Here is a 121896-nt window from a genome sequence, read left to right on the forward strand (position 1 = left end):
ATGATCCCCCAAATAGCAAACTCATTGGCCATCAATAACTCTCTTACACCCAGCCCCAGACAACTACTAATCTGTTCTCTGTCTCTATAAGACTTTTGACTTTTCTGGACACTTCATATAAACGCAATCATACACCTAACTTCTTTATCAAAATGTTTTGAGGTTTACGCATGTTGTGGCACATATCTGTATTTTGTTCCTTTTTATTGCTGAGGCCTATTTCATCGTTTGGATATACCACATTTTGCTTATCTATGCACTGGTTGAATAGACACTTGGATTGCTTCCACTCCGGCTATTATGAATAATGCTGCTATGAACATTTGCATGCAAGTCTTTGCATGAACATATTTTTATTTCTGTTAGGTAGATACCCAGGAGTGGAATTGCTGGGTCATGTGGTAAGTGTATGTTTAACTTTATAAGAAATAACTAAACCATTTTCCAAAGTGGCTGCATCTTTTTACGTCCCCACCAGCAATATGTGAGGGTTCCGATTTATTCACATCCTCACTGATACTTGTTCTTGTCTGTCTGGAAAGAATAACTGTGAAGGATAGCTACCACACATGCCAGGTCATCAGCAAGTGTCAGTTTATCAGAGTTGCGAGCACAGACCCAGACCTGCCTTCCAGCCTCCTCTGTCCTTCTCTCCTCTGGTGGCTCCATAGCCCCACACTCCTGATGTCCAAAGAGGAAAGAGAGAAGTTTTAGTTACAGTACTAACCCCAGTCCGAGAGGTGAAAATGTGGTAGATTAGAGTCTGTGACAACCAGTGGGTGAATGGGGTCCGTATTCCAGAAAACCCATCAGGAACTACCCACAGGAGATGGTGATAAAGGCAAAGTGTACAGATAACCTCTTGGGACTAGTCCCCCAAGGGCAGCGTCCCACATCACCTGACCCTTAGCCTCTTCCTGTTTTTGAGATAGGAGTATCTGATCAATCCCAGGCTCACCCTCTCCCAGGCACCTCTTCTCTTTAGAAAACTATCACCATGGACTTTTGTCCATTTACCGAGCTGACTAAATAATGACAATCTACCTTGCTTAGCCCAGACACCTCATTACCAGGAAGATAGAAACAAATGGGGCCGAGCGTGGTGGCTCATGCATGTAATCCCAGCACCTTGGGAGGCCGAGGCAGGCAGCTCACTTGAGGTCAGGAGTTCGAGACTTCTACTAAAAATACAAAAATTAGCCGGGCACGGTGGCATGTGGCTGTAGTCCCAGCTACTCGGGAGGCTGAGGCAGGAGAACTGCTTGAACCCGGGAGGTGGCAGTTGCAGAGAGCCAAGATGGCGCCATTGCACTCCAGCCTGGGCGACAGAGTGAGACTCTGTCTCAAAAAAAAAAAAGAAACGAATAGGAGAGAGCTTGGAGTAGAGCAATAAAAATGACAAAGGGGTCGGGGCAGTGGCTCACGCCTATAATCCCAGCACTTTGGGAGGCCGAGGCGGGTGGATCATGAGGTCAAGAGTTCAAGAACAGCCTGGCCAACATGGGGAACCCCGTCTCTATTAAAAATACAAAAATTAGCTGGGTGTGGTGGCACATGCCTGGTATCGCAGCTACTCGGGAGGCTGAGGCACGAGAATTGCTTGAACCCAGGAGGCGGAGGTTGCAGTGACCCAAGATCCTGCCACTGCACTCCAGCCTGGTGACAGAGCAAGACTCTGTCTCAAAAAAAAAAAAAAAAAAAGACAAAGGGGCTGGCTCTGTTTACTTGAGCAATGATTAAAGGAAGCAAATCTTTTAGGAGACTTTGACTGTGAGTGTGGGAGAAGATGGGTGCTTGTTGTTTTAAGCACCAGGGATGTGAAAAAATGTGGATATGGTGGGAAGAAGGAGCCAGAACAGTTGGGGGGAAACTTTGGAGTAAATGTGGACACATCCACACAAGGACTTGTGCTCCAGTGATCACAGCAGCTTTATCTGTAATAGCACCAAAAGAATCAGCCCAGATGTCCCTCCACAGGGGAAAGGATGAACAACTGGGGCATAGCCATATAGCAGAATGCTACTTGGCAATGAAAAGCAGTGAACTATTTGCAGTGTACACACAGCAACATCAGTGAAACCTGAACAGTGATGCTAAGTGAAGGAAGCCAGATCAAATCAAGGACATATGGAATGATTCCATATATAAGATACTCTATCCTCTTTTTCTGGCTGGAACCATGAAGGGTATAGAAGAGAAGAAGAAGAAGTTTCCTGCTGTGCCAGAAACCCTTAAGAAAATGCGAAGGAGTCCGGGCGCAGTGGCTCACGCCTGTAATCCCAACACTTTGGGAGGCTGAGGCGGGCGGATCACCTGAAGTTGGGAGTTTGAGAGCAGCCTGACCAATATGGAGAAACTCTTCTGTACTAAAATTACAAAATTAGCTGGGCGTGGTGGCACATGCCTGTAATCCCAGCTACTCCGGGGGCTGAGGCAGGAGAACCACTTGAACCTGGGAGGTGGAGGTTGCAGTGAGCCAAGACCGTGCCACTACACTCCAGCCTGGGCAACAAGAGTGAAACTCCGTCTCAAAAAAAAAAAAGAAAAGAAAAGAAAAAGAAAAGGAATTTCGAAGAGCTGAAAATCAAGCACCTGAGAAAGAAGTTTGCCCAAAAGATGCTTCAAAAGGCAAAGAGGAGGCCAGGAGTGTTTTGTTTTGTTTTTTTTCAATTTGAGCGTAGGTACTGTTTTATTTATTTACTTATTTATTTATTTTTTTTTTGTCTTTTTCTTGAGATGGAGTCTTGCTCTGTCGCCCAGGCTGGAGTGCAGTGGTACGATCTCGGCTCACTGCAAGCTCCACCTCCCAGGTTCACGCCATTCTCCTGCCTCAGCCTCCCGAGTAGCTGGGACTACAGGCACCCGCCACCACACTCAGCTAATTTTTTTGTATTTTTAGTACAGATGGGGTTTCACCGTGTTAGGCAGGATGGTCTCGAACTCCTGACCTTGTGATCCACCCACCTCAGCCTCCCAAAGTGCTGGGATTACAGGCGTGAACCACCACGCCCGGCCAAGAGTATGTACTGTTTATTAACTGACCACCTTAGAAAAATAATCACGGTAGACACCTTAGTTCATTCTTCTAATAAGCCTGTTGATCTGGTCCTCCCTGTTGCTAGCATCTCCACCTTCTACAAAATGGGTGGTCTTTTTCTTCATTCCACCTCGTGGAGAAGATAATTTGAAGAGCCACAGGTAGTCATTTGCTTCTTTGAAGCATTTTCCAACAGTATAGATCTCATGAATCAGATCCTCCAGGGAGATGATGCCATATTTACCAACAGATCAAGCAATCAAAGTGTTATGTATCAAAGCAATTTGCTTCTTATTGATTTTGCCGTAACCACGCTTGTAAATTAGTTCATTTACTGACTTCAGATTTGGGTATCCAATATATGCAATATATGGGTCTACAATCCTCAGCATGTTAACTGAAGCCTGTTGAGCTTCACAAAGTTTCCATTAAAGTTTGACGCAGGCAAAGAAGGTGCAACACCTTTTGGACCTTTGGGCTCACACACCATTGACGCCTGTGATCCTGATGACAAACGCCAATTTGGGTTCTGCAGGTACATAGAAGTTGCCAGCTTTTCTTGCCATCCTCGCCATTCGAATTTCAGTTCTGTACATCTGCCTATATTCCTTGTGATCGTGCTTTTCTTTTTCACAGATAAGCTTCCTCCTTTCTTTTCTTTCTTTTTTTGAGATGGAGTTTCACTCTTGTTGCCCAAGCTGGAGTGCGGTGGCGTGATCTCGGCTCACTGCAACCTCCGCCTCCCGGGTTCAAGCGATTCTCCTGCTTCAGCCTCCCGAGTAGCTGGGACTACAGGTGGCTGCCATGATGCCTGGCTAATTTTTGTATTTTTAGTAGAGACCAGGTTTCACCATGTTGGCCAGGCTGGTCTTGAACTCCTGACCTCAGATGATCCACCCGCCTCGGCCTCCCAAAGTGCTGGGATTACAGTCATGAGCTACCGCACCTGGACTAAAAAATACAAAAATAGTTAAAAAAATTTTTTTTGAAACCAGGTCTTGCTCTGCTGCCCAAGCTGGAGTGAAGAGGCACGATCTCAGCTCACTGCAGCCTTGATGTCCCAGGCTCAAGCAATCCTCCTACCTCAGCGTCCCGAGTATCTGGAACTACAGGCATGGGCCGCTATGCCCGGTTTATTTTATTTTTTTGTAGAGACGGGGTCTCCCTATGTTGCCCAGGCTGGTCTTGAACTCCTGGGCTCAAGCGATCTCCAGCCTCGGCCTCCCAAAGTGCAGTAATTATAGGTGTGAGCCACCACACACAGCCCTCAATAGAGTTGTAATAATAATTTTTAAAACCCTAAGTGCTAAGGAGAATGGGCTTGATGGAGAGAACTCCCTGGAAAGGGAAATGAGATTTTACTTGCATCTGAGTTGCTGGGCCACCGATCTGACCTAAGAGGTCATCTGAAGTAAGCTTAGCCACAGAGGCTCTCCTAGGTCCTAGTAATGGAGATAAGGAGACTGAGAGAAAAATTACTGAAGTAGAGGGTTAGATTTGCTATTTGGGTGCAAAAATCTTATTAGCACCCAAAGGTTTCTGGGTAAAATGTTGAAAGGTTATTTTCTTGACATCTGATTCTTTTAAACTTGGCCTCATTTCCCTTAGGACTCTGGGATATCGCTCTGCCCAATGGCTTCCCCTCTCCAACTGCATTAAGTGTGTCCTGAAACCGTGAAAACAGTATGGATGCAGGGAGGGGGACTGGCAGGGAATACCTTTGACCCTATAGTACTCTTACCTGGCTCCAGTTCCATACCTGGGGGATAGGGGCGGTTCTGAATAGGGGGAAGGTGGAAGGAAACACACTGAAAACTCCAGCGTGCTGCAAATCCCGGGCCAAGCTCCGCCTTCCTGAGTGGTTGGAATCTTTCAAAACAGGTAAGAACGAGGCTCAACATTCCTGAAATTCAAGCAAAAAGAGTACCTTTCAGGTAGGAGGAGGAAGGGTCAAGGGTCTTCAGGACCTGGTTCTTTCACTTCAGAATCAAAACCTGTCCTTGTCCTTAGCCCAGTCCCCCACCCCCAACTCCCTTCTACCCTACTCCTCTCTGTCCTTCCTCACATTCCTGAAGCCCTAGACAATGTCCCCAGGTAGCAATCAATTGTTCAACACTCTCCGGGACCCTTCTCCAACCTTAACCTTTATAATGATGAGAGCTCTTATCAGCACTGTCTCGTGACCTTGGTTTTCTATTTCCCTAGCAGGAGTAGGAATTTAAATAAACACTTCTTATTCTTATATTTTTATTTTTATATCAGCCAACACATTCATTATACTATAGGACTGTAAAAGGAAGCAGTTTTTTTTTTTTTTTTTTTTTTTTGAGATGGAGTCTCACTCTGTCACCCAGGCTGGAGTGCAGTGGCGCGATCTCGGCTCACTGCAACCTCCGCCCCCCAGGTTCAAGCAATTCTCCTGCCTCAGCCTCCTGAGTAGTTGGGATTACAGGCGCGCTGTAATTTTTGTACTTTCAGTAGAGATGGGGTTTCACCATCTTGCCCAGGCTGGTCTTGAACTCCTGACCTCATGATCCACCCACCTCGGCCTCCCAAAGTGCTGGGATTACAGGCGTGAGCCACCACGTCCGGCCGTAAAGGAAGCAGTTTTTTGCCCCATTCCCTATTTCAGCCATGAAAAGAAACTTCAGTTTGGACTGTCAGAACCTAAAGAAACCCTGGTGATGGACTAATAAAAATTAGCTAGCAGCCAAATGTGTTGGCTCACGCCTGTAATCCCAGCACCTTGAGAGGCCAAGATGGGAGGGACTACTCCAGCTCAGGAGTTTGAGACCATCCTGGGCAACAAAGTATGACCCTCCCATCTCTTAAAAAAAAAAAAAAAAATTAAAGGTTGGGTGTGGTGGCTCACGCCTGTAATCCCAGCACTTTGGGAGGCCAAGGTGGGCAGATCACCTGAGGTCAGGAATTCAAGACCAGACTGGCAAACATGGTGAAACTGTGTCTACTAAAAATACAAAAATTAGCTAAGTGTGGTGGTGGGTGCCTGTAATCCCAGCTACTTGGGAGGCTGAGGCAGGAGAATCACTTGAACCCAGGAGGTGGAGGTTGCAGTGAGCCGAGATCGTGCCATTGTACTCCAGCCTGGGCGACGGAGCCAGACTCTGTCGCAAAAAATAAATTTAAAAAAAATTTTAAAAATTAGCCACCTGTATTGCATCTGTATTCTCAGCTACTTGGGAGGCTGGAGAAGACTTTGAGCCCAGGAGTTCAAGGTTACAATGGGCTATAATCGCACCACTGCACTCCAGCCTGAGTCACAATGAAACCCTGTCTCAAAAATAAAATAAAATAAATATTAGCTAACGACAAGGCATCTGCATCAGAATGACCTTGTTATCAAGGCCAGTTCCAGGACCCTATTCCAAATGTAAGGTATCAGTCACCTGCTCTGTTCATAGGGCCTGGGAATCTCATTCTGATGCACTTGTAACATACAAGACTCTCTGCTTTAAAGAAATAGAGTCTCAATGCTCTTTCTTTCATATTTTATTCTTGCCATGTTTTATTTCTTGGGAGTCTGGAGTGAGAAACTCTTAAGAATGTGTAACAGGCATGGACTTGTGTTCCTGGGCCTAGAGTGAGATGGGGAGGGGTAGGTGGGGCTGGGAAGAGGTGTGCCAATACAAATATTGTGCCATCAGGACCTGGCAATTTTTCCAGGAGGCTCACAGGGATGTGCCCCTTGCTAGAGAAGGTGTCCTGTTCCCCCTGCTCAAGGCTGAGGAGTCCGGTGCCATGGGAAAGGGCAGAGGTCAACAGTGTTCGTCAGGGAAGGCTAGACTGCACAAGAAAGAATTGGGCCAATGTCGGGGGTTTATCGGAATTCCTCTGGCTCCAGAAAGTATGGGTTGAGAACCACCTGGGAGACCCTTAGAGGAAGGAGAAGAGATAGAAGCAGATTAGACTTTCACTTCACTCAGGGCCTGATAACCATACCAGGTCAAGGGGATACCTCATTGTCCCTCTGATTTTAGGAGTCAGAAGTTGGGAGAGGAGCCAAGGCTTGGGAATTCCAGTACATCAAATCTATTGTACCTATCCACCCAGTGAATGGTGGAGTCTGACCAATTCACAAAAGACTTAGATATCAGGGTTGGAGGTAGTGCTTCCACTCAGTAATCCATCTCATCCATACTGCTGAGTAGACTTAGCCAGTGTCCTCCCTGCCTCACCCACAAACCAAGTCAATCAGGTTGACTCCTGCTTGTGCTTCCTAACTCAATTTTTCCACCTTTCCTAAACCCCTGGGTGGGTTGGGTGCCCTTCACTGTGCTCCCAAAGAGCTCCATTCTTGCCCATATTGCATAACACAATACCATGTTGTGATCTGTGTCTCGTATCTGTCTCCCCAGCCAACAATCCACATTCCTCCCATGGTGTCTGTCGTGGCCAGGTCAAGGCCTCTCTCAGAGTAGGCAGATGCTCATGTGCCCACAGGGATTGCCCCAGCAGCAGGAGTGGTCCCTCAGGGGACTGGGGCCAAAAGAACCTAGAACCTCAGGCCTCCTACACAATGGGAAAAGATTTGGCCTGGATGGGAACTTTAGACACCAGGCCAGCCTTCTGCCCACTCTATCCTCTGTCCCACGAGGCTGCCAAGGATGGCAGTTCCAGCTGGCAAGTAATAAGAATTTCTTCCTGGAAGGATTGTTGGCTTGAGAACTGGCCTCTACCTCTTCTAGGCTTCTTTGATGCCCTCAAGTTGCTGGGGACATGGTGAATGGGAGGGAGAGGCTGAGTTGGCCCCAGCATTGTTACTGTTTCTCCAAAGCCCTTGTGCCCACTTCTTACCTCCCCTAACTGCACATGGCAGGGATTCCCAAGATCATGGATTTTCCAACCCTGAGTAGAGGTGGGGGACGGGACTGGCCCAACATTTGATGCCAGGAGAGTAACACTGCCTCTGGCCACACATGTCCCAGCCCTAACTCTGGCCTTTCTTGGCTTTAGCTAACCAAGGTAAAGTTTCAGCCCAACAGACTGAAGAGGAACAGGCCCACTATCAAGAAGAGAACCCCAGCTTGGACAACATGGCAAAACCCTGTCTCTATAAACATTAGCCGAGTGTGGTGGCACGTGCCTATAGTCCCAGCTACTCAGGAGGCTGAGGTGAGAGGATCACTTGAGCCTGGGACGTCAAGGCTGCAGTGAGCTGTGATTACACTACTGCACTCCAGCCTAGGTGGATAGAGCGAGACCCTGTTTGAAGACCCATACTCAGTCCTCATAAATAACGAACTCCAGTTTCACACAGTGGGCCTGACTCTGGCTGGAGGATCCTTGTATCTCTAAAGGCCGAGTGTTCAGAAAACCTCACAGCCCTCAATGGGGCAGAGTCCCTCCCCTAACCCAGGAAACACATACCCAATCGCAGCCACTTTATTTTCCTTTTAATTTTTTGGAAGGATATACACCACATATCCCATGGGCAATAAAGCGCATTCAATGTGTTTATAAGCCAAACAGTCACTTTGTTTAAGCAAACACAAGTACAAAGTAAAATAGAACCACAAAATAATGAACTGCATGTTCATAACATACAAAAATCGCCGCCTACTCAGTAGGTAACTACAACATTCCAACTCCTGAATATATTTATAAATTTACATTTTCAGTTAAAAAAATAGACTTTTGAGAGTTCAGATTTTGTTTTAGATTTTGTTTTCTTACATTCTGGAGAACCGAAGCTCAGCTCAGCCCTCTTCCTTATTTTGCTCCCAAAGCCTCCCCCAAATCATCACTCCCTGCCCCCCTTAAGGCTAGAGGTGAGCATGTCCCTCACAATTGCACGTCAAGCCATCAGCAAGGCGCATCACACAAAAGGCACCAAGACGTGAAACTTTTTAAACCAAAAGGACGAAGAAAAAACACTTTCAAAAAAAAAAAAAAAAGAAAAACCAAACCATGTTTTGCCACATGTGAGAGTACAGTCGAGCAGTATTTACAAAAAGGTTAACGGAACAACACTCTGACACATGCTCTGAGAACACTGGGACTGCTGTTTCAAAAAAAAGGTTCAAACTTATTGTCACAGCATCATCACAAAATAGAGGATCACCATTGGTTTGCTTGGCTTTTCTTTTTTTTTTTTCCCCAAGTGAGGACCTAACTCCAAATAATACAATAGAATATGCAAATTATCTTCACATCAAGAGTACCCCAAGAAAAACGAAATCCATGGCACAGACACTGTACAAGGGTGCAGGGCAGGGCTCTGAGGGGCCCAAACCCCATTTTGCCAACTCGATTTTCTAGCATTGAAGGGAGCAAGGGGTCAGGCATATGATGGAGATGATACTGAAATGATTTATCCAAAATCCATGCAAATCAAGTTCTTTGGATAGAGGTGAAGAACTTGGACATGGCTGTTTCAGGCAGCTGAAGTCAAAGGGAATAGGAATTGGGGAAGGGGAAGTGGGCAGAAAGGATTGTTGGCCAATAGACCTTCCACTCCAGTAGAGAGGGAGGACTTGGCTCTGAGAACCTCCATCTGACCTAAGAGGAACCCTCCTCTCCTATGGCCATCTCCTCCTCCTGTCCTTTAAGTCTCTTGTGTTTCTTTTTCTCCCTTTTCCCTTTCTTTCCCCTTTCCCTTTAGCAAATTTCAATTGTCCTGGGAGAAAAGGTTGCTGTCATGTCCGAAAGCCCTGTGGAGGCGCTGAAGGAGTTGGTGACAGCTGAGGAGGGGAAGCTGCTGACCTGGGCCGGGAAAGCAGGGGGAACGGAGGAGTACGTGGTGGCCACCGACGGGGAGGGGAAGCCACTGTGCACAGGGGATGGGTAGGTCGAGGAGCCGGGAGAGGAGAAGGAGGTGGGCACAGGGGATGGGTATGAGGTGGTGGCTGGGGATGGATAAGAGGTAGTAACCGGGGACGGGTAAGAGGTAGCAACCGGGGATGGGTAGGAAGAGAGAGAGGAGGTGGCTGAAGAGGCCACAACACTTTTGTCTGCTTTCTTGTCCTTCTGCCGCAAGTGGATCTTGGTATGCCTCTTGCGTTCATCACTCCTGGCAAACTTTCTCCCACAGATGTCGCAGGCGAAGGGCTTTTCGCCTGTGTGGGTGCGGATGTGGGTGGTGAGGTGGTCGCTGCGGCTAAAGTTGCGCATGCAGATGCGGCACTGGAAGGGCTTCTGGCCTGTGTGGATGCGGATATGGCGAGTGAGCTCGTCGGAGCGGGAGAAGCGGCGATCACAGGACTCCACTGGGCAAGCGTAAGGGCGTTCGTGGGGGGGCGTCTTGCTGGGCCGGTTGGGGTACTTGCGCATGCGGCTGGGTTTGATGAGCTGGGACTGGTAGCTGGTATTGAGGGCCTTCAGGTCCTGGGAGCCCGACTGAGTGGCAAAGGCCTTGATAGTAGACAGGGGGGTGAGCGAAGGCTGCTGGGTGCGGCTCTCCAGGCCCTGGAAGGGCTTCTGGTCTGGGGTGCCCAGGCCCAGATCCCCCTGCTGCTGTGGAAACAGGTAGTCGGGGATCATGGGAACCTGGAAGCCACCCTTGGCGGCAGGGTAGGCAGGAGGCGGGTACTGGAGCGCTGTCCCTGCCGAGCCCGGGAAGGCCTGGCTTTGTGGCTCAGGGAAAATGTCAGTGTTCGGCGTGGGGAAGGTGGGTGCCGCTGAATAAATGGGACTGCTGTCGTTGGATGGCACTGCGCAGCTCAGGGGTGGGCTCTGGGAGGCGGAGGAGGAGGAGGCCGCTGGAGATGGTGCTGAGGACGAGGAGGCCGGTGGGTTGGTCATGCTCACGAGGCCACTGACCAGGCTGAAGAGGGGCTCGGGCCACAAGGTGTTACCACTGTTGGGTGCAGGCTCCAGGGAAAAGCGGCCAGTATAGGTGATGGGGGGCAGTCGAGTGGTTTGGCTGGGGTAACTTGTCTCCACCAGCACCTTCTCGTTGTTCAGAGAGATGTCAGGAAAAGACTCTGGCAGGAGAGAGAGAAGCGGGAGGTCTGGTTACTGGAAAGCAATCACTGGAGGACGAGGACGACCCGAGCTGCCAGGCAAGAGGTCGGGCCGGCTACCATTGACTCCAGAGGTAGTTAATAATTGATAGCAGCAGATTGCAATGTTCCTGGACCCGTTCCAGTGGTAGAGCCCATTTCAACAACAGCTGACGCAAATACGGAGAATCCCCCTCCACTGCAGCTCGCAGCGCTCCGCAGCGGCGGCTGCGCGGGCGAGGGATTCCCGCCAGCACCCCCACGGCCGCGGCTAGTGCGCGCCCCCAAACCCGGGCTGCCGGGACATCCACGGCCAAGGATCACGGTCCTTCCTTGGGGACAGGCGGCAAGCAAGGCAAGGCAAGCCGTTCTGGAGGTGGGGGGCGCAGCCCCGCTCATCAAAACAAGCCCTCCCCCTTCACCCACCCACGCAGCTCCAGAGCTCTCCATCCAAAACAAAAGCTCGATCCTCTGGGCTCCGCTAGGGATGAGGGCAGGGGGTGGGCTGTGTGGGGTCCCTTGGCATCCCTCTAATACATGACTCTGGGGATGCGAGGAATGAAAGTGAAACCCGGCTCTCATCCTAAGGTCCAGGAGCACTCCTGCGGTGAAGGACAGGACGCCAGGAGGTGGCGAAAGGGTTCCCCCTCGGCGTAGGCCACTGCTTACCTGCGGTCAGGTGCTCGTAGGGCTGCTCGCCCGTGTCCGCCTGAGGGTTGAAGGTGCTGCTGCTGCTGCTGCTGTTGCTGCCGCCCCCGCCGCCTCCACCACCCCCGCTGCTGCTGCTGCTGCTGTTGCTGCCGCTGCCCTCTGGGGCCCCGGCGGCGCCGAGGAACTGGGGAGCCCCGTTGCTCAGCAGCATCATCTCCTCCAGCTTAGGGTAGTTGTCCATGGTGGGCGAGTGAGGAAAGGATCCGAACGGGTCAGAGATCTGCAGCGGGGACATCAGCTGCATCTCGGCCTTGGCCGCGGCCATCCTGGACGAGCAGGCTGGAGAGCTGATGTCGGGGCGGGTGGGCGCAGCCCGGGGCTGGAGCTGCGGGGGACACAGTTGCGGGGGCCTGGCCGGGTTACATGCGGGTCGTGGGGAACACTGAGGAGCGCGCAGGCGGGGACCCCGACTCGCCCTGGGCGCGGGCGGGCGTGGACGCGCCGCGGCTGCGGAGGCTGGGGCAGGGGCCGGTCCTGCGGCGGCGGAAGCTGGCTGCGGCGGCGGATGGCGGCGGCGGCGGCTCCCCAAGTTCTGCGCGCTGGGATCTCTCGCGACTCCCCGGATCCGCCTCTATTTGAAGGGTCTGGAGCCGCACGGGCCCGCCTCCGTCATGACGTACATGGCCATATATGGGAAGCAGGAAGCCCTAATATGGCAGGACCGGCCGGGAGGACCCGGAGTGACGTGAAGCCCCCCATCCGACAGCGCCCGGCACCTCCATCCTGCACCCTGAGGCCCGCGCCCGCGCCCGCATCCCAGGCACCCAGGCTTCGGGGAAGCCTAGAGCTCTAGCCGCCGCCGGGGCCTCCGGGACCCGCGCCGCTCCGGAGTTCCCGCGTTGCCCCCGCCCCTCCCTCCGCCTTCTTCCCTCCTCCCAGAGCCGGAAGCGGCCGGGCCATATCGGGCCACTCCAAATAAGGTGCTGCCCAAATAAGGGTTGTTCCGGCGGGGGATCCTTCCTGCTCCTTATATGGCATTTCCGGGTCGCCACTGGTTGCTCCCTCGCTCCCTCCCTCCTCCCTGGTTCCAAGCCGGGAGCCCGAGCGCTCGCGGGAGCCGGGGACGCCCAGGCGGGGAGGGCTCGGGGCGTGTGGCGCTGGGCGCGCGGCTGCTCAGGCGGCTCCTAGGCGTGAACTAGGCTGGGGAAGCCCAGACCCAGAGCGGGGGCGAGGGCGAGTCGGGCCGGGGTTCTACCGCTGTCATCCAGGGCCCGCCCGCCCACCTCAGGGACCGTGAGAGCGAGCCCGGAGTGCGGGGGAGGAGCGGCTGGGCCAGCCTGGGCAGGGGCCGCCCAGGAGAGGCGGGGCCTTGACCCCGGGCCTCGACCTATGGCACGGTGTCTTTCCGGGTGTCGCTGGGAAACTGAAGATGGGAAGTCACGGCCACCTGGTTCTTGGAACACTGTATAGCAGTGAGCTGCCTTGCCTCTGCCACCTGTCGGTGGGATGGGGCTGTTGGTGCCTGGCGTCCCCTGTGCTCCCCCGGAACCGAAAGGCTGTTCCCTAGTCCCCGCCGGCAGAGTCCACCTTTGGGGGACCGAAGTGGGGAAGCTGATTGCCCCAAAAGAGACCTGATTCCTGTTCTCACCAGGAGATAATGGTCCTTGTGGTGAGGGGTCACTTCCCCCCTTTTATCCAGTCCAGGTGGAGGGCCGGCCGACACTGCGGGAATCCGAAAGGGAGGCTTGCCTATGGGCTATCTGGGGACCCCGGGCTAGGCGCGAAGAGACGACCGGCTTGGCGGCTCGGTGCTGCCCCCTGAAGGTTCCCTCTCCACTCCCAGCCCCGGACTCCGGCCGCGCGGGCTCTTCCGCCGCCTCCTCGCTCACCCTCCCGGATGCGGCGCTGGGCGCCGAGCCAGGCCGGGGGAGCCTTCGACGCAGTGAGCGCGAACTGAGCAGGCGCTGCAGCCCGGGCTCCCCCTGCAGTCCCTGGGGAGCCGCCACTGCCGAGGCGCCCAGGCTCCGGGATAACACTCCTCACCCCGAGCCTGGCCAAGGCGAGGGGGAGAAGGAAGCAGGGGGTGGGTGGTGGCGGGGGAGAACGATTCCCGCAGGTCTCCCTGGGGCCGAACGCGAACAGGGAAGCCCTCCCCGCCCCCACGACGCAGTCAATTGCGCACCCCAAAGGGAACAGGGATTCCGGGAAGGGAAGGCTCCTCCTGCTCTAGCTCTGAATTCAGAGGAGGTGCTGTTTTTCTGGATTTAAAAAGAAAGCAGAAAGTGAATGTGGGGAAGGAGGGTGCTTGACGACACCGAGAGGGAAGGGAGGAGGTGAGGGTCTCTGTGAACCCCAACAGCCTCTGGAGGTCGGGGTCAGGGGCATTAGGTGAGGGAGGGTGTAACTTTCTTGGACTTAATCCCTCTGTGGCTGTCCCCCCTCCAAACATGTTTTCTTATAAAAATAAACTTAAGGAATCCAGCAATGAACCAGGACTCCCTCATCTCGGAGCCTGCCGTCTCAAGTCCGCTGGGAGGTGGGGGGCTCAATCCTACTGTCTGCCGAGTTGTCCATTGGGGCAGGAGTGATGCGCCTCTTAGAGGACTCCTACCGCAAGGGCAGGAAGGCCAGGCTGTTGCAGCGCAGATGGTCTTGTGTCTGAATATCCATCTTGCCACTTCCTGGTAGGGTACCTTAGCCAAATTTTTTTTGTGCGTTTTTATTATTTCTGAGACGGGGTCTCACGCTGGCACCCAGGTTGGAGTGCAGTGGCACGAGCTCACTGCAGCCTCCGCCTCCCAGGCTCAAATGATCCTCCAGCCTCCGCCTCTCGAGTAGCTTGGACTAGAGGTGCCTGCCACCATGCCTGGCTTTTACTTTTTTTTTTTTTTTTTTTTTGTATTTTCGTAGAGAGGGGGTTTCACCGTGTTGTCCAGGCTGGTCTTGAACTCCTGAGCTCAAGCGATTCACCCACTTCGGCCTCCCAAAGTGCTGGGATTCCAGGTGTGAGCCAAAGCACCCAGTCAGCCAAGCTTTTTGTTTGCTTGTTTTTGCTTTTTTTGAGACAGAGTCTCCCTGTGTCACCCAGGCTGGAGTGCAATGGGGCGATTTTGGCTCACTGCAACCTCCGCCTCCTGGGTTCAAGCTATTCTCCTGCCTCAGCCTCCCTAGTAGCTGGGACCACAGGTGCACCCCACCACACCTGGCTAATTTTTGTAATTTTAGTAGAGACGAGGTTTCACCATGTTGGCCAGCCTGGTCTTGAACTCCTGACCTCAGGTGATCCACCTGCCTCGGCCTCCCAAAATGCTGGGATTACAGGCGTGAGCCAGGGTGCCCAGCCAGCCACGCTTTTTGTATCTCACTTTCTTCAACTGTAAAGTGGGGCTAATGTTAATAATACCCACATGGGGCCGGGCACAGTGCTCATGCCTGTAATCCCAGCACTTTGGGAGGCCGAGGCGGGCGGATCACCAGATCAGGATATCGAGACCATCCTGGCTAACACGGTGAAACCCCGTCTCTACTAAAAATACAAAAAAATTAGCCGGACGTGGTGGTGGGCGCCTGTAGTCTTAGCTACTTCGGAGGCTGAGGCAGGAGAATGGCGTGAACCTGGGAGGCAGAGCTTGCAGTGAGCCGAGATCACAACACTGCACTCAAGCCTGGGTGACAGAGCGAGACTCTGTCTCAAATAAATAAATAATAGTAATAATACCCACATGGGAGTATTGTTGTGAGGACTGAAATTTATGCGGGCTGCCATATGTCAAGTCCCAATGCACAGTACCTGCCTTGCAATTGGCATTCGACAAACAGTGGCTGTTGTTCTTTTCAGGGGCTTTTGATCCATAGGGTCATCCACAGTTCACCCACCCATCCTCAGCCTCCAAGAAAACTCCAGTGACCCTTTTCTGGAAAGCTGTGCAGATGGAGAAAAACATACCAATCCTATCACAGGGGACATAATCCCTAAGAGTTTATCTGAATCCATCTTGCTGCAGTAGAACGTTTACTAAAGCAGAATTTTTCAACCTTGACTGTGCAGCAGAATTGCCTGTGGAGGTCTGAAAAAGACAGGTTTTACCCTGGACCAGCTGCATCACAATCTTCCCGAGCTTGCGAGTGGCAGCACTGAGCCAAGGTATCGGCCTGGGATTCTTGTGCTGTCACTGGAGAGCCACCCAGCCTGGGAGAGAACATCCTCCGCCCCAGCCAGGGCAAACCAGTTCCCCGATGATTCTCCTGTGCAGCTCACCTAAGGTATTGTCAGGTTCTTGCTGAAGCTCAGCACGGGAAATTCTCATAGTCTACATCTACATCTTTTGTTTTGCATGACCAACATCAATTCCCCTTTCTTTTTATTACTATTCCCAGCCAGCAGTTTCCTTTGGGGAGCCACCGTAATCCATGTGGTTGGGAGCAGATAGCCCCCACCCTACATCTATAAGTAGGTATGTTCCCTGGGCCTGGCCATCCACCCAGGGGTGGCCTAGCCTAGGAGTGGTTCATTTCCCTAGCTGTAGTGATTGAGTCAGGATGGGCACATGACCCAAACCAGGCCAATGAGAATCACTTTTTCCAGAACTCTTGGTAAAGGGAAATTCCCTTTCCCTGATGGTACTAAGCCAATAGGATGTAAGCCTGGAGGCCGTCTCGCCCACAGGCCTGGAGAGCCTGCCTGAGAATGAAACCAATGCAGGGGAAGTCAGAGAGAAGAGACAGACATACAGAAGAGAGAGACAGACATACAGAAGGTCCCTGCACTCAGCCTGAGCTTTTTAGTTATGCAGGCCAATGAACTCCTTTTTTATTGAATAAAATAAAACATCCTCAGTTAGTTTCTCTTACTCACAACCTAACCAGTTGAACACCTATTATCAACAACAATAAAATCTTCCCTGAGGACTAACTGCAGTCAAGGTTTGGGAATAAGACCCATGGCATAGGCCTTTGCCTCTAAGGAGCTTACAGCTGGGTAGAAGGGAGCGTGGATTCTATGTTACAAGAGAATAAAGAATAGGAAGGAAGCAGCCCTGTTAGCCAGCAAAACTCAGTGACACTAAGGGACATAGGAGATAAGAGAAGGGAGAGATTCCAAGGGGCTGGGAGACAGTCAGGGACAATGAAGAGATTTTGGAGGAGAAGGAACGTGAGAAGGCCCAAACTTTGTATTGGGGAAGTGAGAAACTGTTTCAGGCCAGGCTTGGGGGTGGGTTGGCCAGGAGCGCCCATGTGTGGTCTGTCTGGGGAAAATGAGGCTGGAAGGTGAGGAAATAGGCTGGAGTAGAGAGATTTCCTCTTGGGAAGTAGCAGAAGGTAAAGTTAAATAAAACATTCATTCTTTTGAAAAGGTTTATTGCCCACTGTGTGTATTGGGTGCAGTGCTGAGTCTTAGAGATTCTGCAGTGAGGCTTTGCTCTCATGGAAAATACCATTTAGTGGGATAGACAGAAATAAACAGTTATGCAAATAAAAAGGATAATTTCAGATCATGGTGAGTGTAGCTGATATACTAGGAAGGTGAGGGAAAGGCATATTGGAGGAGGTGGCATTTATGCAGCGATAAAAGATAAAAAAGAGGAGAGGAAACTGACTGCATAGAGGGGTGTGGTGGGGAGAGCATTGCAGGCAGAGGGCCAGCCTTGCAAAGGCCTCAGGAGGGAAGGGAGTCCGGTTGTGATCTTTGTGGGGCCTCAGGTGAAGGTGTGGACAGCAAGCATTGTGCAGAGCCAAACATACCAGTCCACCCCCACTCTCCCTTGTTCTGTCCTCACAGCTCATACAGAGGAGAAGGTGGCCCTTCCCAACCCTGCCCAGCCCCTGTGGTGTGAGCTCCCTGGAAGGCAGCTTCCACCCAGGAACGGTGGGAGGAGCTGAGCTCAGAACCCTACATGCTGCCCAGGCCTTAGCCTGTCATGAAAAGAGCTGAAAGTCACCTCCCTAGATACGGTTATGGCGCTGACCTGGCTTCTCAGCCACAAGGCTGGGGCATCTGAGTCACCTCACTCCCTTCTGGTCTATCTTTTGGCCAATGGCACACTTCTGTTTGCTGTGATTGGGGGGAAGGAAAGGGAGGAGGCGGTGAAAAAATTGGCCCCTCCCGAGGAGCCAAATCTCAGTTGGGGCTAGTGAGCACCCCACTTGTGACCAACAGCCCAGGTGAAACAACCAGCCTGGGGCCTGCAGGAAACCATGTTGGAGGTAAGGAAGGCTCCGAGTCACTCTGCACCCTGGTCTAGGGGCCTACTGGGCCTCAAGGGTGCTTAGGGATGACCTGGGGCTCTCAGACCTTGCTGGCTAAGTGACTGATACCAGAAGCCAGGGAAAAGGTGAGAGGCCCTCAGCTGATATCTGCACTTAGACCTTTCCTTGCAAACCGGAGAGGAGGAAGAGGCAGAGGGGAGAGAGAACTGAGCTTGCCCAAGGCCCCTGAGGCTCCAGGAGAAAGCCAGTGGAACCATCCCATCTCCAACACCCGACCCAGGGCTGAGCCGGCTGCAGCTCTCAGAGGAAAACAAGCCCCTTTTTCCATTGCTGCGTCCTCCTCCCCAGCCCTGGGCTACGTCAGCACCCAAGTGCACTGTTCAGGCCGTGGTTTGCACGTGGCAGGCCTGGGGCTCAGGAAGTGACTCTCTTGGGGTTTGTCTGGGGCACCTGTCACATTTTCCGACCGAGTTTCCGACCGAAGGCTGATGGGCCTTGAATGGGTCTGGGGCAGTTCTGCTCCTACCCCAGGGAAGGCTTTGAGGGGTGAGAAGAAACCTGAGGAGGCCAGGCATGAGATGGGACAGAGGTGCCCTGAGGGGGCAGCATGAGGAAGACAAGGGAGAGAGAGGGAGGATCGTCCTGGAGTGCTGAAGTGTGAGCCGTCTCATCTACTCATTCAAGATGCCAGAGGACAGCCCTGGGTCTTGTGCTAGGTGAAGGGCCGTGCAGTGTGATGCTGAGGTCTGAGGCACAGGGCGTCTGAAAAGGCGTCCTCTGGACAGGATCTAGGGGCAGCAGGGAAGAGATAACAGAGGATTGAGCCCCTGGTGATGAGGGTGGGGGAGGGTCCTGCCTGGGAGAGTTGGGGTCTGGGCTGCTGTCCCCAGAGGCTGCCTGGGGAGTGATGCACCAGGCAGAGTCAGGTTAGGCCTAAAATGGAAGACCTTGGGGCATCAGCACTTGGGAGGGGCACAGTCTGTTCTCGGGGGCAGGGGTCTGTAAAGGGAAGAGGGAGTGGGCGGAAGTGGGTCTTCTCTGCCCCACAGTGCCCTGCAGGTGCAGAACAAGGCTACTGCCCTTGGACATCCGTCCCTCTGCTCTGTGCTGGCCAGTCCCTCTCCCAGGCCTGAGGCTGGCAGGACCCTGGGCTCAGAGGACAATCCAGCCTCTGGTGGTTTCTTTGCTCCCCCTACCCCCAGCTGAGTGTGCAGTAAAGCCAGCCGGCTGCAGAAATCTCTGGAAGCTCGTTGGGCAGGAGAGGGAGGGAAGCATTACATAAGAGCCCACTGATGTGCAGGAAGTTGAGAGCAGCCTTTAGATTAGAAAGGCAGCGTTTCCACCCAGCCCAGAAAGGCAGGAATAGCAACGGCGGTTATTTCTGGCCCCTCACCACCGCCCAGCGCCGGGGCTGCTCAGCTTCTTGGTGGGTGAGCTTGGGTTCTGCAGGCCTTGGTGCGGGGGATGGGGAGGGAGGGGGCAGGCAGCCCCTGGGGTCACCCCACTGTGGCACTGGCTTCACCCCCAACGTCCACTCCAACAAACACCAGGATGCAGGAAAAACAGCAATAATAATATCTGTGCTGCTTGTTTCCTCTGATTTTCCTTAATCTCTGGATACATTCTCCATCCCCGCCCTCACCCCGATACACGTTAACCATGTGACAGGCTCTGTGCTAAACACTTGACGGACATTTGTCCTCACAGTGCCTTAAGAGGCAGGTGCCATCCTCACCCCCATCTCACTGATGAGGAAACGTACTCAAAGAGGGCAGGCAATTTGCTCCAGTGGTGGAGACAGGATTCCAATCCAGACAGCCTGGCTTCAGAGCCCTCCGGCTGAACCCCAGCTCCTACCAAGAACTCTTCTCTGGGACCCCGGAATGAATCAGATGAAGCTTTCACTTTCACCCTGCAGGGTTCTTGAGTCAAGTCAGGTAGGGGAGACAGACATAGGAACAGGTCACTTAAATTCATCCATTTAACAAGTATTTATCAAACATCACTTCTGCTCTAGGCATTAAAGATGCAAAGAGTGGTAAGGAGGGTCCCCCTCTTTGGCAGCTCACAGCCCAGTGAGGGAGACAGACGTTAAGAAGCACTTGGAGCAGTGTGACACACGCTGTCATGGGGGAAGCACAGTGAATGCGGGGGCCCTGATCCAGCTCCCACCCCCTGAAGTGCTTCCCAGGCAGTCAGACAGCCAACTTGTCATTTAAAAAATCATCGCAGGAGGCTGTAGGGGGCATGGAGAGGGCAGATGCTGAGACCGGCAGGCACCCATGCAATGGTCCAGGAGAGAGGGTGGGGTCTGGATGCATCAGCACCGGCTATCACAGGGGCTCCTGCAGGGGCCTCCTAGGTAGAGACAGAAAGACAGCCAGAAAAGCTGACACCCACGCCACTGACAAGCTGCCCAGCCCAAAGGAGCATCCATCTCCCCGTGTACACTGGCAGTAGGGTGGTTGGGAGGCTGATGGAAGGGCCCTGTCATTTTTCCTTCCTCCAACCATCTTCCTATCAACTCCCTCCATATGGGAACCCTGTTTTAAGCCAAAGTCAACATGCGTGAGTGAGAAGGAAGCTGGCGCCCAGCACGGGAGAGAGAGAGCTTCCATCCACGATCATGCTGACAAATAGCTGTAAGGGCAGGAGGGTCTGCTCCTGTCCCTAGGAACATCCTCAGAAAGGTCTCAGCTGTACTTCCGGTAGAGGCAGCACTTCTCTTCCTAAAAGCAGGCACAGGAAGGGGTCTGGAACTTACAGGATCCAGTTTCCTTCTGGTCCAGTTGCAGAGAGGGCCATCGTGGCAGGACACAACAGTATTTTTTTTTTTTTTTTTTTTTTTTTGAGACAGAGTCTCGCTCTGTCACCTAAGCTGGAGTGCAACAGTGCAATCTTGGCTCACTGTAAGCTCCACCTCCCGGGTTCACACCATTCTCCTGCCTCGGCCTCCTGAGTAGCTGGGACTACAGGCATGCGCCACCGTGCCCGGCTAATTTTGTATTTTTAGTAGAGACAGGGTTTCTCCATGTTGGTCAGGCTAGTCTCGAACTCCCGACCTCAGGTGATCCGCCCACCGTGGCCACCCAAAGTGTTGGGATTACAGGCGTGAGTCACAGCGCCTGGCCTAAAATTTTAATTATTAGTGTTTACGTTTTATTGTAAAATACACAAAATTTTACAATTTAAACCATTTTAAGCATACAATTCAGTGGCATTAAGTACATTCACACTGTTGTACAACTATCACCACTGTCCTTTTCAGAACTTTCTCATCATCCCAAACAGAAACTCTGCACCCTTTTAATAACTCCCTGTTCCTTCCTCCCTGCAATCCCTCAATCCCCGCTTTTTGTTTTTTTTTTGAGATGGGAGTCTCACTCTGTCACTCAGGCTGGAGTGCAGTGGCACGATCTCTGCTCACTTCAATCTCTGCCTCCCAGGCTCAAGTGATTCTCCTGCCTCAGCCTCCCAAGTAGCTGAGTCTACAGGTGTGCACCACAACACCCAGCTAATTTTTGTATTTTTAGTAGAGATAGGGTTTTGCCATGTTGGCCAGGCTGGTCTCAAACTCCTGGCCTCAAGTGATCCGCCCACCTTGGCCTCCCAAGGTGCTGGGATTAAAGGTATGAGCTCTCATGCCCAGCTGCCTGCTAATCTCTATTACAGTTCCTGTCTCTATGGATTTCACTATTCTAGGTATTCATGTAAGAGCAATCATACAATATTTGTCCTTTTGTGTCTGGCTTATTTCACCTGCCATAATGTTTTTAGGACTTATCCGTGTTGTAGCATGTGTCAAAATCCCATTCCTTCTTAAGGCTGTATAATGTTCCATTGTATGTATATACCACATTTTGTTTATCCACTTACCGACTGATGAACAGAGGTTGTTTCCACCTCTTGGTGACTGGGAATAATGCTGCTGTGAACATTGATATGGAAGTATCTGTTTGTGGACTCAGGGTTCTAATTCATCATAACCTGTAGCTCTCACAAGGGGAATCAAAGTCAGATTTAAGAAAGACCTCATGGTTTCCAACTACCAGTGACCAAAGTAGCAGCATCTTCCTCTCTGGGTAGCTTTAATATTCAGAGACTCCCCTGCTCCCCCTCGTCACACCCTCTCTAGATGGAGATAATGCCGGGAAGGGTTGCCCTGCTGTAGGAAAGAGGCTTTAAGGGCCACCCTGGGCTCAGAGCTCTGGGTGGTTTACTTTTAGGAGCTGGGTAGTGGGGCTTTCATTGTTTTCTCTTGGGCTCTGGTACATTTGCCACCACCCTCCAACCCCAGACCCTGCTTTCTCTTTCTCCTTTCCCTGGCAACATCCAGGCTGTCTCACTTTTTCTCTCCCAGGCTAAATCGAGAGTGTGAAGCTGCTCTTCTTCCCAATTTAGCACTTGAATTAAAGTGAGAACTGAATGTGGCTGGAAAGCTGACTCCCATCTGTGTGTGAGAGAGAGAAAAGGAGCACAAGTGAGCGTGGGCACACGCTGGGGCAGCCAGGGCAAGGGCAGCCGATCCGGGCAGCTCCTGTTTAGCACAGACACTCATCCTCGGGCGTAGGCAACAGCTCAGCTGAGAGACACTGAAGTTTGAAGGTTGCTGTTTTTCCAGGAAGGGAAGATTGCTGCAGGGGCATCCTTCTAACATTCCACACAAATGTGCCAAGTGTTTATCGTGTGCCAGGCCCCGTGTTGGACATGCTGGGCAAACAGTGGGGAGCCAGCTGGGCCCATTGTCTATGCCCCAGCCTTCAGGCTGGTTGGTAAACAGACTGGGAAGCAGGCAGTGGGCACACAGGGCAATGTGTGCTGTCAGGGGGAAAGGACAGGTATGTCAGGGGCCTGGAGGGGCATCTGACAACTTGGAGGTGGGGTGGGGGAGTCACTCTGAGCTGAGACTCGAAGCACACGCAGGAGCTGACCAGGTGAAGCAGGTGAACAAGGGTGCTTCAGGCAGAAGGAAATGTGCATGCAAAGATTTGAGTGGGGCGGGCGCGGTGGCTCACGCCTGTAATCCCAACATTTTGGGAGGCCGAGGCAGGAGGATCCCTTGAGCTCAGGAGTTTGAGACCAGTCTGGACAACATAGGGCAACCCCTGTCTCTACAAAAAATCATTTTTAAAAATTGGCCAGATGTATGCCATCGACCTCATGCTGAAGTGGGACAACCGTCCAGATGGAAAGCGGGTGATGCAGCTGCAGATCCTAGAGGTGAACTTCAAACCTGACTGCAAGCGAGCCTGCAGGTACCACCTCTCCTTCTTCAACGATGTCTTCAGCACCTTGTTTCTGGACCAGCTCAGTGACTGTCATGTCGCCTGCCTTGTCTAGGCACTTGCCGTCCCCGAATCCTATGCTTGGGGCAGGATTCCAACCTCAGTTCTCTGAGCTGCTTCTGCAAAGTCCCCCACGCCCCTCCCCACACTGGCTCTGGGCACAGCCTCAGCCTCAGGCCTCTGCCCTCCTGAGCCATCCTCCCGGCCTCACACTCTGGGGGCACAGCATCCTCCTCCCACCTGTGGGTCAGAGCAGGACAGTGATGGTGTCCCCAGGGCTGAGCACCGCCCCAGGGCCTGTCCTCACCCCTCACCACCATCCATGCACTGATGAGTCTCTGGCTTAGCCAAGGGCTTCATTCCTGGCATGGAGAGTTTGTTCCCGGCTGCTGTGTTTCCAGGGGGTGCTGGGGAAAGAGTTCCGTGGAGCAAGACAAGGTGTCCTCGGGAAAAGGATTCCACAGGGAAGCGTTTGGGAGCCCTGTGTCGCACGGGGCAAGTGGGTTTCTCTTCCAGGGTCTCTGCTCTTATGTATCAGGATGACCCGGGGACGGGTGTGGGGCCCCACACTGTGCCCACAGGGCCCTATGTGACAGGTGCCCAGGAACAGCCTGAGGCCACCGCCCAGCAAGCCCACCTTATCACCCATCTCCAGATAACCCAGAACCTTCACCAGCAAACCTCCCGCTGAGGTCCCAGCAGGAGGCCACCATCTTCTGTTACCGTTTCCTTTTCCATTTGCTGAAGGTCACAGACCCCAACAGGGAAGTCCGTCCCTCTCTTCCCAGTGGTTGCCCTGTTCGCCAGGCACTCCGCAGGGTCCCGCCCTCCTCTGAGATGGGCCAGGATCTTCCAGTGAGGGGGAGGCCTGGGGCTGGGGCTGACTGTGGACGGCAGAGCACCAGGCAGAAAAGGATTCCAAGGAGAACTTCAGGTTAAAGTCAGATGCCACCTACCAGAGTCTACAGTCAAAATGTTCATTTTTTCTTGTTTTTTAATGTATGGGAGAAAAATGTAACATTCCAGATTTCTTTCTTTCTTTCTTTTTTTTTTTTGAGACAGAGTCTCACTCTGTTGCCCAGGCTGGAGTGCAGTGGCGCGATCTCGGCTCACTGCAACCTCCGCTTTCTGGGTTCAAGCGATTCTCCTGCCTCAGCCTCCTGAGTAGCTGGGATTACAGGCACGCATCACCACATCCAGCTAATTTTTGTATTTTTAGTAGAGACGGGTTCCACCATGTTGGTCAGGCTGGTCTCGAACTCCTGACCTCGTGATCTGCCAGCCTCGGCCTCCCAAAGTGCTGGGATTACAGGCATGAGCCACCACGCCTGGCCTAGTTCTTTTCTAATTGTGTTTCTGAAATTTGGAGTCAGCTGCCAGCATTTCTTGTGTGGCCGCAGTGTGCCTGGGCCAGGCTCACGGGCAGTGGGTGGGCCTAACTCCCCAGGCAGGCAGGAGCTGCTTCCAGAGCCTTCCAGCGCGCGGGAGGGCAGGGCTAGGCATGGCGGTGTCTCCTCTTTGAAATTAAGAACAATCTTTCTTGTAGCAAAGTTGCACCCGATGATGCTGCCTCCCCTCTCTGTGTTGTCTGGGCCCCTGTTTACAAGCACACCTCGCCCTTCCTGGGGGGAGCTGTGCTCTAGCCCCTGGGGGGCCTGTCGCAGGGGCAGGGCGGGCCCATCACCTTTGGTGGCTCCTGAAGAGCTGTTGACATGCAGTCCTTCTCACTTGGTTCGTGCTGCAATAAAGGCCATCTTCTCTCAAAAAAAAAAAAAAAAAAGAAAAAAACTGGCCAGGCGTGGTTGTGTGCGCCTGTGGTCCCAGATACTTGGGGGGCTAAAGTGGGAGGACTGCTTGAACCCAGGAGGTTAAGCCGTGATTGTGCCATTGCACTCTATTGTGGGCAATGAAGCGAGAAAGACCCTGTGTCTCCAGGAAAAAAAAAAAAAAAAAAGATTTGAGGCCAGGCACGGTGGCTCATGTCTGTAATCCCAGCACTTTGGGAGGCCGAGGCAGGCAGATCATTTGAGGTCAGGAGATTGAGACCAGCCTGGCCAACATGGTGAAACCCTGACTCTACTAAAAATACAAAAATTAGCCAGGCATGGTGGCACGCACCTGTAGTTCCAGCTACTTGGAAGGCTGAGGCAGGAGAATCTCTTGAACTCAGGAGGTGGAGGTTGCAGTGAGCTGAGATCATGCCATTGCACTCCAGCCTGGGTGACAGAGCAAGACTCTGTCTCAAAAAAAAAAAAAAAAAAAATAGATTTGAGTGGTCATGGCTTCTGCAGAGCAGGGAGCTGGTACTGGGTAAGTTGGGCTCCAGAGTTTCAATGCTCCTCCTCTCCACCTCCTTGTCCTTCCCACTCCTCCCCTTCTTCCAGGAGAACAAAACCAGGTGAGAGTGACCTGGGCTCGAGGAGTCTAGGAGCACATGAATGTCCTCTGCTCAGACTCCAAATAATCCAGGAGCGGGCAGGGAGGCTGCAGTCTTATTCTGAGTTGGCCACCCAGAAAGCTGGGCCTGGCAGGCCCAGGATGGACATGGAACAGAGGAAATGGGATCTCAATCACATTGTGGGAAATCGAGATATCAGGAAGGCTTCTCCCTGGCTTAGCTTACTCCACCCTTCCTGGGTTGGAGGTGCTGAGTTGATCTCTGGGGGATCCTTCCTTTTCTTAGTTGATGGGACTGAATCATGATTCTGGCTGAGATGGGAATGGGGTGAAGTCTTGGCAAAGAAAGACCCTCTGTTGGCCAAGACAGGAATGAGCTGTCTGGAGGACCATGCATTTCCCTGTCAGGGAAACGACAGGCACAGACAGTTAAGGGATGCTGGTGTAAAACTCACCATTAATATTTCAAGCAGCATTATTTATTGATCACTTTTCTGGCTGGGACAAAAGGAGAGGGTAATTCATAGGGGATGCAGGGCTAGTGGGGTCAACTTGGGAAAAAGGTCAGGGAAAGGTAGGTCATTGAGGAGCCTCACCCCCAGCCCCTGCAAGAATACTATGGGATTCCAGGATGTGGAGACTAGGGACTTTGTCTTTTTCTTTTTTTTTTTTTTTTTTTTTTTTTTTTTTTTTGAGATGGAGTCTCACACCGTTGCCCGGGCTGGAGTGTAATGGCACAATCTCAGCTCACTGCAACCTCCACCTCCCGGGTTCAAGCGATTCTCCTGCCTCAGCCTCTGAGTAGCTGGGATTACAGGCGTCCGCCACCACGCCATGCCTGGCCTGACTTTGTCTTTTTCAACTCCACAGTGCCCCAGATGAAAATACAGGAAGGGGCAGGGGGCACCTGGAGCAGGCCTGGGACTGCCATTGTGGCCATCAGGGAGACCATATCCAGGGAATGCCGCAGCTATATGGGCTTCCCTGCCTCTGGACCCAACTTCTCCTTCCTACCTCCCTGCCCCGGTTCCCCATCCCTTGCTGCCTCAGGGGTCCCTCTCCCCTCCACCCTGAAATCAGCTCCAGCAGCCTCTCTAGATGCCATTTCAGAAGCCCAGGTTGGGGCCAGGTGCGGTGGCTCACACCTTTAATCCCAGCACTCTGGGAGGTGGGCGGATCACTTGAGGCCAGGAGTTCGAGACCAGCCTGGCCAACATGGCAAAACCCCATCTCTATTAAAAAGGCAAAAAAGGCCGGGCGCGGTGGCTCACGCCTGTAATCCCAGCACTTTGGGAGGCCGAGACGGGCGGATCACGAGGTCAGGAGATCGAGACCATCCTGGATAACACGGTGAAACCCCGTCTTCACTAAAAATACAAAAAATTCTCCGGGCGTTGTGGCGGGTGCCTGTAGTCCCAGCTACTCCGGAGAATGGCAGGAGAATGGCGTGAACCTGGGAGGCGGAGCTTGCAGCAAGCCGAGATCGCGCCACTGCACTCCAGCCTGGGCCACAGAGCGAGACTCCATCTCAAAAAAAAAAAAAAAAAAAAAAGGAAAAAATGCAAAAAATTAGCCAGGCATGGTGGCCTGTGCCTGTAATCCCAGCTACTTGGGAGACTGAGGCAGGAGAATCTTTTGAACTGGGAGGCGGAGGTTGTAGTGAGCCGAGATCGCGCCACTGCACTCCAGCCTGGGCGACAGAGCTCCGAGACTCTGTCTCAAAAAAAAAAAAAAAAAAAAAATCATCCCATGGTGAGCTTGGCAATTTCTCTGTTCGGGGGAGGGTGCCGGAATCTCACTGCAAGTGGGGGTCTTCTTCTAGGTCTGAGCATCTCCTGGGGCAATAGGTGTGCACACAGACTGGGCTTAGGGGGAGACTGCTGCAGAATCCACAGCTGTCCTGTTCACCCACAAGGATGCTTTCTTCATGAACCTCCAACTCCAGGGAGCTGAGGACGAGGCATTCTGCTCACCAAACCTGGAGCCTACTGGCGGCGGGAGAGGATTGTCCGCGGGGCCGGGGAATCCCACATAGGGAGGCGGCTGCGCCACCTAGTGGGCTTTTCCATCCTCGCAGGCATCCCTCCCACCCCTCGCCGCCTCCAGCCTGGATATGGCACAGTTTTAGGCAGGACACACGCAAAAGCCGCTGGCCGGTAAGGACAGGAGATGCCCTCCTCCTCCAGACAGACCTGACCCAGCTCAGAGATGGAGAAACTGGGGGGATGTGGGAGGGGGGTGATCGTGTACTGGCGGAAATTGAAGATAGTGGGGGAGCCAGGAGGGGCTTTGGGCCTGCAAACAGCCTCTCCCTTTCTGGATGCCACAGATATGGGGACCATGGCTCAGAGCCCCCAAGGCCCCTCCCTCCTGTGCCCGCCCTGCCTCCCTCCAGGCCAAGCAAAGCTGGGCTCAGCTCTGCCGATCAAGGGAGAGCTGGCAGAGGCTGGATGGAGCTGCTGGCTTTCCTCTGACGTCACAGCCTGGAAATCCCATTTTAAGCAGGTTCTCTGGGTGTAGGGCACCCACAAGAAAGGGAGGGGGAGCCAGCTGAAGAAGCTAGAGACCTGAGGCTGTTATAGTCAGGTACCTCAGGCCTGGGGGGCTGCCCAGCGATCCCAAAGAGGCCTGGGCATGGGACCCAGCACTAGCCTGCCCCAGTCCCTACCCAAAGCTAATACCTCTCAAAGGCTCCTGGAGACCCAGGCAGTGATCGAGCACCCTCCACATAGCGCTGGCTATTTCTGACATCTCTTTCCCACTACCCTGGCTTGGAGAGATCTAAGGAGGCAGAGGGGAGAGGGGAGATTGTCCCAGGGAATGAGGGGACAGCAAGGGGTCACCTAGGCCCAGATGTGTGCCACCAGCCAGCCTCTTTCCCAGGAGCCTTTCCACCCATTCTTCTTGTCACCCTCCATCTCTCCTCTCCTCTGCACCACAGGGGGCAGGCCTTGTGCCCAGAGTTCTAGAAGCCTGAATGTTTCCATAGCAACAAACCAATGAGCTTGGAAATCTGAGCATGTTCCTGTGGACACAGGAAACCCCTGATGTGCATGGAGAGCTTGACAATGCAGAATCTGGAGGTGACCTGCCTAGCCACCAGTCACTGTGGATGTGAGAATGCTCCTGAGTGTGAGCCAGCGTGTGTGTGTGTGTGTGTGTGTGTGTGTGTGTGTGTTATGCAGCAAATAAGATTTAGGTTAAAGAGCGCCTAACCTGGTTTCCTGGGCATATGGTAGCTGTTAGCGTGGGACTGCAGCATCTTACTCTCTGGGGATCTTTCTAGAATGAATCCCTCCCCTAAATTTTACCGTGGTAGCTTCCTCTCCTTTCTGATGGAAAAATGGGCCAAAATTGCTCAGAGGTTGATGGTGAAGGTGATGCCCCTCAGAGGGCTGGTTGACTGGAGGATTCCAAGGAAAAACAAAAGGGACACCTCACATCTCCCACTGTGACCTCATTTCAGGGGGCTCTTGGCTAGCTTGGCTCAAGTGTGGAAGGTGCACATGCCCTGTGATGCCAGGGAAGGAGGAGGAAAGCCTAGTGTAAGGGCACTTTGCCGAACTTGGGGTCCAGAGCCTGGGTCTGGGTCCTACTCATACCCCCTACCCACCCCATGGCCTGCTTCCTTCATTTTCCTTCCACAGGCTGAGCTATTTCTCTGATCCCTTTTTCCTCCCTCACGGCTCTTTTCCTTTGTCAGTCTCTCCTCCGTACCTGCCTCTGCTCCTCTGCCAGCCTTTCCTTCCCCCTGGGTTCCGGCTTCCCGGGGGCTCATTCCCAGTCAGTTGTGCTTCTTGGCCCCTGGAGCTCTGGCTCTGCGTCCCAGGGCTCAGACCCCCTGCCCTGCAGCTCCCTTCTCCTCCTTTCCTCCAACCTAGCCCAGTAGTCAGGGCTGGACCCCTGCCTTTCCTGGTGCCACACAGGCTGTGCCTCTTTGTCTCAGCCCTTGGTTCCCTCTCTGTCCCCAGGGCTGGTTTCTCCACAAGCCCTTGTCCTGGCTTCCCCCTCGCTGCTTCTTCGCTCAACGTCTCTGGCTCAACCCCCTTTGGCATTTTTGGCCTTTCTAGGTACAGTCCCCGAGGCCTGCCCCACAGCTCCATATCCTATCCTCTGTCCCCTGGGGGCCTCACTGGGCTCTTTGTCCCCCAGAGCCTACACCTAGCACTTTCTGTTGGATACCAGAAGGTCCACTGAAGACTTGGGGTAAGATTCTGAGGGAAAAGACAGTCCTTGGGGTTGGGGCCAGTCCCTGGCCCTTCTTAGGCCTCTGGTTTTTATTAATCATTATTATTTTTTAAATAGAGACGTGGCCGGGCGCGGTGTCTCACACCTGTAATCCCAGCACTTTGGGAGGCCAAGGCAGGCAGATCACTTGAGGTCAGGAGTTTGAGACCAGCCTGGCCAACATAGTGAAACCCAGTCTCTACTAAAAATACAAAAATTAGCTGGGCATGGTGGCGCATGCCTGTAATTCCAGCTACTTGGGAGGCTGAGGCATAAGAATCATTTGAACCCGGGAGGCAGAGGTTGCAGTGAGCTGAGATTGCACCACTGCACTCCAGCCTTGGCAATAGAGACTCAGTGTCCCCCCACAAAAAAAAAATACAGATGTGATTTTCCCATGTTGCCCAAGCTGGTCTCAAAATCCTGGGTTCAAGGATCCTCCTGCCTCTGCCTCCCAAAGTGCTGGGATTACAGGTGTGAGCCACCACACCCAGCTAAGCCTCTGTGGTTTTTGTTTGTTTGTTTTTTGTTTCGTTTTGTTTGAGGTGGAGTCTTGTTCTGTCGCCAGGCTGGAGTGCAGTGGCACGATCTTGGCTCACTGCAATCTCTGCCTCCCACGTTCAAGTGATTCCCCTGCCTCAGCCTCCCAAGTAGCTGGGACTACAGGCGCATACCACAATGCCTGGCTAATTTTTTGTTTTTTTGTATTTTAGTAGAGATGGGGTTTCACCATGTTGGCCAGGATGGTCTTGATCTCCTGACCTTGTGATCTGCCCGCCTCGGCCTCCCAAAGTGCTGGGATTACAGGCATGAGCCACTGCGCCCAGCCCAGGCCTCTGGTTTTATCTTGAGTCCCAAAACCATTTTCCCAGACTGAGCCCCCTCAAGCCCATCTCTTAGCTGGGGACCAGAGCTCCTGTGGGTCACAGGCTGGCCTCCCCACTCCCTTAGCTGAACCCTGCTTCTCACTTGAGGTCCTTCCCACCTGTCAGCTGGTGTGGCAAGAACAAAGCACAGAGGCCAAATAAAATGAGGTGCCAGAGTTTGGTTTATTGGCTCATCCAGTGCCAAAGGTCCAATGGGCACCCTCTTCCCAAGGAACCGGGAGCCCCGCGGCTCCTGCATTTCTCTTTCTCCTTTACGTGTTCCTCCTGGCCCTGACTGAAGCCATGGCAGAAGCTGGGGTGGGTGTGAGCGGAGGCTGGGTTCTGCCAGGGGTCTTAGGGCCCAGTCTGCTTGATACAGGATGGGGACCCTGGGCAAGAGAGGATGGACCCCAGGGGCAGAGGAGAGGGGCTCACTCAGCAGGGGCTTGTACCAGAGCAGGGGTGGGCCCTGAGGAGCACGGGAGTCCAGCCCAGGGGCACGGTGGCAATGGGGTGACCTGAAAGGGAGCAAGGTCATAGGAGCAGGTGAGGGGCCTCCCAGATCCCCGTTCTCTCATGGGCTGGGTCCTCTGAGGCTCACAGCCTAGGAGGGAGGGTTGAGCAGGGAAAGGGCCAGATGACTGTGGGGCTCAGGGTGGGAGGAGGTGACTGCTGGAGGGACAGTCCTTGACCCAAACTCCCCTGAGCCCTAGACCCAGAAAGACACACTCACACAGCCCTGGACCCCCCCGCTTTTTAATGTGGGAACATGTGGCACTCAGCCCCACCCAATGACCAGGAAAAGAGCCCCCAGCTGCAGCTCTGACCTGGCCATCCTGGTCGCTGAAGCACACGCCAACCCCTGTCTTCCATCCACAGCTGCACCTGGAGGCCCCACCCAGGGTCCCCGACGTCCTCCCCGTGTGCTCCCTTTCCCCCATGTGCCTTCAGGCCCGTCCTTGGTCCATCTGGGCTAGGACTTCCCCCTTCCAGCTCCCAAACCAAGGCGAGCAGTGGAGACACGAAAGGACCTCTGAGAAGCAGATGGCTATGGGCTTCAGCAAGGCACTGGGTGGGCGGGGCAGGGCGGGGCTGCATCGGAACAGCGGTGAAGGCCGAGCAGTCCCCACCTCCTTGGGTGGCTCAGTCCTCAGCCTCTGGTCCACCCTCTACCCTCAACCCCCACAGCTGGGCCTCCTTCCTCTTTTCCAAGCCCCCTCTAGAAGAGTGGCCACTGGGCAGGCACCGGAAATGGCCATCTGAGGGGCCCAGGGGCCTGAGACACCTAGGCTACTGGCACAGTGTGGAGCGGGAGCTGGGTCTGAGGCCCCTCCTGAGGCTTCATCCTTGCTCTGCAGCCTGCGGGGGTGGAGGGGCTCAAGCTGAGTCGCCCCCGCCAGAGGTCTTCTTCTTGGGCCGGGTCTTCAGTGTCTTGGAAGCCAGTGGCTGTGGAAAGAAGGAGGAAGATGGGGCTCAGCCTGGAGCCACCACCCCCTGCCTGTTTCCCCAAGCTCTGGCCAATGCCCTCACCTCAGCTTTGGGCGCTTTTTTGATGGGTTTGGCCCTCTTGGGAGCTTTGTCTCCCATGTCATCCTCAGAGGCCTCTGTCCGGGAATCTGCCAGGTTTGTGCTGGACCTTAGACTCAGGGCAGGGTCATCTCCTGGGTGCAGGGAGAAAAGGAGGTGGGGGAATCTTTCCCATCTGGGCTCCTTGCCCTTGGGGCCCCACCCCAACCCCGGGCCCTGCCTGTACCTAAGTCCTCGATGGTGTCCAGGAGGCTGCCAGGGCCGGGTCGGAGGCGGCTGTCAGGCCTCTGCAGGGGCAGTGCGTCCTCGTCCCGGATCAGGGTCAGGTCCTGCATGCTGAAGCTGCGGAGCTTCTCTGACAGCACCCCCTGGCCCTAGGGTCACCACCACGCACCGGGAGAGCCGGGGGGAAGGGGCGGGGTGGAGATAGCGGTCACCATGGTGCTGGCAGCAGCCCCAGGCTCGGTGCCCTCCCCACACTCAGTTCCACACAGACAGAGCTGAGGGCTGGGGCAGGGCCACACTTTGCCTCTGGATAGATGGGGAAATGGCTGGACAATGAAAGTGACTCGGCCAGATATCGGTAGAGCCTGGACTGGAGCCTCCAGCTGCATGAGCCCAGAGTCTCTATAGCCCCGAGTACAGGGTGGATGCAGAGGGGCCTGGCCAGGGCCCTTTGTACAAGACAGGGGCCCTGGGAGTCCAAGCCTGCCCCCATCTCACCTTGGCGGCAGCTGTGACTGCAGCGTTGGCGGCAAGGTTCAGGCCCCTCTTGCCCACCCTCATCATGGTCTCATAGCTCTTGTCTCGGGCCTGCGTGATGTACTCGTCGATCTCCTATGGGATTGGAGGGGAAGGGAGAAGAGGAGAGGTCCTGCCCTACCCTTGTTCACCCCTGGACAGAGGCCCCTGCCTGTTCCAGGAGGCCACGGCAGCCCTGACAGGTCACTTTGGGCTCTGGGCCCCACAGGGAGGGCCAGTCTGTATGAGGCTGCAGGCTCTGGACTGCCTTGGCTGGAGGCAGGCTGGGAGGTGAGCTGAGAGTGGGGGCAAACCTTCTCCTTGTTGGACAGCGTTGGGTGCACGAACTTGCGGTAGAGCACGCTGGAGCCCTTGGTGTAAGGGGACAGCAGCCATATCACGAAGGCGATCTTCAGTTCAAAGTAGAAGGGGAACCTGTTGGGACAGGGGCAAGCGCAGAGTACAGGGCAGGGAGTTGGGAGGTACCCTGTGTCCAGCAGCACCAGCCCCGTGTGTGACCCTGCACAGCCCCTCACTCTTAGTGCGCTGGGGTCCCCATGGGGCTCATGGGACTGCTCCTTTGTAATCCAAAAGGGTCTGGAGGGCTCAGCTGAGGCTCCAGACAGGAAGGTAAGCAGTGACACTAGAAGGAATTTCCCCCAGCAGCGACTCTCCTTGCCTCATCCTCTCCCCAAGCCCCAGCCCTCTCACTCCTAGAGAAAACCCCCTTCCTCTGCCCTAGGGTCAACACCAAGGGAAACTCTCGACTGTGCAGGCCCACACCTGGGTCTTCACCCCTTCCCTTCCTGCCCTCCCTATCATCGAGAGGCCTGGGACTTCTCTAGCTTGCTCCGGACCCTCCTGCCCTGCCGTGACCCGCCCCTCACTTTTCAGGATTGCCCTTCAGTCCCCATAGCGCCTTCTCCTCTGGTCACAAACTCCTTCAGGTCACCTATGTCCTCACAAAGCCCTCATCAAAGCTCTCTCTTTTGCTGTGTCAAGACACACGTATAGGCCTGGCACAGTGGCCTGTAATCTCTTAGCACTTTGGGAGCCAAGGTGGGAGGATCACCTGAGCCCAGGAGTTCAAGACCAGCCTGGCAACACAGCAAAACCCCATCTCTACAAAAAATAAAAAATAAGCCAGGGGTGGTGGCGTGTGCCTGTGGTCCCAGCTACTCAGGAGGTTGAAGTGGGAGGATCACTTGAGCCCAGGAGGTCAAGGCTGCAGTGAGCTGAGATCACACCACTGCACTCCAACCTGAATGACAGAGTGAGATTCTATCTCAGAAAAAGAAAAAAAAGGCATCTATATTCACTACCCTCAATTTTGTTTTTCACCTCACTACCCTTGCCCTACTCTCAACATTTTTTTTTCTTTTGAGACAGAGTCTCGTTCTTGTTGCCCAGGCTGGAGTGCAATGGCGCAATCTTGGCTCACTGCAACCTCCGCCTCCTGGGTTCAAGCAATTCTTCTGCCTCAGCCTCCTGAGTAGCTGGGATTACAGGTATGCGCCACCACGCCCGGCTAATTTTGTATTTTTAGTAGCGACGGGGTTTCACCATGTTGGTCAGGCTGGTCTCAAACTCTTGACCTCAGGTGATCTGCATCCCTCGGCTTCCCAAAGTGCTGTGATTATGGGCATGAGCCACCGCACCCGGCCAATTTTTTTTTTTAACAGGCGGGTCTTGCTATGGTGCCCAGGCTGATCTCAAACTCCTAGGCTCAAGTGATCCTCCTGCCTTGGCTTCCCAAAGTGCCAGGATTACAAGCAGGAGCGACCGTGCCCGGCCTTTACCCTCAAAATTTTTTTTTTCTTTTGAGACTGAGTCTTGCTCTGTCACCAGGCTGGAGTGCAGTGGCATGATCTCGGCTCACTGCAACCTCTGCCTCCTGGGTTCAAGCGATTCTCCTGTCTCAGCCTCCCAAGTAGCTGGGATTACAAGCAGGTGCCACAATACCTAGCTAATTTTTTTTTTTTTTTTTTTTTTTTTGAGACGGAGTCTCACCCTGTTGCCCAGACTGGAGTGCAGTGGCTCGATCTCGACTCACTGCAAGCTCCGCCTCCTGGGTTCACGCCATTCTGCCTCGGCCTCCCGAGTAGCTGGGACTACAGGTGCCTGCCACCACGCCTGGCTAATTTTTTGTATTTTGTTTTTTAGTAGAGACGGGGTTTCACCGTGTTGGCCAGGATGGTCTCGATCTCCTGACCTTGTGATCCACCCACCTCGGCCTCCCAAAGTGCTGGGATTACAGGTGTGAGCCACCGCACCCCGCCATGCCTAGCTAATTTTTGTATTTTTAGTAGAGACAGGGTTTCACCATGTTGGCCAGGATGGTCTCAATCTCCTGACCTCGTGATCTGCCTGCCTCAGCCTCCCAAAGTGCTGAGATTACAGGCGTGAGCAACCATGCCCGGCCTTCACCCTCAATTTTTAACCCAATCTCTCCATCTCTTTCCTCTCCTAAAACTATTTTTCTCAAATGCAAGGGTCTTATCTATAAATGTAATGATCTCTTGTCCTCTCCCCCTTGGTAAAATTCTCTTCTTGAGTTCCGATGAACTGTTATTAGTCCCCTCTTCCCAGAGGTATCTGATCATTCAGTAAACATTTTTGAGTTCCTGCTGTGAATATACAGATGATTAAGACATATTCCCTGTCCTCAAAGTGCTCATAAATGCGTAGTCTAGTACAGCCTGGAAAATGCCTTGGAAATGCAAGTATCCAGCATTTATAGGAGTGAATCATATGCCTATTTTACAAATAAGGAAACTGAGGCCTTGAGAGCTGTGACCTGCCTAAGGTCACAGGCAGCATGGCAGAAGCAGGTTTCCTGGATTCCACTGAGGTGCTCTGGCTGCCACCAGAAAGAAACATGGGGATTATGTTTGTTCTTACTCCTTTTTTTTTTTTTTGAGATGGAGTCTCACTCTATTGCCCAGGCTGGAGAGCAATGGCGTGATCTCGGCTCACTGCAACCTCCACCTCCTGGGTTCAAGCAATTATCTTGCCTCAGCCTCCCTAGTAACTGGGATTACAGGGGCGCCACTATGCCCAGCTAATTTTTTTTGTATTTTTAGTGGAGACGGGGTTTCACCATGTTGGCCAGGCTGGTCTCACTCCTGACCTCAAATGATCCACCCACCTAGGCCTCCCAAAGTGCTGGGATTACAGGTGTGAGCCCCCTCGCCTGGCACTACTATGTCTGTTCTTCTGCAGGTCAAGTTAGGCATGAGAGGGGAGATATCAAGGACCCCACGAAATTGTCAGGAATGGGAGGAGCTTCACCCCCAGGCCCAGTCTTTTGTTTGGCTGGCTGGGTAGAGAAATGCAGAGGCCCTGGGCCCTGAGGTGCAGGAGGGGACACTGGACCTCACCAGGAGAGCACTATGTCCGTGAGCGTCTCGGCCGTGGTGAAGAAGGCAAAGACGATCCAGTACATCATCCATTTCACCTGAGGGACAGAGGGAAGCACTGGCTGGGGCACGGGGCTGAGGGGCCAGGGACACTCAGGACCCCAACTCTGCCTGTTGAACATGCCTGGGCTGGGGAGAACACCCAGGACCCCACTTCTGCCTGCCAGCCATGTTGGAGGCGCTGTGCGGGACACCCAGGGCACTCCTTTGCTGGTGGGTCTTGTTAGTGGCTGACAGCGTTGGTGCAAAGTTACCCCCATCTGTAATAGGACCTAGTGCCCTCCCCTCTCTCTGCCATGTGGGTTGGGTAGGGGGTGAAGGGTCATCCACTCACATATTCCTTCACGTTTTTTGTCTTCACGGCCTTGTAGGAAGAATAGGCTGGGTACAGGGTGCCAAAGATGAGCCTAGGGAGGCAGGCATGGTTACTGGGCCCCTCAGCCAAGGGCAGTGGCCTCTCCCTCCCAGCTCTGCATCAGCCCCTGGGTAAGTAATGGGAAGAGGGACAGAACTGCCCGCTGGACTGATGAACTCAGGTCAGGGGTTAAGGTCAAAGCAGCATGGAACATGCCCATCCAGCTAGGGTGATGCCCCCTTCCCCGCTCCACTGTTCAGTTTTTCTCTAGCCCCGGAGGCAGAGAAAGGCCCAGAGGCCAGAGGCCAGAGGGTCCAATGTGGTCCCTTGCGCCATGATCTTTGGTTACACACAAATATGTCATGGGGACTGGGAGTCAGGTCACTGCCACAGGGTGTCTTCCTTCTTGACCTCATGCCCATTCACACCCATCCGCCCTTACCCTCCACCTCTCTGTCTCAGAGCCAGGCTCTGCGAGGGAACTTGACACCACCTAACAGGGCACCCTACCTGGCAGGCAGAGGTACCACTGTGGCCCTGGGGCCCTAGGGAACAGAGGGCACAGGGGCAGGAGGCCCAGAGAGACAAAGAAGCTTATTCCCCCATGTAAACACCACAGGGATGGGGCTCAGGGGAGGGCCCCGCTGGTGATCCAAGTACAGAGTGCAGACAAGACACAGGCCGGGAAAGAAGAGGACCAATGCCCTTTGGGGCTTGCCCAGGCAAGAGAGAAGCAGCCACCATGAAGGCCACATGGAGGCGTGAGGCCCCTCCATTCCCCCTGGGGTGGGTGGGGGAAGAGAAGGAGTCTAGAGGAAACCAGGACAGAAGCACTTGGCCGGCCCGGCTGTACCGAATGGGAAGGGAGCAGGGTGGGGCTGCCGGTGTCAGTCCCCAACGGTGGAGGCCAAGGGGCAGTGTCCTCATTAGGGCAGGGGATAGCTCCGAGGCCCACGAGGAGCCCCTGTCAGGCTCAGCCCCTTGACAATGTGTGGGTGCTGCCTGTTTCCACATGGACAGGCGGGATACTTCCAAACCGGCTGGTGCAAGTGGAGTGCGGAGCAGAATCCTCAAGGACAAAGTCTGGGGTCGTGGGGAATGGTATGTGTTCCCTCCTGGGGCCCGGGGAGGTGCCGGAGACACAGCTCCACAGTGTGGCTGGCAGCCTGGAATGAAGGCCACCGAGCGTCCTCCCCCAGCGGGGTCCACAATCCCAGGCTGAGCACACACATCCCCTCTCCCAGTTACCTCTCACACTTTGTCCTCTGAGCATTTCTGCTTTCCGATACCCAGACATCCTCCCTAGGGGGCCTAAGGGCATGTGCCCTCGTCCCCAGTCTCCTGACAGCGAGTGGAAGGGAGAGGCCAAGGGGCCTGGTGATGGCTCTGAGCTGCGGAATGATGAGGCCCTGCCTTGCTCCACTCTCTTCCATCACCCTGTTACCTCCCCCAGAGGGACAGGGCCCGGGTCTGAGGACCTCCTCCAGCCCAGACCTGCTAGGTGGGGGAGGGGACGCGCCTGCCTCCCCTTTTAAATCACGCCGTGCTGCTCAGCCTCTAGGATGGGCGCAGGAGCAAGGACGGTAGAAATAAAAGAGGTTATTAATAAAGAATGTGGGTGAGGTCCCTGGGAAGCCAGGCCGGCCATGCTCCCCTAATATTCCCCCCTCCAGTCCTGGGTGCCACATCTCCATGTCTCTGGAGACCCCAAATAAGGACGCAGCGCCTTTAGGTGACTCTGCTGCACGAAGCTTCGGAGAAGTCCACCCGGGCTTTAACACCCCCGCCCTCCATCACAGCCCGCATCACCCCCCGCCGCCGCCGCACTCACACCACCAGGCGAGAGATGATCCAGGACACCATGGCGGGGCCGGGCGCAGCGCTGGGCGGGGACCCGGCCCGGCCGAGGATGCAGCTGCCTGAGGCCGAGCGGCGGCGGCGGCGGCAGCAGGAGCCGCAGTAGCAGCAGCAGCCGCTGCAGCAGCCGCCGCGGGGGCAGCGGAGCGCCCAGCGCCGCCGTTAAAGGGGAGGTCCCTGCCGCAGCGGCGGGCCGTGGGCGGTGGCGGCTCTTAAAGGGGAGGCCGGGAGGCCGCGGCGGCGGCGGCGCGCCCCCCGCCCCCCGCACCTGCTGTGGCCGGGCATGCGCCTCCGACCCTCAGTGCCCTGCCTTCCTCGAATCGCTTGTTCATCTTTCTTGGGTTTCAAGCCCTAGGCTGTTGTCGTGGGGGTCTCCATGGTTACATCCTGAAATCGACCCCTGCCCACCTCCTGCCCTGCCCACATCAAGCGCTATGTGCCAGCCCTTGTGCTAAGAGCCTCACTGCGTTGCCAGTGAATCCTCTTGACCACCCTATAAGGCAGGCGCTATAAATGCCCTCATTTTGAAGATAAGGGAATGAGAAGCTTAAGGTTCAATAATCTGTTGAGAGTCACAAAGCCACCAAGTCATGCTGCTAAGATGACCCCAGGAAGCCTACTTTAAACAGGTTACATCCCCAAACTGCTGACTAGCAAACTCTCCTCATCACAGGCCCTGGAGACATCCACCTGAGCTTCCGAGTCACAGGTGCAGCCGCACCTGTCCACCCCACTCCTCATATCCGTTGAAAGAGGATCTCCCCTGACCAGATGATCTGTTTTGTTTTTTTGAGACAGGGTCTCACTCTGTCGCTCAGGCTGGAGTGCAGTGGCACAATCTCAGCACACCTCCTGGGCTTGAATGATCCTCCCGCCTCAGCCTCCCGAGTAGCTGGGACTACAGGTCCAAAACACCACCAGCTAATTTCTTTTTTTTGTTTTTTTTTGCCGAGACGGGGTTTTGCAATATTGCCCAGGCTGGTCTCAAACTCGAGCTCAAGCGATCCACTGGCCTCAGCCTCCCAAAGTGCTGGGATCACAGGTGTGAGCCACTGGGCTGCTGGTCTTTTTTAGGTTGTCAGCTCCTAAGCTTTGCAGGGGAACAGAGCTTTATGCTCTCAGTGTGGTTACTGACAACAAAGGGTCAACCTTATTTCTTTTCAAACAGAGGGGCTGGGAGAGGGTCCTGGGGCTCCAGTTCCACCCCCATCAGCAAGCACTAGTGGCAGTGAATGTCCTGATTCTAAAGACATTTATATCCAGAATGTAGGCTAGCCTGCCTCCTGATCTTCAGGAAAGTAACCAACCTCCAACCATCCACCAACCCCCAAGCCCTATTGCTCTCCTTTCCTGTCCCATTTTAAAGCTTCTGCATTCCTCTACCCTTTATGTTGAGGTGTAATCCTTCGGGTGACTACAGCATCAACCTGTGCCCATCTGGGCTGAAAGGACACATTCAGAACTGTGTATTTCAAAGAGTCATGGTCTTATTCAAGCTCAGTATCCCTGATCCACACAATGGTCTATTTCTAACCTGGTAAATTATATTTCCAGGTTCAAACACTTTGGAAGATGTTTCCCAAAACGTTCCAGAGAAGCAGCCTCTGATAACCCCTCTTGCTATTCTTTACAACTTCCTCTCCAGAAAGCCTCTCCTAATTGGAATGCAGTCTGTTCTCACCCCACAATGAAACACTTTAATTACTGCTTGATAAATCCCACATGAGTGTCTCCCACCATCTCTAAGGTGGATCTATGGCCACACGTTTCATGTGGGCAGCCAGGCCGCCTGCTTAAGAATCCCACCACAGACTGTCCAACTTTGCTGAGGCCACACACCATGACCCTTCCCCCTAGACTCTGCCACAGGAAGGGAGGACCCCACCTTTCCCACTCCATTCACAAAGCATAAAGTATGGGGAAACACGTCTCTCTTCCTACCCTCTAATTCATGTGGCCCCTTCCCCTTACCCCCAATTCCCCAAACCATACCTGACCTCACCCTGGCACTTTCCTTTCTCCTAACATGGCACAGTCTCAACAAGCAAAGAAAAATATCTGCGTGTAGCACAGTCATGAAGACCTGGAAATGAATCCCCCACCTCCACCCCAACTCCCAATCTGATGTTGATTTTAGAAGGGTTGGTACATGAATAATTTAGTCCACTCCAAACAGATTTGTTAGATTTTTAATAAGAACATGGAAATCCCAATCAGCCCTTCAACAAAATTAAAATACAGAAAGTGAAATTAAAAGTATTCTACATTAAATGACTTTTATTAAAAAAAAAAAAAAAAGTAACTGTGAACATATAAACAGCCTGCAGGGCACTACAGTACAGCTGGAGAGAGATACATTTTCCAATGTACCTATGGGCCAATGAATTCCACCATTTTCAAATAAATCCTTAATCAGACTCCACTCATTTGGAAAGTTTTGCTGAAAATATTACTGGATAAAAAACAGAAAACCTCATGTTGGAAATCAACTGTCCTTCCCATTTGGAAACGTTAAGAGGAGTCCCCAGGGAACACTGGTAACAGGTGAAAATGGTTCCTGGAATCACCAGTGTTGTACACACACATGGGGAACATACCACAGCTTAGATGTGACAAAGTTCCTTCTCATATGACTGTTCCCTCAAGGTAAGACTAAGATGGGAGGGGGAGAAAAAGAATCCTAAAAAAGCCAATTTTAAAAAATTCTGCTTTGGCTGATTTTGTGCTATAATGGGTAGCTGATTTCTAAAAATCATATTTCTTCAAAGAGTTTTATATCGAAAGGAAGACTAAATGTAATGTGCCTTTCCTCATAATCCAGGAAAACAACTGTGGTATTTCAAAAATTCTAAAAATATCTACTTTCATGAAATAGTAACTATTTCACTACAAACCTATTTTTCACTAAATACACACATTTCCTAATCCTGGAGCCTCCTGGGAAAAGCAGTGGGTTCTCCCTGGGTCTTGCAAGACTCCAGTGTTCACAGGAGAGTGTGGGGAATGGCTTCACCCCGTCTCCTGGGATGGGCTTAGTCAGAGGTCACGTGCAGAGATGCTATCAGACTTCCACCAGGCATGTTTAAGCAATTACCCCATACTTGTACCAGTTATGTGATTTCCCCTACCTCCAAACACATTCCCACTTAACTAGGCACAAGAGGAAAAGAAAAGAAAGGTGTGCCCGTGAATCTCAAATCAGGAGAATGTGCAGGAAAGCCCCGCCATGTTCAGGCAATTTGGATTTCCAAAAGGCCACAGGATAGGGATGTGGCACTCTTGGCTTGGAGTCTCAAACTGTGTGTGTGAACAGTACGACTTTCCTGTGTCAACCTTCGGTGTTGAGGCAGCGTAGAAGAGAGTGGCTGGAGAGTTTGGAATACTGACCACACTGGCTCCGGGTGAAGGGCCTCTGCTCCAGCAAAGAGCCCTGCCGTTCCCTGTTAAGTGTTGTGAGTGAAAGACCTGCTTCACAGGGGAGCTTGGAGTTTCTCCATGCCTAGGACCTTGCCAGTTTGGATTCATGAGCCTTGAGGGTGCCAACCGCATCTTTCACTGCATGGTAAATGATGTTCTTCACCTAGAGAGGGTGTACAGCAAAGTCAGTTCACAGCAGCCCCATGCAAATGTACGTTCTACCTTGATTGTAAGCCTACTGGTTTAGTGGGGAAACTCCCAACAAGGACTGTGCGTTCCTTTATCAATCCCCACAGTCATTTACAAATCACATAGGGCATAAGGTCTGTACTCAAAAAAGAATAATGAAGTTATGTGAAAGGCTATCTGATCACCATCATTTATGTGCTTACTATGTCCTGGGCAGGCGCTGCTGCTGAGCTCTTTATGTGGACCTTCACTTGATCCTTGCCAGAATCCTATGAGGTAGGTTCTATTATTATCATGCCCAATTTACAGAGGAGAAACTGAGGAAACTAAGGCCACAGTGAACACCTGGAGAACTTTGCTTCCTTATATGGTTAAGAGGATTCCTTAAGGTTCTACAGCTAATAAGGATGCATTAAAACAAGAGGGGAAAGCAGGATTATGGCCTATTTTTTCCCTCCGTGCTTATATGTTTTCTGATTTGGATATATTACCTGTGAAATTGGAACACACAATAAAAGTTATTGAAAAAAGTGAACAGGCATATTAAAGTGAAGAGAATAAAGACAGTTTTCTTTTTTTTTTTTTGAAACGGAGTCTCGCTCTATTGCCCAGGCTGGAGTGCAGTGGCGCAATCTCGGCTCACTGCAAGCTCTACCTCCCGGGTTTACACCATTCTCCTGCCTCAGCCTCCTGAGTAGCTGGGACTACAGGCGCCCGCCACCACGCCCGGCTAATTTTTTGTATTTTTAGTAGAGACGGGGTTTCACCATGTTAGCCAGGATGGTCTCGATCTGCTGACCTCGTGATCTGCCTGCCTCGGCCTCCTAAAGTGCTGGGATTACAGGCGTGAGCCACCGCGCCCGGCCTAAGACAGTTTTCTTTTAAAGGGCTGGCAAGAAAATTGAGGTTATTTCTGGGGAGGAAAAGTGGGGAAATGCAAAGGGGAAGGGTACATGGGTGTTTCAAACATGTAGTTGCTGTATATATATGTGTGCTATAATTTCTTAAGCTGGGTCATGGGCATCCAAGTCCCTCTTTTACTATTCTCCATTAATTTTTTTGCATTGCTTCAACAAAGATTTATGAATACCTACTATGTGTCAGACACTGTGCTAAGGAAAAGCAGTGAGTAAAATAGTAAAATTCCTGCCTTCACAGAGCTTAAATAGCTTACATTCTAGTAGGGTTAAGTAACAGATTAAAAAAATATATATCTGTATCTATATCTCAGATGGTGAAAATACTACAGGAAAAATAAAGTAGTGAAAGTAGGGCTGGTAGTGCTGGAGCAGGAGTTGTTATTCTAAACAGAGCAGTCAGGAGTCAGGAAAGGTCTTCGTTTTTTTTGTTTTTTGTTTTTTTTTTGAGATGGAGTCTAACACTGTTGCCCACGCTGGAGTGCAGTGGCACCAATCTCAGCTCACTGCAACCTCCGCCTCCTGGGTTCAAGCAATTCTTCTGCCTCAGCCTCCCGATTAGCTGGGACTACAGGCACCCACCATCATGCCTGGCTAATTTTTGTATTTTTAGTAGAGACGGGATTTCACCATATTGGCCAGGCTGGTCTCGAACTCCTGACCTTGTGATCTGCCCGCCTCAGCCTCCCAAAGTGTTGGGATTACAGGCATTAGCCACCGCGCCCAGACTGTTTTTTTAAATAAAGAGACAGAGTCTGTTGCCCAGGCTGGAGTGTAGTGGGGCAATCATAGGTCAAAACTCCTGGGCTCAAGTGATCCCCCCACCTCAGTCTCCTGAGTGGCTGGGACTGCAGAAACACAGCCAACATCCCTAGCTCAGGAAAGGTGTTATGGATAAGGTGACATGTTACCCTTATATTCTCATTCTATCTAAACACCAATGTTGGACGGGCACAGTGACTCACGTCTGTAATCTCAGCATTTTGGGAAGCCGAGGCAGGTGGATCACCTGAGGTCGGGAGTTCAAGACCAGCCTGGCCAACATGGTGAAACCCTGTCTCTACTAAAAATACAAAAATTAGCTCGGTGTGATGACACGTGCCTGTAATCCCCAGATACTCGGGAGGCTGAGGCAGGAGAATCGCTTGAACCCAGGAGGCAGAGGTTGCAGCGAGGCAAGATCACGCCACTGCCCTCCAGCCTGGGCAATGGAGTGGGACTCCATCTCAATAAACAAACAAACAAACAAACACCAACGTTGATTATACTTTGTATAAAAACTTTATGGTTGGCTGGGTGCAGTGGCTCACTCCTGTAATTCCAGCGCTTTGGGAGGCAGAGGCGGGCAGATCACCTGAGGTCAGGAGTTCGAGACCAGCCTGGCCAAAATGGTGAAACCACGTCTCTACCAAAAAATACAAAAATTATCTGGGTATGGTGGTGCATGCTTGCAATCCCAGCTACGTGAGAGGCTGAGGCAGGAAAATAACTTAAATCCAGGAGATGAAGGATGCAGTGAGCCAAGATCACACCACTGAACTTTCATTTGGGCAACAGAGTGAGACTCTGTCTCAAAAAAAAAAAAAAAAAAAGAAAAAGCCACGGTGGCTCACATCTGTAATCCCAGCACTTTGGGAGGCTGAGGCGGGTGGATCATGAGGTCAGGAGTTAAGACTAGCCTAGCCAAGATGGTGAAACCCCGTCTCTATTAAAAAACTACAAAAATTAGCCGGGCACAGTGGCAAGTGCCTGTAATCCCAGCTACTCGAGAGGCTGAGGCAGGAGAATTGCTTGAACCCAGACGGCGGAGGTTGCAGTGAGCCAAGATCATGCCACTGCACTCCAGCATGGGTGACAGACTGCGACTCTGTCTCAAAAAAAAGAAAAGAAAAAGGAAAAGCGCATCAGACTCAGAGTTGAAGGTGATTGAATCTACCAGCAATTAAGAAAAACCTCTTCAGGCTGGGCACAGTGGCTCACGCCTGTAATCCCAGCACTTTGGGAGGTCGAGGCGGGTGGATCACGAGGTCAGGCGATCAAGACCATCCTGGCTAACACGGTGAAACCCCGTCTCTACTAAAAATACAAAAAAATAGCCGGGCATGGTGGTGGACGCCTGTAGTCCCAGCTACTCGGGAGGCTGAGGCAAGAGAATGGCGTGAACCCAGGAGGCGGAGCTTGCAGTGAGCTGAGATCACGCCACTGTACTCCAAAACCTCTTCAATCTGATCTATCAACAACCAAGAAAGATACACTTGAGCCACAGGCATGCCAGAGGAAAAGAAGCCACAGTGAAAGCCTAGAGAATTCTGCTTCCTTATTTATTTATTTTTTTTGAGACAGTGTCTCGCTCTGTCACCCAGACTGGAGTGCAGTGGCGTGATCTCAGCTCACTGCAACCTCCGCCTCCCAGGTTCAAGCGATTCTCCTGCCTCAGCCTCTCGAGTAGCTGGGACTATAGGCGCGTGCCACCATGTCCAGCTAATTTTTTGTATTTTTAGTAGAGATGGGGTATCAACATGTTAGCCAGGATGGTCTTGATCTCCTGACCTCGTGATCCAACCACCCAGCCCTCTTTGTTCTTTTTATGCAACTGAAGTACCTAAGTGTATTAATGATGAAATTCTGCCCTTAAAATTCCAATCCATTTCAAGAGCAGAGGAAACCTAATCTGATTGTTCAGCTCTGCTCTACAAGGGGATACAGTTCTTAGGGACATGAACTGTAATCCCTAGCAAAGCTCTAAGAAATTGAGTCTGCATAGAAATCTGCTATGAGAAGTAGCTTCAGCGCAATATTTCTTCTCAGATACATGCTTAGAACACACTGCCATAGTGCTTTTCCCACCTGTTTGGGGAGGTCAGTCTAGTTAGCTACTAACACTTGTAATACTATCACTCTGAAAGGGAGAGAAATAAGGACTGTCACAACAGAAATGATTAGGTTAAGCAGTGGCTCATACCTGTATTCCCAGTACTTTGTGAAGCTGAAGTGAGAGGATCTCTTGAGCCCAGTAGTTTGAGAGCAGCCTGGGCAACATAGACCCCGTTCTATTAAAAAGAAGAAAAACTTTTTTTTTTTTTTTTTTGAGATGGGAGTCTTGCTCCGTCGCCCAGGCTGGAGTGCAGTGGCATGATCTTGGCTCACTGCAACCTCCACCTCCCAGTTTAAGCAATTCTCCTGCCTCAGTTTCCTGAGTAGCTGGGACTACAGGCGTGTGCCATCATGCCCTGCTAATTTTTGTAAAAAAGAAGAAAAACTTAAAATTAAATGCTTCCTAAAAGGACTCCATATCCCCAAACTTCTTCCTGTGTCATTTCTCCTCCACAATTAGACCTTCAGAGAATACCCTCAGAACGGAGAATGTGCTTTCTGTGTAATGTATGTGAGTATGCAATGAGAAGACAGAGTGGGGTAGAGGGAGGAGTTATTTACCTGCAGTTTATCCTCATGATTTGTATGAGTGTTAGAGAGATGCCTGAATTCCTGAGTCAGGCGGAAACAGTGCTTTACATGTTCTGGAGATACAAAGTCTTCTGCTACTTTTATGCAACTGTATAGATTGTGAACCTGAGAGGGGCAAAGTGCAGAGGAGAAATATCAGACATTAGAGATTCAGTAATATATGGAAAATGTCCATGATATAGTTAAAAAAACCCTTGAGAAATAGGTGTAATACTTCCATTTTTATAACAACACAGAAAAGCTGTAAGTGCAAATGCATAAATAAAAGCAATGGCCAGGTGCAGTGGCTCATGCTTGTAATCCCAGCACTTTGGGAGGCCAAGGCAGGTTGATCGCTTGAGCTCAGGAGTTCAAGACCAGCCTGGGCAATATGGCGATATGGCGAAACCCCGTCTCTACCAAAAAAACAAAAAAAAAAGAAAAAGGAAAAAAGAAATACATAAAAATATTAGTATTTGCACAGAAAATGTTCTGAAAAAATATACACCAAACTGTTAACAGTAGGCTACCTCTGAGGAAAGAAACTAGATTGGGAAGGTAGGATAAGGGGATTGATAAGAAGAGTACGCTATAAGTAGCTGAGCTAGGACTTGTCACTTTTTCTTTAATAGCTTGCATTGTTTAAATTTTTTTTTTTTGAGACTGAGTTTCGCTCTTGTTGCCCAGGCTGGAGTGCAATGGTGCGATCTTGGCTCACCACAACCTCCACCTCCCGGGTTCAAGCGATTCTCCTGCCTCAGCTTCCTGAGTAGCTGGGATTATAGGCATGTGCCACCACACCCAGCTAATTTTGTATTTTTAGTAGACATGCGGTTTCACCATGTTGCTCAGGCTGGTCTTGAACTCCCAACCTCAGGTGATCCACCCGCCTCGGCCTCCCAAAGTGCTGGGATTACAGGCGTGAGCCACCAGACCTGGCCCTGTTTAAAATTTTTTAAATGAGCCTTAATGTTACAAGGAAGAAAATAGAAGCATAAAATAAGTTGCAGCATAAGAGAAACCAGTCTAATCCAGCTACTTAAATCTCTTCGTAGATTAGCAAGAAAAGCAGAAATAAAGCCCATGGAACTGTTCAGCCCAACCCCCAAGCAGGAACCCACCTGGTGTGGGGCTCCAGCAGGTATGAAAACAGCATCACCTAGGAACTGCACGATAGCCCAGCCTTGCACGCCATACTCCTCATAGAGTCGCTTACGGAGGGTCTGGTCCAGGTACCAACTTTGGTCATGAATTGGGTCATGATCAGGGGGGTTCTCTTGGCCTTGTTCTTCTCCAACCTGAAGCCATAATCAAATCCAAAGATGGGAAAATTAAAAATTATTAACAGCATAAATCCAACTTGCTGCAGCAATGTCCTAAGATGGGGTGGGGATGGCAAAACTTTATTCTAGTCAACATCCTCTAGGTGTGGATTCAAGCCTTTGGGCTTTTCCACCCGAGGTACCATGGCCAACAGGTCTTTTTTTGTTTTTTTTTTTTTTGAGACGGAGTCTCGCTCTGTCACCCAGGCTGGAGTGCAGTGGCGTGATCTCGGCTCACTGCAAGCTCCGCCTCCCGGGTTCACGCCATTCTCCTGCCTCAGCCTCTCCGAGCAGCTGGGACTACAGGCGCCCGCCACCACGCCCGGCTAATTTTTTGTATTTTTAGTAGAGACAGGGTTTCACCGTGGTCTCGATCTCCTGACCTCGCGATCCGCCCGCCTCGGCCTCCCAAAGTGCTGGGATTACAAGCGTGAGCCACCGCGCCCGGCCGTATGGCCAACAGGTCTTTAATGCCAAGGGACTCTACGTGAGAAACCCTAGATAGGGTGTCTCAGCATCCAGACCCTTGATATGTGAGCTGGGAGCACAGCCCACCCAGGGGCGTACCTTTCGGAGCAGCTCCCGGATTTTCTCTGCATCCTTGGCTGCATAGATGTGCCATAAAGCACCTGGCTTCTCTTTTCCATCATGAATCCTCTGCTTCGTCACCTCATCAGCATCTCCCTCGTCAATTGTCTTGAGTACCTCTGAAAAGGGCAAAATGACACTTTCAATGTAGTCAGCCATTTCAGTACCACTGAGTGAAACGAAATCTCCAATTTAAACAAATTGAGTTTTTACTCTTCTCCATCTCTGGAATAATGTAAGGCAGAATCAGAAAATTCATACTGGTCTAAGCTCCCTACACACAGAACATTAAACCTTCTTTACTTATTAGAGATTCAGCATTTTTGGAGGTATAATTTCCCCTTAAAACATACTTTTTGCTTACACTGTGTTGCCATATCTTATGTTTAACTTGCAGGTTATTTCCCGCTACAAGTATATGGAGTCTATATATTTTCTCAAGACCCCTTCAAACACTAGGATTCTGGATTTAAGCCCACAAAGCATAAAGCATCACTGGCAAGTGAAGAGGGTTGTCTTCTGATGCTTGTCTATTACAATGACCTACACCATAATGAATGCTGCAGGTGTGCAGAATCCAAGGCAAATGTAGGCTGGGCATGGTGGCTCATGTCTATAATCCCAGCACTTTGAGAGGCTGAGGTGGACGGATCACCTGAGATTGGGAGTTCGAGCCCAGCCTGGCCAACATGGTGACACCCCATCTCTATTAAAAATACAAAAATTAGCCGAGTATGGTGGCACATGCCTGTAATCCCAGCTACTTGGGAGGCTGACGCATGAGAATTGCTTGAACTCAGGAGGCAGAGGTTGCAGAAAAAACAAAAAAAAACGAAAAAAGAAAAAAAAAGGACATGTAAAGCAAGGCACAGTGGCCTTGCCTGTAGGCCCAGTTACTTGGGAGGCCGAGGTGGGAGGAATGCCAGAGCCCAGGAGTTTGAAGCCAGTCTGGGCAACATACTGAGACTCTATCTCAAAAAGAAAAAAAAAAAAAAAAAAATTATCCCTGAACCTTGAGATTTTGAGCTACTTATTTTCTTTTAAAAGAGTATCCCTTTTTCTAAAATTTCCATAATGAACATGTATTAACACTGAGATGGCAGGAAGTATAAATACAGCAAAATATCACTTTTATGCTTCATTTTTATGAAGGTCCTGGCTTTATCATCTGTCACTCCACAGTTGATCTGGCTGATAGGTCAGGTCAGAACTCTGCCCTTTCTTCATTTCTCTTTGAGAGGCTACAAAGTGGAAAAGGGTAGCATTTCTAGAAAGAGACTCTAGTCAAAGATACGCAAAGTAGTACTCTTCTCTATTAGAACCTCCCCCTTTATCTAGCAACATCCACTGGGCACCCACTTCCCATCAGACCTGGAAGAAACAAGAAAAAGCCACTAGGGGAATAAGAAAAGAAAAAAGAAGCCGGGTGCAGTGGCTGACGCCTGTAATCCCAGCACTTTGGAAGGCTGAGGCAGACGGATTACCTGAAGTCAGGAGTTTGAGACCAGCCTGGCCAACATGGCGAAACCCGTCTCTACTAAAAATACAAAAATTAGCAGGGCGTGGTGGCAGGTGCCTGTAATCCCAGCTACTTGGGAGGCTGAGGCAGGAGAATCGCTTGAACCCGGGAGGCAGTGGAGGTTGCGGTGAGCCAAGATCGCACCTCTGCACTCTAGCCTGGGGGACAGAGTGAGACTCTGCCTCCCTCCCCCTCCCCAGAAAAAAACAAAAAACAAAAAGAAAAAGAAAAAGAAAAAAAAAAGGAAAAGCCACTGGACCTAAGGATGAAAACACCCAACTGTATTCCCAAGACAAAGCCTCACTATCCTAAAGCAGTGGATTCTAGAAAGCATACCTTCATCATGAGCACCCTCCCCGATGGGAATCCCAACATACACCATCACATTAACAGCATCAGACACGTCTAAGTGAAGATTTGTTGTACCAACTCTTCTATCTTCTGCTGTTATCAACCCTAAAGGAGAAAGGAAAATATGCAAGGTGAAGAACCAATATTCGGAAGAATCCACATCGACACTACATCTGAAAACATGCTCAAGGGTGTTCTTAAATGAGTAAAATTAGGAGAGTGAAGTCTATTTGTTTATGAAGAAATCACTTTCATCTCTTTTATATTGTTTTAAGACTGATTTCTCATTGACACTGGCCACGGAACAAATCTACCTCCAAAAAACGATCTCTCCATGAAAAACAAAACAGATATGGGCATTAGGCATATTCAGATAAAGCTGAGCTTTCACTGTGATTTAGGTCATCATTGGCCTTCACAAAGCACTGGCTGGGTAGCATGGCACCCAGACCTCTTCATTATTATTTTGTCAAGTCTCTTAGACTCGAGAATATGGCTCCTTGGGTACAGCTCTTGACAGGAAACTTCCTCACTACTGGATACATGTAAGCTTATGGTCTGGGCCCACATGGATGTTATGAAAACCAGTATGACAAAAGCAAACATATTCAAGACCATCTTGGATACTATTCACTTCTCCAGCACTTGCCTGCCATCATCTCTACACCCGACATTGACCACAGATATCCCTCTATAGTTGAAATAAGAACAACAGTCCCCCAAAAGGGCAATTTTAGCCTCTCCCTCATACCATAGGCGTTGTACATCTTGGGGCCCAGATCAGGCCTTACAAAGTAGCTAGGTAGCCTAGAGGCCAGATTGAGCCTGCCATCTCGTTTGGTATATTCTGGCAGAGGAAGGTTCTCCATCAGATCTTCAAACCTATAAAAGTGCAGGAAAGATGACTTAGCTTGTTATAGGGGAAGAAAGCCAATAGACAAAGTTCACTTTTCTGTGATTACTTTGTGATGGCTTCTGAAGATGACACCACCGCAGGTCACTAACCTGGTTGGCATCATGTCTCGAAAATCTTCCCCAGGAGGCCAGTCCTTGAGTTTGAGCACCATTGGCTGCCCATCTTCTGACCGTAGTCGTTCTGGAAGACAGAGAATACTCCCACAAACATCTGCTGGTTTGGCTGGTGTCCGATTTTCAACAGTAACTAAGTTTTAGGAGACTAACCTCTTTTTTTTCTTTTTTGAGACAGTCTTGCTCTGTCACCCGGGCTGGAGTGCAGTGGCATGATCTTCGCTCACTGCAACCTCCGCCTCCTGGGTTCAAGTGATTCACCCTGCCTCAGCCTCCTGAGTAGCTGGGATTACAGGCGACCACCACCACGCCCGGCTAATTTTTGTATTTTTAGTAGAGATGGGGTTTTGCCGTGTTGGCCAGGCTGGTCTCAAACTCCTGACCTCAGATGATCTGCCTGCCTTGGCCTCCCAAAGTGCTGGGATTACAGGTGTACGGCACTGTGCCCAGCCTAGGAGACTAACCTTTTTTTTTTTTTGAGATGGAGTCTCGCTCTGTCACCCAGGCTGGAGTACAGTGGCCCAATCTTGGCTCACTGCAGGCTCCGCCTCCCAGGTTCACACCATTCTCCTGGCTCAGCCTCCCAAGTAGCTGGGACTACAGGTGTCAGCCACCACGTCCAGCTGATTTTTTTGTATTTTTAGTAGAGACAGGGTTTCACCATGTTAGCCAGGATGGTCTCGATCTCCTTACCTTGTGACCCGCCAGCCTCGGCCTCCCAAAGTGCTGGGATTACAGGTGTGAGCCACCGCGCCCGGCCCTGGGAGATTAACCTTTTATTTCAGACTTGTAAACCCCCATAATGGACAAGGTGGGCTTTGTTTTCCTCACTCGGTACTTTAGTGTGTGTCTTCTTTTTCCATCTTACAGGGATTCTATCCCCCTTCCTCAGAGTGAAAGTGCTCTGCACAGCCCATGGAATCACATGATTAAGTTCAGGCATGCTCTGGGAGTCATGTGATTGCCATGTAAGCTACACAGTTGGCACCAGGGCAGAATGTTCCCCCACCAAATGGGTATAATTTGGATTTATTTATTTACTTTTGAGACAGTCTCACTCCATCACCCAGGCTGGAGAGCAGTGGTGCCATCTTGGCTCTCTGCAACCTCTGCCTCCTGGGTTTAAGTGACTGTCCTGCCTCAGCCTCCTGAGTAGCTGGGATTATAGGCACACACCACCATGCCCAGCTAATTTTTGTATTTTCAGTAGAGATGGGGTTTCGCTAAGTTGGCCAGGCTGGTCTTGAACTCCTGACCCCAAGTGATCCACGCCTCAGCCTCCAAAAGGACTGAAATTACAGGAGCGAGCGACCGCGCCCGGCTGTTTTTTTTTATTTATTTATTTTTTCAAGTCCCCATTATGCCCCAGAATATAATTTATTATTCAAGGGCAGAGCTGGGCATATAGATGCTTATTTTCCAGTCTGCTATTACTGAACTAGATATGAAAGCTACTTACTGCATATGATCTCGAAACCATCCCAGAAATCCCGAACTTTCACATCGGAAATTATAGCACAGTTTCTGCAGTTCACCAAGTCTACATCCTGGTCTCCAAATTCCTGGCTAAAGGCTTCTGGCTTCCAGAGCTCAGACTTGAGCTTCTTATGTACCCCCGAAACCAACACTGGCTGTGGAAACAAAAATATCCCAATCAGAGCAATCTAGGAAAAACTTCCAGCTCTAGGGCTGAGACAGAATAGGAAGGTTTCCTGAGGAGGGCCTCCTCTTCTCCAGGAAGCTCTATTGTTCTTTCCCAGTTGTATAATCCATGGATTTCCACATATCAACTAAAGTGAAAACAAATGCTTCTACTCTAGTGTCATGCTTGATTCTCACCCTGGGGAAATCACTTCTGTTGCCCTAATACCTACCACTGTTTTGAGGTGAGAGGACAAAAATCTGACAAGCCCAACTTTGAGAACACTTCCTCATATTGAAAATGACAATGTCACGAGCTCCCCTTCCTCAAGCTCCTGCTAAAGTTTTTAAACTAGGGAGTGTTATCACACTATCAAAAAACTTGTGTGGCCTTAAAACATTTGCCTAGAAAAGTACTACCTACCTCCAACCCCTCCTCTGCCCCATCTTAAAATCACACTTAAGGATTTTTCTCTAAAGGTGTCATCAATGCCAGATCACCATCTAGCAGAAATTTCAACTGCCTTTTTAAGAACACAGAACTATACAGCTTAGAAACAAGAGGATGCAAAGTGTGTTTTTAGTAATCTCCTTGCTTTTATTTATTTATTATTTATTTATTTTTGAGGTGGAATCTTGCTGTCACCCGGCTGGAATGTAGTGGCATGATCTTGGCTCACCACACCCTCTGCTTCCCGGGTAAAGTGATTGCCCTGCCTCACCCTCCCAAGCAGCTGGGATTACAGGCACCCACTACCATGCCCAGCTAATTTTTTTTGTATTTTTAGTAGAGACGGGATTTCACCATGTTGGCCAAACTCCTGACCTCAGATGATGCGCCTGCCTTGGTCTCCCAAAGTGCTGAGATTACAGGCGTGAGCCACAGTGCCCGGCCATCTCCTTGCTTTTAAAAACCCAAGACAACTTGAAGTAGCACAGCTATTACAATAACCTCACTATGTCTAAATCTCCCTGGCAAAAAGAGAGACCTGGAATTGTCCAGGTAGCTGTGGTAGGCAGGCAGAGTTAGCCCTTGGAACGACTTATTCTTGCTTACCTGACCTTGCTTCCAACACTCCCGGAAGATCTTCCAATTGTTTTTGTTGCTGGGGTCATGGAGACACAGAAGCCTGCCATCACAAAGCCAGGAGTGAGAAGTATGGGGATCTAGCACATTTAACCCCATCACCATCTCCTTTACTTCCTTCTGGGTATCAGTCAAGTTGCAGGCCCGCTTTGAAGCATCTGAGGTTTTCTTATTTTCTACCACTGAGGCAATGATGTGGTCAAGAAAGTTGGGTAGGCTGGCCTTGCTCTTCACTCCCTGCCAGACACAAATCCATCAGGTAAGCTTGACTGAAGCACCATGAGAACGGCATTCAAAAAACTGTCTCACAATTGTATTCACAAGGAGTTCTGATCTATCTGATTAAATTCTACAAAAGTTATTAAAATGTCTTTTACAACTGGAAGGGGGATAAGTCAACATCTTAAATTCTTTTATCCTTCATATTTTACCTTAATATTTAGGAAAGAAAAGTATAGAAAGATCCCTTCTGCCTCGAGATCTGAGACCTAAGAAATAGCTTTGGCATCAGCCATTCAGTATACAAAGCACATATGCATGTAGACTGTAGGGATCATCAAATGCTGTAACTGAGTGGAAAAAGGTCACTTAGTTTGAGGGTTCTAAATTTTTCCTAACCAGCATGCCCAAGGGATACAATACTTCAATTAAGTAACTGAAGTGATTTATCAAGGCAATGGTTTTCTACCAGGGAGTACCTCAATGAAGGGTGTAGCAGAGTGTCCAAGAGGAAGTACATTCTGAAAGCAGTCTCCTACTCTCCAATTTTTTCCCTCACTACTATCCCACTGAGAATCACTCACCTGTTTCAGCTGATGGGAAAGCTCAGGCCCAGAGATGAAAGTGACATACCTAAGGTCACAGAACTGAAGGTAGGGAAGCTTTTATAAACTGGATAATCGTATGCTTACAGTATTACTAATCCCTGTCTCTATAAAGTATGTATAATTATGTAACATCATGGGAGAATTAGAAAAAGAACTGGCGGTATGATGAGCAAGTATACATAAAATGGTACCCGGCCGGGTGCGGTGGCTTACGCCTGTAATCCCAGCACTTTGGGAGGCCGAGGCGGGCGGATCACGAGGTCAGGAGATCGAGACCATCCTGGCTAACACGGTGAAACCCCCGTCTCTACTAAAAATACAAAAAATTAGCCGGGCGAGGTGGCAGGCGCCTGTAGTCCCAGCTACGCGGGAGGCTGAGGCAGGAGAATGGCATGAACCCCGGGGGGCGGAGCCTGCAGTAAGCCGAGATCGCGCCACTGCACTCCAGCCTGGGTGAAAGAGCGAGACTCCGTCTCAAAAAAAAAAAAAAAAAAAGGTACCCAAAGTAATTGTTTTGTTTGCTTTTTAAAATTTACTTATCCAGGCTGGGCATGGTGGCTCACGTCTGTTAATCCCAGCACTTTGGGAGGCTGATTACCTGAGGTCAGGAGTTCGAGACCAGCCTGGCCAACATGGTGGCCAACCTGTCTCTACTAAAAATACAAAAATTAGCCCAGTGTGGTGGCACGTGCCTGTAGTCCCAGCTACTTGCTCAGGAGGCTGAGGCAGGAGATTCATGTGAACCTGGGAAGCGGAGGCTGCAGTGAGCTGAGATCATGCTACTACACTCCAGCTTGGGCAACAGAGTGAGACTGTCTCAAAAAAAAAAAGTTACTTATCCAAAAGAGAAACAAATAACCCAAATTGTATAGAGGGCCCAGTCACCCACAATTCATCATGTTTCAGCCATTAGTCATAAAACAGAAGAAGAGACATATTTATGTATTCGCTTGAAATGATCTGCAGGACATATAAACTAAAAATCAGAAGAGCAAGATGTAGAACATTTAGGGGAAAAACATACATATGATAATATCTCGAGAAACACTGGAGACTTCTAGAAAGGGAAACAGGTGGCTGGGAGGCAAGGGTGCAAGGGAAACTTTTCAGTTGAAACCTTTTTTATTTTATTTATTTTTTTGAGACGTATCTCCCTCTGTCATCCAGGCTGGAGTGCGGTGGTGCGATCTTGGCTCACTGCAACTTCTGCCTCCCAGGTTCAGGCGATTCTGCTGCCTCACCCTCCCGAGTAGCTGGGATTACAAGCATGTGCCACCATGCTTGGCTAATTTTTGTAGTTTTTTAGTAGAGATAGGATTTCGCCATGTTGGTCAGATTAGTCTCGAACTCCTGACCTCAAGTGATCTGTCCGCCTCAGCCTCCCAAAGTGCTGGGATTACAGGTGTGAGCCACTGTGCCCAGCCTCTTTTCTATCTTTCAGATATTGTACCTTGTGAATTCATTCATTCAATAAATGCTTACTACACATGACTGGATCAAACACCATGGCACTAGGGATACACTACAGAATAGTCAAAAATGCCTTTAGGAGAGGCAAGAAACAGAAAATCAAACATGTAATAGGTTAGATGGTAATGAGTGCTATGAAAAAAACAAAGCAGGGAAAATCGGTATGTGCAGAACTGACAGTGTGATGGAATTTTAAAAAGGGTAATGTATGAAGAAAGGGTTACTGAAGGTAACATTTCAGGAGTTAGGTGAGGGAGCTAATGATGAAGCAAGATGAAGCAAGTGAGGTAGTTACACGGGAAAGAAATTCTAGGTGGAGGAAATAACAAGTGCAAAGGCCCTGAAGAGGGAGCATGCCAGGCCATGTTCAAAGAACAGCAAGAAGGTGGGTGTGGCTGGAACGGAGTGAATAGGACAGAGAGTGGTAGTTGAAGACAGAGAGGTGAGAAGAAGATGAACAGATAGGGCTATGGCCTCATAGTCCAGGTGTGTGACTCTACTCATCGGTAAGCACTATAAGGACTCTGCTCATCTTATGAGAGAAAGAGGAAGCCCTTGAAGGATTTCAGGCAGAGATTAAGATATGATCTGACTTATATTTTATTATTTTTCTCCTTTTCTTTTTTTTATTTCTTAATAAAAAGCCTCCCATGGGATGACATATTTTAAAAGAACCTCTCTAGCTACTGTGTTGAAAATACACTGTAGATTGTAAAGGGCGGAAACAAGGGGACCTGTAAGGAATTTATTGCAAAAACTTAGGCGAGATGTTGGCTCAGAACAGAAAGGAAGCAATAGAGCTGATGAAAAATGAGTGGATTCTGAATATAGTTTGAAGATCAAATTTGAACGGATTTGCTAACAAATTAGATATGAAAGGTAAGACAGGTGAGTCCCAAATGATTCTAAGATTTCTGGTGCAAGCAATCACAAGGACAGAGACGCCACCAACCAGTAGGGGAAAACTAAGGAGAAGCAAGTTTATGGTCAGAAGATCAGGAGTTCAGGCTTAGATGCATTAAAAGTTTGAGACATCTATTAGATACCCAAGAGAATATAATACAAATGTACTGTCCAGGTTAAAAAAAAAATTAATGCTGCTATTATCAAGAAAAACAAGCAATCAATGTATTAACTTGTCTGCTGATGACCGAAAAACTTCAAAATCTCAACTTTTACAGACTTCCTAACATGGTACAAAAGGTTCACTACTTAAAAAGATCTCAAACATTCCCAAAACTTTAAAGAGAGACCTTGTCAGCTTGACAATGTAGAGAACACAAATCACCCATGTACCCTCTAACCCGATTATCTGATCTCTGATGGTTCTTTCATGGAAAAGCTGCAAAGGCTAGAGTTGCAGAGAGGACACTTACTGCTGAGGATGTAGAGAAGACCGGGGGAAAGGGTATGCCTGTGTCCAAGGGGGTTTGAGGAAGTTTTCCGGGCCCGGAGTGAAGGAGGTCTCGAAGGCTAGACCCTTCGGTTTTGTTGTTGGAGGCAGTGGGACCCAGCAACAGACTGTTAAAAAGCTTTGGAGTCAGCGGAGAGACCTTTGCAGTGGAGTTGAACGAGTCCAGCCCAAAGGGTGAATGAGACTCTTTATTGAGCACCGACCTCAGGGACCCTGCTTCTGTAAGAACATAACCGGGAATAGCATTAGGTACAAAAAGGAATAATCAGCACACAACTGACTCCTAAAAATCAGTCACATGGGAAGGAGGAAAGATTCTCTCCTTTCCCCTACACCCCCCGAACTGTGTAGTATGGTTTGTTTGGGTCAAGCCTTACAAGCTATAATTATAGGAGGTCTCACAGCCAAGGAGAAACTCTACTACTTCTTTACCAGATCTGAATTTCAAACTCCCTTTTGTCATTCATCTTTCATCTCCCTCACTTCTTAAGACAGTGTTTCAAGTGTATCTTCAGAATACCTGTACTGAAGACACTTGGAGTGCTTGTTAAAAATGGAGATCTTTACCCCCTGAGATTCTGATTTCATAGCTCTGGGTAGGACACAGGAATCTGCATTTTTAACCATTCCTCAGCTGATTCTTGTGCCCAGTGAAAACTTCTGCTCTAAGTCTGCTCTCAACCCTGGCTGCATAACAGAACTATCTGAGAAGCTTGTTAAAAGTCTTGTATATGGCCAGGCACGGTGGCTCACGCCTGTAATCCCAGCACTTTGGGAGGCCGAGGCAGGTGTATCACCTGAGGTTGGGAGTTTGAGACCAGCCTGACCAACATGGAGAAACCTCGTCTCTATTAAAAATACAAAAAAATTAGCTGGGTGTGGTGGCGCATGCCTGTAATCCCAGCTACTTGGGAGGCTGAGGCAGGAGAATCGCTTGAACCCAGGAGACGGAGGTTGCAGTGAGCCAAGATCGTGCCATTGCACTCCAGCCTGAACTCCAGGCAACGAGAGCGAAACTCCGTCTCAAAACAAACAAACAAACAAACAAAAAACCTCTTGTATGAATTCTGACTAAGGAGATCCAGGGTAGGGCCCAGGCATCTGCCTTTTTAGAGAAGTTCCACTTCTAGAAAGAAGGTGAAAGGCAGTCCCTCATTTTTTTGAGACGGAGTCTCGCTGTTGCCCAGGCTGGAGTGCAGTGGCGCGATCTCGGCTCACTGCAGGCTCTGCCCCCCGGGTTCATGCCATTCTCCTGCCTCAGCCTCCCGAGTAACTGGGACTACAGGCACCCGCCACCTCGCCCGGCTAATTTTTTTGTATTTTTAGTAGAGACGGGGTTTCACCGTGTTAGCCAGGATGGTCTCCATCTCCTGATCTTGTGATCCGCCCGCCTTGGCCTCCCAAAGTGCTGGGATTACAGGCGTGAGCCACCACCCCGGCCCCGGCAGTCCCTCATTTTTATGTGATTAGCCAGAGAAAGCAAGTAGCACGTTTCATAAATGTGGATGGTAATGTGTGAGTTCAAAGAATCCTGGAAAAAACTCATAATTTCTACCACAGGCAGAGCAGAGGTTTGTGTGCATCTCACCTTTTGTTTCTTCTTTAGCCTTCTGAGTTGCTAAATCTGCCAACCAGTGCAGGGCGGAGGAGGGCGGGGCTGTGTCAGGGCAAGGAGGCCTGATGGCTTTCAGTTCACTATTGCTATTTGATGCCGAACTGTCTGTTTTCAGAGGCTCTTCAGATCTGATGTCAGTGCTGTCGGCTTTGGGAACATGGTCTGGCTCTGGAGTTGTTACTGGTGCCGGTCCTCCTCCGCCAGAGAAGGTAGTTTCGTTTCCAGAAGAGGCACTAGGGTTTATGCTAGGAAGCTAAAACGCAGAAGGCCAACATGATTAGAGTGCTGTGCTTGGGTAGAAAAAAAAAACAATACAACTAGTAATGGCTTCACATACTAAATAGGTCTGGGAAGAATAATCTGTCATGTAAACTGGCATTTCATACATTATTTAATTCAACATATATTTATTAAGTCCTACAACATGCCAGAAACCAGGCTAGTTCTGTGGAAAGATCAGTGAACAAGGCTTGAAGTTTGTAATCTAAAATAAAGAGTTAGCATGCCTGACAAAATTTCTGCAATGGTGAATTGGTAATTTAAATGACCTCGTAGTGCTGTTCTTAGGATTACATAAAATAGCATATGCAAAGGTCTTAGCATTGTTCTGACACAGATAAATGCTAAATAAATGTTTATTACTCTTACTGATTTTTCCAAATAATTTGCTCTATTTACATACTCTATATAGTCAACTCTACTGAAAATATATCTCAAGACCCCTCAGCATTAATCCCTGTGCCTCTTATCATCAATGATGTGTTGTAGCAGTGTTGCCAGAAAGGCCATGGAATGTTGTGGGTGTCTGAAAAGAAAACCAGGCCGGGTGCGGTGGCTCATGCCTGTAATCTCAGAATCTTGGGAGTCCAAGGTGGGTGGATCACTTGATGTCAGGAGTTTGAGACCAGCCTGAGCAACATGGTGAAAGCCTGTCTCTACTACAAATACAAAAATTACCCGGGTTTGGTGGCGCATGCCTGTAGTCCCAGCTACTTGGGAGGCTGAGGCATGAGAATCACTTGAACCTGGGAGGCAGAGGTTGCAGTGAGCCAAGATCATGCCACTGCACTCCAGTATGGGCAACAGAGCAAGACTCTGTCTCAAAAACAAACAAACAAACAAACAAACAAAAAAACAAACAAACCAAAAAACCAAAACCAAAAGTGACAGAGCAATGTGAAAACCACTGCCTCTGAACCCAACTCAGTGAGCCAATCTTCATATTTCTGTCTTCTGCACCTGAGATGAATCCAGTGATAAGGACCATGTACCTTCTCAGATAACTCTCAAGAAGACCAGCAGTATTCTTAGCAACCTTTTCTATATTCTTTACCCATACAAAGACCCTGAGGTATGTACCTTGACAAGATGCTAAGAATCTCTTTGTGCTATCAGTCAACCATGAACTGGTTTAAAGATGAAGAGAAACTGTACCAATCAGGAATAATTAAAATCCTTTGAGTAAAGTTATTTAAGCTCTCTCTAGAAAGGCTTCTCCATCTCCTGATTCCTCAGGAATCCTACAGTAGCCTGGCATAAGAGAGTTCAAAAGGGGGCATTTCCTGGTCCAAAAAAATTTAAGCTTCACTTAGTTATACCCACACACAGCAGCTTACCTGTGACATCCCATTGGTGACGGCAGGTCTCAATACAGATTTGTTCTGTCGACTGATACAAGGGCAGTTTGCTTTAATTCCCCACTTGCCCCGGGCAGCATGTACCATGTCTCCAATATTGTAAAGAGCTGGGAAAAAAGGTAACAATAAAAATAACACCAGAATACTCGTATATGCCACGTATTGTGTTAAGAGTGTTCTTTACATTATCTCCCTCAATCCTTACCACATTTCAATAAGGTAGCTGCTTTTATCTTCAAGTTTTGATTATCAAACTGAGACTGAGAGAAGTTAGGTCATTTGCTCAAGTACATAAAGCTGGTAAACAGAAGCACTAAGACTTTAGCCCAGGTATATCTACCCCTAAAGTTCTGTTACTTTTAAGCACTAAGCTACACTCCTTTCCCTCTTCTAGTAAACATTAACACGGTATCCTCCAGGAGAAACTCTAGGGGTAGATTCTCTAGTGTTTAAGAGTATAAATATTGGCCAGGTGTGCTGGCTCACGCCTCTAATCCCAGCACATGGGAGGCCAAGGCGGAAGAATTGCTTTGAGGTCAGGAGTTTGAGGCCAACCTGGCCAACATGGTGAAACCCCATCTCTACTAAAAATACAAAAATTAGCTGGGCATGATGGTGCGTGCCTGAAATTCTAGTTACTTGGGAGGCTGAGGCACGAGAATCGCTTGATTCTAGGAGGTAGAGGTTGCAGTGAGCTGAGATTGTGCCACTGTACTCCAGCCTGTGCAACAGGGTGAGACTCCATCTCAAAGAGTGTAAACATTTGGAATTGTATACTTTATTGTAAGTTATACCTAAAAAAAAGGTAAAAACTAATAGATCAATGTAAACTTTATATGGGTAAATATTTAACTATACTAACAGCTGCAGGGAGCAGGCATCCTACCACTGCACTCAGGAAACCCTTTGGCTTAGAAGCAGTGGGGTATAAGGGATCCAGGGAATGCTCCAGCAAAGTTTTCTTTGTTTTTTTTTGTTTTGTTTTTTGTTTTGAGACAGTCTCACTGTGTTGCCTAGGCTGTAGTGCAGTGGTGTGATCTTGGCTCACTGTAGTGCAGTGGTGTGATCTTGGCTCTGCCTCCTGGGTTCAAGCAATTCTCCTGCCTCAGCCTCCCTAGTAGTTGGGATTACAGGCACCTACCACCATGCCTGGCTAATTTTATATTTTTAGTAGAGGCGGGGTTTCACCACGTTGGCCAGGCTGGTCTCAAACTCCTGACCCCAAGTGATTCACCTGCCTCAACCTCCCAAAGTGCTGGGATTACAGGTGTGAACCACCATGCCTGGCCTGTGGCAAAGCTTTCTTAAGTGGAAGATAATATAGGCAGCAGTTTGGTAGAGTCATCATCTTCAATGGATGTATGTTAATGGAAGTACAGAAGCTAGGCATACAGAACTTCTGGAAGAATCACTGAAGTAAACTGGGATTGTGACACAAACATAACCGTTCATTCCTACTGCTGAGCAAGCTGTCTTCCTCATGGATTCAAGATATCTTATTGTCTTCAGCTGGATTTATTTTTTAATTATATGAGATGGGGTCTTGCTATGTTGACCAGTCTGGTTTTGAACTCCTGGCTTCGACTGATCCTCCAATCTTGGCCTCCCAAAGTGCTGGGATTACAGGCATGAGCTACCACACCTGACCATTTTAGCTGTTTTACAAGCCTAAAACCAGAAGTCTTTCTGAAAGCCTAGGCACTGGCTTTTTCATTCTGGTCCAGCCAACTACAGGAATGTGAAATGATATCTGGAAACAAGACCAGGTCCTCCGACCAGAAATCGGGCGCAGTATGTGCAGTGGCCACGTGCACACTAACACATATCTAAAGATTCAAATTTGGCTGAGCACAGTGGCTCACGGTTATACTCTCAGCACTTTGGGAGGCCGAGGTGGGAGGGTCATTTGAGGCCCGGAGTTCAAGACCAGCCTGTGCAACATATTGGGACCCCATCTCTGAAAAAAAAAAAATTAAATTAAATAATAAGCCAGGTGTGGTGGTGCATGCCTGTAGTCCTAGCTACTTGGCAGGCTGAAGTGGGAGGATCACTTGAGGCCAGGAGATCAAGGCTGCAGTAAGCTATGACCACACCACTGCACTCCAGCCTAGGTGACAGAGCAGACGGTCTCTTCAATAATAATAATAGTAATGATAATAATAATAATAATAAAGATCCAAATTCTCAGAGAAATCTGATGATGCTTAAAAGAAAAAATGAGGCTAAATCATTTCAAAAAATTTTATGGTGTATGGCTATCTCAACTAAAAACATTTCTTCCACCAAATCTAAAAAAGGAATTTCCTTACCTGTGCCAGGAATAATTTGTGTGGGCATGAGATTCTCTGGTTCGTGGGACTGTCCTTTTGCACACTTCAACCAGGAGAAAACTTCTTCATCACCCATCTCTTCTGTCTCTGAAATAGAAATGATTTCACTTTTATAAGGGTCAAAAAAATGGATCCTTCTCAGTGAATGGGAGTTTCATAAATGCAAAGGCCAATTTTCTCAAGGCTGAAGGAGATAACAGCTAACTTAAAAAAACAAAAAGCCTCTGCTTTACTGAGATTTTATTTATTTATTTATTTTTGAGACAAGGTTTGCCTCTATTATCCATGCTGGAGTCTAGTGGCTTGATCATGGCTCACCGCAACCTCCACCTCTCCGGCTCAAGCCATCCTCCCACCCTAGCCTGCAGAGTAGCTAGGACTACAGGAGTGCACCATCACTCCCGACTAATGTTTGTATTTTTTTGTAGAGATAGAGTTTCGCCATGTGGCCCAGGCTGGTCTCCAACTCCTGGGCTCAAGTTCCTGGGCCTGCCTTGGCTTCCCAAAGTGCTGGGATTACAGGCATGAGTCACTGTGCCCAACCTAAGGTATAATTTATAAAGAATAAATCCAGCAACTTAAAGTGTTTACTTCAGTGAGTTTAGAGAAACTGAATGAACAACTACCACAATCATGACACAGAACCTTTCTATTCCATCTCCAAAAGTTCTCTCAGGCTCTTGGCAGTCAATTCTCTTCCCTTAAGCCCTGGCCATCAGTGATCAACTTTATAATACTAAAGTTTTGCTATTGGCTGGGCGCAGTGGCTCAAGCCTGTAATCCCAGCACTTTGGGAGGCTGAGGCGGGCGGATCATGAGGTCAGGAGATCGAGACTATCCTGGCTAACACGGTGAAACCCCGTCTCTACTAAAAATACAAAAAATTAGCCAGGTGTGGTGGTGGGCGCCTGTGGTCCCAGCTACTCGGGAGGCTGAGGCAGGAGAATGGCGTGAACCCGGGAGGCGGAGCTTGCAGTGAGCCAAGACTGCGCCACTGTACTCCAGCCTGGGTGACAGTGCGAGACTCCATCTCAAAAAAAAAAAAAGTTTTGCTTTTCAAAAATTTCATATAAATGGAAGCATGTAGGATGCAGTCTTTGTGTTGGGTTTCTTTCACTTAGCATAATGCTTTTGAGTCATCTATATTGTTGTGTGTATTAGTAATTCATTCCTTTGTATAGCTGAGTAGTATTCCATGGCATGAATGTACCATAACTTGTTCATCTATTCATCAGCCGGTTTTTGGCTATTATAAATAAAGCTGCTACACGGCTGGGCGCAGTGGCTCACACCTGTAATACCAACACTTTGGGAGGCAGAGGTGGGCTCAGGAACTTGAACCTGGGAGTTTGAGACCAGCCTGGGCAACATGGCAAAAAAAAAAAAAAAAATTAGCCAAGCATGGTGGCGCATGCCTGTGGTCCCAGCTACTTGGGAGGCTGAGGTAGGAGGATTGTTTGAGCCTGGGAGGCGGAGGCTGCAGTGAGCAGAGATTGCTCCACTGCACTCCAGCCTGGGCAACAGAAAGAGACTCTGTCTCAAAAACAAAAAACAAAAAAACAAAAAAATAAATAAGGCAGCTATAAGCATTCATGTATAGGTCTTTTTGTGGAAATGTTTTTATTTCTCTTGTAAATACCTACCAGTGGGATGCCAGGTCATATGGTAAATTTTAGCTTTATAACTTTGTAAGAAATGACCTTATTGCTTTCCAAAGTGATGGTACCAATCTGCATTCCTACCAGCAATATTTAAGAGGTCTACTTCTTCTACATCCTTGATAATACTTGATACTGTCCGGTTTTCTTTTTTTTTTTTGAGATGGAGTCTTGCTTTGTCGCCCAGGCTGGAGTGCAATGGTGTGATCTCGGCTCACTGCAACCACTGCCTCCCCGGTTCAAGCAATTCTCCTGCCTCTGCCTCCCGAGTAGCTGAGACTACAGGCGCGTGCCACTATGCCCAACTAATTTTTTGTGTTTTTCACAGAGACGGGTTCAATGTTAGCCAGGATGGTCTCAATCTTCTGACCTTGTGATCCACCCGCGTCGGCCTCCCAAAGTGCTGGGATTACAGGTATGAGCCACCACGCCTGGCCAATACTGTCAGTTTAATGAATTTTAGCCATTCTAGTGGACATAATAATTTCTCATTATGGTTTTAATTTGTATTTCCCAAATTAATTACAATTTTTCCCATGTACTTACCTGCCATCGATCTATCTTTTTTGGTGACGTATCTGTTCAAACCTTTTTAAAACTAGCTTGGGCTGGCATGGTGGCTCACATCTGTAGTACTTTGGGAGGCCAATGTGGAAGAATCGCTTGAGCGTAAGAGTTAACGACCAGGATGGGCAACACAGTGAGACCTCATTTCTACAAAACCAAACCAAAACAGAACAACAATAACAAAAAAACGGGCTTGTTTGCCCAGGCTGGTGTCAAACTCCTGCTGGACTCTAGCGATCCTTCTGTCTCAGCCTCCCAGGTAGCTGGGATTATACGTGTACACCACTATGCACAGCAGCTTTTCATTTCCTTTTTGGAGACAGGGTCTTACTCTGTCACTCAGGCTGGAGTGTAATGACATGATCATGGCTCACTGCAGCCTCAACCTCCCAGGGTTAAATAATTCTCCCACCTCAGCCTCCCGAGTAGCTGGGACCACAGGTGAAAGCCACCACATCTCGCTAATTTGTTGTAGAGATGAGGTCTCCGTGTTGCCTAGGCTGGTCTTGAACTCCTGGGCTCAAGCAATCCTACTGCCTTGGCCTCCGTAACTGTTGGGATTACAGGTTATAAGCCACTGTGCCTGGGCTATTTTCATTTTCTTAAACGTGTCTTTTTTTTTTTGGAGATGGGGTCTCACTCTTTTGCCCAGGCTGGAGTGCAATGGTGCAATCTCGGCTCAATGCAACCTCCGCTTCCTGGGTTCAAGCGATTCTCCTGCCTCAGCCTCCCAAGCAGCTCAGATTACAGGTGCCCGCCACCACGCCCAGCTAATTCTTTGTATTTTTAGTAGAGACAGGGTTTCACCATGTTGGCCAGGCTGGTCTTGAGCTCCTGACCTCAGGTGATCCACCTGCCTCGGCCTCCCAAAGTGCTGGGATTACAGGCATGAGCCACTGTGCCCAGCCTTTACGTGTCTTCTGAAAAGGTAAAGTTTTAAACTTTTATATTAGGCTGGGCACAAGCCTGGCCAACATGGTGAAACCCTGTCTCTACTAAAAATACAAAAAAAACTAGCTGGGGGTGGTGGCAGGAACCTGTAATCCCGGCTGCTCAGGAGGCTGAGGCAGGAGGATCGCTTCATCTTGGGAGGTGGAAGCTGCAGTGAGCTAAGATTGCACCACTGCACTCCAGCCTGGGCGACAGGATGAGACTTCGTCTCAGAAAAAAAAAAAAAAAAAAAAAATTAAAGGAATAAAAAATAAACTTTTATATTTTTCATTTGCATTGTGTTCTATCTAAGAAATATTTCTTTAGTGCAAGGATACAAATATTTTATTTCTTTCTAGAAGTTTTAGTTTTAGCTTTTACGTTTAGGCCTATGGTCCACTTAAGAGTTAGTATTTTGTATATGGTGGGAGGTAAAGACAGAGGTTCCTCTTTTTTTTTTTGGAATATGGATATACAATTGTTCCAGTACCATTTGTTGAAAGGGCTATCCTTTCCCCCACTGAACTACCTTGGCACCTTTGTCACAATTGATTATATATGTGTGGGTTTACTTCTAGATTGTTTTCTGTTCCCTTACCACAGTGTCTTAATTACTGTAGCTTTAATATTAATTCCTGAAATGTAGTACAAGTCCTCCAACTTGAATCTATTTCAAAATTGTTTTGGGTATTCTAGATCCTCTGTATTTCACATACATTTCAGAACCATCTTGTCAATTTCTACAAAATGGCCTACTGAGACTTTGATTTGGAATTGCATTTAATTACCTATCAATTTAGAAGAAGTGACATCTTAGTATTCCACCCTCTATTTTTCTTTACTTTTTTTTTTTCTTTTAAGACGGAGTTTCGCCCATTGCCCAGGCTAGAATGCAATGGCACGATCTCAGCTCACCGTAACCTCTGCCTCCCGGGTTCAAGCGATTCTCCTGCCTCAGCCTCCCGAGGAGGTGGGATTACAGGCATGTGCCACCATGCCTGGCTAATTTTGTATTTTTAGTAGAGACAGGGTTTCTCCATGTTGGTCAGGCTGGTCTCGAACTCCTGACCTCAGGTGATCCGCCTGCCTCGGCCTCCCAAAGCGCTGGGATTACAGGCGTGAGTGAGCCACGGCACCCGGCCTATTTTTCATTATTATTATTTTTTCTTTATCTTTTAACAATTTTTTTGTAGAGATGGGATCTTGCTGTGTTGCCCAGCCTGGTTTCAAACTCCTGGCCTCAAGTGATTCTCCCACTTCAGCTTCCCAAAGTGCTAGGATTACAGACATGAGCCACCACACGCAGCCCATATTCAATCTTTGGATCCACAAATGTGGTATATCTCTTCATTTATTTAGGTATTCTTTAATTTCTCTCAGTAATATGTTGTAGTCTTCAGTGTATGTGTCTTGTAGGTATCGGCTAAATTTGTCCCTAAGCACTTCATGATTTTATGATGCTATTGTAAATAACACTGCGGTGCGATCTTGGCTCACTGAAGCTTCCACCTCCCAGGCTCAAGGAATTCTCCTGGTTCAACCTCCCATTACATTTCAATTTCTAATTGTTCATTGCTATCATACAGAAAAATAATTGATCTTTGTATGTTGACTTTGTATCATGTAATATTGAAAAAAAACTCATTATAATTTTAGCGTTTTTGTAGATCTCTGGATTTCTACAGATGATCATGTTGTCTGAGAATAAAAACCATTTTACCTCTTTGCAACCTGTATGTCTCTTTTGTTTTCCTTTTCCCCTTTTTTCCTTTTGTTTCTTCATACTGACCACTAACTCCAGTAAAATACTGAACAGAAGTTACAAAAGCAGACATCCTTGCTTTGCTCCTGAACCTAAGAGAAAGAAGTCAATCTTTCATATTACATGATATTCTACTTATACATAGTTGTGTTTTTCAAACATTATTTCATTATCATTCTCCAAAGAGCTTTTTCAGACTTCGTTTTGTGGTCATTGTGCTCTCCACCCAAGAAATTTTAATACCAGATATACTGTATATCTGTTTATGTATTATGACCCCCTGAAAGGGCACAAAAAATTAACATTTTAGATTCTCCCTCCCAAGCAAGAGCCAATTTTCACCTGATGAGAATGCATAGCCTAGGTTTTTGATAATTTAGACAAATGATTTTTCTGCTATATCTTGAGATCATGTGGTTATATTTTAGTCTACTAATATAGTGGACTGCACTGATTTTCAAGTGAACCCCATTTGTTCATGATGTATTATTCTTTTTATGTATCTCTTGACTTAAACTTGCTAAAGTTTTATAAAATATTTTTACATCTATGTTCATGACCGATACTGGGGCTGTAACTTTCTATGCTTCCCATGTCTTTATTTGGTTTTGATATTAGTATAATGCTGGCTTCATAAAACAAGCTGGTAAGTGTTTCCTCCTATTTTCTGAAAGACTGTGTGTATAATCGGTATTATTTCCTCCTTAAATGCTTGCTATAATTTACTAGTAAGGCCACCATCTAGACCTTAAGTTTTCTTTGTTGAAACTACAAATTCAATTTCTTTCTTTCTTTTTTTTAAGGAGTGTAGGAGCAAAGGTTTAATAGGCAAAAAAAAAAAAAAAAAAAAAAAAAGAAAGAGAAAGGAAAACAGCTCTCTCTCTAGTGAGAGAGAGGGGACTCCCAAGAGGAAAAGACCAACTGGTAGGGCAGATGTGCTGGATTTTACTCAGGCTTGAGGAGGCGGTGTCTGATTTACATAGGGATTACAGATCGGTTCAATCAGGTATGATGTTTACATAGCTTTAGGGGAAGGCTGGCTACCCCACCCTAATGTTATTATGCAAATTAACTTTCCCCTTGGCTGGTGCCATCTTGTCTGCTCCTTACTGTACATGTGGTTGACAAAGAGAAGGGAAGATGAAGCTCCCATCTTGAACATGATTTCATAACTGCTAACATCTATGTCTGCAACTGAATTTTACAGGCTGCTCTTTGTTAGAAAGAAAATAATTTGGGGCTGCTTTTCATTAAATGGAAAACCTTACCAAGGACTTCTGTACCCTCAGTATCCGCCTAAGTAATTTCTTCTTAACACCTGTATCATTCCCCTCTCTGGAGTGGTAACCCTAACTACTATTAGGGGCTGTTGGACGAGGACTCTTTCTGGCTACTTCCTGCTGAAAAGAGGTGTTGTGTGGGGAACAGCAGGTAGGGCTCCTCCTGGGGCCGATCTAAGAGTACTCGGAAGAAAGGCATGTCCATGTGTGGTTCTGTCTGCAGCACCATTTGGAGTTTGATTGCTGTTAGCCATTCCGATGGGTTGTAACACTGGTTTGCCTCCACCAGATGTTGTGTTTTGATGAATGCTGTACCTTGGTATCTGGGACGAGGTCCCCAGTATGAAGCAGCTACAATGTCTGGGGTAAATACCTGAGGTTCATCATCTCGTGCCAGGAAAATTTTGGACACAGACACACATGAGGAATTTAGGAGTGGAGATTTAACAGGTGAAAGAAAGAGAAAGAAAAAGAAAGGAAAACAGCTCTCTCTCTAGTGAGAGAGAGGGGACTTCCAAGAGGAAAAGACCAAGTTCTTAATGTAAAGTTATTTAGGTTCTCTATTTGTTCTCAAGGGAATTTTGATAGTTTGTGTTTTTCATGGAATTTGTCCATTATATCTAAGCTGTAAAAGTTATTGGCATAGACTGGGTGTGGTGGCTCACACCTGTAATCCCAGCACTTTGGGAGGCTGAGGCAGGCAGGTCGCCTGAGGTCAGGAGTTCGAAACCAGCCTGACCAACATGCTAAAACTCCATCTCTGCTAAAAATACAAAAATTAACTAGGTTTGGTGGCATGCACCTGTAATCCCAGCCACTTGGGAGGCTGAGGCAGGAGAATCGCTTGAACCCGGGAGATGGAGGTTGCAGCGGGCTGAGATCATGCCACTGCACTCCAGCCTGGGCGACAGAGATAGATACTGTCTCAAAAAAAAAAAAAAAAAAAAATTTATTGGCATAATAATGTTCATAATTTTACTTATCCTTTTAATGTCTAAAAGATCTGTATTGAGGTCCTCACATTCTTTTTTTTTTATTATTATTAAAGAGATAGGGTCTCACTATGTTCCCCTGCTGGTCTCAAGCTCCTGGATTCAAGTGATCCTCCCACCTAAGACTCTCAAGTAGATGAGAGTATAGGCACACGCCACTGTGCCTGCATCTCTCATTCTCTCATTGGTAAACTGTACCTTCTTTTTTTTATCATGTAGGCAGAAGATTAGCACATATAAAATATCTTTTTCTCATTTATACTCTTTTAAAAAGTTAATTGTTTAACTTTTCTTTTTTTTTATTGAGACAGAGTTTCACTCTTGTTGCCTAGGCTAGAGTGCAATGTTGTGACCTCGGCTCAATGCAACCTCCACCTAAGTGATTCTCCTGCCTCAGCCTCCTGAGTAGCTAGGTCTACAGGTGCCCGCCACCAGGCTCAGCTAATTTTTTTTTGTATTTTTAGTAGAGACAGGGTTTCACCGTGTTGGCCAGGCTGGTCTCAAACTCCTGACCTCAGGTGATCCACCTGCCTCAGCCTCCCAAAGTACTGGGATTACAGGCGTGAGCCACTGTGCCTGACCTTAACTTTTCTTTTTTTGAGACAGGGCTGCACTCTGTCACCCAGGCCGGAATGCAGTGGTGCAATCATGGCTCACTACAGCCTCAACCTTCTGGGCTCAGGTGATCCTCTCCCATCAGCCTCTGAGTAGTTGGGACCACAGGTGCGTGCCACCACGCCCAGCTAATTTTTAAATTTTTTGTAGAGATGGGAGTTTTGCTATGTTGCCTAGGCTGGTCTTGAATTCCTGGCCTCAGTAATCCCCATCTTGACTTCTCAAAGTGTTGGGATTGCAGGTGTGAGCCACCGAACCTAGCCAGTCCCATTTCTTTTTGGTTTCATTTTTCCTGCCTTCTTTTGAGCTACTTACATATTTTTTGTGATTTTATTTTGTTTTCCATTTTGGACTTATTAGCTATATTTCTTTGTTTTTAAGTGGTTGCTTTAGCATTTTCATTATTAATCTTCAACTTATCAGAGTCTATCTTCAAATATTAATTTCACTTTACATACAGTGTAAGATCCTTACAAAACTATACTTCCATTTTTCCCTCTTTTCCTCTGTGCTGCTATTATATATTTGAATTTTACATATAGTATAAACCCCAAAATATAGTTACTATTTTTGCTTTTAAACAATTAACTTTCAAAAGGATTATAAATGAGAAAAAGAGATCTTTTATATTTACTCATATATACCATGTAGGATGTTCTTCATTACTTTGTGTAAGTTCTGATTTCCATATCATTTTCTTCTGCCTGAATAACTACCTTTAACTTTATTATCGTGTGGATCTGCTGGTGGTACATTCTATCAGCTTTTCTTGGTTTGAGAAAAGCTGCTGGAATGGTCACTCGTTTTTTTTTTTTCTTTTGTAAGACAGAGTCTCACTCTGTTGCCTATGCTAGAGTGCAGTGAAGTGATGATGGCTCACTGCAGCCTAAACCTCTCATCTCAAGTGATCCTCCCACCTCAATCTCCCAAGTAGCTGCGACCACAGGCATGTGTCACCATGCCCAGCTACTTTTAAAAAATATTTGTGGCGGGCCATGGTGGCTCACGCCTGTAATCCTAGCACTTTGGGAGGCTGGGGCGGGTGGATCACGAGATCAGGAGTTCAAGACCAGCCTGCAAACATAGTGAAACCCCATCGCTACTAAAAATACAAAAATTAGCCAGGCATGGTGGCAGGAACCTGTAATCCCAGCTACTTGGGAGGCTGAGGCAGGAGAATCACTTGAACCTGGGAGACAGAGGTTGCAGCGAGCCGAGATTGTACCACCGCACTCCAGCCTGGTTGACAGTGTGACACTCCATCTCAAAAAAAAAAAAAAAAGAAAATTTGTAGGCCGGGCACGGTGGCTCACGCCTGTAATCCCAGCACTTTGGGAGGCTGAGATGGGCAGATCACCTGAGGTCAGGAGTTTGAGACCAGCACTATTCATAATAGCCAAATGTGGAGGCAACCCAAAAGTCCATCAACTGGTGAATAAACAAAACGTAGTATATCCAAAAAAGGAGTATTATTTGGCAATGCAAAGGAATGAATGGTTCACATGTGCTAAAACACAGATGAAACTTTAAAACATTACACTAAGTGAAACGGGCTAGTCACAGAAGACATAACAAAGTGTAAAGCAAGCCTTGGAAGAATCAAACTGTTTAGCAGGTTACTTAGCAATGCACTAGACTAGACACGATAGTGTATGATTTTTTTTTTTTTTTTTTTTTTTTAGATGAAGTCTTGTTCTGTTGCCCAGGTTGGAGTGCAGCAGTGTGATCTCAGCTCACTGCAACCTCCGTCTCCTGGGTTCAAGCGATTCTCCTGCCTCAGCCTCTTGAGTAGCTGGGATTACAGCCACACGCCACCATGCTCAGCTAATTTTTGTATTTTTAGTAGAGACAGGGTTTCACCATATTGGCCAGGCTGGTCTCGAACTCCAGACCTTGTGATCTGCCTGCCTTGGCCTCCCAAAGTGCTGGGATTACAGGCGTGAGCCATGGCGCCTGGCCGATTCTATTTTTATGACATGTCCAGAATAGACAAATCTACAGAGACAAAAAGCAGACTACTTGTTAAAATAGCATTAGTCTAAAAAAAAAAAGAGAAAAAAGTGGACTAGTGGATGCCGAGGTCTGAGGAGGAATCGAGAGTGACTGATAATAGGTATGGGTTGTTAGGTGGGGTGTGGGGTGATGAAAATGGAATTAGATAATGGCTCTACAACCTTGTAGATTTACTTTAATTAATTAATTAATTGATTTTTAGATAGGTCTCACTCTGTTGCCCAGGCTGGAGTGCAGTGGTATGATCACAGCTCACTATAACCTCAAACTCTGAGCTCAGGTGATCCTCCTGCCTCAGCCTCCTGAGTAGCTATGACTACAAGCATGTGCCACCATATCTAGTTAGCTAATTTCATTCTATTTTGTAGAGATGGGGTCTTGCTGTGTTACCCAGAGTGGTCTCTAACCCCTGGCCTCAAATGATCCTCCTATCTTCCTCTCAAAGTGCTGGAATTACAGGCATGAGCCACCACACTAAGCCTTGTACACATTAAAAGAGGTGAATTTTATGGCATGTGAATTATATCTCAATAAAGATGTTATTTAAAAAAAAAAACACAGGTACAGTGGCTCACGCCTGTGATTCCCAGCACTCTGAGAGGTCGGGGAGGATTACTTGAGCCTAGGAGGTCAAGGGTGCAGTAAGCCATGATTGTGCTGCTGGGCTCCAACCTGGGCGACAGAGCGAGAACCTGCCTTAAAAAAAAACAAAACAGGCCGGGCGTGGTGGCTCACGCCTGTAATCCCAGCACTTTGGGAGGCCGAGGCGGGTGGATCATGAGGTCAGGAGATCGAGATCATCCTGGCTAACAGTGAAACCCTGTCTCTACTAAAAATACAAAAAATTAGCCGGGCGAGGTGGTGGGCGCCTGTAGTCCCAGCTACTCGGGAGGCTGAGGCAGGAGAATGGCGTGAACCCCAGGGGGCGGAGCCTGCAGTAAGCCAAGATCGCGCCACTGCACTCCAGCCTGGGCGACAGCGAGACTCTGTCTCAAAAAAAAAAAAAAAAACAAGGAAAAATTAAGAATAATCCTTCTTGTCTTGTTTCAGCCTTCCTAGGCTAAGTATTTGCCATTTTAAGGTCTTAAAATACAACAAAGTTGAATGAAGCCAAGTAGCTAAAGAGAGGCATAAGGCCATTCCTGCCTCAATTTTCAAATCCCACAACACCATGGACATACCTCCAGGTTACCTTTCGAGCTGCACAGGACAATGTTTACTTACCACTGCGTGGCCGGCTTTTCCTGAGCCGGTAACAGTCAAGGCAGACCCCAAATCCACATTTGCGACAAACCCAGTGGATGTTGAAGAGAGTTGTTTCACAAACATCACACATCTCCCGTACACCACGCACAGCTCGCTTCCATGCCACTTTCTCTGGTGGAAAGAGGAAACAGAATTGGCATTGATCATCCTGACCAACAGCAAGAGACCCCAGACTCACTGATCCCTACTCAAGCTATTTTGTTCAGCAATAAAACTCAAAGATTCATAAAGTCTGTGTTTCTGTAATTGTAGGAGAAACTAAATACAATAATTTCTAGTATTTCTGAACAAACTGACTGTACAACTTATTTATAATATAATGGTATTTCAAGGGCTCATGGTAATACCAGGATATAACCTATTGTCAAAAAGGAATTACTGCCACATGTTATCACTTAAGGAATTGTAAAAAAAATTTTTTTTTTGAGATGGAGTCTCACTTTGTCGCCCAGGCTGGAGTGCAGTGGCGTGATCTCGGCTCACTGCAAGCTCCGCCTCCCGGGTTCACACCATTCTCCTGCCTCAGCCTCCCGAGTAGCTGGGATTAAAGGCACCCACCACCAAGCCTAGCTAATTTTTGTATTTTTAGTAGAGACGGGGTTTCACCATATTGGCCAGGCTGATCTCGAGCTCCTGACCGCGTGATCTGCCTGCCTCTGCCTCCCAAAGTGCTGGGATTACAGGAGTGAGCCACTGCGCCCAGCCGGAATTGAAAAATTTTTAATTGGGGGAGTTTAAAAAAAAGAGGATTTCTCTCTTGAAATTTAGGATATAGGGCTGGGTGCGATGGCTCATGCCTATAACCCCAGCACTTTGGAAGGCTGAGGCGGGCGGATCATGAGGTCAGGAGATCGAGACCATCCTGGCTAACACGGCGAAACCCTGTCCCTACTAAAAACACAAAAAATTAGCTGGGCTTGGTGGTGGGTGCCTGTATTCCCAGCTACTCAGGAGGCTGAGGCAGGAGAATGGCGTGAACCCAGGAGGTGGAGGTTGCAGTGAGCCGAGATTGCGCCACTGCACTCCAGCCTGGGCGACAGAGTGAGACTCTGTCTCAAAAAAAAAAAAAAAAAAAAAAGAAATTTAGGATATAATTTCACAGTATAACTTTTCTTACTCTGGAAAATAGGGCATAGTATCTTACAGACATGGAAATATTTGAAATGTATGAATAATGTGGGTTCTAGGTATGAAACATGGCACCTAGTAGCACACCATCTATTTACAAACCATAGAGCTTATTAATACAAATTGGTTCAAAGCAAACTGAAAATATTCAGAGTGAGGCAAACTCAAATGGGAATTTAAGTGGATATTATGGCTGCTGTGCTACAAAAACGAAAGGCAGGCAGAGAAAGAGTTTTTGGTTTGTTAACTGCCAAAGACTGAAACAATGAGGTCTGCTGGATATAGTTAAGGTCTCAACGACAGGTTGCTACAAAGAGAAGTCTTATCGGTCTTAATTCATTCACAGAAAATGCTATCTGCCACTGTCCCCAGTCTTCCCATTAAGTGAAAGAAAATAAAAGTTTTTCACTAGGAGCACCTGGAAGACAAGTGAGAAGGTGACTTACGGTGTGGTTCCACCATCATCATGGCCTCCTTCTCAGACATTACGAGCTGGCAGAACTGGTCCCCAACATTGGCCAGGATGTATTTTGAGGTCTCTAGATCTATCCCTTCTGCTAGGGAGGAAGAGGGAATCCACAGGTTCATGGCATCAGGGTCACTTTGCTGGGGGCTTAGAAACCCCTCCACACGGAGTACCCCCTTTCGAGTGAAGATCAACCTGAGACATGATCAAATACATGGTAAATCGCAGTAGCAATGCAAACTAACACACACCTAAACTCCTGGGACCTAAACAGAAGTAAAATGAGACAACAGGAATCAGACTAAGAATTTTCACCACAGTTGACCAAAACACTATGCATTCTCTGCTAATAGTAAAGCTTGTTAACATAACATTGAGTAGGTCTAGATTCTTTAAAAAGCTGTCCCAGAGTTGCTCTTAGTTTTTCCATTCACCTGTTCTACACCTGCACCCATACTGCTGAATGTGACCAGAGAAAAACACAGACCCACTTTCCAATTTTTTTTTTCTTTTTAAGACAGAGTCTTGCTCTGTCACCCAGGCTGGAGTGCTGTGGCATGATCTCGGCTCACTGCAACCTCCGCCTCCCGGGTTCAATTAATTCTCCTGCCTCAGCCTCTTGAGTAGCTGGGACTACAGGCACACACCACCATGCCCAGCTAATTGTTGTATTTTTAGTAGAGACAGGGTTTCACCATGTTGCCCAGGCTTGGGCAACTAACCTCAAGAGATCCGCCTGCCTTAGTCTTCCAAAGTGCTGGGATTACAGGCATGAACCACACCACTCCCGGCCAACACAGAGCCACTTTCATTGTAACAATTTATTTATTTATTTTTTGGAGACAAAGTTGCGTTCTGTTACCCAGGCTGGAGCACAGTGGTACCATCACAGCTCACTGCAGCCTTGACCTCCTGGGCTCAAACAATCCTGCCACCTCAGCTTCTCAAGTAGCTGGGACTACAGGGACACGCCACCACATCCAGCTAATTTTTTATTTTTTAATTTTTTTTTGAGACAGAGTCTCGCTCTGCCACCCAGGATGGAGTGCAGTGGCGCGATCTTGGCTCACTGCAAACGCCTTCTCCGGGGTTCACGCCATTCTACCGCCTCCGCCTCCCCAGTAGCTGGGACTACAGGCGCCTGCCACCACGCCCAGCTGATTTTGTTTTTGTATTTTTAGTAGAGACGGGGTTTTACCATGTTAAGCCAGGATGGTCTCGATCTCCCGACCTCGTGATCCGCCTGCCTCGGCCTCCTAAAGTGCTGGGATTACAGGCGTGAGCCACTGCGCCTGGCCTAATTTTTCATTTTTTAAAACTGTTCGTAGAGACAGGGTCTTGCCATGTTGCCCAGGCCAATTTCAAACACCTGGGATTAAGCGATCCGCCCACCTCGGCCTTCCAAAGTGTCAGGATTATAGGCATGAGCCACTGTGCCTGGCCTTTTAACGCTTTAAATTCATGTCTACCTACATCAGGTGAGTCCTTAATATTGCCTGACAGTCACAATACAGTTTCTTGGTACACTCCCTCCTCTAGAAGCCTATTTTCTTACCTTCCTTCTATTCATACCTCCAATATTACTTCCCCCGTGAGGACCTTGTTTTCTATTCCACTGAGAAAACAGGAGCCAGAAGACAACCTCCACAAGTTCCCACCACGACACTACCACACTTCCGTGCAACTTGGCCCACGTATTCCGTATGATTTCCTGCTGCTCTGAACCAGCAAAGGCCAGTATCTCCTGCTATATCCTATCACTTTTCCCCAACCCAAAGACATTTCTCCACTAAATCTCTCCTCTCTTTTCAACATCATCTATTTTCTTCTCTATCAGATCACTGTTGCCAGCATATAAATTTGCTCCAATTTCTACCACAAAAATCCTCTCAAGCCATACCCTCCCTCCATTTATCCGCTTGGCAAAGTTCCTCTAAAGAGTTGTCTATACTTGGCCGGGCGCGGTGGCTCACGCCTGTAATCCCAGCACTTTGGGAGGCCGAGGCGGGCAGATCATGAGGTCAGGAGATCAAGACCATCCTGGCTAACACGGTGAAACCCTGTCTCTACCAAAAATACAAAAAATTAGCCAAGCATGGTGGCGTGCGCCTATAATCCCAGCTACTCAGGAGACTGAGGCAGGAGAATCGCTTGAACCCAGGAGGCGGAGGTTGCAGTGAGCCAAGACCACGCCATTGCACTCCAGCCTGGGCAACAGGGCAAGACTCCATCTCAAAAAAAAAAAAAAAAAAAAAATTATGATGATTATTATTTTTTGTAGAGACACGGTCTCACTATGTTGTTCAGGGTGGTCTCAAACTGATGGCCTCAAGTGATCCTTCAACCTTAGCCTCCCAAAGTCCTGGGATTACAAGCGTGAGCTACCGCCCCCATCCAAGTCAGCAACATTTGACACAGTTCATTATTCCTTCCTGGAAATACTTTCTTTAGTTGTCTTCTGGGATACCTCACTGCCTAGTTTTCCTGCTACTTCACTAGCTGTTCTTTCTCAGTCTCCTTTACTAGTTGCTTCCACCTTTCTCACCTCTAAACATTGGAGAGTACCAGAGTTTGGTCCCTGGACTGCTATTCTTCTTTATCTATGCTCTGATCTCACTTAGACTGACAGCTTTAAATACCTGGTGATATCCAAATTTATATCTCTAGGTAGGACCCCTTCCTTTAACTCTAGAGCTGTATCTCCAGCTGCCTTCTCAGTATCTTCCTGTTCGGATTCCTCTTGAACATCCCAACTCCTAAACAAGCCATCTCTCCAAATTTTAACACAGCCACCGCCCGGCCAAGTTTAAAAACAACTCCATCCCCTTCTCCCCTTTTCCTCCTCAAACCTGCTTTTCCCTAAAGAATCTCTTTATCAGTAAATGGCAGTCTCATTCTTCCTGTTTTTAGGCCAAAAGACATATCTAGAACCAGACATAGAATGATCCTTAAGTCCTTTCTTTCATACTTCACATCTAATTCTTCAGAAAATTATATCTGCTCTATCTTCAACTACTTCTCATCATGTCCATCACTATCTCTCTGGTCCAAGCCCCATCATTTCTCACTTGGATAATTCCAACAGCCTCCTAACTTCTCTGCTTCTGCCCTTGCCTCTACATAACCTATTCTCAAAAAGGTGGCCAAAGTGGCCTTTTTAAACATGAATCAGTGTCACTCATCAGCTCAAGGCCTCCAATGACTTCTCATCAGAGTAAAAACCAAGGCCTTTGGAATAGCCCTTTAAAATGTGGACCCATCATTAACTCATTCACCTCAACTCCTTTTCCTTCTTTGCTTATTCTATTTTAGCAACCTAACTTTATGGACACACCAGAAATATTCCAGCTTTGCGATGATTGCACTTGTCTGGAATACCTGTCACAGTGTGGTGTATTCCTTCACCTCTTGCCGGCTGTTCCTCAACTCTCACTTTCTCAGATCATCCTGTTTAAAACTGTAGCCTCTCTAGCCTCCTCACACTTCAATCCTCTTTCTTTATTTTTCTCATAGTTATTATCAGCTGACATATCATTTATTATTTTTTTTTTCTTTTAGAGAGAGCCTCGCTTTGCTTCTAAGGCTGGAGCGCAGTGGTACGATCAAGGCTCAATGCAGCCTTGACGTCCTGGGCTCAAGTGATCCTCCCACCTCAGCCTCCTGAGTAGCCGGAATTACAGGTGTAATTCCACCACACTCGGCTAATTTTTAAAATTTTTTGTAGAGACACCTGTAATTCCACCACACTTGGCTAATTTTTAAAATTTTTTGTAGAGACAAGGTCTCACTATGTTGCCCATGCTGGTCTCAAGTGATCCTTCTGCTTCGGCCTCCCAAATTGCTGGAATTAAAGGCACGTAATCATGCTTGGCCTTTTTTCCTTATTTACTGTCTGCCTCCCCAAACCTTCTGAGGGCTGAAATTTGATTTTTTTGTTGTTCACTGCTGAATATTCAATGGCCAGAACAACGGTTGGCACACATTAAATGCTCAATAAACATTTGCTAAGTGAATCCACCATGTTGGTAAACCATTTGGATTTACTTTAAAAATTAAAGATTCTTGAAAGGTCACTCAGAAGAAACTCCCCTTCTAAGTTTATCAAGCAGAAGAAAAGTAACTAAAGAGATATTGTTTGGTAAAAGCAGACGATATTCCCAGATTTCCATCAGTTATATCTTATTTCAAAGATGCTTCACATTATCTCCAAATCTTACTTCCCCGTCTTTTTAACACGACTCAAGTTACTCTAGCACTGAGGAGGAATAAGCAGTCAGGCAGATCCATAATATGAAATGCAGTCCTTCTGCTTATAATAGTGGTTTCAAACAGAACCAACCCAAGTTAGGAATAACTCAGGGAATAGCACACAGAGCTGCAGCTAACACTGCTCAATTTTAATTCTCCAAGGACAAAACCACGTCATTTTACAATCCAGACAACTAAGTGACTACTATGCCAGAGCCTCTTCACAGACGCTGAGAACAAAGGAGTTGAGGAAAGCAAAGACCAAGATGATGAAACATGTTTCTAGACTCAGAGAAAGAGTGGAAGTTATGTGTCACTAATGAAAACTAGCAAAGGAGGAAAACAGGAGTTTGGGTACCTCCGGAAGTGAAAGAAACGGCAGGCTACAGTAGAATCATCTTGCTCCTGTTCCTTAAACTTCCGGTACCGCTCCAGGCGGCATTCACGACACTTGTGCAGATGAGGTGCCACGTTGATGCATGACCCATCCTGCAGGAAGGGCTCTCCAGATTGCTTCAGCTTCTTCACTTTGCTTACATCTTTCAGCACTGACTGGCCAACTGTGGCAAGGGAGAGAGAAGAAAAGTTTGTCATGAGGTGTAAACAGGAACCAATAGCATGATTCTTTTGGGGACAGACATTTGTCCTGACCTGGGTTGCTACTCTTTTCCCTGCTTGGGCATGTACCCATTATGTCCATCCTTGACAGGAAGGGAAAGCAAGGAGCAAAGAAGCTTCCATTGGGAGCTAAGAACCATGCAGAACTTGTGGGAAGTGCCCCACTATGGCAAAACAACTTTGAATATGGGTGTGAAAAACATAAGAAGGCAGACTGTAGCCATCACCTGCCTCTAGTCTCTCACGATATGGCTATTCTGTTCGTCAGGACCTCTTGAGCTCCCACAACATAGCAATTCCTATTGAAAACAGCTGCTTTTACCACGAGACTGTTTTACCCGCTTCTGGACCATAACCTCACACCACACAAGTTAATGGATTTTGATAGAGCTGTTAAAATCCTTATGTAGGTTTCAGAGAGGAGCAAACTGAGGGGTGATTGTCTCTGCTTCATCAAGTCTACAAATGTCTGCTATGTGGGAATGGATACCAGTTCCCAGTAACCCCTCTGAAGTAAAGAGGATGGGCCAAAGTGAAGTAAAAAGGGATGAGACAAACGCAAAGAAATAGTTCCTGACCAAAAATAACTGACTGCCAAGGAAGATCAAGAGTCCTCCTTTGGGGGATTATCATTATATGGTACAGATACCCCTCCTACAGTGCCGGTTTAGATGCAATCCTACCCTGAACCAGGCCTGACGAGGGGCCTCTGCCAGGTCCTCTTGGCTCTGTAATTCTATGAGATTACAGAACTCTCCATCAAAGTGAGGGCCTCTGCTGCACAAGAACACAATAGACATTTGAGCCCACTGCCAGAGCAAAGCCCAAATATAGCCCCAGCAGGATCACCTTTCAGGGGGGCAGTCCGAGGCCGGCCCTTGGGGGCCTGCTTCCCTTTGCTTTTGCCCAGCAACAGCTCAGCACTGCGCTCCCCATTGGGGCCCAGCTTCCCCATCAGGTGCTCTGGAATCCCCTTCAGGCCTGTCTTAGCCTGCAGCTGCTCCTCAGAGTCACTCAAATCTGACAGGTCACTGTTGGTGCTGGAGTCCGAGTCTTGTCTGCAAGCCAAGCTTCGTTCGTCCAGTGAGAACCTTTTCACAGCTTCAAAAGGAGCTTTGTTCTCCTGTGAAAAATCTGCCGGGGAGGACAGAAAGCCGCCTGAGTGCCTGCCAAAGACGTTACTAAAGGTTTTGAGGAGGGGATTGTCCTGCTGCCCAGGCCCCACAGTTGGCCTCTCCTCTGTGGGGCTGGAGGAGAGAGTTGGCATCTCAATGGGCTGAGTGAGGCTGCTGGTGGGCGAGCTGGAGCGGCCATTCCCCATGGCAGAGAGGCTTGGGCCCCCAGTGGTAAGAGCTGAGCCCAGAACACCAGATACTAGCTTGGAGGAGTCAGTTGTAATGAAGAGGGGTTTCTTCTTTGCTAAAGATGCCGAATCTGCAGAGGAGTGAGACTCGGGCCAGCTGGGTGCCACCTTGGAGGTGACAGAGGTAGCAGAAGAGGAGCTACCTGATGCCTGAGATGCAAAACTGCTGAAAGGGCTGTGTTCAACTTTCTCCACAAATGCCAGGAAAGGATTAGAAGGCTCTTCTCGGGACAATTTGGGGGGCTGTAAAAATAGATTTTCATGATTCTCTGGGGTACGGGCATTTAGGAGGCTCCGTGGGAAGGCTGGAGTGAGGGTGGGCATGGACTCTGCAGGCACTTTCCGGTCCACAGAGCTGCCAGCCTTAGAGCCTGGCTTAGTGTCTGTTCCAAGAACGGATCTGCCTTTACACAGGCCTGAGCTCAGGCTCTCAAGGCTTTGTTTGAATGAGTCCCGACTAGAAGAATCATCAGCCAAACTCTCTGAAACAGTAGTGAAGTAGTTACTGGTAGGTAAAGTTTGGGACATGCATTGAAAAAACAAGTTTTTTGAGAGATCAGTGTCTTTCTGTGTCTCTTGTGCAGAGCTACAGCCAAAAGAGAAGCCCAAAGGTTTGTTCTCTGTGGCTAGAACACCATTGGACTGGCTCCTTCCACTTCCAAAAGTCAAAGGTTGCGATGAACTAGGGAGAGGTGCTCCAAATCCCGAAGAGGCCAGAACAGAATTTCTTGAATTCTGAAAGGAAGATAGCCTGAATTAGTGATGCTGGCTTCTCATGACAATCTAATGATCTCTTTCTTGGACCTCACTATCACCAGATCAACATTTCTTGGGGGTCCATCAACTTTTCTCTTTTACAATTCCATGGATCTGCTCTTATAACTGGAGTTCACCAGCAGTGGGGAAGAAATCTGCCACAGACTACACTGAGGGCATCTTTAGCAAGGTGAACCAGAGATAGCAGGATGTCATTCATCCTGCAATTCCCTTGGTTGTTATCCAATTGGTTGTCACAGTGCTAGAGGGCCTTGTAGGCTTTTTGGCATCTATTTGGAAGTGGAGAGCTCCTCTAAGGAACTGGAGAAAAGGCTTCCTGAATAGATATCAGCTTTTACAGTGACCCCTGTAATATTAATATATCTTAATGACCTTGGGAGCTATTGTTAAAGTTTTGATTTATTTAGGCTACTGTAAAATTGCCCATTTTATGAAAAGTGGCTTTAATCCTAGGACAAGCCTACTGCACATTAAAGAAAAGTGTTTTCCTTATTAATCTGAAAGTCCACAACATGGACCCTTTTGGATTTTGGCATCTATTTATGGGTTCAAGTCAACCTACAAGTTGAATATCTACTTCAATTAATGTTAGACGTAAAGACGCTAAATTAAAGAAAGCAAGCTATTTACCAAGACCTTTGTTATAATTAGAATCTAATAAGAATCCAAAGAGGATAAATGTATATACTGACAATATCCCAAAAAAAGCCTTCAGCATAACTGAAGAATGAAATAATAGAACACTCCCCTTTCCTTCTTTTACCTTCAAAATGTTAACTTCTGCTTGTGAATGACTGTATAAAGAAGAATGGAGCCTGGCGCGGTGGCTCATGCCTGTAATCCCAGCACTTTGGGAGGCGGATGTGGGCGGATCACGAGGTCTGGAGTTCAAGACCATCCTGGCCAACATGGTGAAACCCTGTCTCTACTAAAAATACAAAAGATGAGCCGGGCATGGTGGCACGTGCCTGTAGTCCCAGCTACTCGGGAGGCTGAGGCAGGAGAATTGCTTGAACCCAGAAGGCGGAGGTTGCAGTGAGCCCAGATCACGCCACTGCACTCCAGCCTGGCAACAGAGCAAGACTCCGTCGAAAAAAAAAAAAAGGAAGGACTTTGCTATATATTAATGTACCTAGATACAGACGAGAGAGAGGGACACACACACACACACACACACACACACACACACACAGAGAGAGAGAGAGAGAGAGAGAGAGAGAAGAGACCCATAGGTAGGTATGGGCCCTAACTTAATATTTATTAATTTAATAAAACCCAGATCCTAGTACTTGACTTGCAAACCATAGATTACTTTCAAGTAGTAGAGGATGATATACCTTAATATTCACTTTAAAATACTGGAAATAAAAATTATTCTATCACCACTTAATGGATATGGAGTTTTCCTTTTGGGGTGATGAAATTTCTGGATCTAGACAGTCTCCATAGTTTCACAACACTGTAAATGTATTAAATGCCACAGAATTGTACATTTTAAAGTCGTAAGTTTTACATTATGTGTATTTTACTGCAATTTAAAAAAAAGTGATTCCCGATAAACAAAAGAGCTATTCTCTTATAAAGAGGGGAGAGAGTTTTAATTAAACTATTCTTTAAATACACAAGAGGAGTTAACATTCAGGCTTTCCTTGAGGAGTAGCATAGACATACGAATCAAGCAGGCCACCTAGGCTTGCCTCTGTCTCTGCTACAGACACTACCTCAGGGTATTTTAGAATTAAAAAATTAAAGCTCCTTTTCTTTATCTTCCTACTAACCAGTAAGCATTGACTTAAACTCCCTCCCCACAACAGAGAAAAAGAGAACAGACACAGCCCTGAGGTGCTGCTGTTGCTTCACAGGCAGGATTTGGCCAGGAGCCTTGATACCTGCATGACTGCAAGGAACTAGCATGGGTAGCTCATGTTTCACTCCTAAAGTTACCCTTTAAAAATAAATACACAGATGAATGAAAAATAACTTGGACAGTCTTTCATTTTCCTTCAAATGATTAAATTCCAAATCCTTTTCTTATAAAAAGGTGATGAGAAACACATCTCAAGCCAGTTTTTAGGGCAAGAAGTTTCCTGTTGGCTGTCTTTATTTTAGTAATGAAAACGTTCATTTCTACACATTTATTTATTTATTTATTGAGATGGAGTCTCACTCTGTCACCCAGGCTGGAGTGCAGTGGCACAATCTTGGCTTACTGCAACCTCCGCCTCCCAGGTTCAAGTGATTCTCCTGCCTCAGCCTCCCGGGTAGCTAGGATTACAGACACATGCCACTAAGCCCAGCTTATTTTTGTTTTTTGTTTTTTTTTTCTTGAGACAGAGTCTCGCTCTGTTGCCCAGGCTGGAGTGCAGTGGCACAATCTTGGCTCACTGCAAGCTCTGCCTCCTGGGTTCACGCCATTCTCTTGCCTCAGCCTCCTGAGTAGCTGGGACTACAGGTGCCTGCCACCACGCCCAGCTAATTTTTTGTATTTTTAGTAGAGACGGGGTTTCACCGTGTTAGCCAGGATGGTCTCGATCTCCTGACCTCGTGATCCGCCCGCCTCGGCCTTCCAAAGTGCTGGGATTACAGGCATGAGCTGTACTATGCCTGGCTCATTTCTATACTTTTAAATCATATCCTAGAAGAAGAACCAAACAGAAACACAGCAACATGACTGTTATAGTCAGAGAAATTTCCCCAACCTGTTTAAAAGAAAATACTCTTTGAATCTGAATTTCATATATTCAGCTTTGCTACTCTAAGAGTAGCAGCATTCAATGGATCTCTTTCATAGCATGTAAAACCTGGTCTATTTTGTAAGCTCCATTTACATTCACACTGCCTTTGACATGGAGTCTTTTTTTTGTTTGTTTTGTTTTGTTTTTTTGAGACAGAGTCTTGCTCTGTTGCCCAGGCTGGAGTGCAGTGGCGCAATCTCGGCTCACTGCAAGCTCCGCCTCCCGGGTTCACGCCATCCTCCTGCCTCAGCCTCCCAAGTAGCTGGGACTACAGGTGCACGCCGCCACGCCCGGCTAATTTTTTGTATTTTTAGTAGAGACAGGGTTTCACCGTGTTAGCCAGGATGGTCTTGATCTCCTGACCTTGCGATCCGCCCGCCTCGGCCTTCCAAAGTGCTGGGATTACAGGCGTGAGCCACTGTGCCTGGCCAACATGAAGTTGTTTTTAAATAATTCAGACACTATGATGATTTACACTGGAAACCCATATAAGATCCTCACCTGGTTATCTTGGGAATGCTGGTCAACTAACAGGACAAACCATCAACAGTGTGAAATTTGCATTTACAGGCCTTCTCCTCTTCTGTGTGGATATTTCATCTCCCTCCCTATCCCTGCACACTAGGGATTAACAATCTGCACTTGTTGGGGAGGAAAAGAAGTCATGTTTGTCATGTTTTGTTTGGCATTGTTATATCTGAAATGATTCCGTTTTAGGATGTGAGCTCCTTCAAATAGGAGTTTCGATTCCTTACATATAATATACAGTACTCAGCACACAGTAGTTTCCTATATGTAATTTTTAAAAATCATTAAGCATTTCGTCTCTGTATTTCATATTTTAGCTTGAGTTAATAGCTGTTTGGGAAAAAAAAAGATGACTAGCACCATAAATCGTATTTTGGTGACCAAAATTAGTCAAAAAGAATATATTATACTGATATATATTATACTGATATACAGAATATATTATACTGATATATATATATATATTGGATTAGGGAGACAACTTGATGTTAGCTTACATTTAACAGAGGTTCCATTTTAGCAACAATATATGCATATCAGAAAAAGAACAAAGGAAATCAGATACTGTTGTGATGAAATCCATCAAATTTTCCAGGTAAGGCTTACAAAGATGAAGTTAGGGAGAAAAAACCTTTCATGGCCATATCAAATGATGGAAATTAACTCAGCCTCAAGGGAAAATATCATAGAAAATGATGAATTGAAAACAGGGTAATGGTAGCTTGCACACATAGCCTTAATTATAGTATTCACTATTACCAATACTGTAATTCATTAACCTCACCTCTTATAGGCCTAGTAGAGGCTTGGCCACAATGTGAACTAAATAGATAATTGAATTTAAAACATTCCCCACCAGATCTACTTTAACATGTCTTTAAATTAGGTTATATCATCAGTTTTTGATTCACCCAATTGTTCTGGTGCCTTTTAAGAGCTGATAAAGTTACTAAAATATACACATTTGCGCAATGAGCAGTAAAGGCCTTCCACAGAGTATAATTTAAGCACATCTCAGAAATACTCCTTCCCTGGGGCACTTGAATGTTTTTTAATGTTAGCAATAAAGGAGGGCAAAAGAGTAAACCCAAATCTTGCAAATCTGCCCCTGAAGTAACTCACCTCTCCCGAGGCCTGCGACCGGCTGCCTTTCTGTTTTTCTGGCAGAGTCCCTGCTGCAAGGCCAGTGTCTGAGATCCTCACTGTGTTTGGGGTGGAGCTGGCGGTAGTGACCACAGCTGCGGAAGCCACTATGCCCTGGCCAACTTGTTCCAGTGTTTTTCCTGCCTCTTTGTTTTCGGCTCCACCCACCTCTGGGGCCAAAGGTGTCTGACCTGTGGCTGTAGAATATGGAGTGAAAGATGCAGGTGTGTCCCCACCTACAGGCTCATCCTGCACCACCAGAGTCCTGCCGTTTTCTTTGGTGTAAGTGGCAAAGCGAATGTTGCGGTTAATCTGGGGGACAAATGTAGATGGTGGCTGCTTGGTTCTCTGATCCAGCCCTGGCTCTCCACTGGCATTCCCTCCTTTCCAGGGCCCTCGGCTTGCCTCACCTCCATCGCTCCCATTACTGTCTACTTCACCCCTGTCTCCTTTTAATTTCTTTGATGCAGGGTCACACCCAGAGTCCGAAGCACTTTTCCTCCTCCGGCCATCTTTCCCCTCTATGCTTTCTCTTTTCTTCTTTCCTTTGGAAGATTTTACTGCTTTTAACGTACCCCCCTACAAAACAAAATTCAAAAAAGATTACAAGGAAACTTTCATCCTGTGAATACCATACACCATTAGCTCTTTCCCATCTCTAGAAGCAGACAAAGCAGGCATAGACTGCCAAGTTCCAATGTCAGTTCTAAAACATCCCCTTTGTTAAAAGCTCTAATCTTTCTATGACTCAATTTATACACACACATTCAAGATAATAGTTACTAGAGGTTAACTCACTTGGCAAACTTTCTCTTAAATAAAACATATTACACTTCCTTAAATGGACTTCTCTGAGGGTTTTAACAATTTGTTGAGTTTCTTTTACAAAATAGAGTGCTAAAGCTAGGCTGGGAGCTCATTTACCCCTTGATGAAATAACTCACTTTATTACATATTTATCTCCTTGCTTGGAAGAAACTTGCATTTTAAGTACTGAAATAGGAAATCTTCTCTAACCAGAAGTCACTAAACCAAAGTTTGTGAGTCTGTGACCAAAGGAAAAGTGAACCTGGGCTGGGCACAGTGGCTCACGCCTGTAACCCCAGCACTTTGGGAGGCCGAGGCGGGCAGATCACAAGGTCAGGAGATTGAGACCATCCTGGCCAACATGGTGAAACTCCATCTCTACTAAAATATAAAAAATTAGCCGGGTGTGGTGGCGCATGCCTATAGTCCCAGTAACTCCGGAGGCTTACGCAAGGGAATCGCTTGAACCCAGGAGGCCTGGCGTGTTGGCTCATGCCTGTAATCCCAGCACTTTGGGAGGCTGAGGTGGGTGGATCCACCTGAGGTCAGGAGTTCGAGACCAGCCTGGCCAACATGGTGAAACCCCCGTCTCTACTAAAAATACAAAATCACCCAGGCATGGTGGTGCATGCCTGTAATCCCAGCTACTGGGGAGGCTGATGCAGGAGAATTGCTTGAACCTGGGAGGGGAAGGCTGCAGTGAGCCAAGATTGCGCCACTGCATTCCAGCCTGGGCAACAAGAAGGAAACTCCTTGTCAAAAAAACAAAACAAAACAAAACAAAACAAAACAAAAAACTGTTAAGCAAAGCTCAAGATTAACTTTTGTTTCCCTATACTTTTGATAATATTATCTACGTTTCTAAACCTTTCTTTCCTTTTTTTTTTTTTTTCTGAGATGGAGTCTCGCTCTGTTGCCCAGGCTGGAGTGCAGTGGCACAATCTCAGCTCACTGCAACCTCCACCTAATGGGTTCAAGTGATTGTCTTGCCTCAGCCTCCCCAGTAGCTGGGACTACAGGAGTGTGCCACCACACCCGGCTGTTTTTTTTTTTTTTTTTTTTGAGACAGAGTTTCGCTCTTGTTGTGCAGGCTGGAGTGCAATGGCGTGATTTCAGCTCACGACAACCTCCGCCTACTGGGCTCAAGCGATTCTCCTGACTCAGCCTCCCGAGTAGCTGGGACTACAGGCACCTGCCACCATGCCTGGCTAATTTTTTGTATTTTTAGTAGAGATAGGGTTTCACCATGTTGGCCAGGTTGGTCTCAAACTCCTGACCTCAAGTAATCTACCCACCTCAGCCTCCCAAAGTGCCGGAATTACAAGTGTGAGCCACTGCGCCTGGCCTAATTTTTGTATTTTTTTAGTAGAGACGAGGTTTCGCCATGTTGGCCAGGCTGGTCTCAAACTCCTGACCTCAGGTGATCTGCCCACCTCGGCCTCCCAAAGTGCTGGGATTACAGGTATGAGCCACCACGCCCAGCCTCTAAACCTTTCATTCAAGAACTTTATCTGTTTGCTAAGTGTTGTTTTCTTTTGATTTTTTTTTTTTTTTTTTTTTAAGACGGAGTCTTGCTCTGTCACCCAGGATGGAATGCAGTGGCACGATCTCGGCTCACCACAAGCTCTGCCTCCTGGGTTCATGCCATTCTCCTACCTCAGCCTCCCAAGTAGCTGGGACTACAGGTGCCTGCCACCGCGCCCGGCTAATTTTTTTTTGTATTTTTAGTAGAGACGGGGTTTCACCATGGTCTCGATCTCCTGACCTCGTGATCCACCCGCCTCGGCCTCCCAAAGTGTTGGGATTACAGGCGTGAGCCACCGCGCCCGGCCTTGATTTTTTCCTTCTTTGATTTTTTTTTGAGACGGAGTTTTGCTCTTGTCACCCAGGCTGGAGTGCAATAGCGCAATCTCGGCTCTCTGCAACCTCCGCCTACTGTGTTCAAGCAATTTTCTTGCCTCAGCCTCCCAAGTAGCTGGGATTACAGGTGCCCGCCACTACACCCAGTTAATTTTTGTATTTTTTAGTAGAGACAGGGCTTCATCATGTTGGCCCGGCTGTTCTCAAACTCTGACCTCAGGTGATCCACCTGCCTCGGCCTCTTTTGATTTTTAAAAGCTTTTAAATTCTTTCTTCAATCTCTATCACCACCCAGTTTTCACTGTTGTAAATCACAATCAGTGAACTCTGTTCTTTCTTGTTTATTCATCCATACTTAAAGGAGATGAGGTGATCGTGGATCTCTAAAAAGGGTTACTATAAAACTTGGCAGAACTATAAAAAATAATCAGACTTTGCTAGCAAAGAAAACAGTAATATCATGTTAATACCAAAAAAGGAAGAACCAACATCTGCTACTAAAAACCAAAGATCACCAGGCGTGGTGGTTCGCGCCTGTAAACCCGGCCAAGGTGGGCGGATCGCGAGGTCAGCAGTTTGACACCAGCCTGGTCAATATGGTAAAACCCTGTCTCTACTAAAAATACAAAAATTAGCTGGGCATGGTGGTGTGCACCTGTAGTCCCAGCTACTCAGGAGGCTGAGACAGAAGAATCACTTGAACCTGGGAGGCGGAGGTTGCAGTGAGCCAAGATCACCCCACTGCACTCCAGCATGGGCGACAGAGCAAGACTCCGTCTCAGAAAAAAAAAAAACAAAAACACACATCCCACCTGTAAGTCATCCAGCCAACTTGCAGAGCCTGGCTCACAGCAACCTACTACCACTCCCTAAACAACTTATATGTAAGTCCTACTTACAGTGAGCTACTCATATGTGAGTAAGCAGCCTACAGCATTGAGACCAGTACTCCCCAGTTATATTTGGCCAGCTGAACAGTACCTGGCATACAATATATGCTTAATGAAGGAATGAAATAAGGAAAGGAACAAAAAAGGGGACCAATACACGATCAAAGTAGCAGGTGTTTTCGGCATGCAAACACAGTCAAGAGACTTACCCTGTTTGTGGTAATATTACATGTAGTAAACAGTTTTTAAATTTAACCCTGGCCAGATGCAGTGGCTCATGCCTGTCATCCCAGCACTTTGGGAGGCTTAGGTGGGAGTTTGAGACCAGACTGGGCAAGATAGCGAGACCCTGTCTCAAAAAAAAAATTTTTTTTCTTTTCCTATTCTGATCTTGTTTTAGGAAGTCAAGAATGACTGGATAAAGATGAGGAAAGACTATATACTTAGCAGGAGTGGCAAAGACAGCAATATTACAGAGGTGCTAAGATACTGTGAGGAATATGTGGACAGCTGGTCAACTGAAGGAAATTCACACAGAATTATTCGATGGGTTCAGGCAGAGGTTTTTTATTTATTTACTTATTTTTTTGAGACGGAGTCTTGCTCTATCGCCCAGGCTGGAATGCAATGGTGCGATCTCAGCTCATTGCAACCTCCACGTCCCAGGTTCTAGCGATTCTCCCGCCTCAGCCTCCCGAGTAGCTGGGATTACAGGCACCCACCATCATGCCTGGCTAATTTTTTTTTGTATTTTTGTGGAGACAGGGTTTCACCACGTTGGCCAGGCTGGTCTTGAATTCCTGACCTCAGGTGATCCGCCTGCCTCGGCCTCCCAAAGTGCTGGGATTACAGGCGTGAGCCACTGAGCCTGGCCCAGAGAGCTTTAATGTATCTTTTTTTGGGCTATATTAATTCTGAATAAACCAAGAGTTGGGCTGGTTCATAACAATTATGGAGTAACCAATCCACTGTGGGCTGAGCACTGAACTGAGTACCAGCTTGAATTGATTCTACTTGGCAATACAGAATTTCAGACTCCATTGGAGCTCACTGCCACCGAATGGGGGAAAAAAAAAAAAGTGGACGTAGTTTATCCTTCACTTCTTGTTACTTGGTAGATCACGAGTATTACTACTGCTTATTGCACTTTTAACTGACTACTATATCTTTCAAATATACCTGTCCTGACAGAATATAGGAAGAAACCAGCCTTGCACTTTAAAAGAACTAGGGAACATAGTCATGATTAAAAGGGTTTGCTCAAACTAGGTCTCTTTCTTGAGATATTCCCCCTTAATTAGACAGACTGTGGAGAGAGCAAAAAAATGTACAGTGGCTAAAGCTGAACAACTCAAAAGGCATCCATGGAAAACACATATATAAGGGATCTACACACAGCAAGATAATGCAAGCTCATGAGTCTGCTCAGGAACGCAGTCCATTACTGTACCTCGCTTTGAGGCGTTGAATTATCCATCAGCATCACATGGATTAGTCTGGGATCTACCGACTTGATTTCACCACTCTACAGTAGGAGGGGAAAAAGATATTTAATGCCTTGTCCATAAAGACATAATTATGTAATTTCCTAATCAATGTAATTATCTCTTTATTGATTCGACTCACCTACTAGAATGAAAGCTCCATGACAGCAGAGATCTCTACTGTCTCATTTACTGCTACAACAGGTCTAGAATATGGTAAGCATTCAAATATTTGTTAAGCGAATGAATGAAAGAACTGAATTCATGTCCAAGTGTGTCTTTTAGCGATGTTAATTCTGAATCCGGTATCTCTAAAACCGTCCTATTCTGTATAGCATGAAACAAAAAACCTTCAGAACCAATAATCATTAAAAGAATCATTCTAGGGCTGGGTGCGGTGGTTCATGTCTGTAATCTCAGCATTTTGGGAGGCCAAGGTGGGTGGATCACCTGAGGTCAGCAGTTCAAGACCAGACTGGCCAACATAGTGAAACCCCGTTTCTACTAAAAATACAAAAAATTAGCCGGGTGTGGTGGCGTGTCTGTATCTCAGTGACTCAGGAGGCTGAGGCAGGAGAATTGCTTGAACCACAGAGGTTGCAGTGAGCCGAGATCGTGCCATTGCACTCCAGCTTGGGCAACAAAAGCAAAACTCTGTCTCAAACAAAAAAAAAAAAAAAAAAAAAAAAAAAAAATCACTCCAGGCTGGGCATGGTGGATCATGCCTGTAACCGCAGCACTTTGGGAGGCTGAGGCAGGAGGACCAGGAGTTCGAGACCAGCCTGGGCAACACAGTGAGACTCTTTAAAAAAGAATCATTCTACTATTAAAGAATAAAAACTCAGTAGGGGGCAATTTGATAGAAAATGTCAAATTTATTGTGCATATTCTTTGACCTAGCAATTATACACATAAATTTATTCCAATAAATAATGTAAAAAGATGTTCAAAGATGTTCACAGTGACATTATATGTATTAGTGAAAATATTGGCAATGATTTAAATGTCTATCAATTTTAGATTAGTCATGATATATCTATGTAGTGGAAAAGAATGCATCTATTTTAAAGGATGAGACAGATCTTTACATTTACATACAAAAATGCTCATTATATACAATTAAGTAAAAAAGGTAAATTATATACTATATGTACTATATGATCCTATTTGTTACTAAAGTGTGACTTATATAATTATAGAGCATATAAATTATATCATATATATCATATAAATTATATATCATATAACTCATATATATCATATAAATAAATACAATATATGAATATTCTGGCTGAGTGCAGTGGTTCATGCCTGTAATCCCAACACTTTGGGAGGCTGAGGTGGGCGGATCACTTGAGCTCAGGAGTTTGAGACCCGCCAGGCAACAAAGCAAGACTCCTTCTCTACAAAAAATAGAAAAATTAGCTAGGTGTAGGTGGCACATGCCTGTAGTGCCAGCTACTCCAGAGGGTGAGGTGGGAGAACTGCTTGAGCCCAAGAGGCAAAGGTTGCAGTGAGCTGTGATCGTACCACTGCACTCCAACTACTAACCTTTATGAATATAATAATACTTCTATCATACATTTATATATTGTTTTACAGATTTCAAAGCACTTTCAGATACTTTATCTCATGACCCAAAACAGTGTTGTAAGGTCAGTGGGGGTTTACATATTTACCTCTAGTTTATAGATGAGAACAGTGAAGTTAAGAAAATTCAATAGCCTTTCTAGGGGTTATACAACTATTAAGTAATAGAGCCAGGGATGAAACCCAAGTCATCTTACACATAATGAAGTGCTCGCCTATCTAAACCATCCTCTTTAAGGGGATGGATGGATCTTAGACAGAATAACACAGAGTCTCACCTCAGTTACAGACACCTCCATAAGACGAGTGATGGAGTCTTGATGGCTCACAACACCATAGAGCCACCCTTCTTCCCCCTCTGGCTGATACACTTTGACCCTGTGACCTTGAACACTGTAGGGACCTGAAAGGGAGATCAGTCAGTATTGAATATTTTTGGCTAAGCTATATTTCATAATTGTTTCTAAAAGCCAAAGGAAAATTAGATAATGTAAATATTTGGCACTTTTGGTCCCCTTTTATAGAACTGAACAAATGAGCAATTCCAGATTTACCCTACTCAGCAATTTAAAAACAAAACCTGAATGGTTTCTTCCAGTGGTCTTTGTAAATTCTTCATTTATTTGGAAATTCCTTAGAATTTCCCAGCCCTCCAACTCCCCCTTGCCTCAATCTTCTACTTCTGAAAGTATTATAGGAAGGGAAAGGAAACTTCCAAATAAAAAACTACGGTAGTATGAAAATGTAGTTAGATACCTGACATGTATCTAACTACATGTACATGAAAAAGGTGGGAGGCCCCTAAGTTGAAAGTGCTGTTATGTTATGTTATGTTATGTTGTGCTGGGTTATGTTATGTTATATTTATATATGACCGTTTACATTCTGGTATCTGACTTTCAATAACAATGGATGAAGAGTTCAATTTATGAAGTTTCCAGCCTTCTTCACTAATAACAGGCTGAACAAATATAAATATAGCACCTGTCTTCCTAGGAACGCAGAGTTTCAAATATATTACTTTATCAGCAGGTAACGTTACCCTGCAATTGAAGCTATCCTCTAAGGACAGTTTCTCTCTCCCACATATCCTTGTACATTTGAGACTATATAGCTAAATCATTACCAATTTTAGATTCTCTCTCAGAGCTAAAATTAAGCTTCCGTAACTTTTCTATACATTATATATATAATCTCCCTACCTCTCCTGTCCACTCAATTTTCTTTTCTGCTACCAATTTTCCTCATATTCTTTCTTCTGCCATATCTTTCCTTGATTATTTAACATCATTTTATCCTGACACCTTCCTTCCCCAATAGGTCAGTTTTTCTACCTTTACCTGTTTAGATTTATTTTGACAAAAGAGAAACAAGGAAACTATTTCCCTGAAAATAATGATTATTATGAGATCAAGAAAGGAAGGTGAGTGAATGTACGACATAAATGAAGCCAACAGTTTACCTTTTGTGTAGAATCTTGGGCAAAACTTGTATCTGAACTTGAAAGCTAATAATTTTTTCATTCTTAAAAACAACATGCTTTTAACGTGAATGAGTCTGTGAACACATTATTTTATACCTTGCACTCTAAGGTGTTATTTGCTGGTGTTAAGTTTTTAGTTCTTGAGAAACTTGCAGATTTTAAGTTAAAAAAGCAAAGATTTTCTAATTCATTGCTATATCCCCAATGCCTTAACACTGTCTAGTACATGGCAATATTTAAGAAATAAAAAAAACTAAAACTCAACTCACAATAAAACTGTATATTATGAAATGCAGAATGAACCAGAAACACTGGTCTGAATGAGATCCTGTTTTTTTTCTAAGAGCATCTTTAAGGGGATGGACGGACCTTAGACAGAATAACACAGAGTCTCACCTCTGTTACAGACACCTCCATAAGACGAGTGAGTGATGGAGAGAGAATGAGATCTCTATTCTAGAGATCCAGCTAACTGGAGATACTCTTTATTTTTACTATTTTTTAATAAATAATAATTATTATCTTTCATGTGGCATCTGACTCTGCCCACAAAAAGGAGATAAGTACAAATGTATAAGGTTGCATGGGATTCCATACTATCACTCAACAGTGATCATTCACCTGAATCAGAGTTCAGGGACAGAAGACTATCCGTTCTTACCTCGGCTGAATATCTCTTGTAGCTTTTGGTCACTGATCAAAGCATTAACTGTTTCTCTCAGTGCAGCATGTTCCAAAAGAATCTGGTTTTGGCTATCTGTTCCCATCTGGTAAAGATAAAAGAAGAAAACAACTGAATGTTAAAATGAATAGCAAACATCTGATCAGCTGAGAAAAATCATATCCTAAGGAGCTGTATATCAACATTTGCCAAACAATATTTATAGAACCTTAGTCTCAGGCTAGGCGTGGTGATCATGCCTGTAATCTTAGTACTTTGGGAGGCCAAGGCAGGAGGATCGCTTGAACCCAGGAGTTTGAGGCTGCAGTGAGCTATGGCTGCACCATTGCATTCCAGTCTAGGTGACAGAACAAGACCCTGTCTCTTGAACAACAAAAAAGAGAAGAACTCTAGTCTCATGAGATGTTCTGCAAAAATTAAGAATGCAAGGATCAATTAGGATTAGGAAATATTACGTTATCTTTCTACATACAATAGCCTATTACAGGAAAGAAACTTAATTAGGCCAGTGTTTCTCATACTTATCTGACCATAAAACATTTTATTCCCTGTAAATCTTTTTGCTTATTTCAGTATTTATCCAACATTTACTAAGTGCTATCTCATAAAGCACTAGGATTATAAATATGAATAAAGCAAGGTTGCTGAGAGGGAATGAGGCCTAACGAGCGAGGAAGACATATCAACAAAGAAATCATCATTAACATCTCACAGAAGACAGTTTAGGAAATAACTGTTCTGGTCTGTCTCAATAAGAGAGTAAAACTCTTAGGAGTCTCCTAATTTTCTTCCTGCAGACAGCAACCCTTACAAGTGAGAAATAAATATATTTCCCTAAATTCTGAAACTATAACTCAAACGCTGGTTTGTTTTAACTATTAACTTGTCCCTTTTCTTTGTAACTACGATACTTCATGCTACTTGGAACCAGTCCAAACTCCTGGATGTCAATAATGAATAGGCCTCCTCGGACTCAAGTTACAGAAACAGCCACCTCAGAAAAGCCACCTCTGTTTTTTTCTTTTTTTTTTTTCTTTTTTTCTTGAGACGGAGTCTCACTCAGTCGCCCAGGCTGGAGTGCAGTGGCGTGATCTCGGCTCACTGCAAGCTCCACCTCCCAGGTTCACGCCATTCTCCTGCCTCAGCCTCCCATGCCCGGCTAATTTTTTTGTATTTTAGTAGAGACAGGGTTTCACTGTTTTAGCCAGGAAGGTCTCCATCTCCTGACCTCATGATCCGCCCGTCTCGGCCTCCTAAAGTGCTGGGATTACAGGCGTGAGCCACAGCACCTGGCCGAAGCCACCTCTTCTGAAGGGACTCAGTATTGTGGTCTTAAGTCTTGGGTGGTTTTAAGGTAGGGTGGGGCTGTGTAGAAGAAAGAAGCCTCAGCCACCAAAAGCACTTTTCAAGGGAGCAGAAAAACTTTAAAATGCACAGGGAGGTTGGGTACAGCAGCTCACGCCTGTAATCTCAGCTCTTTGGGAGGGCAGGGCGGGTGGATCACTTGAGGCCAGGAGTTTGAGACCAGCCCGGGCAACATGGCGAAACCCCGTCTCTACTAAGACTACAAAAATTAGCCAGGTGTGATAGCATGTGCCTTTGATCCCAAGCTAGTTGGGAGGCTGAGGCACAAGAATCACTTGAGACCGGGAGGTGGAGGTTGCAGTGAGGTGAGATGGAGCCACTGCACTCCAGCCAAGGTGACTTTCTCAAAATAAATAAATAAATATAAGTTTAAAAATGCCAGGCGCAGTGGATCACACCTGTAATCCCAGCACTTTGGGAGGCCAAGGCAGGTGGATTGCCTGAAGTCAGGAGTTCGAGACTAGCCTGACCAACATGGTGAAACCCCATCTCTACTAATAATACAAAAATTATCTGGGTGTGGTGGCACATGCCTGTAATCCCAGCTACTTGGGAGGCTGAGGCAGGAGAATTGCTTGAATCCAGGAGGCAAAGATTTCAGTGAGCCAAGATCATGCCATTGCACTCCAGCCTGGGCAACAAGAGCAAAACTCTGTCTCAAAAAAATAAAATAGGCTGTGCACAGTGGCTCACGCCTGTAATCCCAGCACTTTGGGAGGCCGAGGCGGGCGGATCACGAGGTCAGGAGATCGAGACCATCCTGGCTAACATGGTGAAACCCCATCTCTACCAAAAATACAAAAAATTAGCCGGGCGTTGTGGCAGGCGCCTGTAGTCCCAGCTACTCAGGAGGCTGAGGCAGGAGAATGGAGTGAACGCGGGAGGCGCAGGATGCAGTGAGTCGAGATCGCACCACTGCACTCCAGCCTGGGGGACAGATAGAGACTCTGTCTCAAAAAAAAAATAAATAAATAAATAAAATAAAATAAAAAATAAAAAAGGCGCAGCGTATTTATTGGAGGAAGTAATAAAAGAAATGCTAATATGTTCCTACCCAGTAAAAGGGGAAACACCTATATTTATATCAACAAAGGAATTAGCAACGAAAAAAATAATAGGCTCAAGACTAGAGCAAGTGTTAAATACCTGAAACAGATGCAACCCATTGGCATCTGACAGGAACCGAAGCTCTCGATCCAGAAGATATTCCACTGGAACCACAGAACCCAAACCCAGTTTATCTACAAGGGGCGTAAAAGTCTGTGAAGTACAATGACAATAAATTGATTAGAACTTGGGAATAAAAAAATGGCAATTCAAACAAATCTCTAACTTCAAAGAAAGAATTATTATATCTTCCATCCCAGTAAATACAGATAAGCTAAAGCATAAGTCCTTGGAAACATTCCCAACCTAGCATCTACCCCTCAAATAGTCATGGGAAGCTAACTAATGCAGAAAGTCAGCTCATTACTCTTATTGGCTAAAAAGGACAAGAGGAATCAGAAATTCTCCTAATTCTGCCTAGGGATCGGGCTAATCTTATTAGGCTTCAAGAGAGCTAAATTATAGTAAATTCCCAGAATAAAGAGTTATACTGTTATCATCTCAGAACTCTTGAAATCTTTGTGAAATTTATAAAATAATTAACAGCATAAATATCTATGGTTAATTCATATTACCATTTCATAAATAAATAGTCTATAAAAAAGTCATGAAGAGACCCCACATGCACTTATACAAGAGCTTCTCCTAAAAGTTCAACTGGAAAGTGGCCTTAAAAACAAATGAGAAGCCGGGCGCAGTGGCTCATGCCTGTAATCCCAGCACTTTGGGAGGCCAATGCGGGTGGATCACGAGGTCAGGAGATCGAGACCATCTTGGCTAATGCGGTGAAACGCTGTCTCTACTAAAAATACAAAAAATAAGCCGGGCCTGGTGGTGGGCATCTGTAATCCCAGTACTCAGGAGGCTGAGGCAGGAGAATTGCTTGTATCTGGGAGGCGGGGGTTATGGTGAGCCGAGATCGCGCCATTTGCACTCCAGCCTGGGCAACAAGAACAAAACTCTGTCTCAACAACAACAACAACAACAACAAAAAAAAATGAAAGGGCTGGGCGTAGTGGCTCACCTGAGGTTAGGAGTTCAAGACCAGCCTGGACAACATGGTGAAACCCTGTCTCTACTAAAAATACAAAAATTAGCTGGGCATGGTGGCACGTGCCTGTAATCCCAGCTACTTGGGAGGCTGAGGCAAGAGAATTGCTTGAACCCGGGAAGCGGAGGTTGCAGTGAGCCTAGATCGTGCCACTGCATTCCAGCCTGGGTGACAGGGTGACACTGTGTCTCAAAAAAAAAAACAAAAAACAAAAGACAAAAAAAAATGAAAAGACAGTTTAGTAAGTGATGATATATACCATTCAATAGGTTAAAAACATTGTTTCGAATATTATTTATCTAATTTGGTTAGCCACATGAGAATCGGGATTTTTTTAGAAGTTACCATTTATACCCATACTTTGTTAATAAGACAGAAACAAATGGATACTCTCACAATTAAATTTTATAACACACAGCCAGGCACAGTGGCTCATGCCTATAATCCCAGCACTTTGGGAGGCTGAAGCAGGTGGACTGCTTGAGACCAGGAGTTCAGGACCAGCCTAGGCAACATGATGAGCAACCATCCCTACAAAAAAATACAAAAATTAGGCTGGGTGCAGTGCTGTGCGTCTGTAGTCCCAGCTACTTGGGAGGCTGAGGTGGGAGGATGGCTTAAGCCTGGGAGTCAGAGGTTGCAGTGAGCTTTGATTGCATCACTGCATTCTAGCCCGAGTGACAGAGCCAGACCCTGTCTCAAAAAAATAAAATAAATTTTATATTGCTATTTTGTTTCACTCCATAATTGAAAAAAAAAAACTTTAAAGATTACAAATAATGTTTCAAAACCTTGCTCTGAGAAAAGACTAAAGGTGAAAAAATTCTTTTCATTGTTTTTTTTTTTGTTTTTGAGACAGGGGTCTCACTCTGTCACCCAGGCTGGATACAGTGGCACAATCATGGCTCACTGTAGCCTCAACCTCCTGGGCTCAAGCCATCCTCCCACCTCAGCCCCACAAGTAGCTGGGACCACAGACATGTGCCACCAGACCTAGCTAATTTTTGTATATTTTGTAGAGACGGGGTTTTCGCATGTTACCCAGGATGATCTCAAACTCCTGAGCTTAAGGGATCTTCCTGCCTCAGCCTCTCAAAGTGCTGGGATTACAAGGCGTAAGCCACTGTGTCTGGCCGAAAAAATTCTTTCATATTAAATATCACCTAATATAAAACATTTTGGAGGACAAAGGAGAAAAGACTGCTCCTAATTTTTGCATTAGTAACTTCAGAATAAACGTACATTAAGGACAAAGTATGTAGTTCTTACACATACTCTGTCCCTAACATGTCATAGTTATATTATAGGAGTAAAGCTCAGATATGTTCCCACCCAGTAAAAGCCACTCACCAGGGCTGGCCATTGTGCAATGGAGACTCGAGTGCCCTGGAGAAGGACTGGGTCCTCACGGGGCGCCCATACAAGAGATCCTTCCAGCAGAAGCACAATAACTTCTTCAGCATGAACTTTTACCCAGGAGTGTTGCTTCCAGTTACAGCCATCAAATTCTACAAAGATCTGCAAAAAGAGATAAAAAGCAGTTTGGAAGTCACACTTGGAAAAATCTCACACTATACTTATAAATGAACATAAACCCCACTGTTTTGAACAACTGACTAGGAATAATTCTAACTTGTGTTTAAGTTATTTTAATGGGTGTCAATAAAAACTGATCTTCAGAGCCGGAAGCTGGTTTCAGCCCCATTCTGAAAAGGAAGAACAGAGTTAAGGAGGCACGAACTATTCAGTCATTCAGTAATTTTTAGTCATGTCCCTACTGAAATTTGCAACTCTTAGTTTCTAATTCATATCTACACATACTAGCTGAGGGCTTACCATATATAAGGTACTATACTAGGTTCAGGAATACAGAAAGGAATCCGGCATACTTCTTGGTCTCAAAAAGCTCATAATCCAATAGGAAGAAATTTTTAATACTTCTATTGAAATGACTGTGAACTTTTAATTATTTTTTGAATAGGTGATGTATGTATACGGCAAAAATTCAAAAGGATAAAATGCTGAAAAACATTGCTCTCCCATTCCTGCGTGTGGATTCTATTGATTGATTGATCGATTGAGACAGGGTCTCACTCTGTCGCCCAAGCTGGAGTGAAATGGCGTGATCTCAGCTCACTGCAACCTCCACATCCTGGGCTCAAATGATCCTCCTGCCTCAGTCTCCCAAGTAGCTGGAACTACTAGCATGTGCCACCATGCCTGGCTTATTTTTTGTAGAGACGCAGTTTCACTACATTGCCCAGGCTGGCCTTGAACTCCTGCACAAGGGATCTGCCCACCTCGGCCTCACAAAGTCTGGGATTGCAGGCGTGAGCCACCGTGCCCAGCATTTTTTAAAATTTAAAATTAAATTAAAATTAATTATTTCGGTAGAGATAGGGTCTTGCTGTGTTACCCAGGCCAGTCTTGAACTCCTGGGCTCAAGTGATCCTCCTACCTTGGCCTCCCAAAGTGTTGGGATTATAGGTGTGAGCCACCACACCCAGCTGCCTGTGGATTCTTAAGTGCAACTGTCAGCAGTAATCTCACATCTGTTAGCAGAGACTTGCTGTAGTCACAACAATGCTTTCTACTTCCCTGAACAGATACTCCACTTCTTGAGATATAAATAGACACTGTATTTATACAGTTCTGAAAGGAGATTGCATTAATGTAATCTCCTCAAAAATGAAGCTACATTTTTCTAATAAATATTATGCTTATATTTGACTTTTTTTTTTTTTTTTTGAGACAGGGTCTCACTGTGTTGCCCAAACTGAGTGCTGTGGCACAATCATGGCTCACTACAGCCTTGACTTCCTAGGCTCAAGCAATTCTCCCTCAGCCTCCTGGGTAGCTGAGACTATAGGCGCACACTACCATATCCAGGTAATTTTTGATTATTTGTAGAGACACGGTCTCACTATGTTGCCCAGGCTGGTCTCGAACTCCTGGAGCCAAGCAATCTTCCTGCCTCAGCCTCACAAAGTGCTGGGATTACAGGCGTGAGCTACCTTGGCTGGCCCCAGCTTTGACTTTCTATATAAATTCTGACTTCTGAAGATGAGTCAACACAGCATCAAAAGCTACATATGCGGCCAGGCGCGGTGGCTCATGCCTGTAATCCAGAACTTTGGGAGGCCGAGGAGGGTGGATCACAAGGTCGGGAGTTCACAACCCACCTGGCCAAGATGGTGAAACTCTGTCTCTACTAAAAATACAAAAATTAGCTGGGTGTGATGGTGGGCACCTATAATCCCAGCTACTCAGGAGGCTGAGGCAGATGATTCACTTGAACCCAGGAGGCAGAGGTCGCGGTGAGCTGAGATCGTGCCATTGCACTCCAGCCTGGGCAACAAGAGCAAAACTCTGTCTCAAAAAAAGAAAAAAAAAAATCTCACATGAAACTTCTTAAGGCAACACTAAGTGATGCAGGACAATATTAGAAACCCCATAGAGGTGACTCCCAACTGGCAACTGTGGAGTTACCAGGAGGATCTGCAAGTACTAGGGGCACCAAGCATTTCCTGTAGAGTGAATGCCAGGTCTTGCAGATGTATGTACTATCATTTTTCAAATACATGTAGATGATGTAATTAATAAAATTCAAATCCATTAAAAACAATAAAATTTTATGTGTATTTTACCACAGTGGAAAAAATTTGAAGAAAAATATTACTGAATTCACAATAGCTTTTTTTTTTTGTTGGTACACATGTTCTCAAGTAACCAACATAAAAATTATAATGATATGAAAATTCAGGAAATTTATACTTGGAAAGTATGGAACCATAGCTCAGTAGCCCAACTATTGGTTTAATCTCTTCACAGGCAACAAATACTTGTGAACTGCATTGCTAAAAAGTTATCCCAGAAGTTAAATTCATTATAAAGTTCTAGTTCTATTATCTACAATACTCCAACAAAGAAATTAGCAATGAGAAAAGTAAGCTTCATTTCTACTTAATAAAAAGATGGAGATGCAAGGCTCAGAGAGGAGAAGAATGATTTTTACAAAGAAAAAGGACAGAACACTGAACTGTACTATATTTAATATATAAATAGGCTCATTCATACATACATGTTGTAGGGGAATAAGACATAGTCCCTGCCTTCAAGTAACTCACAGGCAACTGGAAAGAGAGAGATATATTCAAACTTACATTTAAGTGCAGACTCTGGCACCAAGAAAGGCAGCATAAGGTACAAAGCTTGGAGCTCAGGTTCCAGGAGGCCTGGATTAGTGTCTCAGTTCCACTCTCTTGCAAAACTTAGACAACTTACTTTTCCTTCCTCAAATCTTAGTTTCTTCTTTTGTGATATGACACACATCTTTCTTACCTCATGGACTGGTTGTGAAAATTAAATAAAGGAACAGATTCTAAGCACTTTGGTTGATTATAAAGCACTATTTGGGCAATGGTATGTCACAGGATAAACAGAAATAGGATAAAATAAAGTATGGTGGGTATTCAGAGGCATAAGATCACTTCAGATGTGCAGAGGAACTGACAGAGGCTGAGGACAACAAAAGCCTCAGTTAAGTTCTGGGATGGTCAGGACCTATTTAACACACTGTGGGAAGGAAGCAGTAGCCAATGAGGCTAAAAAGGCTAGGAGTAGATACAGAAGATCTTGAACACTTGGATAAAAGATTGGGGCTTCATCCAGCTGTCAATGGGAGGTGTGGGTGTGTGCATGCAACTATCATTAAAAGGTTTTTTGTGTGTGTATACGGTGGGGGAGTAGTAGGGAGTGTTCTTACATGACCCAGAGTTGGGGGTAATAACATGAGGAATGAAGTGACTTGTGCTTATGAGAATCCAAGAGCCCTATCACAAAGCTTGATGACTGGCTGAATGTAGGAGTACGGGAGAATTAAAAAATGACTTCGATTTTGAACCAGAGAAAAGAAGTGCTACCATCACAAAGATGAACTGATGTCAGGAGGATACAATGGCTGGAGGACAGACAAGACCTTGTAAACCATGAAAAGCAGAGTCTGGAATGTTCAATGCCCAGACTGGATCTGACCCTGAGTAACACAGTACTCTACCAGGTGTCCTCAGAAAACCAGAGGTTGAGGCTCCATGGTAACCAATGGCTAGGTGCCATGATGTATAGTTCTAATCTGCCAACCACTTTAAAAATCAACATAGGAATCATAACATTCTAAGTTATAGCAACACACAAATACAAGAACAACACTAAAATAAGTCACTGGGCTAAAGCTATAATGATTTTTATTCTTTGTACATAAGAACTTGAATATTTAAAAAGTTAATATTCAAGAATTCAATACTATCATCGCATACCTAAAAGCTAAAATATTTGGGAGTTACGTTTTACCTAATTTAAGGGCAATTATCTCTTACCTTACTTGAGCAAAGGATATGGAATAAAGTGTTAAATCTGAAACAACCCTGTACTACACATTCCGGGATCAAACGACAGCTCCAATCTGATAATATGAATGTGTTTTGAGAGCAATATGGAATGTAGATATATGTAAATATGGACTATGGATATATGTAAACATATTCCCCCAAGAGTGAAGCTTATTTCCGGCCCAGGACTGTACTTGGCTTCCTAGCTACAAAAATGAAAGAGTTAGAGCATACAAAGTAAAGAATCATTTCAAGTGGGACGCACTGGCCCACACCTGTAATCCCAGCACTGTGGGAGGCTGAGGTGGGAGGATCACTTGAGCCCAGCAGTTCAAGAGTTCAAAACCAGCCCTGGCAACATAGCAAGATCCTGTCTCTACAAAAAAAAATAGAACAAAATAACCAGGCATGGTGGGGTACATCTGTAGTCCCCACTACTCAGGAGGCTGAGATGGGAGGACAGCTTGGGCCAAGGAGTTCAAGGCTGCAGTGAGCTACGATCATGCCCCTGTACTCCAGCCTGGGGAACAGAGTGAGACCCTGTCTCCCCAAAAAAAAAAAGAAAGAAAGAAAGAAAAGGAAGAAGAAGAACCATTTTAAATCTAAGTACATAGAACACAGGACACAAAGAAGGGATATAAAGTAGCACAAATAAGGGTAGTGATTGGATTGAGTCAGAGATTGCCAAGGGAGGTTGATAATCTTAGTAGGGGAGGACTAAAACAGTTAAACAGTTTGAGATTTTTTTTTTTTCTTTCTGAGACGGAGTCTCACTCTGTTGCCCAGGCTGGAGTGCAGTGGTGCGATCTCGGCTCACTGCAACCTCTGCCTCCTGGGTTCAAGTGATTCTCCTGCCTCAGCCTTCTGAGTAGCTGGGACTACAGGTGCCTGCCACCATGCCCGGCTAATTTTTGTATTTTTAGTAGAGATGGGGTTTCACCATGTTGGTCAGGCTGGTCTCGAACTCCTGACCTCATGATCCACCTGCCTCGGCCTCCCAAAGTGCTGGGATTACAGGTGTGAGCCATCACGCCCCACTGAGATAATTTTTTAAAAGCCTGATTAATACAAACCATGATCAGCTAAGAAATTTAAAAAAAAAAGTCTGATTAAATTTCTACTATCAGAGTAAAAGCAGCAAATGGTATAACACATGCTTCGGTTAGGACCCAAGGATTACAAGTAAAGTATTTTATTAGTTAAGAAAAGTTAGTGTTAAAACTCTTGCTTTCATTTCTCTTTGTGGTCTACATATGATTTACATTCATTTTAGTGACAATTAAATAAGTTTTTTAAAAATAAAATATATTATCCTAAGTTTGACAAAATCAGATGGTAGTAATCTAAGTGACATAGGGCTTCATGTTTGTCATGTAATCATCAGTTTGGATTCTGGCTGTTCTCAAGGCCATTCTTACTATAATTAATAATATTATTCATTTATTCACACTCTTAACAAAAATGGAATGCCTCTTATAAATGAAGCACTTGACAGGGCCAAGAATATCAAGGTAAATAAGGTAGCAATTTGACAGTAGGGACTCACACCCTAGATGAGCCCAACAGAGATGTACAGAAATTATTACAGTGCGAAGTAATCATGGTAATAATAAAGATCTGAATAGGCTATGTTAGATTAGACAAGTCATCTGCCTTGGGAAACCAGAACAGTTTCACAGAAGAGGTAGTAGTATACAAACTGGGTCTTAAAGGACAAGCTGCATCCTTCTGGCAGAAAACAGAAGGAAAGACTTTCCAGCAGGTACAAAGGCAGAGAAAAACAAAAGCAGATCAAGTGTTCTGGGAGTAGGAGGAGGAGGAGGCTAGTAAGTAAGCTGTAAAGAGCTTTGACTGGCATATTAATGGTTGAAAAACTGAAACCTGTTGACAAAGATGTTGTTTGGCCAGGAGTGTTCTTTCGTTTGTTTATATTGTGCATTTGAATATCTTTAGGCAGTGTGTGCACTCTCCAGCAGCTGCCAATGCCCACTACACCTTTTGGTCTGTCACCCAGCTGTTTCTCACAAGTCTAGTTCCTCCCTAGACCTGTCTGAGTTTATATTGCCTCTATAGGCCTTGAAGGAGCACTGACAGTTTTAAAGGTGGTGGGGAGACCTAGTAAACTATAGAAAGATAATGGGGGCCAGGCATGGTGGCTGATGCCTATAATCCCCAACACTTTGGGAGGCTGAGGTGGGAGGATCACTTGAGCCTAGGAGTTCGAGACCATGCTGGGTAACATAGGTGAGACCTTGTCTCTACAAAAATAAAAAATTAGCTGGGCATAGTGGTGTGCACCTGTAAGTCTCAGCTACTTGGGAGGCTGAGATAGGAGGACTGCTTGAGCCTAGGAAGTCAGGGCTACAGTGAACTATGATCACGCCACTGCACTCCAGCCTGGACAACAATGAGACCCTGTCTCAAAAAAAAGGAAAAAGGAAGGAAAAAAGAAAGACAATGGGGGGAAGTTCTCAAAACTCAGTTTAAATAGGAAATCAAAATGGAAATTATAAAGCATTTTATACTTAGGTGAATAACTAAAATACAACTTATACTATGGAATAAATAATAGAGGAGTTTTTAAAAATGAGATCTATCTAATAGACTAACGTGGAAAGATCACTGAGATACACTATGTGATGGAAAAAAGCAAGTTGCAGATTATTTGAGGGGAGGGGATTGTGAGTGGGAGGGTTGGGATGAGAGAGTGAACAGTATTTTAGCCTCATCAGTAGATGTTTCCTTTTTTAAAAAGAATTTATTTATTTATTTGAGACAGTATCACTCTGTCACCCAGGCTAGAGTACAATGACGCAATCTAGGCTCACCGCAATCTCCGCCTCCCGGGTTCAAATGATTCTGTGCCTCAGCCTCTTGAGTAGCTGGGATTATAGGCAAGCACCACCACGTCCAGCTAATTTTTGTATTTTTAGTACAGACAGGGTTTCACCACGTTGGCCAGGCTGGTCTTGAACTCTTGACCTCAAGTGATCCGGCGGCTGCCTTGGCCTCCCAAAGTGCTGGGATTACAGGTGTAAACCACTGCACCTGGCCTAAAATACTGTATTTATAATTTTTTTTTTTAAAGAGGAAAGAATTACCTTTGGGGTCAGGTTGGAAGATATGGATGGAAGAAACTGGAAGCAGGGAGACCAATTACGAAGCAGTAATAACCCAGATAAAAGACCTAAGCCAATAAGAATACTGTATAGGCCATGCACCATGGCTCATGACTGTAATCCCAGCACTCTGGGAGGCCGAGGCAGGCAGATCACCTGAGGTCAGGAGTTTGAGACCAGCCTGGCCAACAGGGTGAAACCCCATCTCTACTAAAAAATACAAAAATTAGCCGGCCGTGGTGGCAGGCACCCATAATCCCAGCTACTCAACAGGCTGAGGCAGGAGAATTGCTTGAACCAGGGAGGCAGAGGTTGCAGTGAGTGGAGATCACCCCATTGTACTCCAGGCTGGAGGACAAGAGCGAAACTTTGTCTCAAAAAAAGAAAGAAAAAAAAAGAATACTGTATGAATGTAAAGTATATTTGAGAAATTAGAGATAAAAATAACAGGATATGGCGATGATTGTGAGATGGTAAAGGAAATCAAAGATAACTTTCCAAGGCTCCTAAATTTTCCAATTTTCCTACCTATACTCCAAACAAAACGTAAACTGTTAAAAATAATGTTACACAACTGTGGGATATCTTGTCAAGGTGGGCGAAGATGCATGAGTTGAATACCTCTGTTTTCAAATAAAAAATAATTTTCTCTTTACAGTTTCTTTGATTCTCAAGAGATAGCTTTCTACCAATTATCCCCAAATTTTTCTACTCTCTAACATCCTAAATAAATTAAATGTGAAGTACATGGGAACAACGGAAATAACCTGAATAAAAACTCCAGCACATATAGTGCTTTCAGGGGTTGTGGAATAACAGATATGGATTTGCATCCCACCTCTCCCGTTTCTTAACTGTGTGGCCTGGAGCAAGTCACTTTAGCCTCTTTGAGCCTCACTTCCTTTGCCTATAAATAGGGACAATAAAGACCTCAAAGGATTGTCTGTAGGATTACATGAAATAAAGACTTTAAATGCATAGCAGAATATGGGCTCCAGATAAATGCTTATTCCATAAGCAAACTCAGGTCAGAGTAAAAACTGGCATGACTTTTTTTTTTTAATTGCTATATATCAAGAATCTTAAACATGTACATATTCAGTGTCTATCATATCATTCCGGACCATAATCCTAATAAATAACCCTAAACACTGAAAAGGTTTTATTCACAAAAATGCTCACCATGGCATTATAGATGAAGCCTAAAATCTGAAACAACTTTAATAGCCAACGAAAAGGGAAGAGTTAAATTACTCAGCCAAAAAAAATTAACGTTCATAAGATTACGTCCAAATTCCTTGCACACCATTTATTATTTTCTTTTGGGTTATAAAAGCAATACATGAATTACCTGTGGAAAATAGAGAAAAGCACCAAGAAAATTAAAATCACCCATAAAATGAATAATTTTTAGTAAAAAAGGAAAATAACAGGCTGGGTGCGGTGGCTCACAACCTGTAATCCCAGCACTCTGGGAAGCTGAGGCAGGCAGATCACTTATGGTCAGGAGTTTGAGAACAACCTGGTCAACATGGCAAAACACCATCTCTACTAAAAATACAAAAATTAGCCGGGCATGGTGGCCCGGCACCTGTAATCCCAGCTACTTGGGAGGCTGAGGGAGGAGAATGACTTGAAGTTGGGAGGCGGAGGTTGCAGTGAGCACAGATCGTGCCACTGCACTCCAGCCTGGGCGACAGAGAGTGAGACACTGTCTCAAAAAAAAAAAAAAAAAAAAGAAAAAAAGAAAAAGAAAAAAAAAATAACTGCCACATTAAATGAAAAAGCAAAACTCAAAATTAAAAATTCCGTATGAGGCCAGGCGCGATGGCTCACGCCTGTAATCCCAGCACTTTGGGAGGCCAAAGCGGGCGGATCACCAGGTCAGGAGATCGAGACCATCCTGGCTAACAAGGTGAAACCCCATCTCTACTAAAAATACAAAAAATTATCCAGGTGTGGTGGCGGGAGCCTGTAATCCCAGCTACTCAGGAGGCTGAGGCAGGAGAATCACTTGAACCCAGGAGGCGGAGGATGCAGTAAGCCGAGATCGCACCATTGCACTCCAGACTGGGAGACAGAGTGAGACTCCGTCTCAAAAAAGCAAAAAAAATTATCAGAATAATTTCTACACTTTGTGTAACAGGCATGTATTACTTTAGAATCAGAGAAAGAAAACACCAAATGCTTCAAATCTAAGAAAACAACCCAGACGCAAATCACAAAACTAAGGGCCAGTGTGCCTTGGATTGGAGTCCCAAATGTGACTCCAATATCAAGATGAAAAAATTAACAGTGAGTCCATATCAATAAAAACATGTAAAAGAAAAAATTTAAAGATTATAAAGATAACGGGGCCACGGAGTGGAAATTCCGTAATAAATCAGAAGTGAACATCAGCCTAATAGGGGCTTCAAAATGTTCTACTTTTTTTAGACAGAGTGGTCAGGGAATAGAAGAGAAAAAACAGAAAAATCCATGTTTCCTGACCTCCATGAATTTACTATCTAGTAGAATAGACAAGCAAGTGTGGAGGATGGAAGACTTTCCCTCTACCTTCTGAGGGTTAGGTGACTGAAATAAACAGCAGTTTAAGGAGAGAAAAATAATACAAATTTGTTACATGTAAAGGACATCACAACAAGGAAAAGTAAATACCCAGAACCCAGTAAGACTGAGTTTTATATTTCTATAGAAATTATAGAAATAATTTTTATATAATTATATAATTATAATATAAAATTATAGAAATAATTATTGGGGGAAGGGGGAGGGATAGCATTCGGAGATATACCTAATGTAAATGACGAGTTAATGGGTGCAGCACACCAACATGGCACATGTATACATACGTAACAAACCTGCACGTTGTGCACATGTACCCTAAAACTTAAAGTATATAAAAAAGAAATAATTATATAATATAAAATTATAGAAATAATTATATAATAAAATTATAGAAATAATTATATAATTATATAAAATCATAATTATATTTCTGTATTTCTTATAGGCAACTTAGGGGAGAGTAAACCACATACATTATTCACTTAAGATATTGTGTGTGTGTGTATATAAATATATCATCTATCTATCTATCTATCTATCTATCTACCTATCTATCCATCCTGGGCTCAAGTGATCCTCCCTATAGGTGCACACCACTGCACCTGACTTAATAATTTTTGGGAAAAAAAATCAATGGGCCCTCAGAAGAACAGGTGACAGCTAAGGCTGTCTGTCTGCATGTGGTATAAACCTCCAGTCTCATCTCCTGTGATAGGAATTAATCTTCCCTGGTTGATAAGGTTAGCAGGGAAGGGATTCATGACAACAGAGTTCCTTCTTTATTTATTTTTTTTTTTCAGGCTGGAGTACAGTGGTGCAATCTTGGCTCACTGCAACCTCTGCCTCCCAGGTTCAAGCCATTCTTGTGCCTCAGCCTCCCCAGTAGCAGGGATTACGTGCGCCACCATGCCCGGCTAATTTTTGTATTTTTTAGTAGAGACGGGGTTTTGTCATGTCGGCCAGACTGGTCTCGAACTCCTGGCCTCAAGTGATCCGCCCACTTCAGCCTCCCAAAGTGCTGGGATTACAGGCGTGAGCCACAGCGCCAGCCTAGACTTCCTTTCGGAGGATGTGTCTTTAGGTAGATGAATAAGTTCAGAGACAGCCCTCCATCTGCTGCTCCTCAAGTGCCTTCAGTTTGAGATCCAATGCAACATATTTTGGGGTGGCATTTCCTGAACTTCTTCACAAGCTATACATCTTGCTACACATATCTATAACAAGAGAAACTACAATAAATATTCCAAAAAGTGGTATCCACAAAGTGCTAAGGGAACAAAGAATAAAAACAACATGCTGGGGAATCAGAAAGGCTTTATAGGGTTTGTAGCTCCTAGGATGCATGGGCCTGAAGGATGAGCAGGCTTTCTTTTCTCTGTATAGGATTTCAATAGATGACAGCATTAAAAGAAAAGTTTAAAGAAGGAACAAAGCAACGGAAGCCAGAAAATACTAGAAAAGTGGAGGATCACCAAAATCAAGGCTGCTTGCTTTAAACAGCCTTTTGGCAACACCCAATTTCCCTTGTCCAATTCTTTGCACATCGAGGACCCTTCTTATAGTAATTTAGTCTCTAGAGCAGAGCAGGAAGGGGCTCTATGCAGATCTCTGGATAGGCATACCTCCCACTGTAAATTAATAACCTTGCATGTGGATTTACAATTCAGTCTCCAGAGTTTGGTTAGAGAGAATCGGTCCCCTAGAGCCTGATTACCTCTGAAGTCATGAAAAAAGGAAAAAAAAAAAAAAGGAGTTTCAGCCCTTAGAAAACTGAAAGAGGTCACACTATCTGAGTCACTACAAATCAGGCAGGTTTTACCCACCTAGAGATGGGCAAAAGATGATGCTTTCGCACCAGGGGCAGTAGGGATGGTACAGTGGAAAGGGCTTAAAAACCACCAACCTGTCAAAGGCAGTGGAAAACTGAGAAGCAACAACAGGTGTTGCGCCCCCCAGGCCTTGTGGAAGCAAAGCCTATAGAACCCACCCCAGCTGTTGCAAAGAAAATCACAACAGAAAATGCCATGTTTCTTACCCACCATTTTGAGTCTGTTGGTGGAGGGGGAACTAAATAAATAAACTAGAACAAGTTGGAGAAGAGACCCAGGAAACTGTGTATTTAAAAAAAAGAGAATGAATGAACCCTTTGCAGGTGGGGAGTTAGTGAAGCAAGTCCCTCAGAAACAAATGGGAAATTAATGGCCAGGCGTGGTGGCTCATGCCTGCAATCCCAGCACTTTGGGAGGCCAAGGCAGGCAGATCACTTGCGGTCAGGAGTTTGAGATCAGCCTGGCCAACATGGTGAAACCCTGTCTCTATTAAAACTACAAAAATTAGCCAGGCGTGGTGGCAGGCACCTGTAATCCCAGCTACTCGCCTGTAATCCCAGCTACTCGCCTGTAATCCCAGCTACTCAAGAGGCTGAGGCAGGAGAATCACTTGAACCCGGGAGGCGGAGGTTGCAATGAGCCAACACTGCGCCACTGCACTCCAGCCTGGGTGAAAGAGTGAGACTCCGTCTCAAAAAAAAAAAAAAAAAAAAAAAAAAAAAAAGAAATAGAACTATTAAAATATACACACACACAGAGACAATCTTTTTTTAAAAAAATAAACTATACAAAGTGCTTGAGTGTCTGAAAAACTCAACCATGGCTCAGTGTTTCAAAAACAGACCTGATGCTGTAAGGGGAGAGTTAAGATGATGAGTGTGCTTAGAGGGGCTCACAGTTAAACAGTATATAGTCTTAACGTCAAAAAGTAAAATGTCATTTTTATTTAAAGTTCTCTAAACCATACACAGAATCACAAAAACATATTCCATTTACATTAATAGATAGAGCATAAGTATCAAGGTATCACTCAGAGTTTTAACTTTTGGAATTTTAAGTAATAAAAGGACACAAACAGTTTAAAAACCACAAACTCCCATTTCAACTAGGGCTGAAATTCTATGTTTGACCATAGGTAGAGAATTGTACACTGGAAATACGGTAAATATAGTACTATCCTGGACCTGACTATAATTATTACATTATTTAGAAACAAAATAGAGAGGTATTTTAGAGTCTACCTACCCTACCCTGAGACAGAGGAAAGGTTGGGTGGGGAGGTGTAAAAACAGAAGGCAGATACACTTTCACTCCTCCTGGAAGACTCTCAGATAGAAGAAGCATAGTACTAGCCTAGACATTGCTACAATTATTACATTATCTCTTGTCAAAGGAAAGGAGTATTTTAGAATCCGTCTTTCCTTGAAATAGAGATGAAAGATTAAGGGATAAAAAAAAATAGGGCAGATATGCTTTCACTTCTCTGGTAACTTCTGGATACATGAGGTAACTATGATACACATTCAAAACCAAGTGATACTACATTTACAGCATCATTTAATTACACCTACAGAAAGAAAAGAACGTTTACCTAAAAAATTTAGTGTTGCCACAATTGGTCACTCAGCAGAAAAAAAATTAGGTCCCTCATCTCACTTGCCAATTACAAAAATATTCCAGGCCAAGTGCAGTGGCTCATGCCTGTAATCCTAGCACTCTGGGAGGCCGAGCTGAGTGGATCACTTAAGGCCAGGAGTTTGAAACCAGCCTGGGCAAAATTGTGAGACCCAATCTCTTAAAAAAAAGAAAAAGCGGGGGGCGGCCAGGGGGCACCTGTAATCCCAGCACTTTGGGAGGCTGAGATAGGCAGATCAGCTGAGGTCAGGAGTTCAAGAAGACCAGCCAGGCCAACATGGCGAAACCCTGTCTCTACTAAAAATACAAAAATTAGCCGGGCATGGTGGCACACGCCTGTAATCCCAACTACGCAGGAGACTAAGGCAGAAGAATCACTTGAACTCTGGAGCTGGAGGTTGCAGTGAGCCAAGACCATACCACTGTACTCCAGCCTGGGTGACACAGTAAGACTGTGTCTCAAAAAAAAAAAAAAAAAAAAAAAAAAAAAAAAGCTGAAAATGGTGCTGTGCACCTGTAGTCCCAGCTAATCAGGAAGCTGAGGCAGGAGGACCAACTGAGCCCAGGAATTTGAGGCTACAGTGAGCTATGACTGCATCACTGTACTCCAGCCTGGGTGACAGATAAAACCATTAAAAAAAAAAAAGGCTGAGTGCCGTGGCTCATGACTGTAATCCCAGCAGTTTGGGAGGCCAAGGTGGGTGGATCACCTGAAGTCAGGGGTTCAAGACCAGCCTGGTCAACATGGCGAAACCCCGTCTCTACTAATAAATAAAAAAAAATTAGCTGGGTGTGGTGGTGCATGCCTGTAATCCCAGCTACTGGGACTGGAGGCAGGAGAATCGCTTGAATCTGGGAGACAGAGGTTGCAGTGAGCTGAGATCGTGCCACTGCACTCCAGCCTGGGCAACAGAACAAGACTCCGTCTCAAAAAAAAAAAAAAATTCCTGCCGAGCGCGGTGGCTCAGGCCTATAATCCCAGCACTTGGAAGGCCGAGGCAGGCAGATCACCTGAGGTGAGGAGTTCGAGACCAGCCTGGCCAACATGGTGAAACCCCATCTCTACTAAAACTACGTGGTGGTGGGCGCCTGTAATCCCAGCTACTTGGGAGGCTGAGGCAGGAGAATCGCTTGAACCCAGGAGGCAGAGATTGCAGTGAGCTGAGATCACACCATTACACTCCAGCCTGGGCGACAAGAGTGAAACTCTGCCTCTAAATAAATAAATAAATAATTCCACGCCAGGCACGGTGGCTCACACTTGTAATCCCAGCACTTTGGGAGGCCGAGGTGGGTGGATCACCTGAGGTCAGGAGTTCCAGATCAGCCTGGCCAACATGGCGAAACCCAATCTTGTGCATGCCTGTAGTCCCAGCTACTTGGGAGGCTGAGGCAGAAGAATTGCTTGAACCTAGGAGGCAGAGGTTGCAGTGAGCCAATATCGCGCCACTGCACTCCAGCCTGGGCAAAAAAAATAAATAAATAAAAATAAAAAAGTAAATTCCAGATTGACCAAAAATCTAAAGGTAAAAATAAACAAAAATGTTGGCTGGGCATGGTGGCTCACGCCTGTAATCCCAACATTTTGGGAGGCCAAGTCAGGCAGATTGCTTGAACCCTGGAGTTCAAGACCTACCTGGGCAACATGGCAAAACCTATCTCTATACAAAATACAAACATTTGCCAGACGTGGTAGTGTGCATCTGTGGTTCCAGCTACTTGGAAGGCTGAGGCAGGAGGATCACCTGAGCCCAGGGAGGTCGAAGCTGCAGTGTGTTGTGACTGTGTCATTGCACTCCAGCTTGGGCGACAGAGTGAGACCCTGTCTCAAAAAAAAAAAAAAAAGTTTTTAAAAGTATATTTATATAGGTTCAAGATGGGGATTCCTTCCCAGTCAAGTAATCCTAAACTATTAAGAAAAGTCAGGCCAGGCACAGTGGCTCAAGTGTGGAATCCCAGCACTTTGGGAGGCTGAGGCAGGCAACTGCTTGAGCCCAGGAGTTCCAGACCAGCCTGGGCAACATGGTGAAACCCCATCTCTACAACAAATACAAAAACTAGCCAGGCCTGGTGGCACACGCCTGTAGTCCCTGGGAGGATTGCTTGAGCCCAGCAGTGAGCTGTAATTATGCCCCTGCACTCCAGCCTGGGAGACAGAGCAAGGCTCTGTCTCAAAAACAAAACAAAACAAACAAAAAGAGGCCCGATAATTCTGATAACATAAAATTCTTATTTTTCTGTATAGCAAAGCAACCCACAAAAAAAGTCAAGAGGCTGGGCCTGGTGGCTCACACCTGTAATCCCGGCACTTTGAGAGGTCGAGGTGGGCACAGATCACGAGGTCAGGAGATCAAGACCATCCTGGCCAATATGGTGAAACCCCGTCTCTACTAAAAATACAAAAAATTACCTGGGTATGGTGGCACACACCTGTAGTCCCAACTACTCAGGAGGCTGAGGCAGGAGAATCGCTTGAACCTGGGAGGCAGAGGTTGCAGTGAGCTGAGATCGCGCCACTGCACTCCAGGCTGGGTGACACAGCGAGATTGTCTCAAAAAAAAAAAAAAAAAAAAGTTGGCCGGGTGCGGTGGCTCACGCCTGTAATCCCAGCACTTTGGTAGGCCGAGGTGGGTGGATCATGAGGTCAGGAGATCGAGACCACAGTGAAACTCCGTCTCTACTAAAAATACGAAAAATTAGCTGGACGCGGTGGCGGGCGCCTGTAGTCCCAGCTACTCGGGAGGCTGAGGCAGGAGAATGGCATGAACCCGGGAGGCGGAGCTTGCAGTGAGCCGAGATCGTGCCACTGCACGCCAGCCTGGGTGACAGAGCGAGACTCTGTCTCAAAAACAAAAAAAGTCAAGAGACAAATGAAACAAAATACAACCCACTACGCAGGTGAAGGAGTTAATATCCATGCACAGAACTTGCAGAGAGTGATAAGACAACTCCTGTTTTTCTCAAATGAGCAAAAGATATCCATACGTAACAAATAAAAGAAATGAAAAAGCCAGGCCAGGCGCGGTGGCTCACACTTCTAATCCCAGCACTTTGGGAGGCCGAGGCGGGCGGATCACGAGGTCAGGAGATCGCGACCACAGTGAAACCCCGTCTCTACTAAAAATACAAAAAAATTAGCCGGGTGTGGTGGCGGGCGCCTGTAGTCCCAGCTACTCGGGAGGCTGAGGCAGGAGAATGGCGTGAACCCGGGAGGCGGAGCTTGCAGTGAGCCGAGATTGCGTCACTACACTCCAGCCTGGGTGACAGAGCCAGACTCCGACTCAAAAAAAAAAAAAAAAAAAAAAAAAAAAAAAAAAAGAAATGAAAAAGCCAGTACACACGGAAAAAAAGGACAAAGGGTCATGAAAATTATGGATACTGTTTTTCACCCATCAGATTGGCAAAAATGAAAAAGACTGATGATACCAGTGAAGGCAAGGGTAAAGAGAAACAAGCACTCTGAGTACTGTTGGTGGGAGTAGGAAATGCTATACACCTACTGGAAAATAACCTGGCATTATGTAATAAAATAAAAAATACACATACTTCTTAACCGAACAATTTCAATCCTGGATTGCTAAACTACAGAAATAAAACCTGGATTACATAAAAATAAGTATACAAGTATATTAATGGCAGCATTGTCTATACTGCCAAAAAAACTTTAGATAACCTGAATGTCCATTAACAGGAGGAATAACTGAATAAATTATGGTACATCCATTCTATGGAATATAAGGTAGTTACCGAAAATGATGAGTAAAATCTGCAAGTATTGATCCCCATGGTATACTGTCAAATGAAAGAAAAAAAGGCAGGTTGCAAATATTGTGCAGTATGACACCATTTGCTAAAAAAAGGAAACTCTTTGTATACAGTTGAATGTTTTCATGTTTTTTGTACTAGTATTAGGAAAGATGAGCAAAGAGATTGCTGGTTTTTCTTGTGTAAACCTTTGTTTGACATTTTGCAAATTACAAGCTTTGCTTTTATAATCAAAAAAAGGAAAATCCATGGGTTTCTTTTTTTGGCCTGTTTTATCTACAATACCCATATATGTGACGGTCCCAAGGTCTCTGCAACTTACATGAGCCAATAATGATTTAGGAACACAAAGAGGACACCGGATTAGGAAAGAAAAGCCAGAGAGAAATGCATAAAAACCCATAAACTAATTCTAAAAAAAAAAAGGCCCATTTTAAAACACAAATAAAACTACTATTCCATGAGAAAGGGGGGAAAAAGCTGTTTTCATGCCTTGGCTAAACATCTGAGTAATTTGTCAGCATGGCTTTTGCTGGTGAAGATGTCCACCTATGAGAACCTTATCAACAAAACTCTCAATCAACAGGATCCTGACTCCTTTTTTTCACACCTCACCTTAAGGTAGCACTTGGCTTTGTTACTGTTTTCCAAAAGAGGTTTCATTAAATGGATCAGTACTATATTTTATAGGATATCTGAATCAAAAAGTATTTAGAAAGAGTATATTCGTGGAGTCTAAAATTAAGAAGTGTGTTTTCAATCACTTCAGAAACTCATTCATCCAACCCTCAATTACTCATCCTTAAAAGGGGGCGCCCTGCTAGGCATTACTCAAAACCAAGCATGCCTGAAAACATCTTAAACATAACTGAATGAAAATCTGCCCAATCACAGGCCAGCTGCTTGCAAACTCCACCCTTGAGTACAGGAAGAACACTTTTGATTGGAAGACAGTTGTGTTTACTACCGTGTGTGGTGCAAATTGGAAAGGTCCACATGCCTACGGTCCAAAGGAAATCTCTCTTAATGAGAAAAAAACAAAACGGCCCGTTCTCATCCTACACTGGTCATTGTCATTAACAGAACCTCAACAAAACACCAATTCTTGAACAATTTTGCAAGCTGGTGAAAAAATCTAAAGGCTCTGAGTTTTGGTCTGGCTGTTTTCTCATCTATGTCCCTGGATATACATGTAAGACAAGCATAAATGTATTCTCAAAATACAAACCTGCCTTTGCTTCTACATTCACACAGCCCCATGCAAGACCTCAACACAGTTGTAATGTTCTTTGCTTTAATTTCCAAGAATCACTGAAACTTTTTACTTGGTTTGAGAACTCAGTTCCGTGGGCTCAGTGGTAAAATTATTCAGTATTTAGTTTAGTGGGTGTCCAGCAAGGAAGGAACTAAGCTCCAAAAACCTCTGCCCTTAGGGAGCACAGCAAACAACAAAGTGAAGGGGGAGCCATTTCAGGTGCAGAGCTCATTAGCAATTCATCTGAGACGACCATTGCAAGAACCAGAAAAAAATCCCAATGAATAGCTAGGGCAAACTAGGCCTTAGGTCAAAGTATGCATATAACAGTGGATCTTAAGTATGTTTTGCCTCCAAGGGGGTAGAATGAATCTGAAATGGACACTTCTTTTCCCATCCCAGCCATCTTTTAAAGAAAGCGCAGAGGAATAGAGATCCAAATCCCAGTCTTAATCATCATTCCATCCCCTTATATTTTTAGTATCTTTTTGCAAATTTGCCCCACTGAGGCCTCATAAAAGTCCTAGCAGCGTTTCTTATACGGCATGAAGAAAGATCAAAGCAAATGAACCCAAGTAGCAGAAGCAAAGCCTAAGCCATCCACAAAAAAAATCCATAAAGCTTGTATATTAGTGAAAAAGTACAGTCTAACACCGTTGATCAATAGGAAGAACAATAAACATCGGAAGCCTACAACATTACTTCCAAATCTCACAAACCGCGTTCCCGTTTATAACTGCAGAAGCAAGTTCATCAAGAAAATTTACTTTCTGCTTGCTGATCTATTACATTCCAAAAGACCATCCCCTGCCCCAACACGCACACACACCATTTTTCATAGCCTTATCTCACCAGAGAAGCTAGGGCCCCTACCAAAATGAGGAAATAAAATGGTTTGCCAAAACTCCAACACTATATTTTACCGCCACATTAACGAGAAGAACACAACATGATCCCGAATGCTAGTTAAGTTGGTAGACTGAACAACTTTAATCACAAAACACACCAAGGCATTCAAAAAGGGCCAAGCCCAAACACAAAGTTTCAAAACAAAACCTCTCCCAAGGCTGGGGGAGTAGCTGAGCTGGGAGCAAAAAGCACTACCCAGCAGCCCCGTTCGGCCACTAAGAAAGATCTCAAACTTATCAAAAACAGCCACAACTGCAGCTCCTGTCACCCAGAAGCATAAGGAGAGGAGAGCTCGAGACAGTGCCGAGAGCTGGCCTTTCTGGAGACCGCCAGGCCGAGCCCAGCTCAGACGAGGAAGTAAACTGCCAGATAAAAAAGCCCCGACCAGCTCCAACTGCAGCCTCCGTGCCTCCCATAACTGCCCACATTCCCGCCCCACTAGGGGCTCTGGGAGAAAAGGAACAGGGCGCAGGTCTCCTGGGAGAGGCTGGGGACCACAGGTCCGCGTCTTCGAGAGGGCAGCGGCAACACTGGCCGAACTCTGAGGCTCCCGGGAGGTCAACATTCAAGAGCCTGCTCCGAAGGCGTGTTGGGGGGAACGCCGAGAAAAGGGTCGCCCAGGAGGCGGGGCCTGCCGGCTGCAAGCAGCAGCTCCGGGCGCCCTGGCCGCCCCCCGGGGGAAACCGGGGCGCACACCCCGACGCGGAAGCCATGCCGGCAAGAGCTCGGGGTGCCGAGGTGCCGGCGGGGGGCGCTAAGGAGACCCCGGGGCACGGAAATGGGTCACCCCCATCCCACCGCCCCCTCACAAAGGCCCCCGGGGAGGCCGCCCGCAGGCCCCGCAGCCCCGGCCTCGAGTGCCCGACTCGGCCGCCACTCACCGCTAGGTCCTGGGGCACCGCCCCGCTCATGGCCCGCACCGTGCCGGCCCGCCAGGCTCGAGTGCGCAGCGCAGGCCCCGGATCTCCGCTCGCCGCCGCCGCCGCGGGGGCCGAGGCCGAGGCTGAGGCCGCAGTGTCCGCGAACAGAAGCAGCAGCCGCTTGCCCACCGGGGAGGCCGCCGCGTCCGCCATCGCCGGGGCCGGCCTGACCCGCGCTCCCGCCCGCCGCCTCCCACCACCTCCGCCGCCAAGCGCCCGATCCACCCGCAAGGCCTCCCTCCGCACCACCCGCGGCCGCCGTTCCCCCCAACCCCCCCCAACAGCCACCACCAACCACCGGCGCCGCGCAGCGCCCCCCGTGGCCGGGAGCGGAGCCGCAGCCTGGGCCCCGCACAGCGCCCCCCGCGCTCTGGAGCGGGGCGGCAGCTCATGGCCCCTCGCAGCGCTCCGCCCCAATCTCCCCGGGGCCTGCAGTGCCCCCTGCGGTCGGGAGGGGAATTGCAGGTTCGGCCGGGGTAGGGAAGTGGGCGGGTCCTTCATCTTCCCCATGGCACCATCCCTGGTCTCAATCTTCCTTCAGGGAGTCGTATATATGAGAGGGCTTTAGCTTGCTCTCCTCGGATGCCAAAGACATTTACGGGGTAAGGGGGTGAGGGGCAAGGTACCTAGAGAGTGGATGTTTTGAGCTATTTAGTGTCTCCAATACCCCCATCGATTTCCTATCCTGAAAATATGAGCTCCTACCTGCTGTCTTGTAGGAAATGTTCTCCCCATTGGTCCATGAGACACAATGTCTTCCTTCTCAATGGCCCA

The 121896-nt window shown here is 46.9% G+C and overlaps 3 protein-coding genes across 9 annotated transcripts; all 3 read right to left on the reverse strand.

Moving 5' to 3' along the window:
• Positions 1–8434: 8434 nt before the first annotated feature.
• On the reverse strand, positions 8435–12254 carry EGR1 (early growth response 1). The gene is made up of 2 exons (XM_030828603.1): positions 11668–12254; positions 8435–10980 (listed from the first exon to the last, which is right to left on the reverse strand). Exons 1-2 carry the CDS (start codon positions 11972–11974, stop codon positions 9656–9658), a joined length of 1632 nt encoding a protein of 543 aa, XP_030684463.1. The 5' UTR covers positions 11975–12254; the 3' UTR covers positions 8435–9655.
• An 18541-nt stretch (positions 12255–30795) lies between these two features.
• On the reverse strand, positions 30796–38739 carry REEP2 (receptor accessory protein 2). Of its 3 annotated transcripts, none has more exons than XM_012505125.2 (8): positions 38505–38739; positions 36653–36725; positions 36280–36356; positions 33214–33334; positions 32882–32995; positions 32385–32526; positions 32162–32292; positions 30796–32077 (listed from the first exon to the last, which is right to left on the reverse strand). In XM_012505125.2, exons 1-8 carry the CDS (start codon positions 38534–38536, stop codon positions 32009–32011), a joined length of 759 nt encoding a protein of 252 aa, XP_012360579.1. In that variant the 5' UTR covers positions 38537–38739; the 3' UTR covers positions 30796–32008. The 3 variants fall into 3 exon arrangements, with proteins under 3 accessions (XP_012360579.1, XP_003266486.1, XP_030684464.1); XM_003266438.4 differs by having other exon boundaries at positions 32385–32532; XM_030828604.1 differs by lacking the exon at positions 38505–38739 and adding an exon at positions 37922–38425 and having other exon boundaries at positions 30858–32077.
• A 1962-nt stretch (positions 38740–40701) lies between these two features.
• KDM3B (lysine demethylase 3B) lies at positions 40702–121469 on the reverse strand. 5 transcript variants are annotated; one of them, XM_030828605.1, is made up of 24 exons: positions 121084–121469; positions 101086–101253; positions 98724–98837; positions 96192–96297; positions 94326–94450; positions 92424–92498; positions 87396–87995; positions 81720–82968; positions 80611–80812; positions 75985–76199; positions 74369–74521; positions 63307–63414; positions 60977–61104; positions 59334–59613; positions 57708–57964; positions 54005–54271; positions 52766–52937; positions 51283–51373; positions 51029–51159; positions 50263–50382; positions 48387–48526; positions 47619–47795; positions 46489–46623; positions 40702–42110 (listed from the first exon to the last, which is right to left on the reverse strand). In XM_030828605.1, the coding sequence occupies exons 1-24, from the start codon at positions 121273–121275 to the stop codon at positions 42030–42032; spliced, it is 5286 nt and encodes a 1761-aa protein (XP_030684465.1). In that variant the 5' UTR covers positions 121276–121469; the 3' UTR covers positions 40702–42029. The 5 variants fall into 5 exon arrangements, with proteins under 5 accessions (XP_030684465.1, XP_030684475.1, XP_030684466.1 ...); XM_030828615.1 differs by lacking the exon at positions 121084–121469 and having other exon boundaries at positions 87396–87728; positions 87827–87995; positions 101086–101254; XM_030828606.1 differs by lacking the exon at positions 87396–87995 and having other exon boundaries at positions 121084–121370.
• Positions 121470–121896: the final 427 nt, after the last annotated feature.

This window comes from Nomascus leucogenys, chromosome 2, assembly GCF_006542625.1.
Source record: "Nomascus leucogenys isolate Asia chromosome 2, Asia_NLE_v1, whole genome shotgun sequence".
In the NCBI taxonomy this organism is placed as follows: Eukaryota; Metazoa; Chordata; class Mammalia; order Primates; family Hylobatidae; genus Nomascus; species Nomascus leucogenys.

Excerpts from the sequence above, each read along its gene's own strand:
- EGR1 (XM_030828603.1), bottom strand. The coding sequence starts at position 11,974 with ATGGCCGCGGCCAAGGCCGAGATGCAGCTGATGTCCCCGCTGCAGATC. Across the intron at positions 10,981-11,667 it reads CTACGAGCACCTGACCGCAG|AGTCTTTTCCTGACATCTCT; the intron begins GTAAGCAGTGGC and ends CTCTCCTGCCAG.
- REEP2 (XM_030828604.1), bottom strand. The coding sequence starts at position 38,106 with ATGGAAGAGAGTGGAGCAAGGCAGGGCCTCATCATTCCGCAGCTCAGA. Across the intron at positions 36,726-37,921 it reads CAGAGGACAAAGTGTGAGAG|GCTCATCTTTGGCACCCTGT; the intron begins GTAACTGGGAGA and ends CTGCCTCCCTAG. Across the intron at positions 36,357-36,652 it reads CAAAAAACGTGAAGGAATAT|GTGAAATGGATGATGTACTG; the intron begins GTGAGTGGATGA and ends TCTGTCCCTCAG.
- KDM3B (XM_030828605.1), bottom strand. The coding sequence starts at position 121,275 with ATGGCGGACGCGGCGGCCTCCCCGGTGGGCAAGCGGCTGCTGCTTCTG. Across the intron at positions 96,298-98,723 it reads ATGGGTTGCATCTGTTTCAG|ATGGGAACAGATAGCCAAAA; the intron begins GTATTTAACACT and ends TATCTTTACCAG. Across the intron at positions 63,415-74,368 it reads GAAAAGCCGGCCACGCAGTG|AGACAGAAGAGATGGGTGAT; the intron begins GTAAGTAAACAT and ends TTTCTATTTCAG.